Genomic DNA, 144,179 nt, shown 5'->3' on the forward strand with positions numbered 1-144,179 from the left:
ATTGACCATCCCCTGCGTGAGATGCAGGCGGTGGAATGGGAACAATACTGTCAAAAATCCTTTGTGCAGCCTGGCCTAAGCATCCAAACAGAAGAGCAAACTTGCGATCAGGAGAGTAACCAACAGCATCGATAGCCACCAGATGGTTTTGAAAAAGTCTAAACCATTCAGACCAAATAATTTCTGGGCTACCGGGCTTGCTGAGAAACGGAGGAGGTTGGGAAATCTGTTGTACATTAGCCATAGAGAAAAATACCTTTGGAGGTAAACTTATAAAATGTAAATAAAGTACGATATGGTTATTGATCAACGCATAAATAACACATTAGAGTAAACAACTAGATGCACCGTGGTAGTATAACCATCCCTAAGTGTAAAAATGCTATTGAAATTTACACAATTGACGCGTTTGAATCACTAGAAATAAATTGGGTGTGTGTGCAAGAATATGTGATAATAAAAAAAAATCTTAAACAATCAAAGATCAAATGTATACAGCGCAAGATGATTATAAAATGGACAATTTGACACACTGAAGCTGCACAAGTACATTCAAGGAAGAAAGAGTGAGTGTGTCACTGATCCAGTATGAATTGTGTTGCCAAAATCAAATAATACGTTGAGGCATCAATATGTTCCGCTTTTCTTTAAAATATATTCTAAATTTGAAATGTCAGGGGTGTTAATCCTGCGTGTAGGTGTATACACGCGCTGAAATGGTCAAATAATGTCAAGGCGTGCGTGTCGCTGAAGGTTTGAATGATGCGGCGCTACATATGCAGATATACGTGAATCACTTTGTTAAATAATACAAGAACATCAAAGCGTGCCCGTCGCTGAGAAGCAGATCGACGCGCTGGCAACACTCGGTGGAAGTGAAAAGTTAAAGCGTGCGCGTCGCTGAAAGCTCAATTGACGTGCTGGCAATAATGGATACAATGTATCCGCATAAACTGAGGATGCAATGCCGTAGTTGGTCAACAGAACAGAAATTAGTCATTCGCCGCTTGGATAAATCAACCAATCCGAAGATGTCTCTCAGTACGGTTGTGAGAGGAAGCGTACGGGCCAATGGGACTCCGTAAGATGAAATTTAAGGACGTACCTCATCCGGGGGAAAACACTGCTGTACGTTGATTTCCGGATTAGATGCTGGCTTCACAGAGTCGAAGTCGGATGAGCAGAGGATCGCCACGGACACGACGAAATCCACTTCTTCGGTGTGCGTGGGTGGAGTTTCCCAAACATCGCCAAATGAAGTAAGAAGGTTCCAGACGATGAGAGGTAGATTGAAGCTAAAGTTTTATTCAAAGTGTAACTCCACCCAGCACACGAAGCATCCCCTTCAATAGAGACTCGAACGCCAACTGATAAGTAACGCCCGAGTCTCCAACAACGGATGCCCCATGCGTGAGCGACATATTTAAACATACACAAATGCCAACAAAGCATCAATCGGATGCGCGAGTACAACATCATGTGAGTGATACATCGCGCGCCAGTCGCGCGATGTATGACTCACATAGAATGCCACTACATCAGTACATTTACCACCACACCGTGTTAGTGTTAATGTTTGACAAGGTATTTTCTCTGTCCTTTTCCTGTTTTTCAGTCCTTTTTACTTTGTGTTACACCCATTGGGCATTTCCCCCACTGTTTGCTTGTTCCTTTTAGACTGCTGGCATCTCAAGCTTAAGTTGGCAGTATGAGTCCCGGCTACTGCTGCTCATGCATTCACAAAGTGAGGGCTGCCAAGGTAGGGGTGCGGTGGGTTTTAAATGGCATACCGGTATGCATAATTTTGGCTTTACTGGAGCTTATGCTGTGGGGTGATTCTGTTGTTGATGAGAACATAGGTGTCTGCCCAATAGAAGACAGAAACCATGCATTAAACCCAACGCTTTGCCAATTCGCGACCGCCACGCCTCTCTTTCTGCCCATTAGAAGCAGCGAATAATGTTACATATAAACTAGTATGATGTTCATGCATTGCATTGTAATGTTTCAAGTCGCCCATAATTCGAAGTGTTCTACCCCCTCCCCCGTACACCCACTGTTTTTGGTTTATTGTATCTGGCTATTGTGTTTTTCTTCTTGTTTTCCTCTGGATGCTTAAAGAGATTTTTAATGCGTGTTGCAGTTTCGCTGTGTTAGAAATGGGATTTCTGGTTGGCTAGGGCTTGCGCCTAAGCCAGGCACAAACCACCACTCTAGTCAGGACACGGGAGTTACACCCTGAAGATAAACCCTGCTCACCCCTTGGTAGCTTGGCATGAGCAGTCAGGCTTATCCCAGAGGCAATGTTTAAAGCGTTTGCTGAACACACACACAGCAGCAACATACTAGGCACACTACAAAAGAAACTCCACACAAGGTTATAAAAAAAAAAATAGCCTTTGTATTATCCAAAGCACATTAGAATCATAATCACACATATACACTGTGCCAACTGGCACTGGGCAACATTCACAGGGGATTATATACAGGACCAGGCCAATCGGGCCACGGTCAGAACCATCATAAGCACATGTAATAAATGTAAAACACCACCAGTAACTACTGGCGAAATACTGTACTCAGCATCCTCACTGTAGGCATAACATTACGCATAAATCACATTATGCATAAATCTCATAGCAATATCTGTAGGCATAAACACACTATGCATAAACATCCTAAGCATCAACACGTTATGTCACAGTAGGCATAAAACCTCATAAGCATAAACCCATTATGCTTTCTCGGTAGCCATCACATTAGGGCCTTGTTCCCTACCAATACTGCGGCACCCGCCATGACCCCAGGTCAACTGGCCTTCCTCTAGGGCCCAATGCCCTATGTACAGAAAGTCAGGGTTTAGCTACCAATGCAGCGAAAGCTAAAGTGTGCAATAAGATGGGGTGTGGGGTGCTGCTCACCCCTTCCTTAGCATGGAAACCAATATGCCCCCGTAGGTGCAGCTGCCCGTGCTCTCGCGGTGCAGCTGTGGAAATTGGTTCTGCCACCACTGCGCCTGAGGAGCCCCCACACAGAATTGCCCCCTCATTGCAGCTACCTGCAATTGCGGTGCAGCTGTTAAAAGTAAACAAAATGCCCCCAGCAAGGGTGTTGCTGCTCGTCACCACCGGGCCTAAATGACCAGAGGCTCAGCCCCACTCACCGGGACTCCGTGCAGGCCAAAACGAAGGGGATGCCACCATAGGCACCAACAACACTCAGGCTGCGGCACAACTCACCAGGGCTGCTGCTCGGGGACTCCTCCAGTCTCCGTGGTCTGTGGCTCTCACCAGCACCCAGCACGACTCAGCCCTCTCCCTGGGGGCGGTGAGCCCCCGGGGCTCCTCCTCTTTCCTCACTCGCTGGCTGAAGTCTCGTCGTCGTGGTGTGTTCGCCAGCACGGGGTAGGCTCCCGCCTGGCTCCCCTCCTCAGTTGCGGTTGTACGGCCCACAGGGGAGCCCCACCTCACATCTGGCCGGGGTTGCCTGTCTTCCTGTGGCGCTGGGTGGCAATTGGCCTCTGTGGTAGCCCTGCCCCTAGTCAGGCAACAGACGCCTGTCTTCCGCGTCGCATTGCTCGAGCGGCGCTGGAGCCCTCCTTCTTGGGCTCAAAGTGCGGGGTAGGCTCCTGCCGTAACTAAGCACTAATGTGGGGTGGGCTCCCGCTTGTAAGAGCACAAAACAGCGGGGTGGGCTCCCGCTTCACTTCTTCACCTTAGGCTGCAATAAAACGCTGGGTTTACTCCCGCTCAGAGGAGCATAAATGCGGGGGAATCCCAACGTCGGGATTCCCTCCAAATAGGGCGCGCTTAGCGCTGCGAAGCCCCAGCACTCTCCCTGTCCTGGGAGACCGATATAGCGCTCACAAGGTGCTTGCTCCAAAGTCATCAGGGGCACAAGGCTGGGCCCAGGCTGTCCAGCTCACAGGGCCCTCCAGCAGGGAGGCAGTCCCTCATGGCAGTTCCTCCTGGGGCCCAGCAGCAGCAGTCTCCGGTCACAAAGAAGAACAACATCATGGGGTCACAGCCCCAGTATATATACTGTATTTTCTTTTGTCTACCCTTGGCACAGGGCTCGGGGAACCAGCCTGAACTGGTTCTGGTTTTTTTTGGAGCACTCTGATTACAGAGCTCCTCTTCCCCATTGTTAAGTGGGGGCTATGTAATCAGACCACCACAGGGGGGCGGAGGCAGCATTCACACAGGCAGGCACAGACCTATTCAGGGTCAGGGGACTACTCCACCCACTTCTCCAAATTCAGATGCCCTATTCAGCCTAGTGCTGACTCACCCTGCCCCTCCTGGAGCCACACACACCTCACCAGCCCCTGCCACTCCAAAGCCAGACATGCAATCCACATCAGGCAGGCAGACACATAGCACACAGAAATGCCAACTTCTAGAAGTGGCATTTCTAAAATAGTGATGATAAATCCGCGCACACCATTGCGCAGCATTTATTATCACCATTCCAAACATACCAAACTTGACCACGCTGCTCCTCTCATATCAGGGATTACCACTGGAAGACTTATCAGGGAATTCCCAATGCATTCCTATGAGAGGGCAGCCTCACAGCAGTAAGAAACCAAAATGGATGTTTGTCACACACTTAAGGAACATGTCCTACCTTTCACCTACAATGCACCCTGCCCATAGGGCTAGCTAGGGCCTACCTTAGGGGTGACTGACATGCAGCAAAAGGAGCGGTCACAGACATGGCACACACTTTAGGTGCCACATCACAGTGGCAGTAACACTGCGTGCCCAGGCCCTGCAATGGAAGAGGCCAGAGACAGGTTTGAAAGGCTACTTTGGTGGGTGGCACAATCAGCGCTGCAAGCCCACCAGTAGCATTTAATTTACCGGCACCGGGTATCTGGGATACCACTTTACAAGGGACTGACAGGTAAATTAAATATGCCAAACAGGTGTAGACCCCAATCTTTTACATTTTTATCACAGAGAGCACACGCACTTTACACAGGACAGCAGTGCTAAAGTGCCCAGAGTCCTACAACCACCAACACCAAGTCATGAAAAAGGCTAGGAGGAAGGCAAAAAGTTCAGGGATGACCCTGTAAAAAGGGTCAAGTCCAACACGCTGTCTTTGGTGCCTTTTCATCTTGTCTTGTCTTGCACTGCAGTTCCCTGTTGGGTGCATGGATAATAATGGCACCTTAGCTTGTCCTCCTTTGTGAAGCCTCTGTCAATTGCTCGTTGGCAAGGAGGCATCACAAAGGGATGCCCTTATCATTGTTTCATGAAGAAAGGCGTGGTAAGGGCTCAGGTAAGAAGCGGTGTGAGCACACTGAAGAAGATTTTGCAGGTGTTTCCTTTTAATGCTAAGACATTTTGTAAACATTATTGTCTTAACTTGTAAAGTCAGTAATCTTTACCTCAGCTTTCTAACTTACCTTGTATGTCAACTACTTTGTACAGCAATTCCACAGATTCCATTGTAGCAACAATATCAGTACATTTCCGAGCATTTTCACTCCTTGCGCTGGCTTCATGTGTCCAGAAGGGTGAACTTCAAAGCAATGATTTACACACAAGGGCTGTAGTGACAGAGGCCTTGCGTTTATTTCCTTCAGGCTGATGTGTCAGCTCTCATCATCCTCATTGCCAACTTGTCAGTAGCCCCTAAGACTGTAATTTTCCTATTTTATGCTTTTAAGACTGATCATGGAGCATCTTTATTTTTCACAAACGGCTAAAGGGCCATTTACTAATCCGTCAAGCAGTGCAGCACGTCAACCAAAACTGCCACACTCCATTGTGTGAGCAGGAGAGAGCAGGACAGCACCGTATCTACTAAGATATGGTGCTGCTGCTCTCTTCCCAAGCGTTGGCGCACAATTTGGCTGCCTGATGCCATGGACACACCTTTGCACCATTGTACAAAAATATGCACGTATCCTTTCTGTATGAAATGCTAGGCTCAGACATACTTTCAAACTTTTCCCATGTTCCATGTGTGCTGTACAATGCATCACACATGCAAAGTGTAAAAGTTCTGTTACTTTGCACCTGCTTCAAGGAGGCATATTTGTGGGTGCAAAGCCCTGTGTAGAAATGTTAGCAGATAGGGCTTTGTATCAAAATCATTGGGTGGTAGTGTGGGAATGCCCATGTCTCGATGCAAAGTAGTAAAAAGTAGCTAAGATTGTTTCTTTGCATTATTTTAGGCAACATTCCAATGCAAATGCATTTATGTGCTGGAAAGTAAATAACAAATCACTTTTTTTGACTTTGCACTGCTCAATCAGTTCATAGATTTGTCTCTTAAAGCCAGATTTATATGCAACACTTTGTGCTCTGTCTACAATACTTGTAGACAGGGTTTGTGCCAAAAACAAATACACCTCCTTGAGGCCGGTGAAAATTAGGAGAAATTGTTTTTCTCCAGACTAGCCTTCCTGTATAAAACCTATGTTATATGGTCACTTAGGCCCCGGGCATGAACACCACCATCTTACATGCGTATGTTTAAATTTGGAATTTTTGTTGAATGTTGTAACTTGACACACATTTGCTTGCGTGACGATACGGGATAATATTCCCTGAAATGGCTTTGCTTACATTGACATTTCTTCATAGGCATATTATCAGAGCCTTGAACAAACTGTACGGGAGCTAAGTTCACTACACAAAATGTTGATGCTTGTTATTGTCCGCTGGACGAAAGCTCTGTAAAGATAGAATCAATAATGGTTGCCTGACTGGGGCTTCTGGTGGAAAAATGGGTGAAGTTTATTATATAAACAATAGCACTCATTTGTTTAGACAGAGGAGCAATTTTCTGCCACTGTTGATGTCACCCCATGCCAGAATTCCAGCCGTGAATCCTGTTTACCTCCTGAGAATGATGGTGCCCAGCTCTACGCCAAGATGGGCCCCCAATGAAACATACCCACAGGTAACCGAGAGAGTTAGATCACCCTAAGGGATTCTGCAAGATTCACCCACCTTAGGCAGACTATGATAGGGAGCGCTAGGTAGGAGCATAACTATACTTATATGGAAGCGTATAATCATGTAACAGCACAATCCTTGAATAGTTCATTTTCTTTACCATTCTTAAGATGCTGATTACTCTGTTTTGTTTCCTTCTATTAATTATTGCAGCACATGTATTTTACATAAGAATCTTATTGCTTCGATAAATGTTTTAAATGCCAATTCTAGTATTTGTTGTGTCTCCCTCTGGGCATGAATGGGTTACTAAACGATCTGTTTACACAACTTCCTTGGGGAGTCAGGGTTGTCATGTTCTGAGGTTGCACCTACCACCTGCTACTTCACTTGTTAGAGGTACAGGTGGTGCACGGTGAGATAGGCAGGACTAAGGTCAACATATCCTGATGGTATGCACGGACTCAGTCGGCACAGTTTTAAAGTTTATGTTGTCCAAAACGCACAGTATTACTGAGAAATTGTGAACAGTATGACACCTGTGCTAGGCATCACAAGCGCCTTTGCACTGTGCGTCAGTGCTTAGGAAGAGAGCAGTAGCACCATATTTAAACAGATGTAGCACTGTCCTGTTATCCACCTCTCACTATGCCTTGGAGTTTTACCACTCCACTTGTAGTGCAGAGTTTGGCAAAAACTCCGCCTACACCGCTTGGCGGAGTTTACCGGCACTCAAGGCTAACAAAAACGAGGGAAATATGTATTCACGATGAAAAGCGGTAGCACACATCCTCACTCCCCCACCTCCCCCCACTCTTCAAGCAGCAAAGGTTAATCAGAGAGAAAAGCAACACCCTGAAGCTGTCAGGAGATGACCCAGGGGGAGCGTCAGCTATTGGCGGGTAGGCCTCTGGTCGCCCCTCAAGCACTCGCTGGCCGCGTTCTCCTTTCACAAATTTCAAAAAGCCAGCGCTGCCGGGGACAAGACAGTCAGTATCCCTTTCTCCGAGAAGCGTGTGTCTGAGGTGTGTGTCACCTGGCTGTTGTCACCTTCTCCTGCTGGCGGCATACACAGGGAGGGAGGAGAAGCAGAGAAAGATGGTTTCCGTGGCCAATGCTCCTATTTCAAAACTTCCCTCGAGTTGCCAATATCGCCTGCTGCTGCATTTTCAGTCTGTTCACCTTTGAGGGCAAAGAGGCACAGAGTGCGAGGGAGACGGTGCTCACACCACAGGAGTAAGTCTTGGAGGTGAGTGCTAAAAACAAACACTCCCTTGAAGGAAGGATCAGTGATCCAGACCAGGCGCCTCTATTGTCTCCCCCATCTCTCTTTACGTGTGCTGTTCGGGAGTAGAACAACTTTGTGCTTATTTTGTACCTGCTCCAATATCTTGTTATGTTGTTTACCCCTTTGTTTCTGGGCAGTTTCAGTTTATTTCTACGTGGCTACAATGGGTATGAACTTTACTGGTCGACTAGGTTCTGTGACATTGATCACAAAGTGAATATTTTAGATCTATTTTTGATGATTCCTGACTTTCAGACAGGGCATTAGCAGGCCTCTGCGGGGCAGCGAGGGAACTTCCTTTAGGGTGTCCCCATTCTGTCCAATGTCTAAGGATAGTGATGCGATGTAGAAAGGGGGCCCTCATCACTTTCTGTTGTACGTTACGTCACTGCTTTGAGACTTTTATAGTGCGAGATGGGAGAGCGCACTTAAGCTCTGATACGTGTTTACAATTAGGCGTGCCACGGTTTCCTTAGTTGATTGAGTCTCCGCATTTTATTCTGTGTTGCGCCTGACCAGCGCTTTGTCCATGATTATTTATGTGTTTTAGCCATATTGTATAGCGCCATACACGTCACTTTTGCCATCATCACTGGCCGTCACAGCCCATCACAAATGGTATTAATTGCTGCACCCTGCAAAGAGGACAGGGCGGCAGCATTCCGCTGCATGCGGAACTCGGCGGAATCCCACAGAGTTTTTAGATAAATCTGTGGTATTCCGCGGAGTAGAGCTCCACAAATTCCACCCACCTCTACCTCTCCATTGATTGCTGCACTGCGTTGCATAAAATATTAGTAAATATACCCCCCCAGTAATAGATTTCACGTGTCATGTACTTGGTTAGCTAGCAGCAACAAACCCAATAGAATGTCAGTTGAGCTTTACTAGCTCTTTACATTCAAGTCCAGTGGGTCATGAAGTAGTAAAGAACCTGATTGTAATGTGTGTAATATGAAGGACACCAGTGAAAATGCAAAGAGGAGGTGTCAATAATTGCTTATTTGTAATATTGAAAAAGGTTATTGCAGATATGTCTTTTTGGCTACCAACTGTTCTGTCCTTTGTGGGCTAGAAGGTCCCGCAAACTGGTAGTATCTCCTGAAACTTCTCCATGAATGTCAATGCATAAAAATCTCCCAAACTCACAGCAACGGGCATTAAAATTATCTTGATTGAATGTAAGTAATCATTTTTGAATTAATTAATTCTTTATTGCGAGATTAACAAAAATCATTGCAATTAAAACATTAAAAATTTGAATAAGAGAAAAACACTATTGACAGTTTCTTTAAACAATGTGTGCCTGTACAAGAAGAATGTTTCTATGGCTACATGCACTACTAGAACATTGATACCACATATAAACATCTTTTATCACAAACGCACTGTAATCATAAAACTGATAGCCTATTATGGTTACATTCCCAGGAATATACAATAAAAACTCTAGACAGTATATTACATTGTGCAACTATGCTATAAAGTGCCAATGTGCACAAACTGTAACATTATGGACAATTGTGCAAATAAGCAATTAGGTGTCTCTGTATGATTTGAGGCCTTTTATCTGAAATTGCCTGAGGGCAACAACTTTAGGCAATTAATTCCATTGTGTAAACGAGCAATGAGCAATGAAAGTGCATCAGTGATTTCATATATTCTTTAGGGCCTAATTACCATAGTAGCTTAGACACAAGATCATTTAAGGTGTCAGCAGCCTAAAGACAACCACTATAATTCCAAAATAATTAAGACAATCCTTAGGTTGCAGACACCAATAATGTTTCAGCATTAGCTAAAAATATTATCAATTGACATAGCAATGGAATCGACTCGCCCAATAGACATAAAATAAGGGTCTAATGGGCTGACCTTACCCCAGCCTTAAGGAATAGAGGTTTTAAAAGTGTACAGCGTATTTTAAGCAATTTAGGGCACACACATACAATGTGCAATAAGGTTTCACATGACCACCCACACAATCTACATTTAGTACTTGGCCATTGTTGAATTCAAGACAACGTACCCTCCTTGGTTGAATTTATGCCCAATATTATTTTTAAGAATGTTTCTTTCATTTGGGCCGAAAAATGGACATTCAGTTAAGGCTGGATTCGCAAAGACTGGTGTGAATTAATCACAATCCATGCCTAGGTTTTTGCAGCTAAGGCTATTTTATCTGCATTAAATGTATTGGTTTTGGTTTGCTTTGATAGGATTTTTTTAAAACTTGACATTGTCAGTCCGGAGAGCCCTGTCTGTAGATCAAAACTCTGGAGGCATATTGAAATGTGATATCGTCCGTTATCTGTATAAGCAGAGCTAATTATTTCATGCCAACAGATGTTAGCTAAAGAGTGAGGTTCAGATGAAGACAAAGACAACGTCCATTTCAGAAATGTTCCTTGCAACACCATGGACTGTCTTTGGAGGCCAAACTCCAATCTAATTTCTGCTTGGCCAATTGACCTAGGGATCCCAAAAATTGATTTATAGGCCTTAATTATTAATAGGTCCAACAGTTTTGCATCTTTGACCCTGGTAATAGGTGAACCATTTGTAATAGTTGGCTGTAACTTTGCTCTCAAGACTTTGAGGAGATGTTCGTGTGATTGGCATCTCAATGATTTATGTAAGCTTTTGAAAGCATAAATTAGGGTTTCAGTTTGCGCCCTTAGGTCTTTAGAATGACTTTTAAATGGGACTCTATTGTCAAATAAAATACCCAAATATGTGTATGTCTTTACCACTTCAATTGGCCCTCCTCTAGCCCTATATGAATCGGCCTTGAATTTCGCCGGGCCGATTTTTATGATTTTAGTTTTTTTAACATTCAGTTCCAGGCCATTCATTAGGATATAATCATCAAATGCGTTAATCAATCTTTGTAGGTGTATAGGGTTTTGGCTCAGCAAAATGGTATTGTCTGCATATTGTAAATAACTAAGATGCACCTCACCAATCTTTGGAGGATGGGCGTTAACAGGCTCAAGGTGCTGAAGTAAATCTGACAAAAATAGATTAAAAAGGCAGGGTGCAAGGACACAGCCTTGCTTAAGACCATTCTAGATTTTAATCTTAATCTGTAATAGAGAACCTCAGCCACCTAACTTAACCTGGACCCAAGTGTTGGTATAGAGAATTATAGCATCCAGCAATTTTTGTGGAATGGGCCCACCTACCAGTTTTTTCCATAGTTAAGCTCGAAGGACTGAATCAAAAACAGCTTTACAGATTTTGCTTTCTGACCATTCTGCTAGTAAAGTGAGGGCCAACTGCTTGGTAATGGTAGATTGACACCTACGAAAGCCTGTTTGGTTAATTGGGATTATATCTTGCTGAGCTGCCCAGTTTTCCAAATTAATCAATAGATGGGAGGCAAAGACCTTAGCCTCTATATCGGTTAGGACAATTAGCCGATAATTGTCAGGGTTGTCAACTGGACCACTTTTGAAAATGGGCTGCACATTGCTACCCTGCCAGGATACAGGGCCAATATTCAATGCCAATACCTCATTGAACACTGGAGCTAGCACTTCGGCCCACATTTTAGTATTGAATATGGAAATATGGCTTTGAGAAGCCCATTCGGGCCAGGAGACCCATTTGATCAAAGGCAGCATAGGAGAATGGCTATTTCAGTATTGCTTATAAAAACCAAGTCATTCTCTGAATTACAGCTGCTCACTTGCTCTATGTAAACCTAACTAGATTTCAAAGTGCTGTTTGTGGAATCCAGGTCATTCGCCGGGTTGGAGCCGCTCAGAATCTCTATATTTGGCTTGCTGATTTTATCACAATTATAAGTCTTGCTTATTCACATCTAGATCGCACACACCAATGATGATGGCAATAAACTTTACCCATTCGCCCTGTATAATATTGATGCTGTAAGCCCTATTGCCTCCCCTTTTGAGGTCGTTAATGATCTCCCAAAACGTTTTTACATTATCTAATTTAGAAGCATGTAGTAATCTATGCCATAGCCCTTGTTGGTAAAGTGATTTAGCCAACCTTCTTGTCTATATAATCTTCTTAGAACTATCATTTTATCCTTAAGTGCATAATACGATTGCCGGTATCCATGCAAAGAAACATCCCGTACAGTTTTAATAAGAGACCGTTTTAATTTAAGTAAATTAAGTGAGTACCATTTATTAGGGGAGGTTAATGATGGATTTGTTTTTCTTTGATTTCGTGCTTGAAATGAACCCACCAAGGATGAGGTAATGTAATTCCACTTATCTAGCTTTGAACCTAACCATATCTGGCACTGGTCACTATCCTTCATTATGGCTTCCGCAACTTTATTATTTCTACTTGTTTTTCAGAATGCCAGACCAGTCTGTTCAAGTTATATGAAGAATGAACCATGTTGAGAAGCTCATTAGATTTGGGGTTACAGCTTATTGCCAGTTGTAGCATTAATCTGAGGGTTATGGTCACTTTGAAGTTGAGGAGTCACCTTATATTTTGCACTTTTTGAGCCCAGTCTGAAATAAAGGTGTAGTTGATTATTGAGCCATGTTTGGACTATTTAAAAGATAGAACTGGCCTTGATTTGCACAAGGATTTTTCTTTTAGCAAGATTAACCCAAGCTGGTGCAGATTTCTGCAGCACACATTTGAGATACCACTACTCTTTCTATCTAAGTAGTTAAAAGCGACCAGATGTAAGTTAAAGTCGCCAGAAATGATCAAACCAGAATCTGGATGCCGAATTGCTAATAAGCTTATGATATCCCATAAGATATACAGCTTGACGACCTTATATTTCATGGCACTTAAATAAACATTACATATTATCATCTTATAGCAGTTGAACTGTAATAGAATGCATTGTAACCATTCCAATTGCAAGTCAACTACTTCTACTGTTATATTTAGCTCAGTGGCAATATAACATGAAAATCCGCCCTTTGCATGACCTAATTTTTTAGTGCATACAGCTGGGAGATTAAATTAATTGAACCCAAGCAATGGGGGTACTTGTTCTCTCCATGTTTCTTGGAACATTAAAATTTCAGAGGTATTTAAAAATAAAAGAGCATCCGGATGGGCCAGCAAATGGGCCCGCCCGTGCACATTCCAAGAACATATTCTCAGTTGTATATCTTTACTATTTGCAGCAGGCAAAATTCAGTTCTCATCTCCTAAAGGCACTTTTGTATGGGTTGCTGCGAGCCATGTCCAATCCTCTAATGGCGTTTTATTTTTGAGTAACAATTCACAGGTACGCACACCTTTTAATGTATTGGTAATTAGCAGACCTGTATTGCAAAGTGATTTGTTCAATGGGCCAGACGCACCTCTGAGTAATGGGACTGACTTTTACTTTCAACCTTATTCTTTCCAATTTTGGGCCCGATGCCTCTAAAATAGAAGGGCATTTGAAAGGGGTACAATTCTTAACCTTGATGCCCCAATCCACAAAATAAGAACTTGAGTCTAGGATTTTATTCACTATTGCATTGGTGGTCCAAGTTGTTATAGTGGCGTCACAAGATGAGTCAGTAGATTTAATAAATGATAGATCAGGGATGCTTGAGATAAGTTTTAAGATTGAGCACTGATTAAGACTATCATGAATGCCCCTAAATTCGTATAAAGGGTGAAAAACGAATTTCGCGATATTAAAAGTTTGGTTTTCCAGCATGACTCTTGAAGATATTATTGGGCCTAGTTTGCTATCATTGGCTAAGTAGTTCATTTGATGTCCTCCAGAAGATGGTGATCTCTGGGTGGCACTGGACTTGTTTCCATCGACTCGACAGGCCCCATGCATCTGAATTGCGTGATCTTGAGACAAGAGCGTAGTTTCATTATTTACTATTGATTTGGTCTTTGCTTGTGAATAACAGACTATTTCTCTATTAATGTTACCGTAACTCTGCTTACTCTCTCACCGTGTCGGAGTCCCACTGTCAATTTGCTTAGAGACTGTCCCGTTGTTGGTACCCACTATATCGGTAACCACAATATCGTTAACGGTCGCAGACTCTTTTTTACTGCCCCATGAAAGGTTCTCTACCTCTCTCTTTGATTGGGAATTCAAATAATTTGACTGGGTAGAATCAAAGGTAGTTTCTGCACCCTTATGGAAATAATCCTGCCTTTAAAATTTCCGACTGGCTAATTTAAAGATGGGATAGTAGTCCCTTCGTTCGGCCAGTAAGACCATGGTTTTCTTGGCTTTGTTCTGGGCCTTCCATAGCCTTTTCCTAGCCCTTTTTGCTAGCGGAGGATCCCCTCTAATACTATAAACTAAGACTGTGGAGTTTGTAACTTGACTTCTCTTTATACTAATGTTTCCTTTTAAAGTAGGGCTTTCATCTGTTACAACATCGAGGTCCAAACCTACTTCTGGCTTCCCAACTTCCCTGGCTAGAGCCCTGATTAAGTGAACAGGAACATCTCACTGAGTGTGTTGGGGCTTTGTACTCACACTAGTTACTCCTAACCCAAGACCAATATGGGGAGTTACAGATAATTCTGTGTTTGGTTGCACAGCTAGTTTCTTAATTTCTTCAATAAGAGACCCTACTAAAGTTGGGAGTACAGACATATTACCTAAAATATGTGAACACGTTTATTTATTTATTTTGAAAGCTTTATATAGTGCGAACATGACCACCGAGGGTATCAGAGCGCTTTACAGTTATATATCAAGAAGGGTACAAGCAAACAAAACATAACCAAACAAGCAAAAAATTCACAGTCTTGTAAAGTCTGACATTCAACGATTATGGTCTCGATATCGAATGGAGTAGCCAGTCTGAGGCAGAAATTTCTTCATCAAGAGCCCTTTGACTTATTTTTTGAAGAGGACAGCGGAAGGGTTCACCTTGACTTCGGGGGGAAGGGAGTTCCAAATCCTCGGAGCAATACCTGAGAAGGTTCAATTGTAGGTTTTTCTTTTCTTGAATTTTTGTGGTTTGAGCAATAGGGTGCTGGCGCTTCTGGAGGCTCTCGAACCACATGGGAGCTCCAGTTTCTGAGTGAGGTACAGTGGGATATTGAAGTGGTTGGCTTTGTGTGCCATGCATGCAGTTTTTAACTGTATCCGAGCTTCATTTGGAAGCCAATTCAGGGACAGCAGGTCCAGAGAAATATGGTTGTATTTTTTGGTGCCAGTTATGAGCCTAGCAGCCGAATTCAGGGCAACCCTAAGAGGAGTCGTCCTCACTCTGGGCAAGACGCAAAGCGTTGCACTGCCATAGTCCAGCTTAGAGATCATTAATGCTTGCACTGCAACCTTTAGGTCATGAACAGGGAGATAAGGTTTGAGTTTCCTTAGGATGCTGAGTTGGAAGTTCGCTCCTTTGGTGAGGGAACTGATGTGCTTCTGCATGTTCAAACTTTTGTCTAACATAATACCCAGAGAGGTTGCCGAATTGATGAGGTGAGGTCTACAGTTAAGAGCAGTAAGCTGATTCAACCATTGTTCCATGCCCGGAGATTGCTTGTGGGGTGCGATTAGGAGGAATTCTGTTTTAAGAGTATTAAGCTTCAAGTGATTACGAGTCAGCCAGCTTTGTGTGTCAAGAAGGACTGAGTTAAGGGACTGAATGTCCTTGGGGGAGGTGATCTTCAGGTATAGTTGGGTATCATCCGCATACATGTGATAGTGAATGCTGGATGATTTCCGAATTTCTGTCAGAGACTCCATGAACAGGTTGAAGAGTGTGGGTGAATGCGCTGAACCCTGAGGAACCCACAAAGTGACCAGCGCAGGATGAGACAAGGATTGGTTCACCTTGAAGCTTTGGGATCTGTTATAAAGGAATGAGGAGAACCAGTTTAGTACAGGTCCAGACAGCCCCATCCTGTGTTCCAGGAGGTCAATTAGCTTATTGTGTTTGACAGTATCCAATGCTGCCGAAAGGTCAAGAAGGATCAGTAGGCACGACTCATTATGGTCCAACATTCTTAGCGCATCATCAACAATGTGAGTTAACGCAGATTCTGTACTATGGCCCAGGTTGGCATTGGAAATGATCGATGTGGTTACAGAGTTGGGCGAGCATACATTTCTCCAGGAGCTTTGCCAAGGTGGGGATGTTAGTGATTGGGCGAAAGTTATGAAGGTCCGTGGGGTCAGCAGATGGTTTCTTTAGAATCGGGGTAACTTGACCCGATTTTAGGCAATCTAGAATAGCACATTGCTGAAGTGATGCATTGACGATCTTAGTCCAAAGTGGTAGTAGGGAGGTTCTAACTTCCGAGAAAAGTTTCAATGACAGGGTGTCGTTGTGGTGATTAGAAGGTTTCAGAGCCATCAGCATTTGGCGTATAGTGCATTCATCCAAGGTTTGGAAAAGACTCCAGGATTCATTATTTTTGGGGAGGTAGGGCTGCGCAGGGTCGGTGAAATCCAACCAAGGGGGAAGGAGGGTGTTCAGTGGACTGATTCACAGGTGATCAAGGGCAGAGTGTAGTTCAGTTTCAATCTTAATAGTATTATCCGTGAAGAAATCCACAAATTCTTTGCAGTTCGACAATGTCCCTTGACCCAGTGACGAGAGATTAGGATGTCTGTTAGCTTGGGACTTGATGAGTTCTAACTGTTTTTTTGGACGGATTTTTGCTTGCTCTAGTTGATTTCTGAAAAAGGTGGCCTTCGAGCTTCTGATGCGTTTATTGTAGATGCTTCTTAGGGATCTCAGATGGTAAAGATAGTCAAGGGAGGGATAGGCTCGCCACAGCCTTTCCGCAAGTCATAGGGCCCGATTCACAGAACTAACTTAAGACAAAATCCTAAACTTACTACCATTTTGGTATTCACAGAAGGCACTTACTCATTTTGTTATTTACAGAAGGCACTTACTCATTTCGGTATTCACAGAAGTTAGGACTCCTAACTTTAGGACTCCTAAATGCCTTCTGTGAATACCGAAAGCCTTAAAATTAGGATTTTTCTCAGTGAAGTAGTAGTATAGTTAGGACTCCTAACTTTAGGACTCCTAAATGCCTTCTGTGAATACCGAAAGCCTTAAAATTAGGATTTTTCTCAGTTTAGTAGTAGTAAAGTTAGGAGTCCTAACTTTAGGACTCCTAAACTGAGAAAAATCCTAGGGGCATATTTATAATAACTGACGCATCCCTGCATATCAGCAGGGATGCGCCAGTTATTTTGCGCCCCAGCTCCGCCACCATGGATGCGCCGCATTTATAATGCGGCGCACCATGGGGCAAAAACGGCACAGATGCATCACGCATCTGTGCCGTAAAAGTGGCGCATTGCTGGAGTTGCGTCGCAAGCGCGACGCAGCTCCAGCAAGGCTCTGGGGGGCCCTATCTTCACAATGCTGCGTCAATCCTTACGCCTGCTTCAAGCAGGCGCAGGGTTTTGACGCAGCATGGGCTCAAAAGTGACTGAGTGAAATCTTGTAGATTTCACTCAGCCACTTTTAGGAGGCGTTCCTGCGCCGGAACTCCCCCACCTGCCCTGGAACGCCTACATGTGGCGCAGGGCTTTACAACGTGACGCATCTCCCAGATGCGTCACGTTGTAAATACCCCGCACCATGGCGCAGGATTTGCGCCGCTGCTGCGTCACAAAAGTGACGCAACAGCGGCGTAAATGAGGCGCAAGTCAAACATAAATCTGCCCCCTAATTTTAAGACTTTCGGTATTCACAGAAGGCATTTAGGAGTCCTAAAGTTAGGACTCCTAACTTCTGTGAATACCAAAATGAGTAAGTGTCTTCTGTGAATACCAAAATGAGTAAGTGCCTTCTGTGAATACGAAAATGGTAGTAAGTTTAGGATTTTGTCTTAAGTTAGTTCTGTGAATCGGGCCCTTAGATTTCTTCTTTCGGTATTAAGACTATCATTGAACCAAGATTTGGAGAGTTTAGAGGACAGTCTTTTAAGCTGTAGGGGTGCAACCGAGTCTAATACATTAGTCATTGAGCGGTTAGAGTGGTCCGTAAGGTCGTGGACATCCGACATATTCCGAGCTGATGTTCCGTAGACATCTTTTCAATTGTTTTGTGTTCTTAGGGTGAGCTCTACAAGCTCTTACCAACTCCAGGATGAGAAAGGTGATGCAATAGTGGTCAGTCCAATCACACGGGAGGATCGACAACACGGTATTTATTGACATCAGACTGGGCTCTTACCACCAAGTTGGTTCGGTTCTGTAGCTTTGTATCTATACCCACCACATACAATGCTAGAGTATTTAATAGTTATACCTGTATATCGAGCTTGTTAGAATGAAAATGTAACACTGTTGTTATTGCATCCATTGTAACCAACAGATTTCGCCACACTTTTTCTGAACTTTGGTGTTTGGGGTAACACTCTTCCACTAAAATGGGTACATCATATTTATCCAAAAACAAAAGATCTGCAGAGTTCAAGGATTTATCTACTTGATCAGACTTCTCAAGCCCCTGGTCCGAGCTTCTGAGTTTAAAAACTTTTGAGGGATTAAAGTTGGTTGTGAATCAGAAAATTGTTCACAATCACATATTCCGGGACTAAATGGATTTATACAATTTTTTCCGGTTGGTGACTGATTCATAGATTCTCCTACACTCTCGCCAACTCTTGCATTCTGAGACATAGAAGATTTAGGAGAGCTATGATTAGATTGAATATCACCCAGACAAATAACAGCGACATCACATTTGCTTGGATCCCTGTAACGGTTGGTTACAGCTCAAGCTTTACCTTCCAATTGTAAGGCATGGATCTTTTGAGCCGGCAGCATAAATTGAGTATTCTGACTTGTTTAGTTGACAGACTTCGGGGACAGGCGCGAGATGGACTTGGGCTTTAGCAACTATTACATGAGAATGCCCTCTTTCAGATGGAATATTTTTTACAGCAGTTGCTTTTAAACATGAAGTAATAATATCGGCAGACTGTTGCAAGCAATCTCTCATTTCATCACCCTGAAGAAGTGCACCATCGCATACAGCCTGAACTATCAGTGAGCATGTGTTTACTAGGGCAGGTGTGGAGAAAGATACCCCATCCTCATGTTGAACTTTATCTGATTGTTTTAGATAGTCCATAATACAGGACTGGGAGAGCTGGGTCCCATAGTCGATAACAGTTTGAGATGCTTGGTCAGGAACCATTTTCACCTGATCTTGATGCTGACTCAATAACATTGTAATGGATATAAGAGGCACAAGATAATTGATAGCACATCCACAGGACCTCTGTATTAAAGAGACCAGCATCATTTTATTTTTAATCAACTTAGAAGCTGTGTGATTCTATGGATCCGTCTGACAAACGTATTTTTGGCCATGAACCTACATATACAGCCAAACACACCTCCATTTATGCCTGCCAGCAATTCACAGAAGGATTTCTGTCGGGAAACAGTATTTACAACTCAATTTTTACATTGCAGTGTCTTTACCACGCATTTATTACCATGCATGTTTTAACCACGTATGGCCTTTATCACGCATGCCTTTACCAGCTTTTAAGGTAAGTATGAGGGTTTGGGGGTCTCCCCCAAAAGGTAAAACATAAATATATATATATTTAAATTTACCTTACTAATACTTACCTTAGTTAGACTAATAGTGCATGGTAATGGCATGTTAGATAAAAGCATATGTGTGTTAAAAAACGGCGGGGTGAGGGCATGCAATGTTTTTACCTGCATTGTTCCATCATACAACCTTCCTCGCAGGCCTAAATGGATTTACTGTTGTTGATTTCTCCACCACAAATGCATAAATGTCCATCATAGTAAATCTTATGCAAGGGGTGAGAAGTGGACATTTGAATGCATGATTTGCCTTGTAAGTTTGTGGATTCACACACCATTTTTGGGCATTCACAAACTCCAGCCTGGTCCCCAAATGGTTAGATATGTACCCAAGTCAAGGGCTGGAGTATCAATCCTTCCAGGATGGGAAGGAGGAAATGTTTACTCACAGATTTGGTGTGAGTGTAGAGAAAGGGCTTTCGCTAAGTATTTTGCCAGCAGAGAAAAAAACTGTGCATTTCTACATTGACTCACATTCCCCTGAACTTAAATCAGTACTATGGAGGTTTCAGCACAGGTCATAGGAACCTGTTGGAGAAACCTATGTCTGGTGCAGCTTTTCAGGCGTGGAGTAAAATGAATAACTACAATTGGTAGGTTTTATGAATGTGGACAAAGATTGTGGCGATTGGAGCAGCCAAACATGTTTTGTTTCCACTGTTTTGGCACAGAAGTCTTCAAAGGTTTAGGAACCTTGGGTATCTGATAGCTGGTGGAATATTTGTCAGCTCTATAGAGTTCAAAAGCAGTATCGCAGGATATAGCTGGATAGCAAAAAATGAATAAAGCAACAACCAGGAGAAAGAATGATATTATATCCAAACACTTTATAATGCAAAGTTGAATAAGGCATGTAAGACAATTGAGACTTCTACACTGAGATCAAATGGCAATTTTCACATAGTTGATATTCAATTTACACTGATACAAAATGCTCCTTTTTTCTTGCTTTATCCCCACCTATATTCACTTAAACATAATTAATTGACGTATGTGCAACAAAGAGATTCATGACAGATTTTCTTGAGAAAGCTTGTGAATTGCAGAGAAACATTTAATTATGCTAAAGCTGAGATGGAAATTTACGGCTGTAGTTTTACACTTTTTTCATGATTCTGGCCCAATATAGTACCAGAGGTATTCACACTGCCCACCATTAGTTATCACATCTGAGGTACTCACCCTCTAGTGCAGCTGGTCAAGTAGTTACTGTTGGGAATGAAATTAATGCGCATCAGTAGGCCTGTATGTTTCTTACCTTGTGTGGAGGAATCTTTTTTGTGGTATGGACCATCATAGATTTATTCTGGTGTGATGCAGTTTACATTGTGTAGAAGAGGAGTGCGGAAACATGGCTTACTATAGAGGGAAATATGCAAGTGGTTTAAGGTATACATTAATTAAAGTATGTCAAATGCTTTTGGTCTAGTTAGTGGTGCGAGACCCAGAATTCCTTCAGAATTAAAATAGATAGAGATAGTGTATACTCAGATAAGTCGATATCTATTTGAGAAGGTAGACATATAAAGAATATGAAGAATGCTGTTGGGAGTTTACTGTGTTCCCCAAGATGTGGTGTATACATAAAGAATAACATGTCTTTAAAATGTGACACAATTAAGCACATCCCCTCTGCCTATACGTCTCAACCATGCCATGACTATATTAAATTCTCTACATTGTAATGCAAAAGTAATTTACTAAAAAATACATGAATAAATTGTGGCTTGCCTTGTAAATTAGTATTGTGAATTTTATTTTATTAATTCAATTTTTAATGTTGGTCAGTTATGGTATGTTAATGATCAACCTTCCAGATCAGAATGCATTTTATCATCCTTTTTGTGTCCCTTGTTTTCCACTATCAGAAGTGACCTTGAAGCCTTTTTTTATTGGAGTAAATGTTCTGCTTCTGCTGCGAATTGCACATTGGTTCATCCCCATAACTTTAATGCAGCTTTGTAATGTGCTTGTGTTGTCGTAATTAGTAGTTTCACTATTCTTTATTTTCTGCATATTCTCTTGTATATTTTCTAAAAAGGTTTCTGCTTGCGGTGCCTAGAGGATGTCATCTGTGGTCTGTTTGTGTGTGCATGATTATTAAAATGTAGTTTGTTAGGTAATGGATTAGAAAAGATTTTGAATATTCGTGGGAGTTAGGTGAAAGTGTCTGTTGTATCTTATTGAATAAATCCTATTGTACATTATTAGGGACTGAATACAATGTAGACAATGTAGGTTGAACAAGAGTAAAATGAATAACTACAATTGGTAGGTTTTGTGAATATTGTAAGTGTCCATGTTTGCACAACCAGCAATGTGGACAAAGGTTTTGTTGCTTGGAGTAGCCAAGCTTTCTCAGCAGTCACTGTTTTCGCACAGTAGTCTTCAAAGGTTGAGGACCCCTTGGAAGGTGATTGCTGGTGGAATATTTGTCAGCTCTATAGAGTTCACAAAAGAAAATATTTGTCAACACACTCATCGTTGAATACATTTCATGTAAAAACTTAGAGGTATAGTTGGAAGATGGCAGTGCCATCAGAACGTCACTTTTAGCGACGTTCTGGTGGCATATGCCGTCCCCATATTTACAAAGCAGCATTAAGCCACTTTTTGTAGCTTAACGCTGCCATGTAAACAGCCGCGTCGGTAGTAGGAGTTCCTGCAGGGCGGTGACGTAGGGAGGGGGAGGGGCAGGGTGGGGGGTAGTAAACTATGGATTACTGAGGTTTACAGGTAAGTAAACATATAAATTAATAAAACGAATTTTGTTGCGTGCACTGCATCCCCAAATGCGATGCAGTGCACGCAACGAAATTCGTTTTATTAATTTATATGTTTACTTACCTGTAAACCTCCGTAATCCATAGTTTACTACCCCTCACCCTGCCCCTCCCCCTCCCCACGTCACCGCCCTGCAGGAACTCCTACTACCGACCGCGGCTGCATGTAAATAAGGTCCCTTTACACGCATCGCTTTGCATGAAAGTGGCGTGCAATTTGTGTTGCTGTGGGCGTTCCACCTCAACACCCATTGCTTTTTGACTCTGTCCCAGATTTACAAGGATATGTAAATCTGAGCCAATTGCAAATACTAACGCCATGCAATATCGGACGTTAGAATGGCGAAAACGAGGAGAAATACTTTAATTTCTTCTCGTTTTCGCTTTTTCTATGTGTGCTGCATTCTGCATTGTGCAGAAAGTAAACCGCCATTAATGATTATTTATGTACAGAAAACTGTCCCTTCCTGCACATAAACAGTCAATAAATAATGACGATTTGTCACTTCAATGAGTGCTGCTAAACAGCACACATAGAAGTAACAATTCACCATTATTGATTGTTTATGTGCAGGAAGGGACACCTACCTGCACATAAATTATAATTCCCTGCAACACAGGCACCCTTGCACAATAGTGCAAGGGTGCCTGCATTGGTGCTAGGCAGCTAATTTTAGGGCCAGCGCTAGGGAAAACACAGGGGTGCGCCACATTCTTGTAAATACAGCGTATCCTTGCGTTTTGGAAATGTCAGAGCACAGCGCTGCCAAATTTGGCGCAGCTCCGTGCTCCGACATTTCCTTATACATATTTCGCTCAGTCTTGATACCTATGTGTGTATCTGAAGGAAGAAAAACATTTATTGCACTTCCTTAAATAAGACTGTTTATGCTTTCTCTATGTATGTTCAATTTTTCTTTTTAGTTCAACACTATAAATAATTTGATAACCATCATCCCATGAATACAGTCGCTTTTCTCTTGGATTGTAGTGCATGACAGAGTGGCTGCTGTAACGTTTCGGGAAATATATTGTTGAAGTTTCAAACCTATTTATAATATCTAATGTGTCATAAACACACTCTATGTGAGATCTGCCCCCGCTTGGGGAGTTGTAAACAACATATAATGTGCCACATATTAAAAATGCTGCTTCAGCATTTGTGCTGCTGCAAGATGTGTTCCAAACATGTTCAATAGACAAATTCTCATAATCAATCTTAGTGATGACAATGTTCTCATCAATACTGGGCACAGCGTGGATCGCCCAAACGCCTTGCTCGTCCGCAGCCAGATCAATTTTGTTGAAGGGGGATAATTGATATACTGGGACCTCTCCAGCACCAGGCAGCAGCATCCGACCTGTCACATTCCTCTTCTGTAAGTCATATTTAATGATCTCGTTTCTGGTCCCCTCCATGTGGAAAAAAAGAAAGCCGTTGTGAAGGATCTGGCCAGCACCCTGCCAGGAGAATGGCAGGGTGACATTCCGAGCTCTTTGCATGTAGTTACTGTCTGTAAAATCGTCAATAGTTGAAAATTCCAGAAGGACGTTGTTGTGAGGTCCATTTAGAAAATAAATTTCATGCGAATCGTTGCCTGAATCCTTCATCCAGGAGCCGTGCATCTCACCTGCTTTTTTGACCATCTTGACAGACTTAATACCAGTGAGCATATTGCTACAACCTGCAGCGGAAACATAAAATTGGTATGCATTAAAATTCCAGTGGTGCTTGGTTAATGTCAGAATCTATTTTTCATCATTCATCCATGCATATACCCAATATCCCAGTCATTACTGCTGAAATCCGATCTATGTCATTGTTAAGGTGACATAACACTCGCTTATAAACTGGTTGGTGATATTTGTAAATAGCTGTGCTAAATTTCTGGTTAACATAATTAAAACTGTTTTCCATAAATCTAATAATACATAGCGGTGGGATCTATTTGCTGGATATGGTCAAAATGTAAAAACAGATGATTATGATGATCTAGTTTGCACCGACAAATCTAGGACTACTCTAATGCCTAACTCAGTTAGTTTACCTAGTCTTCTAGGGTATAAGTGCCAAGAGAATTGAAATAAATAATACAAAGGAAGCCAACTAAATTCGGAAATGGAAAACTCGGTATTCAAACAGGTTAAGTGCAAAATAACTGAACTGTCGTAAGCGTTATCAAAACGATTAAACATTCATACGTATCTTATTATACATGTTGGATCAGTGCAGGATGCGAGGCTTGTGATATTTAAAGCATTTCTTTACTGAAACATGGGGGAATTTTCTAAGACTAGCAAAGTATAGAAATGTAAATCTGAATTTTGTTACATAAATTTGTATCCTTGTGACTTCTGTTGTATGTTGTTTCTTTCATGATTTGTCACCATTTCTTCAATTTTTGTTATTTTTCTTGTAGTGTTTTACTTTTGCCTAAATGATTACATAACAAATCTAAAATGGCGCATATGTTAAACAGGAGAAAAGTGAGAAAAGGTACACCAGAAAAGTAAAGAGATTAACAGAAGTGTTGCTTTTTAAGCTTTACTTTTGGTTTTATTTGGATTTGCTACAAAGACAAAGTTAATTGGATTGGAATTAGCAAATAGTACAAATATTGGAGAGAAAAGCAAAACGCCTGAGATTTCCTGTCTTCTGGAATAGCAAGAGTTGAATATTTTAGCTGTGCAAAAGATAGTAGGTTTATCAGTGTAATTGCTTTAGTTGATGTCAGAACCCTTTCAGAGAGCCATGAGGAACGCGGGGCTTCTGGGCCCAACCATGGTGGTTTTAGCCTTTTACTCCTGATGTCCCAGGGCCTGACCTACTATGGATCCTGCTCAGCTAGGCCAAGTAGCACTTCTGCACTTGACTCTCATGGGTGGCTGTGGTCGAGAGTCAAGGCTCCCTCTGGGACGGATGTAGATACAGGTCATGACTCAGAACTAAAAGTACAAATAGTACGAACAATAAATCAATGTCCAGCTTTTATAAGCATAGAAGTATTTTATTTCTAACTCGACACATGCAAGAAAGTACAACATTCAGAAGCAACACAACACAATCCCCCTTGACATTGGGGCACTAGTAGTTATCAGGCAAATCTCTTGTAACATGTTTGGGGTTATTACCCATTTACTGGTGGCCACATCCAGGGAATACAAACTTTTAGGCCGTACTCAAGTGTTCTCCCTTTGACTCTTAGGAATTAGTCAAAACTGCCTATGATGTTGCATCACCGTTAGGAGCAAGTCCCCCAGGGCCCCAAAGGCTCAGCTTCAGTCTTACCCGCTCCAGGGTATGGCAGTGTTCAGCAGTACAGTGAGCGCCCTCTCCTCTGGCGGGCCCCAGTCCACTCCCAAAGGATGCTGCAGCACTTGCCTGCACAGGCTCTTCCTGTCGAGCAACACTGCCATTCGGTTTCCAGTGGTCGGAGTTGTCCTCACTCGCAGGATACAAAAGGTAAGTTACTTTTTCCCTAACAAAGGGGAGTATTCTCCGGCTTCTGACTGGAGCTCCGGGGAGGGTGCGACACCCTCAGTGGCATCCTGTGATACTCATGGAAACAGGTATAGATAGCTGGCTAGATCCCCTAGTCATGGCAGTAATCCTTTAATCTGGGCCACAATCCAAACATGTGGCCACAGTGATGCTGGCATATGGGGTTTCTGCATTGTTCACTATATGGCACAGACTTTTCGGTGTGATCACCCTCAATAGGGCATGCAAACGTCTCATGCTCCAGCCCAAATAAGTTCACTGGTGGCCCCTTCTGCCTTATGGGGTCACCGCAATGGTGTGTTACTGGCCTGGTGCTTCCCACACAGTCCACTTCACATGGCCAGGATCACGGTGGTCCTCTCCTGACATATGGGGGTTGTCAGACTGTTGCTGCATACATGCAATGACCCATTTGGTGTGCAGCTGCTCTCCTCACATCTTGCTCAAGGATTCCACTCAGTAGGGCTAACCATTGGACCTGGCACCCTCCAACTCACTCATCTTCCTCACAGGGCACACTGGTCTCAGCAAGCAGGCAGGGGATGTTGTTCCAGGCTTCAGTGCAGGTGATCTTGTTTTCCCTGGATGATGTCCCCTCGCCCAGCAGGAAGACTACTAACTCACCTTGGCCCCCAGTCATGGTCACAGGCAGAAGTCTTGCAGTGCTTCCCATCCTCACACAGCCCATCTGGCTGCTTGGCAGATGACAAGTTTTTGGGGACTCAACCTCCCCTTCTTGTGGTCCTTTTCCAGACACCAAATGTGAGTTAGGGTCTGGGTCTTAGAAGTTTTATGTTGTGGTTCTGCTTTTCTTCAAGTGGGCACTTCTTTTCATTTACCTTCATGAAAGATGTCTGTCACAGCAGGTACGACCACGAAGCTGATTGTCCACAGCATAATTTATGGAAGTGCCCAGAGTTCGCACCTGGATGTCAGCAACAGTTAGAGGTGCATCAAAATGTTAATGCCATACCTCCAGCCCTATTCTTTATGATCCTCTTATAAGTCCCATCTCCCTTTCCTGGGATGTGTCCTTGCCCCTTCCTTGTGATCTATCACTGAATCAATGAACAATATTTTGAAATGTAAAGGGAGACTCTTCCTTTTCCCTTCAGTGTCCCCACTCTGCTCACTGAAATGCAGCAATACCTAAATCTGTCTGGGGGGATTCCTCTCCTCCTCATGTTTTTACCAGGCAGGCCTAGGGTACCCAAAATGTTAGTCAGGATCCTACATACAATGTAGTGCAGGTGCACTCATTCAGTGTACTTTCACAGCACAATTTCAGTCCAGCACTGTTTCTCCATGTATTGTATCCATACATGTACCCAGGAATCCAGCACATGCACTCAGTCTTCAAGCACTGTTCAGCACTGAATCTTTTCTATATTTAACAAGGGTGTACTCTTTACAAATACACACCCTGCCAGTACACGTGTGCTGGAGCAGGGTTTTCTATAGAAAATTTATTGAGATTTAAACTCCAGTTTTATGTTTATATGTCATAATTAAAATTACTGATAATTAATTATTAATTACTAATTTTGTTAAAGTTTCTGACTAATCAATATTACTAATGAAAGAATTACACGCGGGAATGCATTTATGTTGCTTTATTAATATGTGGACTAAGTTGGTGAGCAAATTAATAAAATATGTGTGGCTAAAGTGCTATTTGTTTTGTGTTTGCGCTTTAAAATAACGTGCTTTAATGCTTTTATATGTCGTAGACGGCTAGATAATTACTTACACATAAGGGTATTAGTGGGTATTAACATTGTATAATCATTGCGATGTATTAACGTTGTTTTGTATTTCTTTAAATTAAGATGGTCCGTTTTGGCCTAATCCAAGATGGCCGATATTTACAGCCTGCACTCGAGTGATTGAAATTTGATGAGAGGCCTCGCTGAACATGGTTGGGAGTCACCTGACCACGGCTTCTGTATTAAAAGTTTCCGTGAGGACAGCAGCTTCAGGCTCATTGCCAATTGCCCTTGGAGAAGAATAAAGCCACAATGAACTCTGATAAGTTTGCGGTGGCTTCACTATGGTTCCGAGGAAGAGCATTCATGGATGTATCATTTTTTAGTTTGAGCTTCCTTCTTCCGTGTTTTTATTTTTGTGATTTTTCTGAGCGGAGGTTTTCTAAATGTTGCAAATCAACATCCTTTCCTGCTCGCTCTGCTCAGCGGCTCAACGGACGTTTAGAGTTTGTTTGTTACTTTTATTTTGTAAGTTTAAGTATAAATACTGTTAGACTAGAGAGGGTCTAAGGCCACTTCTTCCCGAACCTATGCTCGAGAGGATCGACGCTGATTGAGAGGACGGCGACTCGGGAGACTTTACTGAGAGACCTGTCCTGACCCATTTAGCTAGAATAGGTAACTATGAGAATAATGATTTTGCTAATGATTGACTTTCATTTGAACTAATTTAGATAAATAATCCTTTTGTTTGAATCACAGTGTCGGGTGGTTATTTCTTTGTCATTGTTTGAGTTCCGAATGTATTTCCTGTGTTTAAAATCATGACTCAAGACATATCTTTAAGGTCGCATTGACCTCGCATTAGATGCAAATTGGTTTAGGTTTTCTCTCGTATATTCAGAGTAATAGACTGAATGTCAGTGTGATGGGCCCTAGCGTATGATGAGTATATGTGCGTGTGACTGTGGAATTACTCTGTCCGTGGAAGTAGGGAGAAATTATATGCGCCGATCTGCAGCAGTTTCCTGGTAGCAGTATGATGGTTTTAGATTATTGTCTTGATCTGATAGATTGCTTGTACATAGGCTTTTGGATTCATTGATTTATTGATTGATGTTGATATATGTACTAATACTATATGTTGAAGTCGTTGTATTGAGTTCTATGTAGTGTGTACGGCTTCTGGAACGTGGGGAGCTGGTGACGGTTCCGTAGTAGGGCAGAGGGAAGTGAGTGCTGCTCTCGGGAAAGACGGAATTGTTGGAATTACCTGTACGTATGCAGGAAAAACGTGTGACAATTGAAGTTTCGCGTCACATTGTCTGGGTTCGGAATCAGTGACATCGTCGTGTGTTACTATTAGGGACATATTTTCAGTATAAACGGAGTGCGTATGGTAGCGAAGGTTATCTGTGAAACTCTGATCTTAAGTCCCAGGGATCCGTAAGGTTTGCCGTTAAAGCTTACTGCTGGAGAAGTAATAGGTATTCTCTGAGCTTGTTTGAAGGACTGGGCAGAGGAAAGCGCTGCTTGGTTAACGTGTGTTATAATTCTGTAGTGGGACAGACTGTTCGCTGTTCTCGGGAAAGGCAGGATTCTGTGTGGATGTGCTACATTTTTCTGGTGTGAAAGTGCGTGAATGTATGAACATTTGGTTGATTGTGAGACTCTTTGGAGCATTCCTAGAGGAAACAGTTAATGGATGCATGATAGAAGGGCAGAGTAGAGGTATGTGCTACTGTGTCAACGAAAGTAATAATTCCGTAGTGGAGCAGAGGTAAGCGCTGTTCTAGAGAGAAGCAGGATTCTTGTAAGAAAGACCTTTCTTTACTATTCTGTGGTTAGCGAAGCAGACAATGGAGATGTTTATATGATGTAACTAATAGATTTTGTAGAATTTGGAACGAAGTCTACTGAGAAGGTTTTGTAAAGGAGGGGTAGACGAGTGACAGGAGACAGGAGCAGAAGCGTATGCAGCGACTACTGACGTCAGGGAGTCAGAGACAGACCGCGCTGTGATTGGACAGTGGATTAGAACAGTGCTCGCGCTGGGATTGGTGCGTTGGTGTGAGCCGCGCTGGGATTGGAAGGAGTACAGGGTGACGTAGACGCTCCAGGATTGGTGCGTTAGTGTGAGTCGCGCTGTTATTGGACAAAAGATCGTACAGTTGCGGAAGGGACTAGAGAATAGTGGTAAACGCTAAAATGTATTACCAGACAGAGGAAAAGAAGAAGAAATCCTTGTTTGGTAAAATTAAAAGATGGTTCGACAAGGATAAGAACATAATAACTAGAGAAGGTGAATTGCTACCTCCGACAAGAACTCCTGCATCCTTCATGGTTGCGAAATATGGGTATCATACCTGTATATGGTTAGACAATTGGGCTAAGTACACTAAGGAGGATGGTGTTTTAGCGTTCCCGGAACATGGTTCATTTAATCTGGCCGTGTTGAGAAATTTACGGGAAAAGATGATGTGTCTAGAGCCTAGACCAAGGCCAACACAGTTCGAGGCGTTGGTAGAATGGGAAGATGAGGTGCATGAGCGAGAAAGGCAGAGGAGTGGAGGCAATTATAGGTATATTTTCGGGAGGAAATATGATCGTGAAACTCATCATGATCGAATGAGGAGATGGCGAGATGCTAGTATGTCAGAGGGATTATATCCTATGAGAACTGTTGAAGAAACGGAAGGGAGAAAAGGTGCGGAAAAGGTACCTGATGCAGAAGTGAGAAGGTATGGGGCTAATGATTATGAGGATGAGGTCTTGGATGACATGATCTATAAGAGACCGCCACCATATAGACCAGAACCAGAAGAGAGAACGCCGGTTGCTACTCCTATAAGAGACACTTTGCGAATTGTTAAAACTGAGATTGTGACACCTGATCTGAAAAGTGGTAGCTCTTTCATGGAAATGGAAAGAGAGAGAGAGCGGGAGAGAGAGAATCGGATCAGTGAAGAGAAAACAAGAGAATTAGCCAGAACCACATCTGAGCTGACTGAGAAAATTAGAGAGCTGACGAAAAATTTAGAAGCTGTTACAGTGCCTGTAACCATAGGTCTGGTGGTGCCTATTTTTGATAAGCAAAGAATGGGTGAAAATGGTTTGACAGTTCCCTATGTAGGAAATGGTTTGGTTGGTTCTTGCTCTTTGGAGGAATCAGGAATGCGGACAGGGGAAAATAATTTAAGACAGTTGAGACATGACACATGTAGTGGAGGATGACACATGACACATGTAGTGGAGGATCAGATATACAGCCTAATTCAGGATTGAATACTGGTTGTTTAGGAGGATCAATTTTGGAACCACAGAGGATGGCAGAACAAGTGGGTGCAGTGAAAAAGTCTACAGAAATAACAGCTGAGGATTTGAATGATTGGTTGAAAGTTCTTCAAAAGAAGGATAAAGATTCACAGGCAATTGATGTAGCCAGGTTGCGCATAGAATTGGAGGAGCTAATTGCAGGAACAATTCATACAGAAATATTGAAAACCCATCATGATGGAGAGTTGTTATTCATGTGCAAGAGTATCACCTGGAGGGCTAAGAGTACACATGACAGGTTAAAAGCAATAGCGAGTGAACAAGGAGTTGACATGGATAAGGTGAAAGCTTTGCAGAAGTCTTACAGGATGGATTTCTCGGATAAGGACATTGAAAATTTAAATGGTGTTGGTAGAACAGGGCAGATTAAGGAAATGATTTCTTTATTGCGAAAATGGGGTGATGTGGAAAAATGGAAGGATAGATGGTACAAGAAAAGGGAAGATTCAGTGGACAGGACTTATTCAGCTTTTCCCATGAGAGAAAAAGAAAAAACAGTGGATGCTTATCCTATGAGAGAGATTCCTGGAGGAGGATATGTACATGTCCCATGGACTAGACAGGATATTTTGTCATTTACGAATGATTTCCCTCGATTTAGAGAAAAGCCCCTCGAGTGGTATAGGCAGGTAGACAGGTTTGTGAAATTGTCAAAAGTGCTGTGGATTGATCTGAATAGTCTGTTTGATATAATTGTTCCAGCAGACTTGTGGGCAGAGTGTAAAATAGTTGTAGATTGGCCTGCTAAGGAGTATCCAAGAGATCCGAAAACGGGAGCATCAGACCCAGAGGTGATGAAGAAATATGAACAGGTTATTGTGTTCCTGAAAAATAAGGTACCCCCGAAAGAGACGGACTGGGTTAAGATAGATCGAACACATCAGGAAGTGAAAGAATCAGTTCATGCTTTTTATGAAAGGCTGATACTGGCTTTTAAACAGTTCAGTGGAGATGAACACCTGGGTGATAAGGATTTGAGTCATTTTGTATACAGGTTTGTATATGACTTGAGACCTGAAATAAGTGAAAGAATTCGTGAGCACACAGTTGACTGGCAGAGAAAAAAGATTGATGAAATCTTGAGACATGCAAAGTACTTTAGTGATGAAATTGAGGCAAAACAGAGAAAGATGAAAGAGAAAGCAATGTGGGCACAGGTGAAAGTTGCAGAAAGACAAGAAGCACAGCTGGTGGAACAAGCAAATAATCCAGGAAATAGGCCCAGATATGGCACAGGAAAGGGAAAGGGGAATTTAGAAGAAGCAAAGAAGAAGTTCCCTTGTCACAACTGTGGACAATTGGGGCATTGGAGATCCGAGTGTACCAATCCACCATTAGTGAGTAATGAGAATAAATCATTGAATCAGGTGCAGAACGAGGGGTGTAATCATCAGCAGCAACAGCAGAAGGTTGTCAGACAGCAGAGTCAAGAGCCAAAACCGCCCTTGCCGCAGAATAGAGGGTCCCAAAAGTATAACCAGGACTCAGGATTCTACAATGATGAGCAGGTAAACAAACCGAGACGTACTAACCCGGTACAGCAGTACTGGTTAAAGAATGAGGGGAGTGAGTCTGAAGGGGACTATTGACGGTGCCGAAGAGAGGAGGAAGAGTGCATACTTGGTGCAACTCTAGAAATAGACCAGGCAGGACCATTTGTAGATGGAAAAATAAATGGGGAGAGTGTTACTTTTTTGGTAGACACAGGAGCGACGAGATCAACTGTCAGGTCAGCAGATATAAGAAATCTTCCTCTCTCGGATGAAGCAATCCAAGTGGTTGGTGTAGCTAATACACAGATTAAGACTCGTCTTACTGAACCAGTAAGGGTAAGAATAGGGAAATTTTCAGACATGCATAGATTTGTAGTCTGTGACACTAGTCCAGTGAATTTGTTAGGTAGGGATTTATTGTGTAAGATGAATTGCACAATTTTCTGTACTCCGGATGGAATAGCTTTTGAGACACCAGATGAGGATGTTTTGTACAGGATGACTCTAGATAATAGAGAGAGTGAGATTGTTGGTACATATGCTGTGTTTAATCCAGATGATTTGTCTCAAGAGTTGAGACACACAGTAAAAACAGCGGTTTGGGATTTTACTGGAGAAGATGTGGGATTGATGAATAATGTAAATCCAGTGAAGATTTCAGTGAAAGAAGGGATTGTTTCTCCTAATATCCCACAGTACAGATTGACACCAGAAATAATTGAGGGAATAACACCTATAATTGACAAGATGATTCAACAGGGTGTTTTGAGAGAGTTACTGAGTAGCCCGTGTAATTCACCGATAATGAGGCTAAAGAAACCTAATGGAAAGTTCAGGATTGTACAAGATTTGAGAAAAGTTAACAAAATTGTGGTGGCATGTTGTCCCATTGTGCCAAATCCATCAGTGATTTTGTATCAGATTCCTCATGATGCTGAATGGTACACCGTGATTGATTTGTGTCATGCTTTCTTTTCAATTCCATTACATCATGACAGCCAGCCGATTTTTGCATTTCGGTTTGGACAGCGTATTTTGGCATGGTGTCGTATCCCACAGGGGTATACAGAGAGTCCATCGATATTCAATCAGTTATTAAAGAAATCATTGGAGAGTTTGATCATGCCTGAAAGCTCAGAACTAGTGCAGTACATCGATGACCTACTTGTGGCATCGAAGACACGTGAAGCTTGTGAAGTAGATACCATAGCTTTACTGAATCATCTGGCAGATGGAGGGTTAAAGGTATCTCCAGCCAAATTGCAATTTTGCAAGAAAGAGGTGCATTATCTTGGACACAATATTGAAAAAGGTCTGAGAAAAGTGACTGATGACAGGATCAAAATTATCAGAGGAATGAGAGCCCCGATGACCCAGAGAGAAGTGAGGATGTTTCTGGGGATGGTGGGTTATTGTCGTCAGTGGATAAGTAATTTCTCCCTGATAGCAAAGCCATTGATTAAATTGACTAAAAGTGAGGTGAGAGACCCATTGGAATTGGATGCAGAACAAATGGCAGCATTTGAAGAGTTGAAGAGCAGAATGTGTGAAGCTCCTGCTTTGGGAATGCCAGACTATGAAAAAGAGTTTGAGTTGTATTGCAGTGAAAGAAATGGATGTGCACTTTCAGTGTTAATTCAGAAACATGGACAACTGAGAAGGCCAATTGCGTACTTCTCTTCAACACTTGACCCCGTAGCTGTGGGTTTACCAGGTTGCCTGAAAGCAGTAGCTGCTACATGCAGAAGCTTGGAACAGAGTGAAGGTATAATAATGGGATATCCTGTACGGGTATTCGTACCTCATGATGTGGCAATTCTTTTGACAAGAAGCAGGACTCAGTATATGTCACATAGTCGGCTGACTAAATATGAGAAAATCATTCTGGGAGCATCAAATGTGACTCTTGAGAGATGTGTGAATGTGAATCCAGCAACTCTGTTACCAGATGCTGAAAATGTGAATGTGGGAGATGATGTTGATCATGATTGTTTGGATGTGCTTGACTACTGCACAAAACCCAGACCAGACATAAGAGATTTGCCATTACCTGAGAGTGATCATGTGCTGTTTGTGGATGGATCATGTCTGAGAACTGATGATGGTGTGCTGAGTGCAGCATATGCGGTGTGCAAGGTTTCAGAAGTTATGGAAGCTTCGCCTTTGAAAGGAGTTAGATCTGCTCAAGTGGCTGAATTGGTGGCATTGACAAAAGCTTGCAAGATTGGGAAGAATCTGAGAGTGACTGTGATGACTGATAGTCAGTATGGATTTGGAGTGGTTCATGATTTTGGCCAACTTTGGCTACAGAGAGGTTTCTTGACGTCGAGTGGGACTCCAATAAAGAATGCTGAAGTGATTGGGAAATTGCTTGAGGCGATACAGCTGCCTAAAGAACTAGCGGTTGTAAAATGTGCTGCTCATGGACAAGGAGATGATTTTGTTACTCTTGGTAATCGTTTTGCCAACGACATAGCACAGTATTGTGCAAAGAACAATCATTCGATTAACAGGGGACGAGAGAGGGAAATGTCTTTTTGTTCTGTGATGTTTACTAATGTCCTGGAAACGTGGGATGAAGTGAAACAGTTGCAGGATGAAGCAGGAGATGAGGAAATGAGAGATTGGATTAAGGCAGGTTGTGCCCCAAGAGAGACAGATCATGTTTGGATCTATAGAGATGGTAGACCAGTCATGCCTAATTCGATGCTATCAACAATGGCAAGAATGTATCATGGCCAGGGACATCTGGGAAGGGATGCAATGATTAGGTCCTTTAAACAAACCTGGTACAATGCAAAGTTCAGGCTGATTGCAGAGAGCATCTGTCAAAGATGTTTGATTTGTCAGCAGTTCAATACAGGAAAGAAGACAGTGGTGAGCCTAGGAACAATAGGCAGAGAAGGATGTCCTTTTACCAGAATGCAAATTGATTTCATTGAAATGCCCCAAGTGAACAGATTGAGGTATGTTCTAGTGGTAGTCTGCTTGTTTTCGAGATGGGTGGAGGCCTATCCGACTAGGAGAAATGATAGAATAACAGTGGCAAAGTTACTGTTAAGAGAATTGATTCCTAGGTACGGGTTCCCAGTGACAATTGAGTCAGACAGAGGTGGACACTTCTACAATGAGCTCATGGGTTTAATTTGTGAAGCATTGAGCATACAGCAGAAGCTACATTGTGCATACAGACCAGAGGCTTCTGGTGTTGTTGAACAGATGAATGGCACAATCAAAAACAGAATTGGTAAGATGTGTTTGGCCACTGGAATGAAATGGCCTGATGTCTTGCCTCTAGTGCTAATGACTATTAGGTCTACTCCAGATAGAACGACAGGTTTGAGTCCACATGAAATATTGATGGGGCAAGCGATGAGACATGCTTTCGTGCCTGTCAACAAGTTAATGACAATAACTGATGACATGATTTTGGATTACTGTAAAGGCCTGGCTGACGCAGTTCATTCTGTGTTTCACCAGGTTGGAGGAGACGCCACTACACTTGAAAAGAAGCAAGCCCATGATCTGAGTCCAGGGGACTGGGTGAGGATAAAAGTGCACAGAAGAAGAAATTGCTTGGTTCGAAGGTGGGGAAGGCCAAGACAAGTTATTCTGACTACGACAACTGCAGTAAAGTGTGCTGGTGTGAAAAACTGGGTTCATGCAAGTCATACTCTGAGAGTTCCTAATCCAAAGGATGGGACTGGTAAAGAGTATTTTGAAGAGTCGGATTCCAGTGATGATGCAGAGACTGAACCAGTGAGAAGAAAAAAGAATCCTGAAAGGGGGGAAGGAAAAAGAGAGTTAGGTGATTCTTTTTTCATTCCAAGAGAGGCTTCAAGAGAAACATTGAGAGTCTCAGGGGAGAGATCAGATTCTGTAAGAGTGCCTGAAGCTCCAACAACGAGTGGTGAAGAAAGAGGAGAAAGGAGCAATTCCACAGAGACTACACCTGAGTCAGATGAGGAGGTTGAAAATCCACCTGAGATTACTCCTGAAGAAGTAGGGTCAGAAGAAGATAGAGAGGGACAGATTGCGGAAGACCCCCGAGGAGGTGTAGGGAACATTCCTGAAAAGCTAGGTGAAGGGACAAGTAGACAGCAAGAAGATTGCGTGTCGGAGACCCGAGGAGGGACAGTAGTAGGGAAATCTCAATCAGTGGAGAAGAAGTCTGTGGAAAAAGAGAAAGTCGTTGATGAACAAGAGGCAAATGAAACAGGATCAGATGAGAGTGAGAATGAGAAATCAGAGGGTCGAGTCCTGAGAAAGAGAACTTGGATCGGAGAAAGAAATAATAAAGAAGTGAGACCAAAAAGGGTTGTAAGAGGAGATCTTTGGCCTAACAGGATAAAGAGGCTAAGGTACAGACTGACACGAGAAAATTCCTCAAAAGCTAAACAGGTGAACGAGGTGTCCAGTCAGAATCAAGCAAAGAGCGATAAACAAAAGGTCTCAAAAGAACCAGAGGAGATCAAGAGAATCAGAAAACCTAACCAGAAGTATAGGTCACCGGAATGGTCGTACGTGGCACTGTCTGAAGGTGAAGAGGCAGAAAGTCAAGGAAATCCAGAGGGGACCGTGCGAGAAGTGGTTGAGGAGGAGAAAACTGTTGGAATCCTGAAAGTTATCTTGACTGACATTGGAGAAGAGTCAGATGCTCAGGATGTTGAAGATCTGATACAGTTTGATGTTGCTGAAGAAGAGGTGAAAAGTGATGAAAATCCCAATTGAGTGAACTGAAGGAGTCACTTGGAGAGGAGTGAAAAGAAGAAAATCTGAAATTAGCTGTTTGAAATAATCTAGAGTTTAAAAATTCGGTAGTGGAGTAGTAGAGGCTAAGTCAAAAGACACTGCCAAAGTAGTAAAATGGCTAACACAGAGAATAATCAAAGTAGATGTGCCTTTTTGAAAAGATGGTGTAGAATGTGCTGCTGCTGTACAGGACTATTAATGCTGTTATGGGGTGTACTAGCTTTATTAGTTACCTTTAGGGTTACAATAGACACTTTTGGAATACATACTGAGAATACGACTAATATAGAGAAGAGTTCACAGAAAGTAGTTCCAACTAGAATAAGTAACATTTACATACATAAAGATAGGTCGATTAATGATTTTTCTAGCAATGTTTTTTCAAAGTTATTGTATGAATACGTAAAGACAATGGAAGTTAGGGATTGCTACGTTTCTATGCAATTACCTGCATCCGTTTCGGAGGGTGTTACTTATCATCATTTACCAGCTACGTATGGAATTTCAAGTAGTGTGTTAAGTAGTGTTTTTTATTTGTTAGGGAAAATAGATTATGAGATGTCTAACAAAGATAACATTTTTGGGCAATTGCCTATGAATAGAAAGCTGAATCCAGCTAAAGAAGCTAACATTTTTGGTGAGATTTTTATTGAGACAGAAGAATTAACATTAGATTACATTTTTAGAAACAATTTAACTTGTAGTTTGAAAGAAGAAGAAAAGGCTTTCCTAGACATGGTAGAGAAAAGAAGAGTGAGCATGCATGAAAAGGCAGGGAAATTTAAAATGAGTGAGACAATATGGGATATTGAGATGGGAAAGGAGTTGAGGAATGGGGCCAGTCCAACTTTGGCTTTAGATGCACCACAGAAGGGTAAACTATGCATTACCAGGAGGAAATCCCAATATGATAGCTATTTTGTTGGGACTAGTGAGTGCCATGATACATACTTTATTGCAACAGGATGGGGATTCAAGGGAGGAGAAGATCCAGTTTTCCCGGGAGTGTATTATATTTGTGGGAATAAGGCTTATTACAGGTCGCCTGACCATTGGTATGGCACGTGTTATGTTGGCCTGGTCTTTCCGAAGATTTTCCATATAGATAAGATAGAAGATGTAGAGCACATTAATCTACTAACACGCTTTAAGAGAGAAACTTGGTCAGAAATTGTAGGTGATATTTTTGGAGCTTTAATTCCAGCAGTGGGAATTTCTTTAAATGCATATGGAATTCGGAAACTGTCAACAGTGGTGGATCGCTTATCGACAAGTACCGCTGGAGGGTTTCTTTTGGTAAATACGGAGATGATTGCCGTACGTGCCATGTCTATGCAAAATCGACTTGCCCTTGATATTCTATTGGCCAAAGAGGGTGGAGTTTGTGGAATGCTGAAAGTTCAACATTGTTGCACTTACATTCCTGACGAAAGCAGAGATCTAAAGGTCTATATTAAAAATATTACTGATTTGCATGAACAATTAGTACCACTGGAAGCTGAAAGTATCTGGACTAAATTAGCTAATAAGATAGTTGCTGTTAAGAGCTTTATTGCTAAGATAGGTAGTACCATTATTGGTAAGATATTATTTCCTTTGACATGCGTGATTGTTGCTTTATTGATACTTAGATTAGGGTGTTTGTGTTGTAAAAACAGGGGAGGGAAAAAGAAAATAATTAGGCAGAATACTGAAAAGAAACAAAAGAGGTCAAAGAGAGACCCACAAGAAATAGAATTAGAAGAATTGAGGGAGAGTGTTTACTTGGAGTCAAAGAGGGATAATGAAAGAGAGTCTGGTGTGTAGTGTTGAAAAAAGACATTTCAATTTCTCCTAAAATGGGGACTATATATTTTTTTGGGATTGGTTTTTGTGGTGATATATATCACCAAAGGGGGATTGCTGGAGCAGGGTTTTCTATTGAAAATTTATTGAGATTTAAACTCCAGTTTTATGTTTATATGTCTTAATTAAAATTACTGATAATTAATTATTAATTACTAATTTTGTTAAAGTTTCTGACTAATCAATATTACTAATGAAAGAATTACACGCGGGAATGCATTTATGTTGCTTTATTAATATGTGGACTAAGTTGGTGAGCAAATTAATAAAATATGTGTGGCTAAAGTGCTATTTCTTTTGTGTTTGCGCTTTAAAATAACGTGCTTTAATGCTTTTATATGTCGTAGACGGCTAGATAATTACTTACACATAAGGGTATTAGTGGGTATTAACATTGTATAATCATTGCGATGTATTAACGTTGTTTTGTATTTCTTTAAATTAAGATGGTCCGTTTTGGCCTAATCCAAGATGGCTGATATTTACAGCCTGCACTTGAGTGATTGAAATTTGATGAGAGGCCTCGCTGAACATGGTTGGGAGTCACCTGACCACAGCTTCTGACTGTATTAAAAGTTTCCGTGAGGACAGCAGCTTCAGGCTCGTTGCCAATTGCCCTTGGAGAAGAATAAAGCCACAATGAACTCTGATAAACTTGCAGTGGCTTCACTATGGTTCCGAGGAAGAGCATTCATGGATGTATCATTTTTTAATTTGAGCTTCCTTCTTCCGTGTTTTTATTTTTGTGATTTTTCTGAGCGGAGGTTTTCTAAATGTTGCAAATCAACATCCTTTCCTGCTCGCTCTGCTCAGCGGCTCAACGGACGTTTAGAGTTTGTTTGTTACTTTTATTTTGTAAGTTTAAGTATAAATACTGTTAGACTAGAGATGGTCTAAGGCCACTTCTTCCCGAACCTATGCTCGAGAGGATCGACGCTGATTGAGAGGACGGCGACTCGGGAGACTTTACTGAGAGACCTGTCCTGACCCATTTAGCTAGAATAGGTAACTATGAGAATAATGATTTTGCTAATGATTGACTTTCATTTGAACTAATTTAGATAAACAATCCTTTTGTTTGAATCACAGTGTCGGGTGGTTATTTCTTTGTCATTATTTGAGTTCCGGATGTATTTCCTGTGTTTAAAATCATGACTCAAGACATATCTTTAAGGTCGCATTGACCTCGCATTAGATGCAGATTGGTTTAGGTTTTCTCTCGTATATTCAGAGTAATAGACTGAATGTCAGTGTGATGGGCCCTAGCGTATGATGCGTATATGTGCGTGTGACTGTGGAATTACTCTGTCCGTGGAAGTAGGGAGAAATTATATGCGCCGATCTGCAGCACGTGCTCACTATGTACAAGCTGCACAACATTTTAACCTTCATATCGTACTTTATGCAAGTACACATACAGTCACCACATGCTTTATCCACACATGCACAGCACTACACTACACCTCTCATGTAATGTATTACTCTCAGCATAGATACACCCATACTTGTAGTAACCATAGATGCATTGCAGAGTACTGTTCGATCCTTGTACTGTACCCTTCTCAGGCACACATACAACTAAGGCTGAGTCACTACTCCTGTATTGCGCAGCACTCCACACATTTAACTAATGTAGGCCAAGGGTGATTTAAGCACACAGCAGCTGAACTTTTTAAAAAAGTGATTGAGCCTGTAGGCCACACTCCAGTGACACAGAATGAAAAGGTCCTGTTTACTACTACTGATCACAACATGGAACGCTGTCACCACTGGACCTGTGTTGCTTAATTCATGGTGACGGTGGTAGCCTTCCACCACTATGAGGGCAACACTTTGGGCTCACCTGCTGGACCATGAGAAAGGCCTACGACATGGTGCACATGCATGATCCCGGTTAGCCTATGACACAAAATCAGCATTAGGAATCCAGACAACAGTAGAGTTGGGCACTCTGGGCACGGGTGCAGTCTTTTATAATGCAGGGTACTTTTCCATCCCAACATTTGATATTTAGCTCAGCTTGAAATGTATTCGTACCTTCAACGGAAGCCAATTCATGGCAGCCACCAAAGGAGTAACAAACGGAGTAACATGATCCTCCCACAATAATACATGCTGCTACAAGAAGCTCTAAATGAAACATGTATAGTTCTGGTAAGATACAAGAGTGATGACTCGAGAGTAAGGACTAAAACATATCTCTGAAATACCCGATCTAATTTTACTGTGAAGTATAAATATATACAACAATAGATGGTAATTGTGAATAACAGGGATGTGTTTCACCAATGGGTTCCAAATGACATCAATTGACAACACAAGTGAAGCGCCAGTTGGCTTTGATGTCACTCAGTACCCAAAGTGAAAAACATCCCATTTACTCAGAGTTATCCATGTACAATTTTACGTTATATATAGGCATCCATACACTCATCCCCTGTTAAGATAAGCAGTGCAGGATTAGAGGAGTTATGGAGTCGCCATGCACAACATGGTCCCTTCCCTATATTACCTCAAGTTATTTGATCAGTTATCAAACAGAAAACCTTGCCACCCACCCCAACAGCTCTATAGTTATATATCCCTTTCTCCATGTGGAAATATGGATTTTCCTGGTCAGTTATGTCCCCTATCTTGGACCCCAACGGTTCCATGTGTATATCACAAGTACATATATGTCCCCCCCAGTTCCAGTTATGAAGACGCAAATACATGTATGCCCACCGTCAACATGTCCTCTGCCAGATCCGCCATGAATAGGCCGGATATTCCATTCTTAAATATGAAAGGCCACCAGCTTTATATGGTTCACTTATGCCATTTTTCAGTCCAGGCAAGTAGGCCCTGATTCTGTCATCAAACTCTTCTTGCCTTCTGCCTCTAAAAGCTCCAGCCCGAGCCTGCATCTGTGACCATGAACTTTGTCTCATTCTCTGCGCGGCTCACGAAGCCTGACATCAGCTTACTCTCTGCCAAGAACTGTATTTCACCTTCGAATTATCTGCTTCCCCCTCAGCCGATGCATTCCTGCCTAGTAGTTTAAGTAAACATTCCTCCAGTTACCAAGCAAAAAGGCCCATCTTCTCTGTCCTCATGCAAGTAATTCATAGCCCTGTTACCATGGAATATTCCTACCCCCTCGCATTCAGTGTAGACACTTAGACGCTTGTACACGCACAGTCAGTATAGAATAGATTCTGTCCGAGAGTCCTTCTTTTATGGATAACATAGTTCTTTAAACATAGGATGTTAGATATGATTTGGGATTAGGTTGACTTGACCACCCAGACTTCTTGTCTCCACATATAGAGCTAAATGTCAAGTCCCCGTCACCCCCTAGTTACACGTCAATTACACGTCATACTGCTGCGCGCGCATCCATGCCAAGTATTATCTTATAGATCCACCTATACATGACATCACAACCAATCATGTTCCTTTTTACTCATTGTTACACCCATTTTCGGTTACGCAAACCAAACGTCAATGTCCTTATCAATTGTTACGCCTACTATATTCACTTCATTATAATGTATGGACTATAAAAGTTACTTCTTGTCAATAAAGTATGTACTTCACTTCCTGAACCCGCGTGGTGATGGAACTTGAGGCATCCGATTATAATCGACCACCGGAATAAAGTCCATTCCGAAACTCTAATATCACGGATTCTGCCTCTCATTTTACTGAGCTATTTTATAATGTTTCTGTATCAAATTCAGTCCCGGTAAAGGAGAAATATTTACCACATGATGGCGCCCGAACAGGGACACTTTCTCATCTCACGCGCCGGCGGTGCGTTGCAGGCCCGGTCTCCTGCCACAGCTGGACGGACAATAACGCGTACCAGCAGGATTTCCTGTATCTCCCTCCGGTCAAGCGGGGGCGACTGAGACTGCGATCAACACCCAGACGAGGCGGTGAGAAGTGCGAAGTATCCCGACCAGAGCCTAGCTGAGAGAGCAAGATCCGAGGTATATAGAGACCCACCAGTCCGAAGTCAAGCCCAGTGTCCGACGAGTCGAGTCGAGTCGAGTCCGGTCCGGTTCAAGTTCAAGTTACTGAGGCCTTCCGTTTCCGAAGCTACCCGGTGAGTACCATTGCTGGGGAGGCATTTCTGACGTGCACATAGGTTGTGCCGGTCAAGACGGGTTTGGGTACACAAATCTGGTCTGCACTGTTTTAGCAGTGTATCTGTACTGTTTAGCAGTATATCAAGTATTCCGAAGTATTCCGAAGTGTCTAGTCATTGTCTAGTTATTGTCGAGAATTAAGCTTGGTGATTAGTTATGCAGACGATCATCATTGTTGTTTCAGTTAATGGTTTAATGTTAAATGTTTAAAGTGTTTAAGTATGTTCTGAATATCGTGGTATGAATGACTGTTCATTATCGTGTTTATTGTATTAAGTCTGTTCAAATTCAAGTATCAGGTCAAAATCAAGTATAAGGTCAGTTCTCAATATGCCGCTCTTTTCGAAATTAAGACAGATCACTACCAGAAAAGGGGTTCTCGAAGAAGCAGTCCCTATTCCTCCTAGGGACACTCCAGGGCACTTTATGTATCACAAACATGGCTTAGACGCTATATTATTTCTTGATTTATGGGTAGACTATACCAAGGGATTACCAGAAAGTCAGAGGTGGCCCACAGCGGGGACCTGGGATGCAGAGTGCATCATGAAAGTCGAGGAAGAGTTATGGAAAAGGAAAGTCAGACAGTCACAGAAAGACGCCGTTGAGTTATGGCGTAAAGAATCTCATAGACGTACGGAAAAAGCACGTAGACAGGAGGAGAAGAGTAAAGAGAATTCCAATAAAGTTCGAGAGAATCTATTAATTGAGGAAGGTATCCGAGTAAAATCAGAACAAGTAGACAGACAAAGAAATGCCCTTATGAATGGTATGTATCCCCTTCTGGCCGAAGGATTACCTAAGGCTACTCCAGAGACACCAACAGACTTGCCAACCCCATTGTTCCCAATAAAGGTACATCCTAAGGGGCATCCTAGAACCGCAGAAGATGTTTTTCTTTCCTCATATTTAGATGACGCAGCTCCCGAGTATGCTAATTCCGCCCCACATAGACCGCATACCAGGGAGGTTCAACGCCAAGATCCAGTACCCGTATCCCTGCAGCAACAAATCGAGTCACAAGTTCCGGCAAGCACATCTGTTTCTGTATCCGCTCCTACAGCTACTTCTATGGCTGTGTCCACACCTGCAGTTGCTGTGTCACGTTCGACGAATCCTTTTACACCCGACGCCCCAGATGGGGCCGCGTGAGGAGCTGCCAATGTCTTTTCTACACCACCCAGAATAAATAAACTTACTTTTCAAGAGTCAGCGCATTCACGTACACCCAAACTCCTTAGTGCTCGTGCGCTTAAGGAACTTCTTATAGATTGTAGATATGACCCGGTGCCTGGAAAGGAGGACGAAATGACCCTAGCATCATTGCGTATCAGACGAGCCGCAGTGTATTTAGCGAAGTTACCAGGAATGACTGCGCATCTAGATAATATATATCATTTTGTCCAAACGGGGAGAGATCCAGAATGTATTTACAGAGCTATGGAATACCAGAAAGTAGAGATACAGGGGGAACTGTTACGTTTCCTCATAAACTGTGTGATCAGAAATCAAGACCGACCGGGGGTAGACCCGGAAACAATGAAAATTCTTACAAGATGGAGCCAGAACATATCGGAAGGGAGACATGATAAACAAAACTGTATAATAGCCATGTGCCGAAAGATCCGTAAAGAAATAGAGCGCCTACACGAAGAGCGATTAGAGGTAGACGAGTTCGAACAAAACGAGGAAGAAGGGTCAGGACTGCCCACAGGACAGTCAGACACCATAGCCTATGTAGGTAGAGGAAGATCTTGTAATAGGAATCAGACTAGATGTCATACTGACCCAATACGTCCAATATGTCTAGATAATAACAGGAATTTTCAAATACCTATAATTAATATAAGGTCTAACGAGCATTCGTTCCAAACCGCCGACAAACTACTCCGAGAACGAAGGGGTTATCATTTCCTCGATTCTATGGATGAACAAGATTTAGCCAGGGCAGCTGTCCATTGGGTGGACAGTCCCGGAAAATATAGTGATGATACAGTAGTACGCACATTTTTGAATCTTACCCCAGATGAACAAAGGTTAGCTGGGATTTATATGATTCAACAACTCATTATACTATATCGGAGTCAGCATTCGGACCCTGGTCCCTTGCCTGACATACTGACTGAATTACTTATGAATAAATGGAGAGGTCCAGGTACTGAATTAATTAAAGAAATTCTAGAATCAAGAAAGCAGTATATTCTTTTTGTATGTTCAGAACATGCTCCATTGTCCGTCAAGGAAAGAACTACGTATCACATAGATAGACAGAATCCCTTACGAGAAGTGCACCCAATAAAGGGTGAGGACAATCAGTTTAAACGCGTATTTGTATATACGCCCATATCGAAAATAGAATTGTTAGAAATGAAGAAAGTGGTACCCAGTCATGACAAAGACCCAGCGGGTTTTCACCGAGAAATTAAAGACATGTTACTCATGGGAGAGTATACCTACCCCGACATTATGACAATATTAAAGGTGTTGATGCCTGCTGGCATTTATGAGAAACTCAAGGAAAAAGAGTGGGAGATAGGTGATCAAAAGATAGAATGGTCAGCATTAGAAGCAGAAGAAAGGGCCCGAGGTCCAGGTTCGGGGCTTGGGGACAAAACTAAAGCACTACCAGGTCTACTAGTACAGGTACTGCCACGTTTATTAACTACGAAAAAGGAAGATTGGGGTACAATTTCAGCCTGTAAGCAGAAGCAAGATGAAGACACTAGTGATTACTATGCCCGATTTGAAAAATGTTTTGGTATAAATAGTGGCATAAAAGCAAGTAGCGAATCATACCCACATCTGTTTGTAACAAAATTAGTAGAAAATGCTCTGCCCCCAGTAAAGAATAGAGTATTAAAATTCGAGAGTACCTGGCAAGGTAACACTCCAACACAAATGTTACAAATGTTACAGTACCACCACAATAGAATTAAAGAGGAACAAGAACATGAACACAGACGCATGAAAGACACGAAAATGAAAATGCTAGTTTCCCAGACAGTTCCAGCTGAAGGACATAAAAAGGGTATGACACATTCCGATTCAGCAGGACCCGTAAAGGGGACATGCAATTATTGTAAAAAGCCAGGCCATTACGTACACGATTGTCCAGTTTTAAAACATAATATCGCCATAGGTAAAACACAAGAAAGATAACGGCCACTAAGACAAGATCAGAATGAACAAGGAGCTATGCAGCATGCCCAGGCCATGCCAGCCGCACAACAGCCAATACAGTTTGTGCCAGCTGCACCACCGCCGCCTGCTGCTGCCACACAGACAACAACACGACAAATGTATCAGACCGCACAGTATGAATATCCCGAGTATCAGCGTTACGCATGAACAAGCCTAGAGAGGGAAGTTGACTTACCCCTTATCGAGATTCCTGTAGATCAAGAAGGACCTTATGTACATAGTAAATTATTAGGTCAAGATAGAAAATTTTTACTCGATACAGGGGCAAGTCGAACAACTATAAAACGTAGTGAAGTTCCAGGGGCACCCCTCTCAGGCTCACAGAATATTTCCCTTGGTTTTTCAGGAAAACCTATTGTTAATGAAGTGTCACAACCTCTGCCACTTACGATAGGACCTTTGACCCGAACTACAGATTTATTGCTTACTAAATCATGTCCAGAAAATCTATTAGGAATAAAAACGTTAAAAGCTCTAGGAGCTATAATATGTTGTTCTCCGGAAGGAGTAAGATTGTTTTTACGTGATTTTAAAGGTCACTATGTATCTAGAGACATGGATCCCCGACTGCAGACCTTACCTACACGTCTATGGGCACAAGGCCCTACTGATGTTGGTTGCATGAATATTACACCATATCGAGTCACACTAAAGGCAGGAGTGGTGCTACCACGAATGCGACAATACAAGTTACCACCAGATGCTGTAGTGGCTTTACTACAAATCATTGACGAACTCATTGCCCAAGGAGTAGTTGTGGAAACAGACTCCAATATATGTAATTCACCGATAATACCGATTCTTAAACGAACAGATCCTACAGCGCCGCCAGTATATCGATTGGTTATTGATCTGCGCGAGTTAAACAAATGCATTGTGCCACAATTTCCTGTGGTCCCAGATATCTCGTCATTATTGACAGCTATTGATTCCGAAGCAACATTCTTTACTGTAATTGATCTCAAAAACGCCTTTTTCAGCGTCCCAATAGATCCGGAAAGCCAATATTTGTTCGGATTTAGTTTGAATGGACGTAGCTTTAAATTCACACGCGCACCTCAAGGATTTACAGAAAGCCCCAGCATCTATAGCCAAGCACTGAAACGAGAACTTGACAGTATCCACATGCCAGTTAACACTGCCTTGCTTCAATATGTCGATGATCTGTTGATCACCGCAAGAAGCGAACCTGAATGTGAGAAAGCATCACTGACAGTTTTACAATTTCTAGCCGAAAAAGGGCACAAGGTGTCCCCTTCTAAGCTGCAATTCTGTGTCCAGCAAGTTGTTTATCTTGGACACTCGCTGAACAAGGAGGGAAGGCAGCTTACACCCGACCGCATTCAGTTAATAACTAACATGCCAATACCCAAGACACAAAAGGAGGTGCGGGCTTTCATAGGCCTCACTTCATACTGTAGACAGTGGATCCCGCAGTATGCATTTCTAGCAAAACCACTCATTCAATTGACAACACAGGAGGCAGCCACATCGACTGTTCTCCCTTGGACTCAGGAACACACACAAGCTTTTGAAAGCCTAAAGAAAGCTTTATGTCAAGCACCCGTTTTAGCAACGCCATGTTACAAAAAACAGTTTACACTCTTTGTTACAGAACGCGAAGGTACTGCTTTGTCAGTACTCACACAGGATCAAGCAGGAGCACGCAAACCATGTGCCTATTTCTCTAGTACATTAGATCCCGTAGCTCAGGCTTTGCCTGCGTGCCTGAAATCAGTAGCAGCGACAGCTTTAGCAATCAGACAAAGCGATGCCATAGTGTTAGGACATCCATTGACAGTTCAAGTACCCCACGCAGTAGAGGTCCTTGTAAATAGAACGCAAACACAACACTTGACTATAGCGCGACTTACAGGATATGAACTTACATTGTTTCAGCCACATATAGAAATAAGACGCTGTAACACATTGAATCCTGCCACACTTTTGCCAGTAACCGGAACAGACCCACTAGCCCATGACTGTATTGAAGTTATTACTGTAACGACAAAACCCAGACAAGACTTGACCGATGTTCCATTGTCAGATCCAGACTTGACATTTTATGTCGATGGTTCATGCATGAGAACAAGTACAGGAGAGTTAGTAGCCGCTTATGCAGTCACAACAGATACTGAAGTCATTGAAACTAATCGTATAAATACTTTGTCAGCTCAAGCCGCAGAGCTCATCGCTCTGACACAAGCCTGTATTCAAGCCACGAATAAAAAAGTCAACATATACACTGATTCACGTTATGCATTCGGAGTTGTACATGACTTCGGCGTGCTGTGGCGAGAGAGAGGTTATTTAACTTCCCACGGTGCCCACATTCAGCACGGACCCCTCATTCACGCATTATTAGATGCAATACATCTACCCACTGAAATATCAATTATGAAATGTAAGGCCCATACGAAGGTTACTGATATCATTTCCCAAGGCAATGATCTAGCCGACAGAACAGCTAAACTGACTGCTCAAACTCGGACCCCCGACATGACAAAGACAATAGTCCCGACACCGACACATTGTATGACCGTTAAAGATCCTACTCTTGACGTAATTGACATACAGACACATGCTACACCAGACGAAATAAAGAAATGGACCGAGTTAGGAGGGATCCAAACGGACCAAGGATGGATGATGAAGGAAAGGTCTGTATGGTTCCTTCCTGATTCAATGGTCCAAGTCGTAATTAACACTATACATAGTCCGGCACATCTAGGAGAAAAAGCTATGCTAGACAGCATTCAACACATTTGGTTCAATAAACATTTACGAGCAGCAGCAAAACAAAAGGTCCGTACCTGTATGATCTGTTGCCAGTTCAACCCAGGAAAAAGTGTTCCCGTAGAACAGGGTGGATTTCATCCTCCTGATCACCCTTTTGAAGTCCTACAGATGGATTATATCCAGATGGAACGATGTCGAGGATTCAAATATGTTCTCGTAGTTGTCTGCGCTCTGTCCCGTTGGACGGAGGCGTACCCGGTTTCAGATTACACTGCCCCGACTACTGCCAAACAGTTGGTTCGAGAATTCTTCCCACGATACGGTTTACCACGTGTTGTCTACTCAGATAACGGCCAGCCGTTCTCATCCGAATTAATGAAACACGTTTCACTTCTGCTAGGATATCAGTGGAAATTCCACTGTGTCCGACATCCCGAGGCAGCAGGTCTCGTAGAAAGACATAATCAGACACTGAAAATCAGACTGTCCAAAATATGCAGAGAGAAAGGGGTCGACTGGATAGTAGCATTACCAGTTGCACTTTTTTACATGAGAATGGTAGCACACTCTAGAACAGGGCTATCCCCGTATGAGGTGATCTTCGGTAGACCACCGAATATGTGGGGGACGCCTATACCACGCAAAATAACTGATATTGACTGTAATATGCTGACAGATTACTTGGCTTCCTTGATGTCTGCACTACAATCTTCTCGTTCACAGGTAGCTGCAGCCTTTCCCGACAACACTGAGGTGAAACCCCATGACGTTGTTCCGGGTAATCTTGTCTTTGTGAGGAATTTCGACCGAAAGACTCAGCTGGAGCCCAGGTGGAAAGCACCCAAGTTGGTCCTGTTGACCACAAGAACAGCCGTGAAGATCGAGGGCCGCAAGGGCTGGATTCATTCAAGCCACATCAAGAAATTTCATGGACTATCTTCGGATATAGACACTGTGCCCTGCACTCCCTCACAGACTGATACAAAACTCCCTTTTGTTGAACCTAACAAATCTGAAAATTATAAACTAAAGCTTAGGCCCAACCAGTCGAGCAATTTGATTGTTTAAGTCCTCTCCAAGGTGAAGCGGTTGAATTGTCTCTGACATGTATCCCTTGGACCTGAGTAGAGAAAATACCCGAAAAATGTTGAAACGACAGGCGTATTGTAAATCACTGCGTAGCCACTGCATAGTGACATTATTAATTTTGTTTTTATTGAGTCTTTTAATAATTATTACAAGTATATTGTTGCACATATATTACCCTATTTCTAGACATGTTTATAATGTTGCTGCTGAACATTCTTTTAGTGACTTACCTCCGCATGAATTGTCTTATAGACTTGCGCTGCGCAATAACACTTTCATTAGTATGTTACATCATTCCCATCAGACTAGTAATGCCACAAATTGTTGGGTGTGTGGCCGACTCCCTCCCTATCAGAATTATGAAGGAGTCCTGCCTTTCTTTCCACATCCATTTACACATAATGGCTCCTGTGGAGCATGGTTTAGTTTAATTAATTCCATAGACTCAGACACAGCAGTTTACCAAGACCATTGGATATGGGGAAACCTGAACCTAGTTTTACTCAAAGTCTGCTACCCTGACAAGGAGGGTCGCCCCAAAAGAACAGGAACTGATCTAGAAAATGAAGTGTATGGATTAGGTAATTTTACACCTAATCTCATGATTCTAAATGTCGTATCCGAAGTTGAGCTAGTCTTACCCACCATGTCAGTATTCCCAGCAAAAGGTGAATTGTGTGTAAGAAAGGTTGGTTCCATACATATGGGCCATAGTAAATGCACTACTATGGTAGAATTCAGTGATCAAGGAAAATCTTCATTCAGAGCTTCTCGCCACTCCTACTTTATATGTGGTCAGACTGCATATATGCGTCTACCCCTAGATTGGGATGGTACCTGCTACATTGCATTCCTTTTGCCACCTGTTTTCCTAGCTCCTCCTGATTATTACAGAAATATTCATTTAGTACACAACAGAGAACGGAGAGATCTCCCCATTGTCGATTACACTGAGACGGCATGGGACAAGTATGTAGATTTTAATAAAGGCATCTTTCCCTATATAGGTACTGTTACTAATAGTAAGCTGATACGTAGATTAACTAGAACCCTTGAAGCAGTAGTGAATGAGACTATTTCCGCCTTAGGCAATTTAACGGAAGAGCAGTCTGCTATGCGGATTGTTGTGCTTCAAAATCGTCTTGTCCTTGACGTCATCCTGGCTGATAGGGGCGGAGCTTGTAGGGTCATCGGATCAAGCTGTTGCGTATTCATACCAGAAAACTCGCCATCTGTATATAAAGCCATCACTCGCCTTCATAAGATTGTAAGCCAGATACACCAGAACCCAGGCACTTGGACTTGGTCCAGTTGGTTTTGGAATGCGGTATCAGCCTGGGGATGGAGAGTTCTATCCTTCCTAGGTATTGGCCTTCTCATACTATTCAGTTGCTGTCTATGTCTACAATGTGGACCAGCGATTTGTGGTCTGTGTGCCACATCGTGTATCCCACATCAAGATTTTCATTCAAGATCCCGGAAGAAGAAAGAAGAACAAATGATGCTATATGAACAGATCAATGGATTGATGAAGATTGATATCTCTTGAAGGGCAAGTAGGGGACAAGGAGGGAATGTGGAAATATGGATTTTCCTGGTCAGTTATGTCCCCTATCTTGGACCCCAACGGTTCCATGTGTATATCACAAGTACATATATGTCCCCCCCAGTTCCAGTTATGAAGACGCAAATACATGTATGCCCACCGTCAACATGTCCTCTGCCAGATCCGCCATGAATAGGCCGGATATTCCATTCTTAAATATGAAAGGCCACCGGCTTTATATGGTTCACTTATGCCATTTTTCAGTCCAGGCAAGTAGGCCCTGATTCTGTCATCAAACTCTTCTTGCCTTCTGCCTCTAAAAGCTCCAGCCCGAGCCTGCATCTGTGACCATGAACTTTGTCTCATTCTCTGCGCGGCTCACGAAGCCTGACATCAGCTTACTCTCTGCCAAGAACTGTATTTCACCTTCGAATTATCTGCTTCCCCCTCAGCCGATGCATTCCTGCCTAGTAGTTTAAGTAAACATTCCTCCAGTTACCAAGCAAAAAGGCCCATCTTCTCTGTCCTCATGCAAGTAATTCATAGCCCTGTTACCATGGAATATTCCTACCCCCTCGCATTCAGTGTAGACACTTAGACGCTTGTACACGCACAGTCAGTATAGAATAGATTCTGTCCGAGAGTCCTTCTTTTATGGATAACATAGTTCTTTAAACATAGGATGTTAGATATGATTTGGGATTAGGTTGACTTGACCCCCCAGACTTCTTGTCTCCACATATAGAGCTAAATGTCAAGTCCCCGTCACCCCCTAGTTACACGTCAATTACACGTCATACTGCTGCGCGCGCATCCATGCCAAGTATTATCTTATAGATCCACCTATACATGACATCACAACCAATCATGTTCCTTTTTACTCATTGTTACACCCATTTTCGGTTACGCAAACCAAACGTCAATGTCCTTATCAATTGTTACGCCTACTATATTCACTTCATTATAATGTATGGACTATAAAAGTTACTTCTTGTCAATAAAGTATGTACTTCACTTCCTGAACCCGCGTGGTGATGGAACTTGAGGCATCCGATTATAATCGACCACCGGAATAAAGTCCATTCCGAAACTCTAATATCACGGATTCTGCCTCTCATTTTACTGAGCTATTTTATAATGTTTCTGTATCAAATTCAGTCCCGGTAAAGGAGAAATATTTACCACATCCACCCGAACTGTAAAAAATACCTGGTATCCTGCCCTCAAACCCCACAAATATCTGCATTAACCTGTTTTCCCTCCACAAGTATTTAAGTACCAGCTGCACTACACTCGCCTCCCACAGCCAAATATAAAAGTATACTTGGTGACTTGCCAGCCTATCTATCACTTTCAGAGCATTCCCTTCCCGACCCAGAGTGGTGTTCTCAGTTCTCACATATCTGCACTGACAAGAAAGATGATAGTTGAGTGGTGCAAGAGCACAATCAGCATTCCATTGCCTTGCTTTGGTTTCTGGAGACCATGGGGAGGTGGCAAATCAAGATCTCTTAGAGCCTGGATGCTGGGGCCTGGCGTTTTTTGGCTCTGGCATCCAATGGCAGCCAGTAAGCGCAACTTAGAGTGGCTGGGGGGCCCACACTCACATGTATACTCAGTTACATCCATGCATTCAGATGCAGACACGCACACACACCTATTCACAACACTCACTTACAAATACACATACATTCATACATAACACAGGGACCAAACAATCAATAAAAACAACAAAAACCAGCTACAGCTCTTGGGGAGGGAAGCATAGAAGGTGCAAGATGAGTAGGGACTGCTGCCTCCACTCATTGGCTGATCTTATGTCAGCCAATGAGGGGAGGTAGCAGTCCATACCGTGTCACAGAGCAGGATGGGGTCAGAGAGACTGCTGACCCCACCCACTCCTTGACAAGGTGTCAGTAACAGACACTCGGACCTGGGCACTATAGGGCTTAAAACTGAAGTGCCCAGGTACGAGGCTATCATTGATGCTCTCCCTCGTCCTCAGGTGGCCGGCCTCGAGGACCTTTTTTCAAGCTGAGGAAATCAAGTTACAGGAGCTGTGACATCCTCAGCCCAGCAAAGTTCAGCTCAGGCATCCAGGAGCCTACACATTTAGTGCATGTCTAGCTCCTGGTGCCTGACCTGATAAACAAGCATTGGCATAGCCAATAGGTCTCACCTTTGGGACCTTATAAGAGATTAGGCATGCAGTACATTAGCCTGGGTGCTAGGCCGCTAGGAACTGAAGAGCAATACATTTGCTACACACTGGGTCATGCAGTCTGATTCAGGAATACATGTTGTATGCCATGTTAAAAATAGCTTAGTTCTTAAATGCCTAATATGGCAGACTCCAGACATGCAGAGTTCTCATGGCCTCACACGAGGTGTGAAAACCTCACTCAATTTTATTTTTCCTTTTGCATTGTAAAATTGGCAGCCCACAGCAATAATGAATGTTATTGTTGCTCCATGTAATGTTCAAGGGGCAACAAGCCAGGCTCATGCTGCAACTAAATGAAACAAAAGGATAACAATGGAAAAAGTACAACTACAAGTAACAGAATGCAAAGTGCAAAACAAAACTTGATGCAACTGACCTCGGACAACCTGAGATCTGTGCCTCAGACCTTCATCTCTTGTAGAAGCACAAGCTTTTCACATAATTTTTTAATTTCTCCCTGGTGATTCAGCTTTTCTACGTGCACTGTCACTTAAAAATGAGTGTACACTTAAAAGGTTACTGGAGGGAACATTGCAGTGGCTGCCCCATCCAGCCCAATCTTCTTAAATATGTGCCTGTGTCAGGGCTTTGCAGCAATGACAGTAAAACATCTTTGAAGTCTGCAGCAGGCACTCGCATGACCTGGGGCGAGGGTGCAAATGTGCTTGGAGGGGCAGAAGCTGTCCAATTCTCACAGTACTTTGTGTGTAAAACGTTAAAAACATCCAGCTCAGAATCTATTGACTTCATTTCACTAAGTGTGATTAGAGTTCATGTTTTCTTGTAGGGCTGCAGTAACACTGCTCAGTGGGTTAATGGCCTGCCGTCCAGGTCCACGTGGCACTTGCTGGTAACAGAGAAGGCACTTAGTGGGGCCAGTTCACCTTTCATCCTTCTGATGTAGGTAAACTCGGTTGGGTGATTAAGTATTGTATTTATTCAATTATTTTTGCATCCTGCATACACTGATCTCAGGTTTCAAGCAAGTGCTTTCGAAAATAACGTGTGTGCAATTTTTTCACGCAAACACATTTTCTCGAATATCCTAGTTTTTGCACCTTATGAAGTTGAACCGTTTCCTCGTTTACATTTCCCTTCACCCAATGCATTTTTGTGAGGCAGAAGGATACACGCAAAGAGCAAATAGCATTAAGTGAGAGGCAAATGCCCCAGTGAGCTGATCCAAGGTATGATCGACAAATGCTTAAGCCAATGGCTGAAAAAGGCTGGATGAGGAGAGCAGATGGTTGAATGGGGCAGACACAATGACCACATTTTTTACATACTGAAACCAGTGGCTCTGGTTGACGTCTCAGCTGTCAAAAGCCAGACCTAAAAACGCTAGGGGGAAATTCCGTGTGTGTGCTTGCTTAGATGGAAAACTAAAAGTCAAGGGGAATATTATCAAGGAACGGCGTTAAAATTATCGACGCTTTAGCGGCAGAAAACTGCCGCTAAAGCGCCGATAATGGGCTTGATAATATGCCGCAGAGAATTCCCATAGAAGCCCATGTTCTGGTGTGAACATGTGCTTCTATTGGAATTCTCTAGTGCATATTATCAAACCCATTATCGCCGCTTTAGCAGCAGTTTTCTGCCGCTAAAGCAGCGATAATTTTAACGCCGTGCTTGATAATATGCCTCCAAGAGAGGTGCCTAAGGCTTCGCTGCTCTTTGACATCACGCCCAAAGCAGCGAAGAAACTTATTTGCCAGACGGCACTAATAAATATTTTCAGAAATCACGCAAGGATTTCTTGAACACACACACCTTTTGGACCCTGCTATGGGGACCTTTAAAGCAGGGCTCTGCAATTTTGTGGCTCTGATTAGCTTTTGACTACGAACGCTTGACCAAATTGTCGATTTTTTTTTTTATTTCTCCTCAGAAGCTACCATTTTCTTTAGAATATGGGGCTATTTTGGTATTTCGTCACTGAGGAGTTCTGGAGTAAAGAGTGACAATTTACCACTGAACCTACGGCTGCCGAATTTAGGGGCATATTATCAAGCCAGGCGATACAATTATCGCCGCTTTAGCGCTAAAGCGGCGATAATTTTATCGCCTGGCTTGACCGGAAAAGCAGACTGGAGTCCCGGCGTCAAATCTACAACCTGTGATTGTGGGCAAATCACTGAGTATCTCTCCCTATGCCTAAAAATGAATGTGACCGCGTGCGATGTAACCTGCTCGCGCACAGTGCTGCAAAAACATTCGGGTTGAGTTTACGCTATGTAAAACTTTTTAAAACAAGCGGTTCGGGGAAAGAAAGAGTGACTGAAGCCTTGATTTTATGGCGCAAAATAAGTAATTGGTAAGGGAACGGCAGAGACGCACGTACAGCCTGGACCACCGTCCACTATTGTAACAAGCTGCTAATTAAAACAAGCAGCCGAACCGGCTGTGTGGGAGAGCTCTGTGGGAGGGGGAGAGCATATTGGAGTCCTGGAGTCAAATTTACAACCTGTGATTCTGGGCAAATCACAGAGGGGCATCCGCGATAAAAATCCTCACGCTAACTGCCTAACGTGAGGTTATCGCTGGAAACCCAGCGATAATCTCACGTTAGCTTGCTGATAGGGACTCACAAACGTAGCCATGATATCCACCTTCCATAGGATATCATGGCTAAGTCAGTCCTGAAGCAGACGTAAGGAAAGTAGCGATAACAGGGGTTATCGCTACTTTTCCTGCCGCTATGCTTCATAGCGTGGGGCTTGATGATAGGAGAAATGTCGCCTAGCGACATTTCTCCTATCATGTCAGGTTAGGAACGCCCACTTTGCATCTCATTAGAGATGCAAAGCTGGGCGTTAGGAATCCCCACGCTAAAGCAAGGTTTCACGCGTCAGCGTGACCTTGCTAATTAGGCGATAAAATTATCGCCGCTTTTCGGCCGAAAACGGCCGCTAAAGCGGCGATAGTTTATTATCGCCTCCTTGTAAATATGCCCCATGGTTCTTTAACGATACATTGAAACAGGGTTTAGAATTTGCAGTAGATGTGGTCGTATTACCAGTCCAGTGGCCATGTGAGAACAGAAAGAACTCGTGGTAGTTCGCGAGTGGTGCGCCACAGCGAGACATCTGTTTTCTATTATCGCGCACGCGTCTGGGCACGATAATTTAAAACAGATGTAGCCCGTGCAGGTAACCGCAAGCAATAGGCCGTGGGCAGAGCAAAGGCGGGCCATGCACCTGCCTTTGCCCAATTGCATGCTGTCTTTCTTAGAAAGACGCATGCAAAGGCCAATAGCCTGTGAGAAAGCCAAAAACACACGTACGAGCGTGTGGTGAGCTTTCTGAACCCCCTTACAAGAAGTCTGGCAGCGTGACCTAAAAATAGTGTCTGACAGACACTCTATATGTCCAAAAGGTGCCGGAGTGTGGCCCCTCCGCCCTTAGGGATGGAGCACTACTGCCGACGCCAGAGTAATGAAAAACAGGGCAGGATCAAACAGAGTTGCACATGTTTTATGTGCCCCTGTGTTAATTTTTTAGCTTAGGTGTGTAGAATTGGTTTTGAGTTTGTGAGCTTGTATGTTTTCTGAATCCCTGAAGAAGCAATGCTTTAGATTATTTTCGATATGGCCTCTTATTCCATGCTTACTTTCTGATCCCTGCCCCACCCTTTATTACTGTTTCTTTAGCTTGTGGCCTATGAGTAAGGAAATGCACATCTTCTTATTCCTAATTAATTTAATACTTGCTTGAGCCATGTCGTAAACCTTACTTTACGGGCTTTCCTCTTGTCTAAGAGGTTGTATCACCTTTTTACCCTGACATCCTGATTTGTGGCACAAGGCAGACAGATAAGAAACATGTCCGATGCCTGATTGATGCAACTCTGGACTTCGGAGGGCTTCATTACATTTCTTTTCATCTCGACCCCAAAATTAGGCATAGAAATTGGGGGGCATATCAGCAACACCCGGCGATAATTATCGCTCGGCGCTCTTAGCGTAAGGATAATTATCGCCGGGTAACGTGGATTTTTGTCGCTGAGATAGTGTGATATTAGCAACGCTTATCTCCTCAGCGATAAAAATCCTCACGCTAACTGCGTAACATGTGATTATCGCTGGAAACCCAGCGATAATCTCACGCAATGTGGTGTTAGCTTGCTGATAGGGATTCACAAACTTAGCCATGATATCCACCTTCCATAGGATATCATGGCTAAGTCAGTCCTGAAGCAGGCGTAAGGAAAGTAGCGATAACGGGGGTTATCGCTACTTTTCCTGCCGCTATGCTTCATAGCGCGTGGCTTGATGATAGGAGAAATGTCGCTTAGCGACATTTCTCCTGTCATGTTAGGTCAGGAATGCCCACTTTGCATCTCATTAGAGATGCAAAGCTGGGCGTTAGGAATCCCCACGCTAAAGCAAGGTTTCACGCGTTAGCGTGGCCTTGCTAATTAGGCGATAAAATTATCGCCGCTTTTCGGCCGAAAACGGCCGCAAAAGCGGCGATAATTCTTTATCGCCAGCTTGTAAATATGCCCCTAAATTTGTAACATTTCTCTAACTGCAACTAGGAAGGAACTGCGCCCAGCCAACATCTGTGAGCAAACCCCCTTGAAGACACAAACTGCAGCAAGGTGGGCTCTAAGGAAGGACGATTTAGGAGCCCAGCCTATGAAAAAGCCCTCAGTAATGATCAGGAGAATGTATACTCAAACCTATCGTAAAATTGCAAACCTGAGTACCCCGACCTTATACATCAAAAACTGCCCAAAAGTTAAAAAAAAGAAAAAGGATGGGTAATTTGTAGCAAGAGGTTTCTGAATCAATGTCACATAATAAAGCACAAGGGAAGTTTGGAAACAGTTGGGAAACACAGAATGACAAAGAAACAGCGATTGTCAGTCACTGGAAAGTGTCGAACCCTTATACACTGGGAACAAAGAAGAAGAACAGGCCAAGTGGAACCTGCGCTGCGTTCAAGAGTGCCATAGAAAGGTGTACTTCTCTATGGAAGGCTACTGATAAAAAAGAGCCCACCAGAGATAAAGTAGAATCTCCCAAATTAAGGAACGACAATGGCAATAGGAGGAAGTACAGGTGCAAAGAACAAAGCTATGACCCCTTGAAACCACAAACAGTATACAGCCACCACAAAAAAGGAACAGGGACTGCAGCAGAGCAGAGGATTCCTCAAAGCTCAGGTTAAGACACCCACTTACTGTCATGAGGTGCAAGGAAACCCAGCAATGAAAAGGAAGATGACTTCTTGATGATGTACTCATTTCCTTATCAGCAAAAGTACCACCATGCCAGACCCAACGAGACGTCTGCTAATGCAGAGCTGAGCCAATAGGTATATGAGATGCAGAGGCCACAAACCTTAGCAAACGCAGCTGCCTGACTGAAACCTGCAGCAATACTGTCATGGCCAGGAAATGAACAATATGACTCTCATAGCATAGACCAGAACAAGCTTCCTGAGTCTGTCTGAACCATGTGACCTTGCTATCACGAGGTAAGCCCATCAAAATAATCTAGCAGCATACCCATAGGTAGAAACTGAATTTGCCTTGATCCTGATGTGAGTGGGGGCTGGGCGCCCACAAATATAGACTGTATACTATAGTGCATAGCAGGTCACTGTGGCTCAGTTTTGGAAGCTTGGCACATGTGGTATAAACAGAAAAAAGGAACAGTTTTTAATTAATTAATAAATAAACATAATAGAAACCCCCCAAACTAATTTAATTAAAAAGAAAATACCTTAAGGATTAAAGCGGCACATAAAAGTGGCGCATATATGATATAATGTATGGATAAGGAGATGTTCAAACATAAACCTAGATACTTTTTGCATTCAATGCACTTTTGAGGCATGGCATTCGGTACAACAGTGACATAACTGTTCTTTCAAAATGGCCACTAGGGGACCAGAGCACAAATATCTTTAGCACTTAGTCAAAGCAAGGCCCTCCTCCAAGAATGGTTTATGCAACAGTTCCTCATTTTAACAACATTCTCTTAGTCGAAAAACAGTGCCATTGACGTTTAGCAAATGACCTGGTTTCAAATATCAGTGTAGAACACACATGCCAAAAACTTAAGAACATATAGCAAAGGTTCAGGTGCTCCAAATCTTTGGTGACTCTTCTAGGAGTAAAAGGGCAGAGGTTTCAAATGGAAACAGGCTTTTCAACAATCTTTTCAGGACTACGGCCAAATATCAAGTCCTTTCAGGCCTTCTTGGTAGTAGATCAACAGTAGAGGCCCTTGTGTGTGAATCAATGGTCCCCTTCTCCTTATGGGACCAGCTAATAGTATACTTTGCTGTCCCTGATTATATCCTTCAGGTCATTTTTATTTTCCTTTATTGAAAAATTTACCAGCATAGAATAATGGAACAATACAATGGTGGGAAAGAAACATAATCATAGTAAAAGAAAAAGCTCACAAATGTGGTACAAGGATCGAGAGAACATGCACAGAGCAGCTCTGGGGTATGTCACTGGGGGTGGGTCACGCTGGTGGCAGGTTGATCAAGATCAGTGATTCCTGAGGCCACAATCCAAGGATCTCCCAGGGCTGAAGAGGCTCTCTCGTGTTTAAGGTGTCTCAAAGGTATCTAAAATCACATGGATTGGGACTCACCTTTTGGGCCGATGTCCTCCGGGTCTGCTGAGTCTGTTGTTGGTAGTCAAGCCTTCTCTGCATTGCAGTGTGTCATATAGGTGGTCAGAGGTCCCCAGATATGTTTGAGTTATGATGGGGAAAGCATGAATTCCCAATAGGCTGCAAGTCCCTCCTGGCAGTGTGATGCATCCTGCAGCCAGTCTTTGGTCTGGGGGTCTGACGTCTGTCCCAGTGCAGGCTACTCTGTTCCTGTCTAGAAAAAGCAGCATTGCAGTTGTTTGTCGAATCTCAGGGGGTACTTCCTTGACATTGCCCAGTAGGGAAACCAGGGGCGATTTTGGCTGGCTGTGTTCTGTATTCGAAGTTATAGTTGTGTATACATCTGACCAGAATCCTGCTAACCCAGGACAGTTCCAGGCGAGGAGTAAGAATGTGGACGTGTGGAGATGCACACTGCAGGCACTGCACCTCATCTACGAGGCCCAGTCTATGCAGTAGAGCCGATGTGCGATGCGTTCGGTGAAAAAAGTTGAAATTAAATAATTTAAGTCTATCATTGGGGGAGAGTGCTTCGGATGTCACCATTGTTTCACCGTGAGAAGACGAGACATGTCAATCCCCCAGGATCCCTGAGCTTCTGGAAGAGTCACCAGGGCCTCCTCTTGCAATATGGCATAAAGGTAGGTGATAACCCTACAGGATGATGTTGGCTTGAGGAACATGTCGAGTGCAGGAAATGTGGGGGAGGCTTTGGGAAGGATCTGTGGATGGTATACAGTGATGTGTGGAGTTGGTGACCCAGTACAATATCCAACGATGTGTGACAGGGATCGTCTGTAATACTGTGTACTTGGACAAACTGCTTACCCGGATATAAGTCTCCAAATCTCTTGAGACCTAGGTGGTGGGCTCTGCGGGATGCCTTTCCATCCTGCAGCAATTGAAGAGAGTATAGCCTGCCAGTGGTATGCTTTGGGCATAGAGGAGTTGGTGTGGGACATGGTGCCTCAAGCTGTTCAGAGCCCACAGCATGCATGCTACCATATCTATAGCAGCACGAGGACATCTAGCTGGTAAATAGAGAGCAGCCGCTAATGAGCAGTGGGCCACACTGTTTCTCTCTACAGCAGTATGTGGCTGGAAGAGTCTGGGAGAACTAGGTCTGTGCACCGCAGAAATATATTTCTATATTGGGGGCACCCAAGCCACTCATCGACATTGGAGGGGTCTGTGTTTCCCATGAAGCTCTAGACTGCCTGCCAGCCCACACCAGAGCAACTACATTTGATTGAAGTTGCCTGAGGAACTGTTTAGTGAGGGCAATGGGGAGATTTTAAAAAAGATGTAGGAACTTGGGGAGGGCGACTATCTTCGCAATGGCAATCCTGCCACTACCGATTAATGGAGCAGGGACCAGATTGGGATCTCCTCCTCCAGCCAGTCTACCATTTTGCCATAGTTTGCCCTCCAGAGTTTGTCCAGATCCATGCTAAGTCAGACCCCCAAATAGAGGATTGGTCCGGGCACACATTGGAATGGGAACTCTCATTCAAATTGGTTTGTCTCTGAGGTGAGTGGGAAAATTACTAATTTGTACGAGTTGATTGAGATGCCTGAGTAGTAGCTGAAGCAAACCACTTCTTGGTTATTTGGTGGACTATTTATCTGTGGATCACGAATTTAAAGGGTCACAGCATCCGCATACAGCGACAACAAAATCCTCCTGCCTGTGAAGGTTATGCCCCTGTGTGAGTGGTGTTGGTGCAGCCAGGCCACCAGCGGCTGCATGGCTATCGCAATTAGAAGTGGCGACAGGGGGCCTCACTCTCTGATGCCTCTGGACACCAAAAGTGGAGGGGTAATTGCTCCATTGATACTCAGTTGCACAGTGGGGGAAGAGTATAGTAGTTTGATTAGATTTATAATTTGAGGGCTGAGGCAATGGAATAGATGCATCAATTCCAGGGAATCAAACTCGTTTGTGGCATCCAACCCAGGGATGTGGCTCGTAGCTGGGGGGGCATATGGTATACATGACAGCAAACATGGTTCGGAGATTATGTGCTGTGGAGTGCCTGGTGATAAAGCCTGACTGGTCCACCCTGATCATATCTAGCAGGAGGGGAAGCGGGCGATTTGTTATGAGGTTCGCCAATATTTTATAAATGTTATTTATCAATAGCAGTCGGTAAGAACCATAGCTGTTGGCTCGATTGCTGGCTTTCAATATAGAGATAATGGCACTTCACGTAATGAGGGTGGTAATGTGCCCAGTCACATGGTGTCTTTGTACCTTCTCAACAGATGAGGGGCAAGATGTGAGGCGTGCTGGATCTTCAAAGTACAGGGACAACCATCTGCAATGCTAGGCCTACTCTTCGCACTACTGCAACAACTATCCTCAGTGCTCTCCCCGCTGCCTCTCCACCGCGAAAAGATGACAAAGTAAATGAAAATCTAAAATGAATGGGTTAATGGTTGGATGGAAGAATTGCGGAGTAAATTAAAATTTAAGGATGGATTGATGGGTGAAAGGATAGCAGAGTAAATGGACATATGAGGGTGGATTGGATTGAACGGATGGCAAAGTAAATAGAAATCTGAGAGGATGGATGGATGTATAGCAGAGTAAATGGAAATCTGTGAGGATGGATGGATGGGAAAATGGAACTCCTAGAGAATGTGTGAATGGGTGCGTGAAAGGATGGCAGAGTAATTGGAAATTTGAAAGGATGGATGGATGGCATAGTAAATGGAAATCTGAGAGGATGGATAGCAAATTAGAGAGGATGGATGATGTACGGATGAATGGATGGGCAAAAGGAGCAAATGATGTATGAAATGCATTATAGATGGATGGATAACACAATGATGGATGTGTAGGTAGCTGGATGTATAGTCGGGTGCAAGCATAGATGATGGATGTCTGCACGGATGGATGGAAGGAATGGCCAATAGATGGATGGAATGGTGAAATAGTGAATGAATGAGAAAATGCAAAGGTGAAATGGTTAATATCAGTGGGTGGATGGAAGGGTGAAAGGATGAACAGATCGATTCTTAGATGGAAGAGAGAAGGAAGCACTTCTAGGGAGGTTTGGGCTCACTGGTGCCATCAGAGCTTAGGTTGAATGTGGGGGGTATTTTAGTTTTCTTGCTACTCCCTTACTAAACACTCTCACCCAGAGTTGGATATCAACTTACAATAACAATCCCAACATGAGACAACAGGTTCCTATTTCTGCCAACTACAACTCATCGCACAAAGAATTCTAGATTCACTTACAAATAAATATTATCTGGTCATCCGAACTTTATTATACTGACTGAATATAGGCAACTCAATGTATGTTATCAAGGCATACTTGCAATGTTTGTACTGCTTCCATAAAAATCATTAAAATCTCTCTGATATCAAATATTGCTTATGCTTATCCTTAGTATTAGTTAATGGATACAGTTTACTCATGTACCGTGTATCAATTAGATTGATTTGATAGAGGACTCTTAAATTACTTACTTGAATTCAATTTACGTTCAATATTTCTTTTTTCCTCTGCTTCCTCTTTTAGTCGCTCCTCTACTAATGTTTGATGCATTTCTAAGCATGGCTTAGAAGAACTTGCTGATTCGACATAGTCGATGTCCCATTCTGCTCTCTCCACCCTAGCAGATAAATTTTCCAGCTCACTCGTCTGAGTTGCAGAAGAAATGCTCAGGTCCCTCAGTTGAGACATCATCTTCCTTGAAAGAGTTCGAAACTCTTGTACAAACTGCCTGAAGTCTTGATCACATTTTTCTATGCGGTCCTTGGTTTAGAATACAAAAGAAAATACTAAATTGATTAGCATTAGTGAGAACAACTTTTTCCCCATTATATGGATATAGCTATTAGACTGATGTTTACATGATACTTTAACAGCAACATTGTTGATAATGTAGTTAGGAAATGGCAAACTGCGATGTACAACAGTGTGTTTTGCAGTGGGTCGCAAGTGGACCTGCCTCATCAATATTCATGTGGTAGGTCACAGTTTGCGACCCATCGCTTTTTAAATAAAGATTTTTTTTTAATGTAAAGCAGCCGGTGGGACCTCTGCCTGCTCTTAAAAAATGCTGGCAAACACATTCACAAAGGGGAAGGCTCCCTTCGACCCCTTCCCATTTGCGAATGGGTTACCATCAAATTGAAGGTAGTGGCAACTGCAAATGCTTTGTGACTGCATTCCTGGTTGCAAAATATTCATACATGCCAGTGGTATTCGATATTTGGAATGGATGCCCTAAACACGCCCATCCTATTGCTGAATTGCAAAATGCAATTCGGTAACAAGTTACAGAGTCGCGTTTTGCATTCTGTGCATGGCAATATGTATTTCACTGGTCACAAACGGCCAGACGGGCTGTTTACGACCAGTAAAATGCTTCGTACATCTGGCCCATAGTTTGGACATTCAAACTGACAGTAATAAACTTATGGGTGGAAAGTGATTTTGAATGAAGACTTCACATTTTTAGAAAATATGGAGACTTTGAAAACCTTATTTATATGATAAGGATTGTCAGCTGCTCTGTGTTCTCATTTTCATAAATGTTAACAAGTGATTGATTTAACTACATAGAAGCAGAAGTACGTCAGTGAACAAACATTAATAATAGAGTTCAAGAATTAGGGAAACTCTCCTGAGGTCATGTTGTCTGTGGATTGACCACTTAAGTTTCTTTACCTCATTTATATTTATCAAATGCTCTCTCTCTGTATATTGTTTAATATCTTTATGTAGTGTGTTATTCACTCGGAAACACAACATATAAAGGCAAACCCTGCCTCCTACAACCAAAGAACAATGTCGGAATTAAGTCCATAACAACTGAAGTTCCATTGCTCATAATAACATGTTCATATGAGGATGTCACATGGCAGTGCCCATTTCTCCGCCCTCATCCTCCAGGTCCCCGTAACCATGGTCATCCAAGGGGAGGGGGCGGGGCTTTTCTGATGGCTGCCTTTCCTCTGCCATCACCCTACATCATTCCCAGTCATCCCATCAGGGGAGGGATGCAGCCCCCATCAGATCTCTGATACATCAACCTCCCTCCTTAGGGCAGCTTTTGTCCCTCCTGGTGTACCAAGCTGAAAAGCAGGTCAGACCATATCACACTATACTCCTCCACTTTCTCATCAGTCCTTATCTCCCTCATTCTACGCTCCTCCACCAATGCACATTCCTCAATGTCTCTCATCCATGAAAACACTGTAGGCCCTGTATTCACCATCCAATGGATGGCAATCTGCCTTTTAGCCAGTAGGTGTCCAAATTGTCTCTGCATCTTATCATCTTTAGGGGAAGGAACAAGCCCCAGTAAACACATCTTGATCAAGGGCTCCAGTTGGATCCCTATCACTTCTCGTAATTTACCTACAACCTCATCCCAATAATGCACTACGTCGGGGCACATCCATACCATATGCAGTAAATCAGCTTGTTCTCGTTTGCATGTAAAAAACTTGCCTGGTTGTTGGGAGTAAATGCTGCGTAACCTCATGTATGTGAGTTTAGTGCAATGAAGGATCTGGAAATGCACCAGTTTAAACCTAGCTTTACCAGATACCTCCCTCACCTGGATGTGTATGCCTGACTGTATTCTCTGTCTGTCAATGGTTTCTGTAAGTCTGGCTCCCAACCATGTTGCGCTTCCATTGCCAGCTGCGGCCTGTCTTGTTTTAAGGCAACATATAACCTGAAGACAGTCCTCACCTGGATTCTCCATTTTAGTATGACCGTCAGCGTCTGTGCCACTCTTGGAGCCACAAGGAACCCAGTTCATATATTTCCTGAATCGTCCTAGTAAATGTAGAAACTGCAACAACTGTCCCACTTCCACCCGTAGGACTCCTGCACCTCCAGAAATGTTATACAGGTGTCTCCCGGAAATAAATAACACAGCGTGGGGCACCCCCTCTCTGTTCATCCTCTCAAGGACATGTTCTGACCAATGCGGATAACAGCTGTAGCCATCCCAAGGGATTACCATGTTGTTGGAAATGGCCCTTTTTGCCTGGCTACGCCCAAACGTTTTGCTTCTTCGTCCTATTTTTTCCTGACCTGCTGTTGTTGGTTTTAAGACTCTGGGCACTTTACCACTGCTTTTCAGTGCTAAAGGGCATATGCTCTCTGTGTAAATTGTTATGGATTGGTGTTTCCATGATTGGCATATTTGATTTACTAGTCAGCCCCTAGTAAGTGCACTGAGTGTGCCAGGGCCTGTAAATCGAATGCTACTAGTAGGCCTGCAGCACTGATTGTGCCACCCACATGAGTAGCCCTGAAAAGGTAACTCAGACCTGCCACTGCAGAGTCTGCGTGCAGTTTGTAACTGCCAAATCGACTTGGCAAGTGTACCCACTTGCCAGGCCCTAACCTTACCTTTTCCTACATGTCAGACACCCCTAAGGTGGTAGGCCCAAGGTACCCCTGTGGGCAGGGTGCAGTGTATATTAAAGGTAGGACATGTCCTGGTAGTGAATTACAGTGCACTTCGTTTTCACTATGGAAAGGCTATCTGTCCCATAGGAAAGCATGGGAGTTACTTTATAACATCTTATAAATATATCTTCCCATTGGGACCAGATAGGAAAATAAAGTTTAGTATGCCTGAACTCAGAATCTAAAGATGCATCTTTTAGTGAAGGTGATTTTTACATTCTGTGTTTGAACATACCACTTTTAGAAAGTAAGTATTTTCTTGCTTAGTCATCCTGTGTGCCTCTGCTAGGATGTGTATTGACTGTGTCGTTTTGGAGTGACAGGGGCTGGGGAGGAGCAGTGCCTCCAAAGAGTCTAGATGGGTCAGGGATGGGCTGAATAGACCTGGGCTGCATTCAGAGTAGTGGGAGGAGGTGTCACTAACACCTGAATAGGCCCGGTCTGCATTTACAGTGGTGGGAGGAGATTTCCCTTGCACCTGGATAGGCACTGTCTGCCTTGGACAATGCTGTCTCCGCCTCCTGCTAGGTCTGTACCCTGAGGCTGGACACAGGACTGGGGTGGTCTCTCCCACACCCGGTCCTCCTCCCTGGGGCTCTGTACCCTCCTACCTGGAGCGGTACCCCATTCCAGAATTGTCAGGGCACCTATGGCAGGTGTCCTGCACAATTCGCCCACCAGTTCAGGGGTGCTATCCTGCAACTGGTACACCAGCACAGGGTATGTACCCTAAGGCTAAACAAGGGACTGGGGTGGGCTCTCCCACACCCGGTCCTCCTTCTTGGGGCTCTCTACCTTCCCACCTGGAGCGGCACCCCCAAAATACAAACTGGTAGGGGCACTGTTAGCAGTTTCCCCTTCCTCCAGGTCAGGGGGGGCACCCTGAACCTGGTTTTCCCTCCCAGGGTCTGTACCCATAGGCTGGACCTGTGACTGGTAACCTAGGACTTCCGGGGGAGTATGGCAACCTCCCCTACGTGAAACACACTCCTCATGAGCTGGGCCAGAGTCTGCCTGGCACAGGTCTCCAGCTACCTGTCTACCTGACAGAGCATGAAGACCCCCCCAAGCCAGAAGTGGCCTCGCCAGGGTCAATCCTGGGGTGCTCTGACCTCATAGTTGGCAACTCCTGATGCACTGGTCCTTCCACTGGGGAGGGCGCCCCCTCACCCTTTTCTCTGGACTCATGCATCCTCCCAGCTGGAGCGGTGCTTCCAGACACCAGAACCGGTGGGATGCTCATTACAGCAGTCCCCCCCAGTTCCTCAAACATTAGGGGATCCTCCTCAATGGGTGGCCTTCTAGTACAGCCTAGGCTCCCCACCTGGTGTTCCCTCAGGGAACCACCCAGGCTCTGGGACCAGGTTTCGGGCACCTTGGGCCACAGCCCATTCCCACTCCTTCTCAGTGAGGAGTTTGATCTGCAACGTGTGAGACTTCAAGGGCCCGACGACTCCTGCACCGACCTCCAGAACCGATGCCTGCGGACGCTTTGTTTTCGTAGCTCAACAAGAGGCTGCCGCCACCCAGCATTTCTAAAGGTACTGTTTTGCGGGTCTTCCCGACACGGTAGTTGACCCGCGATGCCGCAGTCAGCCAGAACTGTTTGGACTTGTTTGTTCACGACGCTGTGATAGCCCCAGTTGGAGCTATCGACTTCAAGGAATTGTGTTTCAAGGTTATTTTGATAACTGAAGATTTCTAAGTACTTATTGTGGATTTTTATCGTTTTTGGTCTTGTCTTAAGTATATAAAACCGTATTACTGTTGGTTATGTGCAAATTCTTTACACACTGCCTCTAAGATAAGCCTGACTACTCGTGCCTAGCTTCCAAGTGGGTGAGCAGGGGTTATTTTAGGAGTGTAACTCCCTTATCCTGACTAGAAGGAAGGGTCCCTACTTGGAAAAGGTGCAAACCATTGCCAACTAGAGACCCCCATTTCTAACACATGTCTTGGTCATTTGACGCACAATATGTAAGGGCATGTGGTCGGTTGACTCAGACTGGCAGGTTCTCTGCTCACTAAGTCCCTGCTAACAATCTCTTTTCCCAATTTTTCAAATGCGAAAAGCATCGCACTGTTGCCATGTAATATAGTTACAGGTCTGGAAGACCCAATTCCCCTTTCTGAGGATCTAGCTTGAGTACCATCAGTCCTACCTCACTCACTTTTCCCACCCAAACCAATGGAACCAGTAGGCTGTCCAACTCCTTAAACACAGTGCTAGGTATTGGACCTAGAGAGTTTTGCAGTACATATGGGCACCGTGGAAAGAACACCATTTTAGCAACCGCTACTCCACCAATTGTAGACAAGAGCAGGGTATTCCAAAAGTCCCTCCACCCCACTATGTACAATATAAGCCAACTGCCGCTGGAGCGTGTCCGCCACCTAGATTCCCCAAAAAAGCAGAACTTATCCATCTCCCACTGAATTTCCACTTGCGGAAGCCCCACCACTGAAACAGTGGACAGCAGTGCCAACGGGAACAATAATGACTTACCCTGGTTAACACATAGCCCCACACCTTCCCAAATGTCTGAATTTCTTCAAGTAGCTTTGGGATGGAATGTTGAGGATGCGTTAAATAAAGAAGGATATCATCCACAAGTACAGACAACATATGCAGCGTGCTCCCTACCCTCATGCTCCACTCTGTTTATGCCCCTCGAAAAACAATGGCCAGCAGCTTCACCACCACAGCGAACAGTAGCGGGGAGAGCAGGAACCCTGCCTGGTCCCCCACTCAACCCCTTAACTGCTTGAGACATACCCCCATACGCACTTGTGCGTTAGGGGGAGAATATAACACTGCTACCCACTGCAAGAACTTGGCTCCAAATGCTATCCTTCGATGGACCTCCATCATACAGTCCCTATCCAACATATCATTTTTGTTTGCTAGGATGTCCTTTATGCAATATCTCCTCCCATTCTACAACTCCAGAGGTTGCCCATTCAGGGAGAGTCCAGTCTGCCCTTATTTCCAAGGCACCTTCCCACAGCTATAGGGTCAGACATGCCGATCGGCAGGAGATACTGGGTGTAGGTCTCGCTCTGCCCTCACAGTAGGCTGTACATCCTCTCCTGGATCCTTGTCCGTGTACGGCCTGTACAGCCCTGGTAGATCGGTGGGGGGCTGGCATGAATCTCCCTGCGATTAATTAGGCAGGGCTAACTCCCTAGGCCAATCAAGCCATGTTTAGGGTATCCAAATCAGGGATTTGCTGCTGCTGTCCGGCCTATCCAGAAGCTGAGCTCAGAACGTCTCAGGGCTCTGTCCCTGCTCTAGTGCCGCCCGGCCGCCATTTTGCGAGAGCCACGCTCGTCAGGGCTCCATGGGCCTCGCCCATCTAAGGCAGTGTAAAATTGCTCAAGATAACTCTGGTGGGGGGCCTCTGCCCCCTTGGGCCCCTGACATACAAAGAAGCTTCGCTTCAGAGGTAGGGAGCCACACTATGCCGTAGGAATACATAGGGGGTCCGGAGCCTCAGTTCAAGACTTGTTGTCAATCAGTCAATCAAACATGGTTTATATAGTGTGACTACTCACCCACGAGGGTCTCAAGGCGCTGTTTTCAGCCATCTTATGCTCTTTCTATATTTAAAAAATGTTCTTTATGACTTGTAAACAATAGGTCGATCACTCGCACATGTGCTAAACTAAAAGCAACATATTTTTAATAAATGACTGATAGTTTTCTTGATGTGATCTAACATTCATGTTACATATTGCAAGACACACTGTTTACGAGTCTAAGCTGAGCATTTCCTTTTCATATGTGGCAGGATTTGGCGTATTACATAATCACTAAAATGCTTCGCAAATGGACAGACAGGTAATTATTAATTGGACTTTACTGTTCACTGTACTGTCTCTTAACCTTTTGCCTTCATTCTTATTCACTAACCCATCAGTACAATTACGAAACCATTAGGCATCATTTGAAGCCATACAGATTCATTTAGTGTATCATTATACATCAAAAGCAGCATAACACCCTCATTGTAGGACATTTTTAAATTGTTGATTGTTTACTTTGGAGATGCATTCCGCAAATCAGGTCAAAATCCAGTCAGTGCTGCTTTGCTATTTTTTATCGCAGTTCCTTAAGAATAACCTTGGTGCGTTTTTAAAAAAATCAATAGATATTTTAATTCGGATCGTTTGCTAGTGACGTGGTACTTTATTACACAAACATTTTTATGAACACAGGCTTTAAATTGAACAGTGATACACATTATGCAACGTATTTTATTTACATCTTAAGGTTCTTCTGGCGATAACCTTGTTTCTCCTATGTTGCGCACACGTAAGCAGGTCTAGAAAGGCACAATGAATGCATTGTACTGTAGTCTATATCAAAGAGAGCAGAACTTACCTCCAAGGTCAGAAAGCGCCTTTCAATGTAGTGAATCATGTCCTCGTGTTGCGCCGCACAGAGGTTGTGTGCGATGATGGTCAGGATGGAAACAGCAAGAAAAGCTGAACGGAGACCTTCCATCCTTCCTTGAGGTTCCTCCAAGATGCGTCTAAGTAACAAACTTGTGAAGCACACGGTCACCCTCGAGATAGAGCTACATAAAAGTCAGCCGTGCCTTGCCACGCCGAAGCTAAAATATCAAGTGTTTTTTAAAGTGTCTCTTGAGCAAATCCTGTCGGTATCAAAGTGTTATGAAAGCTCTTGAAATCCCCAAGTAAGATGTGCTTTGTTCCTCAGGCAGCAAACCTCCCTCCAGGGTGCATGGGAGTGATCACTTCCAGATGTGTAAGCTGTGAGCCACCAGACGTCAGCCACATGTGCAAAAATACCGCAGGTTCATCACGGGCTCTACTGTACGGGTTCAGCTTCGACTGACAACGCTCCTCTGTGTGGAAACTGAAAGTAACGACAGAAGCCAGCGATGGAAGATGGCCGAGTCTTCGAGCAGCGAACATGTCATACGAGGGCAGACGCAAAGCTAACATCAATTAAACATGTTATTTCTGAAAGTGAAATGGACACACAGTTTCATTAAAAATCAGGGCCGGCTGGTGACATTTGAAAGTGGTGAGGCGTAAAATTATTGTCCTAATGCAGAGCAACGAGCGAGGTCACCACCAGGTCAAAAAACACGTACGAACATCGCTATATATCGAAACAAATACAGGACTACAACAAAGCGGGTGAGTACAGGTGGCCACCACGTCCACAAACAAGAAGGCATTCGGTTGCATCTGCAATACACTACACTGTAAAAAAAAAAAATGAAAATTGTGTTCCACAAGCGCACAGTGATTCACCTCCCAATATTGTTCACATCGTCATTTAAAAAGGATTCTCGTATAAGCTTCTAAAAGCAATCAAAACATGCACCTACACATTCAGTAAACATTGAACAAACATTGCCCTCGAAGAGGCTGGTGGACCAATACCCATCTTGTCCCCATGTTCCTTACGTTGCCATAGAAAAATGGATTTTCATCCAAGGGCTATAGCACAAATCGAAACCCACGACATAAGTGCTGTCAGTATTAGATGTACCGAACCGCGTCACTGTTTTGCTTGTACCCATAACTATGTCCCACAGATGACTTCCCCTTTAACATGAAACTCTTAAACCGTCACTTGCAAATAAATTCAGATTGCGGGCTCCGGATAGGCCCCCACGCCTGCATTCCCTGTTTCAATGTAAATCTGTGGTGTGTATGTTTGTATGTGTTTGCGATGGTTGTTTCCAGGTTACGAACCAGAATACATGCCGTACTTCCAGTAGAGGGACAGAGTTACTGCAGTAGGGCAGGGGTAACCAAATCAGGCCCCGGAGACCCCCGTACTCAGCCCGTTGCTTACAAGTTCAAGTGCGCCTATGATTTACCAGCGCTGACTGACAGCGCCGATGAAAACGTCTGGCCAGTTCCAGCTCCCAGTTTAATGACTGCGCCGTCGCAATGTGCTTCTGATCAGGGAGGTCGCCAGGAAGGGGCGGCCGCTCACAAACTACTGCTCAGAGAAGGAAAGGCGGACTGCACAGTGTGCCTGCGTCTCGGGGTGCGACCCAGCACTCATAGGACACACGCTCCCGAACACACAAACTAACACACCTAGTAGAAAATACAAAATGTTGAAGCACGGACGACCAAGTAATTGTCCAGGAGTTGAAATTTCGAATCTAGAGCTATTTCTGGTGATATTTAATTAACCATACTCCGCACAAATGAGACCGTGGACTGCAGCTTTCTGTAGCTAAATGCATGCCGCTCTCAAGCGCGAGAACGCGTTCTATTGCTTCTATTCATGACTTGGCAAAAGTGAGACAACGTGCGAGCAAGTAACAAGACGTTCACCGTTAGGAAGAGTGGAGGCTTTGTTTTATTATTTAGCCTTCATTTTGGGTATTTCTCGATGTCTTTTTATCCGGGCTCCCCCGAAAAGAAAGGCTTACTGCACAGCAAAGCAAGTCAAAAGGCAAATTCAATTCTCCCTTTTCCTGCTGCAGGAAGTCCTTCTTCAGAGGCCACAAATGTGGGGTGTTTTCATACACCTGATAGTTGCCGGTAGTGAACCAAACAGACACAAACCACCAGCGTGAGTACAGCAGGCACACCAATGCTATAATACGCCCATGTCTAACACTAAAGACACATTTATAAACACTACAAAGTACAAACAAGCCTTATACATTTAAAAATAAGAGGAAAAAAACTTACCTGACCGCCTCTGCTCCTGGTCCGCGTTGGCGCCTCTTCCCTCTTCGAACTGGAACAGCACGTCAGCACTGCGTGGCAACCCCTCAGCCAATCCTGGCGCTGCTGCAGCGCCAGGATTGGCTGAGGGCACAGCCTACTCCTCGCCCGCCGCCTTCCCATTAGGAGACCGAGGGGCTCCTAATGGGCATGCGCAAATCTGTGAAAACACAGGTGCGCATGACTGGGCACGGGCTAAAAACTAGCTCACCATGCCCACTCATGCGCACTTGTGCTGCAGTACTGCCTGGTCTGACAATGCTTGTCAGTCAACATGACGCCGGACCGCCCACGGTCCGACGTCATGCTGACTGACATGCATTGTCAGTTAGTTCTCCCCACCCTCGGCGTCTCTGAACTTAAGTAAACTAAGTTCAGAGACCCGGAGGGAGCTGCGGGCGCGGGCGGGTGCGCTGGGGCGGGGGGGGGCTACGCCCCAACGCCCCAATGGATGATCCGTGCCTGTTAAAAATGTGTCTTTAGAACATTTTCAAGGGAAGTTTTCAAGACGGAGATGCTAATTCCTGTAAATATACTTTAAAAAATAGGTTGCTCTCTCCGAAACCGCTTTTTTAACGTTTTATTCCAGTCCAGAGCAGCAGCACTGCAGGCTTCAGAATATGCTTTTAAAAGAGAATATTGCCTCTAGCTTCACTTCATTCGGACTTGCATGACCAGAATAATAAATATTAATAGCTCACATGGCATGACATCCGAACAAAATATATTTTTACTGCTGTACATCACACCAGTAAATCCAATGTAAATGCGCATTCTTTTACAAGATAATTAAAACACACACTTGTGTTCTAGTCTCTGCAAGAGATCGTATACGCATGGGCGGAGCACCGGTAAACCCATATTTATTACTTGCGTAGCTAGCGTAAGGCGACACTGTAACAGTTTAATTTGTTAATTATTTAAGATATATCGTAGTTCATTTACCCGGACACCAGCTCCACGCAAAAGTCCTCATCACTGTAAGTGCATCTTAGGGGTGGCTGGTGTTAATCAGCGAAATGGGCGTTGCCCTGCCACCCTTAGGTGAGAGGCAAGAAAAGAATTACAAAACGGCAGCTGAAACAAATTTACTTGGTTACTTGCTGCTCCCATGAGTCATATTTATAATAGGGCAGCTGTGAGCAACTTTGCAGAGGTGCGGTCCTGCTGCGAATGCCTGCTGGGCGAGGAATTCTTCGAACAGCAGGCACAATCTACAGCAGTGACATCATGGCAGAGGGCATGCCGACTTTGAATGCCATGAATAAGGGTTCTGTTTGGGCGCTTACACAATGGCCCTGGGAGGAGTTCAAAGAACTCCATTCTTTGCAATGGCAGTGGGAGTGTCAAGCTGATAGGAAGAACGAGGGAGTGGGTGGCAAAAACTACACACACATCACAAGAGGGGGCGGGCTTAGGAGGGGTGAAGCAGGCTGCTGTATTCATTCCTCCCCTGCCGTCTCATTATGCAAGAGGGAGTGGGAGATGTGGTGACCTGGTGCAGGCCACACTCGTCGGACATAGGAACCACAGGTACTCGGTATATTGGTAAACCGGAAAGACCTCGAGCGGTCTTCCGTATCTTTATTTATACCCCCGAGGCGAGCCCGCCTCGAGGGGTGGGGGATGTATGTTCAGTGTGATACATTATAGAGTAGAGGCCGAGTGGCTCTCTACATCCCTCCAACATTTTGGATAATGTCAAACATCACAGTGTTCCTTTAAGGAGAAGGGCACATAAAGTCTCTGAGCCTTTGGCTTGGAGCAGGATTACCTCGCAACCGGGAGCCTGCTCCTCTGCTGGAACCACCTCTGTCCTCCAGGTTCCTGGAAACGGCCTCTTCTCCTCGAGCTCGGTTTTCCCGGTGGCTGCCTGCGGTTTGCTCTGGTTCGCTTTGTTGTCCGCCTTCACTTCGCCTTGGGGATCCCCCCTCCGGGGCGGCCGACCAGTCTGGGAAATCGTCGTCCTCTATCCCTACTTCTTCGCTGTCCTGTTCTCCTGCTGGTTCTCCGTCAATCTTTTTGAAGTACGATGCATTCCTCGTCACTCTCACATCGCCTCTTCTAGCCGTGACCATAGTTCCTTTTGTTGCCAGCACAGTCCACACCTCTGGTTGGAAGGGTGTACGGAATTTCCAGCCAGGGTGCCGATCTTTTACTACCACCTTGTCTCCAGCCACTAAGTGATGCTCTCAGGCTCTTCGGTATTCGCTGGCCTTGTTGTTTGTCTTCTCCCTTCGATCTTGCACCGCTTCAGCGTCATGTGCCGGTGGACTCCAGGACGGATCGGTAGGTATCCCGTCCCGCGGGGATTCTTTGAAGAGGAGATGGGCCGGCGCACATTTTGTCGTGCAGTGCGGCGTGTGTCGATACGCGTCGAGGAACTTGGTTAAGGCTATCTCCGCATCCTGTCCTTGTTCTACTGCAATGCGCAGGGCTCTGTTCAGGGTGCGCATCAGCCTCTCCACATCCCCATTTGCCTTCGGCCACAGAGGGGTTATCCGCCGGTGTTTGATCGCCCGCCTCACCAGGTATTCTCTGAACTCTTGGCCGTGGAAGGGCGGCCCATTGTCCGATCGGATCACCTTGGGGTTCCCTAGCAAAGCGAAAGTCTTTTCCAGAGCCATCCGGATGTGTTGGAACGACGTGGACTCTACTACCTCTACCACCGGGAATTTCGTGTAGGCATCCACAAGTACTAGCATCTGTCTTCCATCCAGCAAAACTGCCGAAATCCACACTCACGTGGGCCCACGGGTGGTGGCATGGCTCTTCGGTGATGACCGGTGCCGCTGGTGGGTCACCTCCTGTGATCGTGCATGCTCGGCATCGCCTTACTAGCTCTTCCACATTTGTGTCCACGGTTGGGAACCAGACCTTGTTCCTGAGACGTGCCTTGGTCTTCGCCATGCCCTGATGGCCTTTGTGCGCCAGTTGCAGAAAACGCCCTTGCAGTGTTCTTGGGACAACCAGCAGGTGACCTCTCAGGACCGCGCCACACTCTCCTTTACTCAGCTCATGACGAGCTTGCCACAGCTGTTGCTGCGCATGCTTCTCTTCTTCCGTGAGCGCCTGGTTGCCTTCCAGAAACCTCTTCCAGTTGTGGGACGCTAAGGCCTTCTTGACTTTGATCAGGGTCTCGTCACTGTCCGTGGCTAGGCCAACTTCTTCCAGGGTCACCGCATCTGGGCAAGCATCACGGCCTATCATCTGTACGTAGGCATCGGAATATTTCACATCCGTGGGGACGCATGCTGGGGGAAGGTCCTCCGGGTGCCGGGATAAGTAGTCCGCGTGGTTGTGTGCCCCCGGGCGGAAGAGTGCTGTGAACCGGTATTGTTGCAGCTGTACTGCCCATCGTTCAATGCGGGGAGGTGCTAGCCGTGTAGTGCCTCCGAATAGTGGGACCAGAGGTTTGTGGTCTGTGATTACGTTGAAGTCTTGTCCAAATAAGTATAAGTGAAAATGTTGGCATGCCCACTTTATCGCTAAGGCCTCTCGTTCAATTTGTGCGTACCTCGTCTCCGTATCGGAGAGTGCACGGCTGGCATAGGCAACCGGTTTCCACGTGCCTCTTTCATGTTCCTGTAACAGCACGGCCCCCAGACCCACCGGACTTGCATCCACAACGAGTTCAGTCGGCCTTCCGGGGCGGAAGTACGCCATGACAGTTTTATCTTGCAAAGCCGCCTTGATTCTTACGAACGCTGCGTTGGCTTCCAACGTCCATGTCCAGGGCTAGTCACTGCACGTGAGGGTGCGAAGGGGTTCAGACAGGGCGACCAGGTTATAGATGAACCTCCCACAGTACGTCGCCATCCCCAGGAAGCTCCTCACTTCGGTGGGTGACTTGGGGATGCTGGCCGACCGTAGGGCCAGCGCCTTCTTCGGATCTACCTTAAGGCCGTCTTGCGTGAATGTGTAGCCAAAGAAGTTGATTGATTCTTGGTAGAACACACATTTCTCCTTGTGTAGCGTAAGGCCATGATCTCTGAGCCGTTGGAGTGTTGCTCTCAACTGGGCATGGTGATCTTCCAGTGTACACGAAAAGACCAGGATGTCGTCGCTTAAATTGATCACTCCTGCCAGGCCTGACAGGGTTTCCCTAATGGCGTTCTGAAATACCTCCGCCGCCGAAGATACTCCAAAACTAAGTCGCTTATACCTTCTGAGACCCATATGTGTCGCGAACGTCGTGATGTATCTGCTGTTCGGTTCTAGCTCCAACTGGTGGTACCCCGCGTTGAGATCCAGTTTTGAAAACCATTTAGCGCCGTTTAGATCCGCTACGATGTCATCCATGGTTGGTGTTACATGGCGCTCTCTCTTGACGGCAGCGTTGGGTAGCCTCATATCGATGCACATTTGAATCACTCCCGGTTGTTTTGGCTTGGGAGCGACCACTAGCGGGGATACCCAGGGCGTGGGACCGGTGACTTTCTCGATGACATCCAGCGCTTCAAGCTTCGCCAACTCCGCTTCGACCTGGTGCCTCAAGTTGTACGGTACCCGATGGTGTCGCAGGGCGATCAGTTTGACTGTGGGATCTATGTGGAGCCGAAATTGTTTTCCTTTCAGCTTTCCCAGCCCGGAGAAAAGTTTGGGGAACTCCTTCATGATGTCCTCAGCATGTGCTTCATGTACTTCGTTTGTGAAGAACACCAGCCCAAAATCTTCAGCTGTGTGGCAGCTTAGGAGGGTGCCTTTCCTCCCTTCCGTCACATGGAATCTGGCCGTGGTGGTGAGAGGACCGCTGGTAACAGTTGTCTCGAAGGTACCTCTCAAAGGAAGGGGGTCGACGCCTCCATATGCGTATATTCTCGCTTTGGTTGGTAGCAGAGGGGGTCGGCGCGCCAGTGCTTCGAACTGCTGGGAGTCCATGACGTTCACTGTTGCCCCGGTGTCTATGAGCGCCCGGAGGTCGGTACCAAACACCTTGACTGAGCACATGGGCGGCGGCCTGAGCCGGCTCCCGGATTGTCCTACAAAAGAGACATAGTATATCTCGTCATCCTTGTCTTCCAGGTCAAGATTCGGGTGGTGTGTTGCCCCCTTTTCTGCTTCCTCCGGGTCCACTACCGACAGTTGCCGTACTCTTTGTGTGAACCCTCTCGGTCTCCTTGGGGCAAACCGTGATCGGCCACTGCGGCACACCTTGGCGTAATGGTTCAATTTCCCGCAGCGGGAGAACTCTCGCCATTTTGCTCCGCACATGGCCGTGGGAGGATGATCTTCTCCGCAATTTCCGCAGGGTCCTCCAGGTGGTGGTCTCGACCTGACTGGTGCCGGCGCAGGTCGCCTGCGGATCACGTCGACGCGTTCCTCTTTGATCTGAGGAGGCCGCGTGATGCCCTGTGCTGGGTGCGGTTTGTGGAGGGCTGCAGCCATCTCTTCTGCCCTGACGTCCGAGAGTTCATGTGACCTGGCTAGCACCAGGATCTGATCCAGAGTGATGCCTGGCTGGCGCAGTATCAGCTTCCTGAGCAGTATGGATTTTCATCCCAGTATGATCTGGCTTCTTATCTCCTCCCTCTGGTCGGCAAACCCACATGTGGCCGCTAGCTTTCGCAAGCGCGCATGAAACGTGTCTACGGACTCATCCTCCAACTGAATGGAGCGTCGGAACTTGAATTTCTCGAAGTCCGGGTTAAGTTGATTGAGAGCCGCTACCGCTGCGTCGTAATTGTCCGCGTTGCCTGTGTTAGGGAGGGTCTCGAATAGATTGTATATCTCTGGTCCCCCATAGAAGATTTGCAGGGAACGCTTCACCGTGCCGTCCGTTTCATGGGTCCCCGTGAAATAGTTGTTGAGCTGGCCGACCCACGCTCTCCATCGGGGGGCTGCGGTGGCTGGATCCGCCATTTCGCTGAAAGGCGGGAGTGGGTTGACTGTCGCGTGATTGTGGCATGGCTCATTCGCCCTTCCCCCTCCTCCTTGGGCCGCCTGCTGGGCTGGTGGGGCGTTGTTGCCTGCTTGCGGCAGGACACTCATGCTTGCTGGCGGGTCACGGAGGCACGCCTGTCGCCTCGCATGTGAGGAGCAGCTGGGCCGGGGAAGGTGGGAGGCCTACGGGCGTGGCGCGAGCAGGGCGTTGCACTCACCCCACCGTATGATAGTCCGGGACCCCTCTCCGCAGTCGGCTTCTGGCAGCAGGGGGGGTGGGGACAGCACAATCACGCCCAGGCGGTACAGTCAGGCAAACCAGATGGGTCCCAGAGTAGCAGAAGGGGTACTTGCCGCTGCCAATGCTTGTTAGCTGCTTGACTCATGCAGTAGCCAATGCTTGATGGAGTCAGTGGTGCTTGGGCCGTTGCCAAAGCCTGTCGGCTTCTTGAGACATGCTGCTGCCAATGCTTGTTGGAAGGGGAGACACACACACTCCTCCAAACTGTATCAGCAGCCAGTCAGGTGGTTACCCCACAGCGCTCAGGGAGACTGCCTTCACTCGATGGGGGCGGGGTGCCCAGGCAGCCACGTGGAGGGCAGACTCTTGCAGGCGAGGTTCCCCCAGGCTCATCGACAGCTGCCGCCGGTCTCTCACTCAGCGCGCACAGCGCTCACCAGCCGATCGTGACTAGGACGCCCCCTGCCCCCAGAGCGTGTCTCCGACGGACAGGGAGACACTCGGGCAGGCGCGGAGGAGCTGGGCGACCGGGGCGCTACCGCCGGGAGCGCAGCCAGGCGCCGGATGATCGCCGAGAGCGAAGGAGCGTCGCGGGTGGGCTCCGCTGACGCCGCGGCAACAGCAGGGCTTGCTGAAGGCACGCAGCGGGACTTCCGGCCTCGTCTCCAGTGTGGTGACCTGGTGCAGGCCACACTCGTCGGACATAGGAACCACAGGTACTTGGTATATTGGTAAACAGGAAAGACCTCGAGCGGTCTTCCGTATCTTTATTTATACCCCCGAGGCGAGCCCACCTCGAGGGGTGGGGGATGTATGTTCAGTGTGATACATTATAGAGTAGAGGTCGAGTGGCTCTCTACACGATGTGTCATAGCTTGCCTGCTCCGTTGTCTTTTCTGACCTGGAAGGCAGCAGTAGCATTGACATTCGCAGTAAGTTCCACTTCCTAAAATCCTAAATGGTGAAAATTAAAATATGGTGAAACAGTAGTGCTTGTTCAGTAAATTCCACTTCCTAAAATCCTAAATGGTGAAAATTAAAATATGGTGAAACAGTAGTGCTTGTTCTCCGCAGCCAAAGGAAATCCGATCACTCGGAATGTAACATCAATGGAGAATCAAATTGGATTTAAAGCAGATTTGTTGTTTGTAAATTAAATTAAAGAAAATGTTTTTGCATTTTACTAGTGTGAATTAACCTAGTAAAATGCAAAAACATTTTCTTTGATTTGAGTTGCAAACAGCCAAGACGCTTCATGTTTGAATATGAAGTTGTGCGCGCGCTTGTATTAAAAAATAAGCTGTGACTTGCTCAGTCAGCGGCTGCGCACTTGAAGCCAAATGGGCATGCATAAATGAAATCATGATTTTAATTTGGCGCTTCTTCTGTGACTTACGACTTATGATATTCAGAGTCTAGCAGTATTTTAACACACACTTGTTATCTGCAACTTTAGAGTTTTACTTTACTTAGTCTGCACCCAGAGGCAGAAGGAAAGAACTGCCCTCTTCGGGGCCCATGCCACGGCCTTACCATCCCCTCTCCTTAGAAGTGACCGAAGCCCCGACTCGATTTACATCTTATCGCACTAGTTACTCTGGTTGGAGAGGCCGAGTCCGGGATGTGAACTGAAGAACTGGGCTTATGTCGCACTCCTTTAGGAAGGGGCAGCGCAGTGCCTCTGGCAGTTTATTCCCCAGAGAGGAAATAAGACCCCAGCCGGGCTTCTGCCCTTCACATGACCTTTTCAGCAAAACCATCCAGCACTCACAGAGCAGGCTACACCACCCGAGGAAAGTCAAGTCTGACCTGGAGTTATAAATGCCATATATTCAGATTTGAGGCCCTTAAGTTTAGGGGGCCATTCAAAAATATGGGCTGGCCGCGCCCCGCTCGGCCCCCTTTGCCCCTGGTGCTCCCCACGCGTCGTACCTTGTCTGTGAGATGGGGAAGCTTGCAGTATTGCTGCCTAGAATACACCTGTGCTCTCAGGGAAAGAATCGATTGCTGATACTAGAGATGTAACTGGCCTGTAATGGAGCGAATTGTACAGTGTTGCAACCAGTGGAGTGTGTGTTTAGTAGAACTATTTCCTGCTTCTCTTGCTGCTGTCACCGGTTATTCATGTTCATATAGCGCCAAGAATGCACACCCTCTGATTATCTAGCTGGTAGCAGCCATCAATCACTGTGTGCTGCCTGTTACTGGGGGTGGGGCTCACTATTACCAGGGAAATGTTTCCAAAGCTGATGGAGCGGAGCTACAAACCGCTGGCCGCCGCGGCTGAGCCCAGCCCTGCTCGCATTAAGCCAGTCAGTCAGTGATAGCATCCAATAGCTGCAGACTGACTCCCAAGTAGCGAGGCATGGGCAGGCCTGGTGCGAGTGAGCCTGCAGTCTGCCAGGAGCAGTGGCCCCTGTTCCTCCATTGCGCCCCCTTACCCACGCTTGTCTCCACTCTCTGCCTCCCCTTTGCCCTCAGAAATCTGCGTCAGGCCCTAGGGGACAAAGGGTCACACGTATTTTCTCCAGCAGGGTTGTGTTTCTTAGTAGGAGGATACGATTACGATACACCTCTACTGGAGAAAACAAATGTGTGCCAGTTAGGGTGTGCCCAGCAGCGGTCAGGCTTTGGCCCTGGGCCTGCTCTATTATACTCCCCGTTTGTTTAGCAGCAGCTGCTGCCTCGATGTTACATGGGAGTCACGATCAGTGTGGATAGTTGTTTTTTATGACTGAGATATAGTTGTTATTTAGGGGTCCGTTTCGGGATTTACAGTTTTCTTGTAATCTGCTGTGCAGTTAAGACATTCAGGCTATTTTCGTACCACCCACCACCCCCCAAAAAAATGAATGGCGTACAGAAGGCAGAATGAAACATTTTAAAATAGTGAATATATACACCAGTCAGTAAAATGCAGACTGATAGGAAGGGAACTGTGTATATTTTTTCCAAAAACATTTTCGCTGTTGCAGAGCTCACAGGACCCTTTACCTTCTGTGCCTAATTGAGCATAACATTAATGATCATGATATGCCCCAGATTAACTGTTGTCCAGTTGCCCATTTTGCTGCTTGGAAATGTACACCTGCATTTTCTTGTACTGCAAAATGTTTCCCCCCTTAGGTCACTCGCCGTGGTGAGCTCTGCCACAAATTTTACGCCCTACCACTTTCAAATGTCACCAGCCGCCACTGCATCTTAGTCAGTCATAAGTAAAGTTTATCAAGCATTGGCAAAACCAATAGCTGTGGCTTTAAAGAAGAGATGCAAGGCAATGTGAAGCTTCATAAGTGATGGTAACAGACTGCAGTTGTACCGCCACTGCCCTGTAATGTGAAGGTGGGCAAAGAGAGGGGGAGGGGGAGAGCAGAGGGCAGAAAATGGCATTAACAATCTACTGGGAAGCTTTTGATGTCCAAGATGATGATGATAAAGAAAATGGCTCAAGGAGGAATGATAAAAACAGGCTTGGAAGGATCAAAGGACTGAAGATCCAGGGACAATTGAGACAAAATATACTGAAGGAGCGAAGAACCCACTGAATACATTTAGTCATGTTGCATTAGTTTGGATTCCTTTATTCCCTAGAACAGGAGAAGAACATGATTTGACTCGAAAGGACTAATGGCAGCTATGTTGGATTGGGGATGAGGAAACAGAGTGTAGGGCTGTGACAGTCATTTAAAAAGCATTTGCAATGCAATAGGTCCAGCATTTCAGAAACTTAGACCTATTGGCATTGTAAATGACAATGCCTTTTATTATTGCAGGTTTTTTAAACACATTGTCATTTACAATGCCAATAGCTCAAAATCTCGCAATTGCGAGACCTATCGCATTGCAAATGCTGGGTTTCTTTTCACTGAGGGGAGAGGCTGTGTTTTTTGCACACAGCTTCGTGCCTCAAAATGCACCTTTGGTTTTACGTGTTTGCATTCTTCCTCAGGAAACAAGTTTAACAGTAACAGGGATTCTGTTAAAAATAAAAAACTTTAAACAAATAAATATATTTTCTTGTTTGCATCATCAAAAATTAACAAATGTGTGTTCAATGCAGAAAAACAGCCCATTAAGGCCTTTTAAGATGCTGGAATAATTACTGAAAAATTTAAGCTCTTGCTGTCTCAAACTTGAATACATAAAAACTATTAAACTTTTGGACTGTGTGCAATTTTTATTATGGGAGGGTAATCTCGTGTAGACCACGATCATTGAGCTAAAAATATCTTGCGAAATGTCTTTTTTTACTTGCTGACTGCTTTTTCTCATGTTAGACTTAGGGGCTCATTAGGATGGTGGCGGATTTGATCCGCCCGCCACCGCAGCGGTGATTGGGTCCGACTGCCATGCATGCGGCGGTCCCGCCCTTCCAATTGCAGTCTGATTCTGCACCTTTAATATTTCGACGGTGGCTGCTGACAGCAACACCGCCGCAATGTTAAAAGGAGCATGTTATGCATTTCACTGCACTACATGGCAGGCACTATACTGTGCCTGCCACTTGGTGCAGTGAAATGTAGGGGGGTAACATGGGTTACCCCCCTACAGTTCACGGAAGACATTCTCTGCCAGCCTTTCAATCGCGGTTCAACCGCCACAGAAAGGCTGGCTTCCTCCTGCATCATAATTTTGGCTCGCCGAGCCTGCTTGGCTCGGTTGCCATTGTGAGCATGCTGACCGCTCTGCCGGGCAATCGTGACGATTGCTACAGGCGGGAAAGCGGCGGACGGACTTTCACTCCGCCGCAATACCCACGGCCATCCTAATTGGGGAGTGGGTAAATCCTGTGCGATTGCGGAAGGACCGCCACCACCTGCCTGGCAGTGGCAGTCCTTTCACCATCTTAATCAACCCCTTAGTTGGAACAGACATCTCTTGTGGGACTAGTGAAACTGGAGGTGCACGTTCTCTTACAGTGTTAGCCAGGCGCTTTTTTGGGTGGCTTTGTTGCTGATATCTCACACGCTTTTGTAAACTAATGTTTACCCTGCGTATCTTTGTCTTATGACTGAATGGACCCTAGCTAGTAGCAAGAGAAACAGGAAATAATTTGTACTCATTAACAAATGGTAAATATGGGGCTCTGTAGATAAAAACTATTGTGACAGTCCCAATTTTCACACAGGTGCCCATCCTTGGGTGCCACCTATTAAACCTGTAGCTTGACTGAGCGAATAAAAAACTATGCAGTTTCGTCCACCCCTAATTTCACATTAATAGAGACGACACCCCTTTCTTTAGATGAGCCGTGTCTAAAGAAAGGTCCACGGCCGCTATGTAAGTGAAAGCGCAGTATGTGGCGCTTTTACCCAAAAAAGCATTTGTTTCTCAAGTTGACAAACAAAATCCTTTTTTACTAAAAGCGCCTTGTGTAAGCACGTATGGTGGGCTGAATGTTGCAGGAAAGCATGTAGTGCCTGCAGTAGGCAAAACACATTAAAGAAAATAGTGCTTACAGACTAAATAAGATGTACCATGTAACAACTGAAGTAAAAGGGCCTGTCCTCATGGGAGGTTACAAATGAAGACAAGACGGTACTAAGGAGAGATTAACAAGTCTATAAACAAATCAGAAGCCAGCATTTACGAAGGACAATGACACAAGCCAATGAAAAATATGGGTGGAGAGTGGGCAGGACTTCAAATACATACTCCAATACAGCATGCCTCGCTGAGCAGCGCATGCACTGCCCAGGCTCGACCTAAAAATTACTATAAACATGAATATCCGGTTCTGGATTGATGCCAATGGTGGAGGCATTCATTCCCACGAGGCTTATCCTTGATAAAAGCTTCACAATATGCAGGCTTGGAAGCCCTCTCTGCCGGCTCCTAGTCCCTCATACTCCAACTAAGGAATGCTGCAAACTGACCTGCACACACTGTGCTGCATGGACGGACTACAATCACGGAGATCAATACGCAGTGAGAAAGTACCACACCTGGCAGGTAAAAAATGCGTCATCACCTGAAGTGTTTCCTGTATCCAGAAGCAACAAGGCGTGACCCAAGAGAAGTCGCCACAGGGAGTGCAACATCACACCCCTTCTTCAGAACTATGTTTCTCTATAATGGCTGCAAATAAATAATGAACAAGGGCAGGAGCGTGCACAGAGGAAGAAGAAACCCATGATCATTCCCTAGGGGGAACCTTTCTCCCACTCCTAAAAACTGAGAGCCTCAGATTTCACCTGTTTCATGCTTGGGCTGGTCATCAGCCATTGCAAGTGGTCAGGTCCATAAACTATGAAGTGGGCTAGGCAAATGTGGTTTCAAGTGAGGGATATGACAGGTGGGATGTATCTTCGAGATGGTAGGCAGTTTTAGAAGAAAGAAAACTGATTGTATCTATGTGCAGATAATGAACAGTCCAATACAATGGGGTGGTAACAGGTAGCTGTTGGGCAGGAAGTAAATGAGATGATGACCACACCTTGCTTCCAGAATACAAATTAGGGTAGTGATTTCCAAAGGCATCCACTGTAGCCTTCATGGGTTCCTTAGAGTGTTGGAGATAGTGCCTGAAAAGCCTTTGCATTTGTAACTGTTTGAGAATATCAGTGGCAACACGTACCAAAGGATAATGGTTTGTCGTAAACCATGAAAATGAAATATGTCCATTCTGAAGCATAGTGCCATGTCAGTGGCTGATGTAAGGGCTTGAAACGGAGTAAAATGGGCCTACTTGGAGCAGGCTTCTATAGTGATAATGATTGTATGGTTACTTTCGTAGGGAGATAGATCTACTGAAAGGTTTGTTGACATATTGTGCCATGGTGGAGGTGGAACAGGCAAAGGTTGTAGACACACAAAGTTTTATAAGTAGTCTTTTCTTGCGCCCAAACTGCGCAGGCCTTCATGTATCATTCAACTTCTTGACTTACGCTGAGCCCCCAGAACAACAAAGAACCAGGTTAAATTTGGATCATATACTGCAATGTTCTGATATTGTTGTGTCATGGCACATTCTTAGCACTTCTTCCTGTAAATGTCTAGTAAGTATATACGGTATCTACTCCAAAAATAAAATGGATAGGTATGTGGGGGGCTTACTTTTTGCAATTCATCCAGGTTTTTGACGTCCACTTGGACATAAGCATCACAGAGTCTTTGCGGTAAGGATAGTGTGATTCCAACAATGCACCTAAGAGTAGATATGATTTGTTGGCTTCTATTTCTGGAATGTGTCGATGTGAGATATCATCAGCCCCCACTAGGAACATATGTGACAAAAACGTCATACTTGTAACAATACTGCACTTACTGCCTTTTGTGAGGTATCTGAATCAATGTCAAACTTCTTATGTGGATCAGGATGACATAGTACAGGAGCTTGTGTGATGCCTTTGTTAAGATCCTGAAAGGCAGATTCTGTGTTACTTTAAATGGAATACTCCCTGAACATTTTCCTTTAAAAGTAGACATCTGTGACAAGTCTTGTGGGCACAGTCATCTGTAAACTGTTGGAAGAAGGTGGCCACACCAAGAGAACACTGGGATGGAGGGGGCAGTTTAACTATCCTTTCATGCAATGCAAGGCAGTGCGGAGCAGATTAATTAATAACCTGCTGGTGCAGGGATCACCACTTCGCCACAGGTTCTTAACAAGTAAGGAGGAATCGACACTGGAGCGAAGTCAAACCATGGGTTATTTATTAAGCATTCATGAATGGGTCTCCATCCGACAAGTACCATCAAGATACCCAAGGAGAGAACACACTGAACGATGGTTACATGGGTTTTTATAGTAAAAATCAGAGACAAGGAACGCCCAGAGGTAAATAGAGCTCTGGGAAGAACAAACAAATGAGACAATCGGTAAGAATCAACAACCTTGGTGCCTTGTGTAACTGTCGTGTCCTGAAGCTGCACAACAAGATAGGTTATCTGAGCAAACTTTATCTAAGGCTTTACCATTGTTTAACAAACACACAAAACCCAGTGCAGACATCAGCTGTTCTTTTGTGCTGACTTTGCATGTTTACGCAGTGTACAATGTCTCAATCCAGATTCTTTACCAATGTTGATGCAGATGCGGTGTCAAGGATAGAGCCAGGCTGAAAACAGGACGGGTGAAAATGGATGAAGCACAGCTTAATCAGAAAACAAGAAAATTTAGATTTGACATTTTAACAGTCCTCCCTTTTCAGCTGTGCTGAATCTATTCTAAGGCGGTATATGTATTAATTGTGTACATTAATATTCATTAATTCATGAATTTTGGTACGCATAATCATTTCTCTATTTAATTCATAAACATTGATTAGGGATGGTTTAATACTACTGCAGACATTAATTCAAGTGGTGCATATCATAGGGGCACATTGAATGCAGCAGCAACAGGTGAGAATGATGGCTCCTATGATTACTATTCCCATTAACAATTTCCAACCCCAAGTGGAGATAAGTCCCTGTAACCAGTCAGACCAGGACCATGTTCCTTGGTCTTGATGTATTTCTGCAGCTATTTTGTGTAATTTAGAAATGGCATCATAGACAGAAGGGGCTTGGTCAGGAATGAACACGCAACAGCTACTCTCTATGATGCGGCATGCTCCACCACGATCAGCGAGCACTACATCGAGCACCATTCTATTTTGAAGAGTTACAATTCTTGTAATCTGGAGTTCTTCAGTAATGTTTCCTAGAGCCATTGCTGTCTGATTAGTTACTGCTTCTACTACTCGATCAAGTGTCTAATCTTTCTACTGTTTAGGGCTGCACCAACGAAGAAAAAGAGTCCCAAATTGAAATCTACATATTGCTGCAAGGCTGTATCAGTCTGATCACTTCATCATTATTTATGGTCCGCTTGAATCTATTTAAAGAGATGTCATTAAATAGTTTCTGATCTTTGTGATAGGAGGCAGGTGCTAAGAACACAGGGGGAAGCAGGAAAGACACGTAGTAAACCCAATAGGCAAGTTATAGTAACCTTTGCTTCCTCGGATAAAATAGGTGTTGTGTGAGAACAGGAAGCTACTATTGTTTGTCCCAGCAATGTTCAGTACTGTTGTACAGTCACTTTTTCCCACAGGGTCCGCTCGAGCTCTAGTCACAGCAATAAGAGGTGGCCCATTACCCTTGATCGTTCGAGTGTTGGGGAAAACATAGCGTGTAAAGGCATTTCCTCTGCGAAATTCCTCCATTTCCCATGCAGTTCCTTTGGCTTGTGGGTCCCCTTCCTCATCGGGGTAACACACTCTGTTCAGTTTTGCATTAAGTCCTCCTACATCATAGTCAGTAATGTTAGCAATATCAGAGGCCCATAACAGTGCAAACCAGGCTCTGCAGGAGCCGTTATATGAAAATGGCAAGGGAATGAAAGGCGTTCCTCCCTTTTTCTGGTGAGCTGGCATCATTCCGCACACCCAACAGTTGGTGGTGTTTGTAGCGTTGTGAGTATGTTGCAACATCTGTATGAAAGTGTTCTTGAGGTAGGAGATGTAGGGCTTTTGTTCGTGATAGGGAAGGGTATAGTACACGTGTTCTGTGGGGACAGGAGGAGTAGTGGGCAATAGGGGTCGGGCCCGAATCACTTTCTCCATTGTCCAAAAAACTGCTGCCAAGATTATCAAGAGTATGATCAGAGTCACCATACATAGAGGCTTGTCTTTGTTTTGCAACTGCAAGTTAGATCAAAATTTCTGCATTTCTCCTTCTTGGTATCGATACAACCACAGGTCAGAGAGAGATCCAGGCACAACTGAACACGTATCACAATCCCCTCTGAACCTAGTTCAGCCGATTCTGTGATCCAACCGTGTCGCAGCCGAACCATTTCACTAATTGGAATCGGCCCTCCGGTATCTCCATCTGCTCCTTCCCTTCCATGGTCGTAAATCGTACCTTGATGCCGATGGCACAGTTTGAACTGGGAACAGGGTGTCTTCGTTTAGAGGAGCAACACTTTTGTGAGTCTGCAAAATGTCTTTCAGATCATTTCTGCCTTCTGGTTGGAGACCAGTTGCTGCAATTCGTGTGCAGTGGGATCCATGTATCCAGTGACGTCTGTTGGTGACACGGACAGCAGTTCGGGTTGCCAACAACACCTGTTCGACGTTTTTCCAATGAGGTTCCAGATTCTTAGAATGCTGGAAATTTCGGAGTATTACAAACTCTCCAGGTTGGAGACCATGGGCCGGACCCTCTGATTTGTCTGGAATAGCTTCACGCACCTGCTGATGAATTAGAAACAGTTTTACAGTCAAGTTTCTAAGATAATCACTCAAAACAGGGTACTGTATTTCTTTAATCATCTTTGGTCTTGGGGGTCCCCATACATTCATAGGCCTACCAAAGGTGATCTCATAGGGAGAAAGTCCAATCTTACTGTGTGGGATGGAACAAACAGATAACAGGGCCAATGGTAATGCATCTGGCCAACTAAGGCCTGTTGTTGCTTGGATCTTCGCTAATTTAAGTTTTAGCGTGGCATTATACCTTTCTACCAAACCCGCTGCCTGGGGATGATTAGCAAAAACAACAATTGATGGACAGAATGCAGAACAATGTCATACATTCACCCCAGTACAGAGATCTGGGCCTAAATCCATCGTTTTTTTGCTCACCATGCCGTTCCAGTTTGAACCCAGCCATTTGCAAATCAGTCTTGACCCTGTGCCTCATGGGAACAGTCCAGCCCGAATTGCCAAGCCAGGTCCTCCCTGGACTGGAAACAAGCATCCTAGGACCGGTTTCTGGCATTTCAGCCGTCTTCAGCCAGGCTTGCTTGATTTCCAGTGACATGGAGAGCAAGGGACCCACGTCTGGGCATACCCTTTCCACTCGGGGTGACATATGCAAAAACAACAATTGATGGACCGAATGCAGAACAATGTCATACATTCACCCCAGTACAGAGATCTGGGCCTAAATCCATCGTTTTTTTGCTCACCATGCCGTTCCAGTTTGAACCCAGCCATATGCAAATCAGTCTTGACCCTGTGCCTCATGGGAACAGTCCAGCCCGAATTGCCAAGCCAGGTCCTCCCTGGACTGGAAACAAGCATCCTAGGACCGGTTTCTGGCATTTCAGCCGTCTTCAGCCAGGCTTGCTTGATTTCCAGTGGCATGGAGAGCAAGGGACCCACGTCTGGGCATACCCTTTCCACTCGGGGTGACATATGCAAAAACAACAATTGATGGACAGAATGCAGAACAATGTCATACATTCACCCCAGTACAGAGATCTGGGCCTAAATCCATCGGTTTTTTGCTCACCATGCCGTTCCAGTTTGAACCCAGCCATATGCAAATCAGTCTTGACCCTGTGCCTCATGGGAACAGTCCAGCCCGAATTGCCAAGCCAGGTCCTCCCTGGACTGGAAACAAGCATCCTAGGACCGGTTTCTGGCATTTCAGCCGTCTTCCCCAGAGAGGAAATAAGACCCCAGCCGGGCTTCTGCCCTTCACATGACCTTTTCAGCAAAACCATCCAGCACTCACAGAGCAGGCTACACCACCCGAGGAAAGTCAAGTCTGACCTGGAGTTATAAATGCCATATATTCAGATTTGAGGCCCTTAAGTTTAGGGGGCCATTCAAAAATATGGGCTGGCCGCGCCCCGCTCGGCCCCCTTTGCCCCTGGTGCTCCCCACGCGTCGTACCTTGTCTGTGAGATGGGGAAGCTTGCAGTATTGCTGCCTAGAATACACCTGTGCTCTCAGGGAAAGAATCGATTGCTGATACTAGAGATGTAACTGGCCTGTAATGGAGCGAATTGTACAGTGTTGCAACCAGTGGAGTGTGTGTTTAGTAGAACTATTTCCTGCTTCTCTTGCTGCTGTCACCGGTTATTCATGTTCATATAGCGCCAAGAATGCACACCCTCTGATTATCTAGCTGGTAGCAGCCATCAATCACTGTGTGCTGCCTGTTACTGGGGGTGGGGCTCACTATTACCAGGGAAATGTTTCCAAAGCTGATGGAGCGGAGCTACAAACCGCTGGCCGCCGCGGCTGAGCCCAGCCCTGCTCGCATTAAGCCAGTCAGTCAGTGATAGCATCCAATAGCTGCAGACTGACTCCCAAGTAGCGAGGCATGGGCAGGCCTGGTGCGAGTGAGCCTGCAGTCTGCCAGGAGCAGTGGCCCCTGTTCCTCCATTGCGCCCCCTTACCCACGCTTGTCTCCACTCTCTGCCTCCCCTTTGCCCTCAGAAATCTGCGTCAGGCCCTAGGGGACAAAGGGTCACACGTATTTTCTCCAGCAGGGTTGTGTTTCTTAGTAGGAGGATACGATTACGATACACCTCTACTGGAGAAAACAAATGTGTGCCAGTTAGGGTGTGCCCAGCAGCGGTCAGGCTTTGGCCCTGGGCCTGCTCTATTATACTCCCCGTTTGTTTAGCAGCAGCTGCTGCCTCGATGTTACATGGGAGTCACGATCAGTGTGGATAGTTGTTTTTTATGAATGAGATATAGTTGTTATTTAGGGGTCCGTTTCGGGATTTACAGTTTTCTTGTAATCTGCTGTGCAGTTAAGACATTCAGGCTATTTTCGTACCACCCACCACCCCCCAAAAAAATGAATGGCGTACAGAAGGCAGAATGAAACATTTTAAAATAGTGAATATATACACCAGTCAGTAAAATGCAGACTGATAGGAAGGGAACTGTGTATATTTTTTCCAAAAACATTTTCGCTGTTGCAGAGCTCACAGGACCCTTTACCTTCTGTGCCTAATTGAGCATAACATTAATGATCATGATATGCCCCAGATTAACTGTTGTCCAGTTGCCCATTTTGCTGCTTGGAAATGTACACCTGCATTTTCTTGTACTGCAAAATGTTTCCCCCCTTAGGTCACTCGCCGTGGTGAGCTCTGCCACAAATTTTACGCCCTACCACTTTCAAATGTCACCAGCCGCCACTGCATCTTAGTCAGTCATAAGTAAAGTTTATCAAGCATTGGCAAAACCAATAGTTGTGGCTTTAAAGAAGAGATGCAAGGCAATGTGAAGCTTCATAAGTGATGGTAACAGACTGCAGTTGTACCGCCACTGCCCTGTAATGTGAAGGTGGGCAAAGAGAGGGGGAGGGGGAGAGCAGAGGGCAGAAAATGGCATTAACAATCTACTGGGAAGCTTTTGATGTCCAAGATGATGATGATAAAGAAAATGGCTCAAAGAGGAATGATGAAAACAGGCTTGGAAGGATCAAAGGACTGAAGATCCAGGGACAATTGAGACAAAATATACTGAAGGAGCAAAGAACCCACTGAATACATTTAGTCATGTTGCATTAGTTTGGATTCCTTTATTCCCTAGAACAGGAGAAGAACATGATTTGACTCGAAAGGACTAATGGCAGCTATGTTGGATTGGGGATGAGGAAACAGAGTGTAGGGCTGTGACAGTCATTTAAAAAGCATTTGCAATGCAATAGGTCCAGCATTTCAGAAACTTAGACCTATTGGCATTGTAAATGACAATGCCTTTTATTATTGCAGGTTTTTTAAACACATTGTCATTTACAATGCCAATAGCTCAAAATCTCGCAATTGCGAGACCTATCGCATTGCAAATGCTGGGTTTCTTTTCACTGAGGGGAGAGGCTGTGTTTTTTGCACACAGCTTCGTGCCTCAAAATGCACCTTTGGTTTTACGTGTTTGCATTCTTCCTCAGGAAAAAAGTTTAACAGTAACAGGGATTCTGTTAAAAATAAAAAACTTTAAACAAATAAATATATTTTCTTGTTTGCATCATCAAAAATTAACAAATGTGTGTTCAATGCAGAAAAACAGCCCATTAAGGCCTTTTAAGATGCTGGAATAATTACTGAAAAATTTAAGCTCTTGCTGTCTCAAACTTGAATACATAAAAACTATTAAACTTTTGGACTGTGTGCAATTTTTATTATGGGAGGGTAATCTCGTGTAGACCACGATCATTGAGCTAAAAATATCTTGCGAAATGTCTTTTTTTACTTGCTGACTGCTTTTTCTCATGTTAGACTTAGGGGCTCATTAGGATGGTGGCGGATTTGATCCGCCCGCCACCGCAGCGGTGATTGGGTCCGACTGCCATGCATGCGGCGGTCCCGCCCTTCCAATTGCAGTCTGATTCTGCACCTTTAATATTTCGACGGTGGCTGCTGACAGCAACACCGCCGCAATGTTAAAAGGAGCATGTTATGCATTTTACTGCACTACATGGCAGGCACTATACTGTGCCTGCCACTTGGTGCAGTGAAATGTAGGGGGGTAACATGGGTTACCCCCCTACAGTTCACGGAAGACATTCTCTGCCAGCCTTTCAATCGCGGTTCAACCGCCACAGAAAGGCTGGCTTCCTCCTGCATCATAATTTTGGCTCGCCGAGCCTGCTTGGCTCGGTTGCCATTGTGAGCATGCTGACCGCTCTGCCGGGCAATCGTGACGATTGCTACAGGCGGGAAAGCAGCGGACGGACTTTCGCTCCGCCGCAATACCCATGGCCATCCTAATTGGGGAGTGGGTAAATCCTGTGCGATTGCGGAAGGACCGCCACCACCTGCCTGGCAGTGGCAGTCCTTTCACCATCTTAATCAACCCCTTAGTTGGAACAGACATCTCTTGTGGGACTAGTGAAACTGGAGGTGCACGTTCTCTTACAGTGTTAGCCAGGCGCTTTTTTGGGTGGCTTTGTTGCTGATATCTCACAAGCTTTTGTAAACTAATGTTTACCCTGCGTATCTTTGTCTTATGACTGAATGGACCCTAGCTAGTAGCAAGAGAAACAGGAAATAATTTGTACTCATTAACAAATGGTAAATATGGGGCTCTGTAGATAAAAACTATTGTGACAGTCCCAATTTTCACACAGGTGCCCATCCTTGGGTGCCACCTATTAAACCTGTAGCTTGACTGTGCGAATAAAAAACTATGCAGTTTCGTCCACCCCTAATTTCACATTAATAGAGACGACACCCCTTTCTTTAGATGAGCCGTGTCTAAAGAAAGGTCCAAGGCCGCTATGTAAGTGAAAGCGCAGTATGTGGCGCTTTTACCCAAAAAAGCATTTGTTTCTCAAGTTGACAAACAAAATCCTTTTTTACTAAAAGCGCCTTGTGTAAGCACGTATGGTGGGCTGAATGTTGCAGGAAAGCATGTAGTGCCTGCAGTAGGCAAAACACATTAAAGAAAATAGTGCTTACAGACTAAATAAGATGTACCATGTAACAACTGAAGTAAAAGGGCCTGTCCTCATGGGAGGTTACAAATGAAGACAAGACGGTACTAAGGAGAGATGAACAAGTCTATAAACAAATCAGAAGCCAGCATTTACGAAGGACAATGACACAAGCCAATGAAAAATATGGGTGGAGAGTGGGCAGGACTTCAAATACATACTCCAATACAGCATGCCTCGCTGAGCAGCGCATGCACTGCCCAGGCTCGACCTAAAAATTACTATAAACATGAATATCCGGTTCTGGATTGATGCCAATGGTGGAGGCATTCATTCCCACGAGGCTTATCCTTGATAAAAGCTTCACAATATGCAGGCTTGGAAGCCCTCTCTGCCGGCTCCTAGTCCCTCATACTCCAACTAAGGAATGCTGCAAACTGACCTGCACACACTGTGCTGCATGGACGGACTACAATCACGGAGATCAATACGCAGTGAGAAAGTACCACACCTGGCAGGTAAAAAATGCGTCATCACCTGAAGTGTTTCCTGTATCCAGAAGCAACAAGGCGTGACCCAAGAGAAGTCGCCACAGGGAGTGCAACATCACACCCCTTCTTCAGAACTATGTTTCTCTATAATGGCTGCAAATAAATAATGAACAAGGGCAGGAGCGTGCACAGAGGAAGAAGAAACCCATGATCATTCCCTAGGGGGAACCTTTCTCCCACTCCTAAAAACTGAGAGCCTCAGATTTCACCTGTTTCATGCTTGGGCTGGTCATCAGCCATTGCAAGTGGTCAGGTCCATAAACTATGAAGTGGGCTAGGCAAATGTGGTTTCAAGTGAGGGATATGACAGGTGGGATGTATCTTCGAGATGGTAGGCAGTTTTAGAAGAAAGAAAACTGATTGTATCTATGTGCAGATAATGAACAGTCCAATACAATGGGGTGGTAACAGGTAGCTGTTGGGCAGGAAGTAAATGAGATGATGACCACACCTTGCTTCCAGAATACAAATTAGGGTAGTGATTTCCAAAGGCATCCACTGTAGCCTTCATGGGTTCCTTAGAGTGTTGGAGATAGTGCCTGAAAAGCCTTTGCATTTGTAACTGTTTGAGAATATCAGTGGCAACACGTACCAAAGGATAATGGTTTGTCGTAAACCATGAAAATGAAATATGTCCATTCTGAAGCATAGTGCCATGTCAGTGGCTGATGTAAGGGCTTGAAACGGAGTAAAATGGGCCTACTTGGAGCAGGCTTCTATAGTGATAATGATTGTATGGTTACTTTCGTAGGGAGATAGATCTACTGAAAGGTTTGTTGACATATTGTGCCATGGTGGAGGTGGAACAGGCAAAGGTTGTTGACACACAAAGTTTTATAAGTAGTCTTTTCTTGCGCCCAAACTGCGCAGGCCTTCATGTATCATTCAACTTCTTGACTTACGCTGAGCCCCCAGAACAACAAAGAACCAGGTTAAATTTGGATCATATACTGCAATGTTCTGATATTGTTGTGTCATGGCACATTCTTAGCACTTCTTCCTGTAAATGTCTAGTAAGTATATACGGTATCTACTCCAAAAATAAAATGGATAGGTATGTGGGGGGCTTACTTTTTGCAATTCATCCAGGTTTTTGACGTCCACTTGGACATAAGCATCACAGAGTCTTTGCGGTAAGGATAGTGTGATTCCAACAATGCACCTAAGAGTAGATATGATTTGTTGGCTTCTATTTCTGGAATGTGTCGATGTGAGATATCATCAGCCCCCACTAGGAACATATGTGACAAAAACGTCATACTTGTAACAATACTGCACTTACTGCCTTTTGTGAGGTATCTGAATCAATGTCAAACTTCTTATCTGGATCAGGATGACATAGTACAGGAGCTTGTGTGATGCCTTTGTTAAGATCCTGAAAGGCAGATTCTGTGTTACTTTAAATGGAATACTCCCTGAACATTTTCCTTTAAAAGTACACATCTGTGACAAGTCTTGTGGGCACAGTCATCTGTAAACTGTTGGAAGAAGGTGGCCACACCAAGAGAACACTGGGATGGAGGGGACAGTTTAACTATCCTTTCATGCAATGCAAGGCAGTGCGGAGCAGATTAATTAATAACCTGCTGGTGCAGGGATCACCACTTCGCCACGGGTTCTTAACAAGTAAGGAGGAATCGACACTGGAGCGAAGTCAAACCATGGGTTATTTATTAAGCATTCATGAATGGGTCTCCATCCGACAAGTACCATCAAGATACCCAAGGAGAGAACACACTGAACGATGGTTACATGGGTTTTTATAGTAAAAATCAGAGACAAGGAACGCCCAGAGGTAAATAGAGCTCTGGGAAGAACAAACAAATGAGACAATCGGTAAGAATCAACAACCTTGGTGCCTTGTGTAACTGTCGTGTCCTGAAGCTGCACAACAAGATAGGTTATCTGAGCAAACTTTATCTAAGGCTTTACCATTGTTTAACAAACACACAAAACCCAGTGCAGACATCAGCTGTTCTTTTGTGCTGACTTTGCATGTTTACGCAGTGTACAATGTCTCAATCCAGATTCTTTACCAATGTTGATGCAGATGCGGTGTCAAGGATAGAGCCAGGCTGAAAACAGGACGGGTGAAAATGGATTAAGCACAGCTTAATCAGAAAACAAGAAAATTTAGATTTGACATTTTAACAGTCCTCCCTTTTCAGCTGTGCTGAATCTATTCTAAGGCGGTATATGTATTAATTGTGTACATTAATATTCATTAATTCATGAATTTTGGTACGCATAATCATTTCTCTATTTAATTCATAAACATTGATTGGGGATGGTTTAATACTACTGCAGACATTAATTCAAGTGGTGCATATCATAGGGGCACATTGAATGCAGCAGCAACAGGTGAGAATGATGGCTCCTATGATTACTATTCCCATTAACAATTTCCAACCCCAAGTGGAGATAAGTCCCTGTAACCAGTCAGACCAGGACCATGTTCCTTGGTCTTGATGTATTTCTGCAGCTATTTTGTGTAATTTAGAAATGGCATCATAGACAGAAGGGGCTTGGTCAGGAATGAACACGCAACAGCTACTCTCTATGATGCGGCATGCTCCACCACGATCAGCGAGCACTACATCGAGCACCATTCTATTTTGAAGAGTTACAATTCTTGTAATCTGGAGTTCTTCAGTAATGTTTCCTAGAGCCATTGCTGTCTGATTAGTTACTGCTTCTACTACTCGATCAAGTGTCTAATCTTTCTACTGTTTAGGGCTGCACCAACGAAGAAAAAGAGTCCCAAATTGAAATCTACATATTGCTGCAAGGCTGTATCAGTCTGATCACTTCATCATTATTTATGGTCCGCTTGAATCTATTTAAAGAGATGTCATTAAATAGTTTCTGATCTTTGTGATAGGAGGCAGGTGCTAAGAACACAGGGGGAAGCAGGAAAGACACGTAGTAAACCCAATAGGCAAATTATAGTAACCTTTGCTTCCTCGGATAAAATAGGTGTTGTGTGAGAACAGGAAGCTACTATTGTTTGTCCCAGCAATGTTCAGTACTGTTGTACAGTCACTTTTTCCCACAGGGTCCGCTCGAGCTCTAGTCACAGCAATAAGAGGTGGCCCATTACCCTTGATCGTTCGAGTGTTGGGGAAAACATAGCGTGTAAAGGCATTTCCTCTGCGAAATTCCTCCATTTCCCATGCAGTTCCTTTGGCTTGTGGGTCCCCTTCCTCATCGGGGTAACACACTCTGTTCAGTTTTGCATTAAGTCCTCCTACATCATAGTCAGTAATGTTAGCAATATCAGAGGCCCATAACAGTGCAAACCAGGCTCTGCAGGAGCCGTTATATGAAAATGGCAAGGGAATGAAAGGCGTTCCTCCCTTTTTCTGGTGAGCTGGCATCATTCTGCACACCCAACAGTTGGTGGTGTTTGTAGCGTTGTGAGTATGTTGCAACATCTGTATGAAAGTGTTCTTGAGGTAGGAGATGTAGGGCTTTTGTTCGTGATAGGGAAGGGTATAGTACACGTGTTCTGTGGGGACAGGAGGAGTAGTGGGCAATAGGGGTCGGGCCCGAATCACTTTCTCCATTGTCCAAAAAACTGCTGCCAAGATTATCAAGAGTATGATCAGAGTCACCATACATAGAGGCTTGTCTTTGTTTTGCAACTGCAAGTTAGATCAAAATTTCTGCATTTCTCCTTCTTGGTATCGATACAACCACAGGTCAGAGAGAGATCCAGGCACAACTGAACACGTATCACAATCCCCTCTGAACCTAGTTCAGCCGATTCTGTGATCCAACCGTGTCGCAGCCGAACCATTTCACTAATTGGAATCGGCCCTCCGGTATCTCCATCTGCTCCTTCCCTTCCATGGTCGTAAATCGTACCTTGATGCCGATGGCACAGTTTGAACTGGGAACAGGGTGTCTTCGTTTAGAGGAGCAACACTTTTGTGAGTCTGCAAAATGTCTTTCAGATCATTTCTGCCTTCTGGTTGGAGACCAGTTGCTGCAATTCGTGTGCAGTGGGATCCATGTATCCAGTGACGTCTGTTGGTGACACGGACAGCAGTTCGGGTTGCCAACAACACCTGTTCGACGTTTTTCCAATGAGGTTCCAGATTCTTAGAATGCTGGAAATTTCGGAGTATTACAAACTCTCCAGGTTGGAGACCATGGGCCGGACCCTCTGATTTGTCTGGAATAGCTTCACGCACCTGCTGATGAATTAGAAACAGTTTTACAGTCAAGTTTCTAAGATAATCACTCAAAACAGGGTACTGTATTTCTTTAATCATCTTTGGTCTTGGGGGTCCCCATACATTCATAGGCCTACCAAAGGTGATCTCATAGGGAGAAAGTCCAATCTTACTGTGTGGGATGGAACAAACAGATAACAGGGCCAATGGTAATGCATCTGGCCAACTAAGGCCTGTTGTTGCTTGGATCTTCGCTAATTTAAGTTTTAGCGTGGCATTATACCTTTCTACCAAACCCGCTGCCTGGGGATGATTAGCAAAAACAACAATTGATGGACAGAATGAAGAACAATGTCATACATTCACCCCAGTACAGAGATCTGGGCCTAAATCCATCGTTTTTTTGCTCACCATGCCGTTCCAGTTTGAACCCAGCCATATGCAAATCAGTCTTGACCCTGTGCCTCATGGGAACAGTCCAGCCCGAATTGCCAAGCCAGGTCCTCCCTGGACTGGAAACAAGCATCCTAGGACCGGTTTCTGGCATTTCAGCCGTCTTCAGCCAGGCTTGCTTGATTTCCAGTGACATGGAGAGCAAGGGACCCACGTCTGGGCATACCCTTTCCACTCGGGGTGACATATGCAAAAACAACAATTGATGGACAGAATGCAGAACAATGTCATACATTCACCCCAGTACAGAGATCTGGGCCTAAATCCATCGTTTTTTTGCTCACCATGCCGTTCCAGTTTGAACCCAGCCATATGCAAATCAGTCTTGACCCTGTGCCTCATGGGAACAGTCCAGCCCGAATTGCCAAGCCAGGTCCTCCCTGGACTGGAAACAAGCATCCTAGGACCGGTTTCTGGCATTTCAGCCGTCTTCAGCCAGGCTTGCTTGATTTCCAGTGGCATGGAGAGCAAGGGACCCACGTCTGGGCATACCCTTTCCACTCGGGGTGACATATGCAAAAACAACAATTGATGGACAGAATGCAGAACAATGTCATACATTCACCCCAGTACAGAGATCTGGGCCTAAATCCATCGTTTTTTTGCTCACCATGCCGTTCCAGTTTGAACCCAGCCATATGCAAATCAGTCTTGACCCTGTGCCTCATGGGAACAGTCCAGCCCGAATTGCCAAGCCAGGTCCTCCCTGGACTGGAAACAAGCATCCTAGGACCGGTTTCTGGCATTTCAGCCGTCTTCAGCCAGGCTTGCTTGATTTCCAGTGGCATGGAGAGCAAGGGACCCACGTCTGGGCATACCCTTTCCACTCGGGGTGACATATGCAAAAACAACAATTGATGGACAGAATGCAGAACAATGTCATACATTCATCCCAGTACAGAGATCTGGGCCTAAATCCATCGTTTTTTGCTCACCATGCCGTTCCAGTTTGAACCCAGCCATATGCAAATCAGTCTTGACCCTGTGCCTCATGGGAACAGTCCAGCCCGAATTGCCAAGCCAGGTCCTCCCTGGACTGGAAACAAGCATCCTAGGACCGGTTTCTGGCATTTCAGCCGTCTTCAGCCAGGCTTGCTTGATTTCCAGTGGCATGCAGAGCAAGGGACCCATGTCTGGGCATACCCTTTCCACTCGGGGTGACATATGCAAAAACAACAATTGATGGACAGAATGCAGAACAATGTCATACATTCACCCCAGTACAGAGATCTGGGCCTAAATCCATTGTTTTTTTGCTCACCATGCCGTTCCAGTTTGAACCCAGCCATATGCAAATCAGTCTTGACCCTGTGCCTCATGGGAACAGTCCAGCCCGAATTGCCAAGCCAGGTCCTCCCTGGACTGGAAACAAGCATCCTAGGACCGGTTTCTGGCATTTCAGCCGTCTTCAGCCAGGCTTGCTTGATTACCAGTGGCATGGAGAGCAAGGGACCCACGTCTGGGCATACCCTTTCCACTCGGGGTGACATATGCAAAAACAACAATTGATGGACAGAATGCAGAACAATGTCATACATTTACCCCAGTACAGAGATCTGGGCCTAAATCCATCGTTTTTTTGCTCACCATGCCGTTCCAGTTTGAACCCAGCCATATGCAAATCAGTCTTGACCCTGTGCCTCATGGGAACAGTCCAGCCCGAATTGCCAAGCCAGGTCCTCCCTGGACTGGAAACAAGCATCCTAGGACCGGTTTCTGGCATTTCAGCCGTCTACAGCCAGGCTTGCTTGATTTCCAGTGGCATGGAGAGCAAGGGACCCACGTCTGGGCATACCCTTTCCACTCGGGGTGACATATGCAAAAACAACAATTGATGGACAGAATGCAGAACAATGTCATACATTCACCCCAGTACAGAGATCTGGGCCTAAATCCATCGTTTTTTTGCTCACCATGCCGTTCCAGTTTGAACCCAGCCATATGCAAATCAGTCTTGACCCTGTGCCTCATGGGAACAGTCCAGCCCGAATTGCCAAGCCAGGTCCTCCCTGGACTGGAAACAAGCATCCTAGGACCGGTTTCTGGCATTTCAGCCGTCTTCAGCCAGGCTTGCTTGATTTCCAGTGGCATGGAGAGCAAGGGACCCACGTCTGGGCATACCCTTTCCACTCGGGGTGACATATGCAAAAACAACAATTGATGGACAGAATGCAGAACAATGTCATACATTCATCCCAGTACAGAGATCTGGGCCTAAATCCATCGTTTTTTGCTCACCATGCCGTTCCAGTTTGAACCCAGCCATATGCAAATCAGTCTTGACCCTGTGCCTCATGGGAACAGTCCAGCCCGAATTGCCAAGCCAGGTCCTCCCTGGACTGGAAACAAGCATCCTAGGACCGGTTTCTGGCATTTCAGCCGTCTTCAGCCAGGCTTGCTTGATTTCCAGTGGCATGCAGAGCAAGGGACCCACGTCTGGGCATACCCTTTGCACTCGGGGTGACATATGCAAAAACAACAATTGATGGACAGAATGCAGAACAATGTCATACATTCACCCCAGTACAGAGATCTGGGCCTAAATCCATTGTTTTTTTGCTCACCATGCCGTTCCAGTTTGAACCCAGCCATATGCAAATCAGTCTTGACCCTGTGCCTCATGGGAACAGTCCAGCCCGAATTGCCAAGCCAGGTCCTCCCTGGACTGGAAACAAGCATCCTAGGACCGGTTTCTGGCATTTCAGCCGTCTTCAGCCAGGCTTGCTTGATTACCAGTGGCATGGAGAGCAAGGGACCCACGTCTGGGCATACCCTTTCCACTCGGGGTGACATATGCAAAAACAACAATTGATGGACAGAATGCAGAACAATGTCATACATTCACCCCAGTACAGAGATCTGGGCCTAAATCCATCGTTTTTTTGCTCACCATGCCGTTCCAGTTTGAACCCAGCCATATGCAAATCAGTCTTGACCCTGTGCCTCATGGGAACAGTCCAGCCCGAATTGCCAAGCCAGGTCCTCCCTGGACTGGAAACAAGCATCCTAGGACCGGTTTCTGGCATTTCAGCCGTCTTCAGCCAGGCTTGCTTGATTTCCAGTGGCATGGAGAGCAAGGGACCCACGTCTGGGCATACCCTTTCCACTCGGGGTGACATATGCAAAAACAACAATTGATGGACAGAATGCAGAACAATGTCATACATTCACCCCAGTACAGAGATCTGGGCCTAAATCCATCGTTTTTTTGCTCACCATGCCGTTCCAGTTTGAACCCAGCCATATGCAAATCAGTCTTGACCCTGTGCCTCATGGGAACAGTCCAGCCCGAATTGCCAAGCCAGGTCCTCCCTGGACTGGAAACAAGCATCCTAGGACCGGTTTCTGGCATTTCAGCCGTCTTCAGCCAGGCTTGCTGGATTTCCAGTGGCATGGAGAGCAAGGGACCCACGTCTGGGCATACCCTTTCCACTCGGGGTGACATATGCAAAAACAACAATTGATGGACAGAATGCAGAACAATTTCATACATTCACCCCAGTACAGAGATCTGGGCCTAAATCCATCGTTTTTTTGCTCACCATGCCGTTCCAGTTTGAACCCAGCCATATGCAAATCAGTCTTGACCCTGTGCCTCATGGGAACAGTCCAGCCCGAATTGCCAAGCCAGGTCCTCCCTGGACTGGAAACAAGCATCCTAGGACCGGTTTCTGGCATTTCAGCCGTCTTCAGCCAGGCTTGCTTGATTTCCAGTGGTATGAAGAGCAAGGGACCCACGTCTGGGCATACCCTTTCCACTCGGGGTGACATATGCAAAAACAACAATTGATGGACAGAATGCAGAACAATGTCATACATTCACCCCAGTACAGAGATCTGGGCCTAAATCCATCGTTTTTTTGCTCACCATGCCGTTCCAGTTTGAACCCAGCCATATGCAAATCAGTCTTGACCCTGTGCCTCATGGGAACAGTCCAGCCCGAATTGCCAAGCCAGGTCCTTTCTGGACTGGAAACAAGCATCCTAGGACCGGTTTCTGGCATTTCAGCCGTCTTCAGCCAGGCTTGCTTGATTTCCAGTGGCATGGAGAGCAAGGGACCCACGTCTGGGCATACCCTTTCCACTCGGGGTGACATATGCAAAAACAACAATTGATGGACAGAATGCAGAACAATGTCATACATTCACCCCAGTACAGAGATCTGGGCCTAAATCCATTGTTTTTTTGCTCACCATGCCGTTCCAGTTTGAACCCAGCCATATGCAAATCTGTCTTGACCCTGTGCCTCATGGGAACAGTCCAGCCCGAATTGCCAAGCCAGGTCCTCCCTGGACTGGAAACAAGCATCCTAGGACCGGTTTCTGCCATTTCAGCCGTCTTCAGCCAGGCTTGCTTGATTTCCAGTGGCATGGAGAGCAAGGGACCCACGTCTGGGCATACCCTTTCCACTCGGGGTGACATATGCAAAAACAACAATTGATGGACAGAATGCAGAACAATGTCATACATTCACCCCAGTACAGAGATCTGGGCCTAAATCCATTGTTTTCTTGCTCACCATGCCGTTCCAGTTTGAACCCAGCCATATGCAAATCAGTCTTGACCCTGTACCTCATGGGAACAGTCCAGCCCGAATTGCCAAGCCAGGTCCTCCCTGGACTGGAAACAAGCATCCTAGGACCGGTTTCTGGCATTTCAGCCGTCTTCAGCCAGGCTTGCTTGATTTCCAGTGGCATGGAGAGCAAGGGACCCACGTCTGGGCATACCCTTTCCACTGGGGATGATTAGCAGCATGAAACTTCTATTTTACCCCCAAACCCTTCATCAGGTATTCGATTAGCTGGCCAGTGAAGTGGGGGCCATTATCTTTCCATAAAACTCTACAAACCCCAAAATGGGGGAAGAATTCTTTTAACAGAATTTTAGCTGTTGTCAAGGCTGTGTTATCTTTGGTGAGATAGGCTTCTACCCACTTACTAAAGGAACAAACCACAACCAGTACGTATTTTAAATTGTTACAGCGCTCCAATTGGATGTAGTCCATTTGAAGTGCTTCAAAAGGAACCTGAGGTGGAGAAAATCCACCAGTAGGGGTTGATACTCCCTTCCCAAGATTGTGCTGTAAGCAGATCATACAATTTTTAACCAAATGCTCAGCCGTTTTCCGAATGAGTGGACTATCCCAGACTGGATCTAATTGGGAAATTATGTTTTTGGCACTAACATGAGCAGGTCCATGAGCCATAGTCACAAAAGGCAATACATAGGCATAGGGCAATTTCCATTTTAACATGTCTTTTGACCTCCAACATCCCTCATCATCTAATGCTCCTTCCTTTTGCTATTCTGCCCTTTCCTGTTCAGTGGCTGACTGCTGTATTTCCTTGACCTCTGTATACATATTTTCCCATATTTCAGCTTGGGATCGTAACACATACATTTTACTTGTGGGCACTACATTTGATAACGGCTACACTCTTTTGCAATGTCAAAGCAGTAAGAAGACTATTTACCATTTCACCATGTTGTATTTTGGAGCCATGGGTGGTTAGGAATCCGTGTTCCTTCTAAAGCTTGCCCAAATTGTGTGCAACACCAAATGCATACTGATTATCTGTGTAAATATTCACTCTTAATCCTTCACTAAGTTCACAAGCCCTCAAAAGCGCAATGAGTTCAGCTGCTTGGGCAGATTTTTTGTGGAATACGGGCTGTTTCTACCACAGTCTATAATGTGGTTATGGCATAGGATGCAGAGGTGGTGCCATCAGGTAGTCTTAAACAATAGCCGTCCACCCATAGTTCTCCCTCAGGGTCTAACAAAGGTGTGTCCTTTAAATCTATTCTTTCCTTAGTCTGTTCTTCTGTTAAGAAAATGCATTTGTGCAAATCATGCACTTGTTCAGCTGGCAAAGGTAGCAATGTAGCTGGGTTCAATGTTAAACATCTCTTGAGTGTGATGTGAGGTAACAAAAGTGTAAGTTTCTAGCCTGTGAGTCTAGCGCTAGTCAAATGCTGTGTATTAGTCTGATTCAAGAGTGCACCTACGGAATGCCGTACAATAACAATAAGCTTGTTGCTCAACACTATCCCCTCAGATTGGCGTATAGAAATCGCTGTGGCAGAAACCGCTCTGAGAGAACCTGGGAGTCCTCTGGCTACTGGGTCTAATACAGCTAAGAAATAAGCACATGGGCGATGCTTATTACTATATGGTTGTGTCAAAACTGACAATGCACATCCTTCTCTCTCGTGTACATATAGTATGAAAGGCTTTGTATAGCCTGGAGTGCCTAACACTGGAGCAGAACAAAGGGATGCACGGAGCTGCTGATATGCTTCCTGACATTCAGATGTCCATGGTAGAGGAGAGGGAGTGTCTTTAGTAACAAGGGACAAAAGAGGTTTGATAATTAGTGAGAAGTTGGGGATCCACTGTCTACAGTAGGAAGTAATACCAATAAGTGCCCTGACTTCTTTTTGGGTACTTGGAAAAGTAATTTTTAGGATAGTTTGAATCCAGTCTTTAGTCAGAGTGCGGCCTTCCTTAGACAAGAGGTGACCTAAATAAGTGACCTCAGACTGAAAATATTGTAGCTTATTCTTAGAGACCTTATGTACCTTAATAGCAAGATGATGCAATAGAGAAAGAGTGGCTTCTTTACAATGCTCAACTGTGTATGTGGCTAGCAGAATATCATCAACATATTGCACAAGTGTAACTCCTGGTGGCAAAAGTAGTTCATCCAACTGTCGTTTAAGTGCCTGACTATAAATGCTAGGGCTTTCTGTATACCCTTGTGGAGCTCTACAAAATCTGGCCCCGTAATGAGAATCCAAAAAGATATCGGCTCTCTTCATGTATAGGAATAGAGAAAAAGGCATTTTTTTTTGAGGTCGATAACAGAATACAGTAGCTGTATGTGGGATTAATGTCAACAAAGTCGTAATATCAGAGACGACAGGATATTGAGGAATCGCGATTTTGTTGACTTCTCTTAAGTCAATCACAAATCGATAAATCTTGTCCCCTGTTCCATCACCCCGTTTTAGAATGGGGAGAATGGGACTACTGCATACATTAGAGGAAACTTCCTCAACAACTCCTGTACGTATCATGTCATCAATGATAGATATCAGTGCATCCTCACCTTCTTTTGATATTCTATATTGCGGGACCCTTGGTAAGGAAGCATCTTCCTGAACTTGTATGTATACTGGGGAAATGTCCATTCTTCCCACATCTGTGTCAGCAGAAGCTCAAACACATCCATGGATAGAATCAAGGTCCGAACATAAAGAAAAATGGTATTGTTTAGGCAATGTCTTCTTCCCAAAAATAACACTTACTCCAGATGGGGAACAATGTATGGTAGAGTGGAAATACTTCAAAAGATCAAGTCCCATCAGATTATCTGGAGTATGTGGGGGAAGTAAAAAGGGGGCTGTAGTGATGAAATTCTCAACCTGCAAGTGTAGTTTTTGGACACACAGCTAGGAGTTGGTACTCCATTAAATCCTATTGATGTAATTACTTGGCCAGACAAGGGTGTCCCCGGGACCAGTTTCTGAAATATCGCACTACGTGTTGCCCCTGTATCCACAAACAATTTCTGATCCTGCCCAAGTATGGTGGCTGTTATATAGGGTCCTGACTGGTCTACAGGTATCTCAACTGGTCCTCCTTGACCTACGCTGTCTTAGGCAAAATGTGTTCCCACAATTTCCTCTGATTCCCAGTCCTCCATTGAATATTGATTATTTCTTTGGTCAAAATAATTTCCAGACCTATTTCTCTCTGGAACTTGAACCTGCTATGGCTGCTGTCGGGGAGCTAAAGTCCCTCAATTACTATTTACTTGTCCTCTTCCTTTCCCTCTGACTGCTAAAATAGGGCATTCTGAACGTCAATGGCCTTTCTCCTAGCAGTAAGCACATTGATCCAGTCCTAGTGGAGTTTGTCTACGCGGTGGCCCTACTGGAGGTGTTTGTCTATAATTCTGACCATAATTTTGGCCACGGCCTCGACCTTGGGGTCCATAGGCCTGTACCATCATTACTTTAGTTTTCAATTCTTTTAATTTATTCTTTTTGTTCTTGCTAAGTGGTCACCAGATTCTGATAATACTGAGCCATATCTAATATAGCTTTCGGGGTTACTGAAGCCCATGTACTCTCTGAATTCTTTAAACGAACAGATATTTCTGGGAGTAAATTTCCCACAAATTGATCTACGAATAAATGTGCACCCGTAGGTGTTGACGTATCTTGCCCACTACTAAAATCGTGGAACACTTCCTCAAAGCGAGTAAAGAAATCAGGGACGGCCTCTCCCTGCTTTTGTTTACAAGCAGTAAGGAGTGCACAGTCTATTTTCCTAGCTGGAACTATCGTTTTTATATAAGTAAGTATGTTACCAGGAAGATCCAGTATAAGCTGACGAGGTTTCTAACCAGGTTTCCTATCCCTATCAGCTGCTAAGATGGCAGTCCAATCTCCTCCCAAATCAACAGCATAATCCTGTTTCCGGGTAAGTCATCATATATCAGGTGGTAAGATCATACCAAAAAACATATCAATGTCTGCTAAGGTCATGATACAAGAATCAATGGCTGCCTGTACATCATCATAAAATCCTCTAGGATTTTTCTGTATGTCTGTTAGGAGGCTTTTAAAGTGAGTACATTTGCCCTTTTCCAGGGCGTATATATCCAATTGTACAAAAAATGGGCTCTAGCATCAGGACTATTGGGGTCATCATTATCTGCATTCCCTCTTCCAGGAATAAACTGTGGTGCAGCTTCCCTCATAGGTCTTATTCGAGGAGAGGAAGAGAGCTCATTGCGATATCCAATTATCGTTGCTATGGCAGTATTAATTCTACTCACAGGGAAGGCACCTATCTGACACTGTTGATTAATAGCTCTAACATCATCAAGGCCATTCTGTTCTGTAGTCATCTCCCATTGGACCATACGTTGATGAGAAAGCTTATTTATAAGACAAAGAAGCTCGCCCTCAGAAAAATCATGTATCTGATCTATCATTTCTTCTACTTCCATTTCTAGATCACTTAACCAATTTAATACCATCAACCTTATCGCATCCTGACGTGATTGAGATACAGTAGAGTGAAGAACTCGAGGGGTCAGGACAGATGCAGGAAGTATGGGATCATCAATCATTTTGGGTACAATGTCCTGAGGTGGAGGTGCAGATGCCTGGGTTGGGGGCTCAGTGGCCTGGATTGGAGGGGGTAAGGAATGTACCGGTACTGGTTGAAAAATAGAGAGCTGGACAACCGCGGGCAAAGGAGGTGGAACCGGGGTGTTGGACTTGGCCCTTTTTGCAGGGTCATCCCTGAACTTTTTGCCTTCCTCCTATATTTTTTCTGACCTGTTGTTGGCAGTTTTATGACTCTGGGCACTTTACCACTGCTGATCAGTGCTAAAGTGCATATGCTCTCCCTATTGTAAATGAATGTATGAATTTGTGATTCCATGATTGGTTGATTTGGTTTACCTGTCAGACCCTAGTACAGTGCACCAGGAGTGCCCAGGGCTTGTAAATCCAAATGCTGCTGGTGAGCCTGCAGCACTGGTTGTGCCACCCACAGAAGCAGCCTGTAAACATGTGTCTAAGGCCTGCCATTGCAGAGCCTGCGTGCAGTCCGGTACTGTCATGCTGACTGGGCAAGTACACCCACTTGCCAGTCCCTAAACCTTCCCTTTTCTTCATATCAGACAGGCCTATGGTAGGCCCAAGGGCAGGATGCATTATAAGGATAAGGTAGGACATGCCCTGGTGTGTGTGGCATGTTCTAATAGTGAATTACAGCCATTTTCGTTTTTCACTATTGCAAGGCTACCTGTTCTCCCTAGGCCAGAATGGGCAATTTTGTTATTACATCTTATAATCCTAACTGTCTCAGGGAACAAGGTAGAAATTCAAATTTAGTATGCCTGAACTCAGGATGATAAAATACATCTTTTAGTGGAGTTGGCTTTAACATTCCGTGTTTGAAAATGCCACTTTTAGAAAGTAGGTATTTTCTTGTCGAACCATTCAAACCTGCCTCTGCTAGGCTGTGTATTCCCTGTCTGGAGTTTTGAGTGACAGGGCTGGGGAATTCCAGGAGACAGGGTGAGGTGTCCCAGTGGTGAATAGAGAGTTCTGCATCTAGATGGGTGGGAGGAGTTGCACCTGGGACCTGAATAGGGCTGTGCCTTTCCTCCACAATACTGGCTCCACCTCCTATGGTGCGTCTGATGTCTCTGTCCTGCACTCTGAAAGGAAAGAAGGAGTCAGGTAAACAAAGTGCTCCAGGACTGATCAGAACTGGTTTGAACAAGGCAAAGGCCCCTCTGTCCTCAGAGGACAAAGGATTTTGGGGTATAAGTATTGGGACCCTAAACCCAAGAATTTAGATCACTTTGGGAAAAAGGAAGAAACTCTGCTGAGGAGAGTAACCAGAAGAAGCTGAGGAGGAAACTGTCCCTGAAACTGCGGGATTGGCCTGCAGTGGTTGCCTACTGCCAAAGAGAGGAGAAAGGAACTTTGTGTGTACTTTTGCTCAACTTGTGAAGGAACTCCAAGGGCTTGGAAAAGAGCTTGCCTCCTGCTGAAGTCTCAGGAACAACAGACTTCACCCCCCAGCTCCCCAGAGTTCTTTGGAAGTGCCTGCTGCTGTTGTTGGGCCTTCTGAGGGGCTGCGTGTCGCAAGGAGCTGGAAGTACGACTCAAGAAGGAGAAGCGTGCCGCTGTCGGAGCTGTTGGCGTCGCATCTCGTAAAGTGTGTTGCCGCTACAGCATCGCATCGAGTGGAAGCGTCTCGCATCATCCAGGAAGTGTCTCGCAACGCCGAAGAAGTGTGTCACCATCGCAGCCATCGTAGATGACGCATTGCACTGCATCAAGAGAAGAGTCTCGCATCAATGAAGAAGTGTGTCGCCATTGCAGCCATCGTAGTTGTCGCATTTCACCGCATCAAGAAAAGCGTCTCGCATCCACGGAGAAGCATGCCGCCATCGGAGCTGCTGTCGTCGCATCGCGTAAAGGGGTGTCGCCACTGCACCATCGCATCGAGCGGAAGTGTCTCGCAAATATTGGAGAAGAGTGTCGCTGCCAAGGCCGCTGTCGTCGCATCGCGTAAAGGGTGCTGCCGCTGCAGCTGAAGCATCAAGTCGAGTCTTCTCGCAACATCGGAGAAGCGTGCTGCATCTGGAAGATCTTCATGTTTTTATTTCTTTGCACCAAAACCTTCATCGCATCAACATCGTTGCAACACTTTCGTTGCCCTGCGTGTCGCATCTAAAACGTACATTGACTTAAAGTGTCGCATTTAAGAGCTTAAGAGAACTAAGCTAAATTCTACGATGTAAAGTAACAGTATTGTGTGTTTTTGTCGTTTAATGGTCTTGTGATAAATCTATATATAGAATACTTATTTTTGATATAAAACCTGTGTGGTGTTCATTTGTAGTGTTGTCACTTGATTACTGTATGTGTTCACAAAGGATTTACACTCTGCCTCTGAGATATGCCTGTCTGCTCGTGCCAAGCTACCAAGGGGGTGAGAAGGGGTTATTTTAGGAGTGTACCCCCCTTACCGTGACTAGAGGAGGAGGTCCCTATTTGTCACAAGTGCATACCTGTGCCAACTAGAGACCCCCAAGTCTAACATTGGTGGTCAGCGGTGAGGATTCTGGACTTGCATTTGTGACTCATGTACAATGATTGGTGAACACTACTTAGTGAGTGCAGACCATAACGCGACCACATACTTGTTGGTAGATTTCTTTTTGGGACTTTCTATTTTTGTGAACTGCCAAGTTTAATCATGATGGAGAGAGCAGAATCTGTAGTATCTGTTAATAATGAATGGGAATGGGAAGAAGAGAAACTGGAAAGCTACAAAGTACAACAGCTGAAATTCTTCTGCAAGAAATTTAATGTTTCCACTACTGGATGTAAAAATAAGGCACAGTTCTACAGGGCGCTGAGGGCCTGGGTAAAAGCAAGGAATGCCACTGATGATGATAATGCAGAGGAGCAGCTGGAAGGGCCAGTGGGTCCAAGAGGAAGGAGAACCCCTTCCCCGACCGGTAGCAGTGTTTCTGGTAAAAGTCTGTCTCCAGAGGAGCTGGCAGATAGAAAAGAGTGTAGAATGCACAAAATGGAGCTGACCAAGCTCAAGTTAAAAGGGCAGTTAGAATTGGAATGGCAAATTAGAAAGTTAGCCCTAGAGGAAAAGAAAATGGAAATGGAGCATGAGATGATTATGAGGAAGCTTTCACTCTCTATTCCCGGGAAGAACGTGTGCCGCTTACACGCTAAAAACGCAGCACTTACCTAATCAAAAGGCAAAGGTGAAATAAATCATTCCTCTGGCTCTCCTTTAAACTCACACCAGGCGAACAAGCATCTGAAGATAGCCCGCCACTCGATAAAATAACTCCTCTCCTCGGCGTGCTTAATCACGTCAGAAGTGCATAGACAAAGAAATGGGACTACCAATCTCCACAGAACGTATCATCCGAATCGGGAATATCTGTAGCGGTATGGCTAAAATCACATGTCAATGTCTCGCTACTGTACCTAGGCATACTAAATCGATGCCCAATCATTCCAAATATATACTCAGGGGCCATAAATAATACAGACAAGTTGTCTATTCACTCCTACATGCAGACTGCCTGCATGGCGCAACAAAGAGTCATCAAGCTTTGCCTATGCACTCAAGGAAGTCTACTCCACATTAATCAAAAGCCAGCGCCTTTACATCTAGGTAGGGTACCTGCGATGCCCAATCGTTTCGTATATCTAATTAATCTCCATTGGGCCTTTGATAAAATGTATTATCTCTCCAGTCTTGTATAAAGGCAGCCAATACCACACTGTAAAAAGCCGTCAAACGTTGCGTATACAATCAAAGGAATCTACTTTCCCCAAATCGAACAACATTCCCTCTCTATCTAAATAGGTAACCCTCCCAGACAAATCCGAATAAGCTAAAATAGGGCAGTCACCAATGCTATAAACCAGCCCGTACATACCTCCCGAAGGGCAAAGCAATTAAACCACATTTTCTCACACCAATTATATAATATCACTCTATATACCAATGTACACTTCTTAAACTAAATAAAGTGCCTAACAATTAAAAACATAGGCGATAGAGAAACATCATCACTATTATAATCACATACCATCAGAGTTAAACCTCAATCCTCTCGTCTTCATAGGAAGGCATTATAAGTTGTCCAATTATTCAAATTAGTGCCCAGATTTCGTCGTGGTCGTTCAATCCCTGCACAGACGTATGATACCGTTCTATCATACGCGCCTCAAGGCGATTCAAGTTGTTTTGCAGGGTTATTTTATTGGGGGCTTTCACCACTGCCAAAACCGACCAATAAAACTAATTCTCGTCATGCTTCATTTCAGTGTAGTGTTGGACCATAGGGGCCCCTAAGATCCTACAACGTATGCGGGATTTATGCTGTAAAATCCGCATCTTGATAGCTTGTGTTGTCTGTCCAATGTAAGTTTTTTCGCAAGGACATGTCACTGAATACACTACATTCTTAGTGTTGCAGTTGGAAAAACCCAACTGCACATGTCGTGTGTTATTTATTTCTACAAGTTTAGAATCTTTAGTGTGTGGACATGCTGCACACCCATTGCACCTATAGTGCCCTATTAGTGCCGGGAAGCCCAGCATTTCTCTCAGGTTAGCTGGTGTCGAGGACTGCTGTGTTGCTTTGACCAAGTAATTTCTCAAGTTCTTCCCCCTACGGAAAGGGAACAATGGCTTGGGAATATTCAAGTGCTCTATTAGCTTAAGGTTTCTTAGAATGATTACCTTATTAGCCTTGGGGTTGAAAGTAAGCACACATACCAATTGTTCTGACTCTTGTTTAGTTTTGGGAATCAATAGGTTTTCCCTGGGGGTATACCATGCTCTTTTCAGTGCTCCCCTTTCCAACTTCTTCGGGTACCCTCTTGTGCTAAGTTTTTTTTGCAGAGTCTTAGCATTCCTAAATAGTCACTTATGTCAGTACAATTTCGACGCACTCGCAAAAACTGCCCGTAGGGCAAGTTATATCTAAGATTACGTGGATGTCCCGACGTATATTCCAACAAAGTATTCCGAGCGGTTGGCTTGGTATATAAGTCCACTTCCAACCTCCCTTTCTTATCAATAATCAACACATCCAAGAAATTAATTTGCTTGTTTCTTGACGTCATAGTGAATTTTAAATCAGTCGTCCGAGCATTAAGCCACAGATGGAATTGTATTAGTTCTTCCTGTGTCCCCTTCCATATCATGAACACATCATCAATTAAGCGTACCCACTCCAGAATATGCTCTTTGAAAGGGGACGCTTCATGGAAGACGGGTATCATTTCGAAATGATCCATCACCAAATTCGCAATTTCAGGCGCAAAACAAGACCCCATCCCAACACCTTTAACCTGCAAGAACAGATCCTTTTTAAAAATGAAGAAATTGTTTTTCAAACAAATCCGGGCTAAAGAGAGCAAAAAATCAGTCGGAACCCGATGGGGCCTCGGTCTTTGATCAAGTACCAGGGACACGACTGTTAAAGCTTCATCCTGAGGTATGTTCGTGTATAGACTCTCGATGTCGAAGGTCACCAACAACTGTTGGGATCCATCGAACAACGAGAGTTCTATCTTGGAAATAAAATCCATCGTATCTCTAATATAAGCCTTTGTAAGCACTACAAAAGGCTTCAGGAATACATCAATATACTTAGCCAGTGGCTCCAGAATAGACCCACAAGCTGCAATAATCGGTCTCCCAGGTGGTTGGGATACATTTTTATGTATCTTAGGAAGTACATATATATTGGGCACCTTCTGTTCAGTAAAATTAAGATATTCATGTTCCTTTTTACAGAAGTATCCCAATTCCATAGCTTCTGTGGTGAGATGTAATATCTACGCTCTCAATCTACCTGTAGGGTTCCCTGTAATAGGGCGATAGTGATCCTTATTACTCAATTGACGCATGATTTCCTCGTCGTACTTTTCGTTGTCCCATAGCACTATCCCCCCTCCCTTATCTGCTGGCTTAATTACCACGAGGGGATTAGAGGAAAGTTCTTTTAAAGCCAATTGTTCCTGTTTAGAGAAATTAGATTTGAAAGTAATTTGTTTAGTGTTAAGCTGTTACCTATTTAGATAGAGAGGGAATGTTGTTCGATTTGGGGAAAGTAGATTCTTTTTATTGTATACGCAACGTTTGACGGCTTTTTACAGTGTGGTATTGGCTGTCTTCATACAAGACTGGAGAGATAATACATTGTATCAAAGGCCCAATGGAGATTTATTAGATATACGAAACGACTGGGAATCGAAGGTACCCTACCTAGATGTAAAGGCACTGGCTTTTGATTAACGTGGAGTAGACTTCCTTGAGTGCATAGGCAAAGCTTGATGACCCTTTGTTTGCGCCATGCAGGCAGTCTGCATGTAGGAGTGAATAGACAACTTGTCTGTATTATTTATGGCCCCTGAGTAGATATTTGGAATGATTGGGCATCGACTTAGTATGCCTAGGTACAGTAGCGAGAGACATTGACATGTGATTTTAGCCATACCGCTACAGATATTCTCGATTCGGATGATACGTTCTGTGGCGATTGGTAGTCCCATTTCTTTGTCTATGCACTTCTGACGTGATTACGCACGCCGAGGAGAGGAGTTACTTTATCGAGTGGCGGGTTATCTTCAGATGCTTGTTCGCCCGGTGTGAGTTTAATGGATAGCCAGAGCAATGATTTATTTCACCTTTGCCTTTTGATTAGGTAAGTGCTGCATTTTTAGCGTGGAAGCGGCACGCCTTCTTCCCGGGAATAGAGAGTGAAAGGGGGGATATTTATACATACATATGTTTTTCTATGTGTCTCCTATATGCAGGCTGAACTTGACCCCTGAATATATGGTGCGAAGAAATTAAGTGGGGTACAAATAAACAAAAATCCCCATATACTGATTGTGGGACCGCCCCCATTTGTCCAGGGAGGTAAGCGAAGGATGGCGAGATATTTCTAAGCTCAGTACTACGTGATCTTGAAATGAGGTACTTGAGCTCACAAGAGGTGTGCACATTGTTGTTTTTTCAGGGGCAATGCTTCCGGAGCGCCTAGAACGCGAGTAGTTGTAGATTTTTGTGAACCATTGGGCACTTTGATAGTTGGAGTCATGTAGGTTTGCAAGGTTGTTTGTTTTGTACACTGGGTAGTTAGTCATAGATATATATATATTCTTTTGATTATGGGCATATGGTCTTTTTCTGTTGTCACTTTTTCGGTGTGGTGAAGCGGGTAGACATTTGTGTCACTTTGGTATTAGGTTTGCATATATAGTGATAGGAGTTTGGATTAGATCACTTTTTTATAAGTGGTGCAGAGGAGGGACACTAGTTTGTTGGTGAGCACTATGGGCAGTCACCATTCTTAATCAGCTTGTTCTGTACACTATGAGGGGTTGAAGCAATATTGTGATTATTTGTTATCATTTTTCCAGTTTTTGTATAGTAACGTTATCACCCTGTCCTGAGGATGCCTTAGAAATTTTACGGCTGAGTCGTGGTCACGTCGACACTTCGTCTGGAGGAGTCGGTGGAAATATAATGATTGTTTATAACTGTATGGTGGTACACTAGAACAATTTGTATTTGCTGACTAATTTTTAGTGTACTACTTGGACTGCCTCTTAGTAGTCCTTCCAGACTTGTAAGGAGGACACTAGTGAGAATAATTTTCTTAGGGTTACTATGTTATACACTGATGTCTTGTTTTTCGTCTAAATATAAAATGTTGTGATTGATGTCATGTTTTTTTGTATGGATATATGCTTTTGTCTTCTTGATTAGGTGCTATTCTATGCAGAGTATATAAAAAATGTGTTGATATAATTCATCAAGAATAATAATTGTGAGAGAGTAATTAAATGTGCTCTACTCAGAAACCTTCTAGTATTGATTCCTTTATACCATTTGTGATTGTGTAAGATTTCGATGGTGGAGTGACAAAAATCCGGGTGAACGAAATAGGAGATCTCATTCCTAGATCTCTTCGATTCTGGTCTTGCCTTCTCAAAAACTGCTTGACGCAGTAAGAAATTACCAAAATATACCAAGATGGCACGGGGAAAGGACCCAACCTTTGCTGGCTGTTTCTGAACAAAGGGGACTCGGTGATTCGCTGCACTTCCAGTGCCCAATTCCAATCAGTGAGTTCTGGCAAAGAGTCTTGAAACAAGTTCACAACATATGAGCGGGCATCCCCCCCTCGACCCCTTCGGGAACACCCAGAACCCGTAGATTGTTCCTCCGCTAGCAATTCTAAAATTCCTCTGGCTCCATTTGACATCGACCAGCTGTGCCTCATGGGAGTCCACTCGCGTTTGATTTAAGGTAATCTCAGATTCATTAGAGACAATCCTAGATTCCAGATCGGTCAGCCGGTCCCCAAACACACTGCATGTCTTAGTTAGCTTTCGGACCACACCTTGCACCTTACGCATGGCAGCTTGAGCCTTACGCCCATCTTGGTGCGTCTCTTCCCGGTGCATTGAGATGGCCTGAAAAATAGCCTCTAGCTTTGGGGCGGTTGATCCTGAATGATTTGAGCTAAGCGGGTCAAGGGGTGAGGGATTAGTGAGCTGATTCGTGGAGGTGTAGTCCTAGGCCAGCTCCTTCGCCCCCTGTCTTTTCTTCTTTTTCTTTAGAATAGTTTTTAATTTAGAGCCAGGATCATCTCCCTGATCACTGCAGCTCTCATCCGTCGTAGATTAAATATCATTTGACCATTCACCCCCGTCAGATAGAGAAAAAAAGTTGCTCGGTTCTTTCTCAGGCTCCGTATCCCCAATGTTTGTTTTGCTGGTTTTAAGGGTAGCTATGGCGAGGTCTGTTCCACACAATTGTATCTGAGATGGGGTAGATGTTAAATCCCCTCCCCTTGCTCTCCCGATCAAATCCTGTGGGTCCACTGGGTTACTGATACTAGGGGAGTTCTCAATCAGGTCTCATCAAGCTCTCAATCCCCCTAGCACCCGTCACAGTTAAGATCACATATGGGGAGGGAGAACTGGGCATACCTTCGTTATCAGCTGCTCCCCCCCCGTCCTGAGCGCTCAACTCCAGGTTAGGAGAACTCTCTACCTCTACCTCTGCTTCGCCGCGTACCTCTGGTGTAGCTTTTGGTGTAGCGAGAATCGGCCTCCGGACCTCGACGGGAATCACAGCACTTGCAGCATTCGCGGCGTTCACATTCATGCTCCCCCTGGGGCCCACCTTGCTCTTCCCTTCTTGACCCAGAGCTGTTTTCCCGGCCGACCCTCGCAAGAGATCAGCCGCAGTAGGGCCGGCCGGGCATCCCTTCTGCGTGGGTGACCCCAATACTTCCAGATCTGCAGCCTTTCCCCCTCCGGCAGCTCCTGACTCAGATGTCCCCAGCAGCGCCAACCTGGTCGTTCTCGCTTTGGCAGTAGCCGTCTTGGGAGCCATCACTCCAAGTTCAGTGGTTCCAGTGCGCCCAGCATGCTCCGCTTTGTCCGCTTCGTCCGCGACCATACACAATAGGTAGGAGTTCTTCTGCTGACCACCGTCAGCCTTACAAAATGCTCTGCCCAGGTATCGCAGTACAGCCAGACTGATGACTGTTCCAAGACGAAGTAGATATCTCCTAGCTGGTTTTAGCTCTTCCTCGCAGGTATCGCAGGTTTCCACGTTCATTTCTTATTTCTCTCTTTATTAGGTTCTGCAGGTTCTTCTGATACAGCATCTTACATTGATTTGCTTGAGCTCTCTTGGCTCTGTGCGCACAGCAGTCTCAAGCGACTGCCATCTTGCCTTCTCAATATCTATTTCTAATGTTGCTGAAAAGTATTTGCGTAGATACGCACACTTATTAGTAAAGTCAGCCTTTACCAGTGCTTTAAAACAAATGGAATGTATGTGTTAGAGGGGCCATGGAGAGATGAGAGGCACTTTTGCCAGGTAGTCATGAGGGAATCTGAGGAGAGGGTCATGGGGGCGTCAAGAAATGATTGTCTCACTGGGTGCCAACACCTCTAAAACTGGCCATATGCAGAAGCAATGCAGAAGCTACGGAGAGAGAAGCAAAGCCCCAGAGAGCTGTACTGCACAGTCCTCACAGCATAGTCAGAATGTAAAGCTTACAGTGGGACTACCCATATTCTGTATCTGGCCCACAATTCATCTCAGTCAGATTAAGTTTGTGACTTTGTCCTGGTCTTGCGTGACTAGATAACTACAGTTGCCCCTTTGCACTTTTTTGCACTGAAACTTAATTAAAATGTTAGGAATGTATATCTCCCCTACTTGGATTTTTATTGTTTTGATGTCTATTCATTGATTAACATTTTCTAAATTTTCATCAATTGGAGGGGGATAATTAGTGTGCTGTGTTTTCTACTTTTTAGCTGTTTGATACTGATAAATGCTTTACACATTTCCCCAAGTTAAGCCTACATGCTGTGTGCTACATGTTGAGCTCAGATGTACATTAATGAGACCTAACTGGACCTAGCACAGGATGTTTACATTATTACTTGATGGAGACCCACACTGCCTCCAACTAATAATCCACTTTCTCATACTAGCTCTTTCTTCTAAAGTAAGTCAATCCATTTCTTCAAGAAAACAACTTCAGAACTGCTGTTCAAGCACTCATACTCTCACATCTGGATGGTGGTATTGCCCTACCCCATGGCTTCCCAGATGCCACCCTGGTACTCCTTAGGGACATCCTACATGCTTCAGTATGTCTCATCCAGGGCCTGATGAGTATTGTCACATCACCTTTAACCTGATGGAACTCCATTGGTTCCACTTGCAGGCTCACACCATTTTCAGATCCAGCTGCATCATTTACAAAGTGCAAAAACGAAAAAAACAAGACAAAATTCTTTTTTAAATTTATACACCCAGGATCTAGAACAACATCCACGGATCCATCAGGGTCATTCCAAAACTGCTCCAATTTAGGAAAGGATTGAATATTCATCTCTTTAAGAAACTTAAAATCACAATGCATTAAACATCCTCAACCGAGCCCAATCTCATCTTACTTGTTGGCTTTATGCTTGTCTTTGACTATGTATAGTAATCTGCTTTCTTTTGGCTAGATTTGTGCTTTAGAAATACCATATGCATACATACGTACAAAGCATAAGCAACAATGTTCTGGATGGAGTCATGTTTGGGACTGAACTGGGAGCTTGGAAGAGAAGCGGATCTAGTAAGGGAAGATAATTAATTTGTTTTGAAGTGGTTAACCTCTGCTGAAACGTCCTGGGCCTTTGCTGCATAATCTCTTAGTCAAGTCAGCAAAGACTTTCGCATTGGCCAATTGAACTTTTATAGTTGATTTGAAATATTGAAAGGGAGAAAACACTAACAATACAATTTATTTGTGAAGCCTGTGTGACCCCAAAATGAGGACTTGAAATCACTGAATATGATTAAAGGGTTTTATTTGGATTAGCAATCAATCCAGTAAATGTGCAAACCAAATGCAAATTCAATAAGTACATTAATACTAGAGGCAAAGTAAACTATCTCAGTTGGTTGAGACGCAACAGAATGAGATACAGAATTGTGACAGTCACAATTAAACATTAACAAGTCAAAGTGAATTGGTGTTTCATAAAGAAACTGACATTCTCTACTCTAACATGGGCCAAATATAGGATCATCTATTAAGGGTTTCTAATTCGGGAGGGCAGAAGACGGTGTCAGCATGTTCAGATTTCAGTAGATGTCCAAATAATATGTGTTTAGCATAATGCTTTAAACTTGCAAGAATATGGAAATCAGAGAGGTCTGTACTTCTCAAAGGGAATCTCTCCTAACTCAAGCTATGGGAACACCAATATAAACATAACAGGAGATTCAAAAACATGTTATCTCTGTTCTCACTACTGGGAACCAGTCAGAGCACTCTTCCAGTGTATCTACTGTATAGCTCTATATTCCAAATGCATCGATATAAGACTGCTGTTCTCAGCCTTGCACATGTTGCCATCATGGTACACAATGAACTAAAAGCTTCTTTCAATCATTGTTCCTCCACGTTCAATGTCAATTTTCTCTCAAGCCTCTACATCAGTTTAAAGCAGACAATGAGCCTTCTCTTAGATAATGAAACAATAACCGTGCAAGAAAGGAAAAAGCAGAGTAGCAAACAAAAAACATTTCAACTGAGGTCTGTGGTCAGGCTAACTTGAGTTATGCATTCAAGACATGCACATGTGTAACTTTGAAAGAACTGCAAAATGTGAGGAAAGAAATTACATTACATATGCAATTGTAAATGTAAAATGTGAATAAGCCTACATGATTCATGTTTAATCAGAACAATAGTGCGCAACTGTATATAAATCTCTAGTTTCTACAGGGAATACATTTCAATATGCGTTTAAATGCTTCACTCACTTTAATAAAGTTAAGGCACACAATGAATATAGTGTCAGGTGCACATATAAAATTGCATCTTTGTGACGTGTAAGGGTGGAACCAAATTACGCTGCTCCACCTCCTTCGTACTGTCTATAGCTAGGGAACTATTTAATACTTGATACTTGGGCCTAAACATCCTATTATGGATATGGGCCAAACAGTAGCCAATTTTTTCAAATAACAGTTGAATTACAAATTAATTATGGCAAAAGCTCTTTTCCTCCTTGGCTACTTTATAGATATTGGACCTCATTTACTATATTTGTCACACAGCAGTGCAGCAAGGCTTTCTGCTGCACTGCCGTGCGTCAAAATAAAAGGCAGGGGTGCACCGTACCTACAAGATATGTTGCACTCCTGCCCTTCTCCCCTGCACACAAACATCAACCGTGCGCCAGTGTAGACACTCTTGCAATATGGTGCAAGGGTGCCTGCGTTGCGGGATGTTTGTTTTTGTGCAGAAAGAGACACCTTCCTGCACAAAAGCAATCATTATTGACGTTTTGCTCCTTCTTCTGCAGCACACATAGAGAGAACAAAAAACAAGGAGAAATAAAAGTATTTCTCCTCGCTGTGCCACTCCTAACCTCCCCTGGGGAGACGTAGGATTCTGACGCATTCCCAGGTGTATGACACTTTGTAAATCTGGGAATGTGTCAGGTTCTATGAATGTTGATTGGGAACACCCACAGCAACACCCACCGAATGCCCCTTTCACAAAGAGTAATGTATGAAAGGGACCCATATTTACAAGGCCATGAAAAGTCTTGCACAGTGACTTTACGTGCCTTGTAAATATGTGAAGGCACACTGTGCCGCAAGTGCTTCCAAAAAAGTGACTTGCAACACAATGGGCTTGTAAATAAGTTCCACTGTTTGTTAGGTCGAGCCTAAACAGCGCTTGCGCTGTAAGCGATCTGTTGTAAATACTTTGTGGGGTCTAACTTCTCCTTTGATTATAATTTGCTTTCATTGGCTTTTGTGTGTGTCATTTAAAAATGAAAGTGTGCTAATTGGCTGAGGCTTGGTGCATGTCCCACCTTTAAAAAAAAGTTTCCTCCCCTGGAGTATTGCAGCAAGAATGAGAAGGGACGCGCACACAGTCCCTGCCTTTCCATTTCTTGCGCCATGCTGTCTTCGGCATTGCATGCACTTTACAGTGTCCCTAGGGCACAAGTAGGGACCAACTAGAGTGCTTCTGTATTAGAACGAACTCTGCAGTCCCCCTTGGGCACAAGCAGGCATCCACTTCAGTGTACATTTCTTGCTGGGAAACTCGTGTACTGTGTCGTTTCTCAGAGACCGGCCTGTTTCCCAAGGACTCGCACTGCACAGATGGTGTGCACTGAGTCCTCCAAACCACCTGCCGACACCAGCGCATTGGGGAAAAGGTATTTTATGATTTTGTTTTATGTGCTTTCACATTCTGCTGCTCGTTTTAAAAGTTAACTCCCATGGAGTATTGCCTCGGGAGCAAGCAGGGGCGTGCAGCTGTTTGCTGCCTTTATCTTGGTATTTCCATATTGCCGCCGGCCTCGCCCTCCAAACCTTCCTGGGCTTCTTAAACTTTGCAGTTGACGTAGGAGCACACTCCAGCATTCTCTTGCAAAAAGAAACTGTTTTTGTTTTGTACTTTTCTGTAGTTAAAAAACATCAACAACTTTTCAGTACTTTGCAGGCAAATGTTTAATTTTTCCCACTGTTGGAATGAATACAGAATTCTTCTGTGTAGTGGCTTCATGGATGATTCAAAAACATTACAATGCTATGGGACGGTCGTGCGTGCCAGTTGTGGTTTTGGGGAAATAGTTGGGAGAGGCAGTGAGTGGTGGTAGCAAGTCTAGATGGTAATAGGGGCTGTGATTGCTGGGGAAAGGGTTTTCAATGCCCCACAAGTATCAAGGAGCGGTGAACACATTGACTGCGGCCATCGAACAGAGAGAGCATCACTGCTAGAGATGCTGTAGTTTGTGCATTGAGGCTAGCAGTTCATTCCATTTGCCGCTCTCAGTGTCCTTCGCAGACGCGTTCCTAAGGAGTGAATGTTTAAAGTTACACATGGGTTTAGTTCGCGTTGGGTGAAATGAGTCACTGCCTCAGGAAAGGGTGTTCTCTTGTTCATAGTTGGCATACAATGTGCAATTCGCGACACCATCACCCTTCTCCCCGCCCCTGCCATGTGGGTTACAACCCAGTAAAACTCGTCAGACTGTAGTTGGTCTTCACAGCGTAGTCTTTACTAATTTTAACATGATACCGCCAATTTCAATATTGGCTCACTCACTGTTATTCTCTTGACCAACTTTATTATTGCTTTATTTAATACACCACAGCACGCCAAGAAGATATCAGGGTTATATACTTTACATCTCTACATTTGTATTTACATTTGACTCTCCACAGGCCCTTTGCCGCAGGTTGTGCCAGTATGCCACAACCAAGATACCTTGCTCTCTTTTGTGCTGACCGCCCACCGGCCAACAGAGCCGCAGGTAGTTTCATCACTGCTGATAACTAGCGCCGGCTTCCTGGGTAGGGCCAGAGAGTCCTGGGCCACCAGCAGGTCAGCCCCCTCTCCCGCCAGCCCAGAGCCCACAATAGACTGCGCGCCCTGTTCTGGGGCCAAGCAGCCGCCGCCAACCGGAGTCCCTGACATTTCTCTTGTCCAGGACCCCGCCTAATAAAACTCTGAACTTAGGGATGGGTGGGTGGGTAACTTCGCGATGCTCCAATGTCGCCATCCACGCGGCGAGAGGACAAAGAGGGGGTTCTACCTTCCCCCTGAGCTTTTAAACCGCCCGCCAGTTTCCTGTTTCAGGTGGCTCCCACCAAGTGACACGTTTCCGGGGGTCCCCGCAGCCCCCAAGCTCTTCCGGGTAGCTTGACCCGGAAGAGTTCCTGACCGGTTCTGCCCCTGTTGCCACTAAAGGCACCACGCCCCCTAGGTGGGGTGGTGCCCATCATAGTTGGCATACAATGTGCAATTCACCACACCATCACCCTTCTCCCCGCCCCTGCCGTGTGGGTTACAACCCAGTAAAACACATCAGACTGTAGTTGGTCTTCACAGCATAGTCTTTATTAATTTCAACATGATACCACCAATTTCAATATTGGCTCACTCACTGTTAATCTCTTGACCAACTTTATTATTGCTTTATTTAATACACCACAGCACGCCAAGAAGATATCAGGGTTATATACTTTACAGCTCTACATTTGTATTTACATTTGACTCGACACAGGCCCTTTGCCGCGGGTTGTGCCAGCAGGCCACAACCAAGATACACTGCTGTTCTGCTTGGGTTTTCGGATCAGATAGAACCCGCTCATCAGAGCCTCACTAACCCAGCCAGAACATTACCCCCTCCCTAGAACCTGTTTACAATAGTGCAACCACATATATCTACCACCTAAGGACAGGGGATTCCTACTATACATACCAAGACCTCTTATAATCGGCAGCCTCGCGATCCCACACGGATCCAGACCTCTCTGCCCATACGACAGTATCACAAGTGGCGGCCTCGCGATTCCACACGAATCCAGACCTCTCTACCCAGACGGCAGTCTCAGCACGATCGGCGGCCTCGCGATCCCATACGGATCCAGACCTCTCTGCCCATACGACAGTATCACAAGTGGCGGCCTCGCGATTCCACACGAATCCAGACCTCTCTACCCAGACGGCAGTCTCAGCACAATCGGCGGCCTCGCGATCCCCTACGGATCCAGACCTCTCTGCCCATACGACAGTATCACAAGTGGCGGCCTCGCGATCCCACACGGATCCAGACCTCTCTACCCTGACGGCAGTCTCAGCACAATCGGCGGCCTCGCGATCCCATACGGATCCAGACCTCTCTGCCCATACGACAGTATCACAAGTGGCGGCCTCGCGATTCCACACGAATCCAGACCTCTCTACCCAGACGGCAGTCTCAGCACAATCGGCGGCCTCGCGATCCCATACGGATCCAGACCTCTCTGCCCATACGACAGTATCACAAGTGGCGGCCTCGCGATCCCACACGGATCCAGACCTCTCTACCCAGACGGCAGTCTCAGCACAATCGGTGGCCTCGCGATCCCATACGGATCCAGACCTCTCTGCCCATACGACAGTATCACAAGTGGCGGCCTCGCGATCCCACACGGATCCAGACCTCTCTACCCAGACGGCAGTCTCAGCACAATCGGCGGCCTCGCGATCCCATACGGATCCAGACCTCTCTGCCCATACGACAGTATCACAAGTGGCGGCCTCGCGATTCCCTACGGATCCAGACCTCTCTACCTAGACGGCAGTCTCATGCGACAGTTCATCCTATGATCACCATATCATACAAAAAGGGAATCAGTCTCACTATTCATCAGATCACACAAGGATTGCCAGTTCGAGCATAGCCTGTTCTCAGGTTCGAGGGGCTCCTCTTTCCCCTATTCAGTTACCACTTACCTGATCAGGGTTAACATCTGTTCATGTAGCCGCAGCTGACTAGGAGAATAGGCTACCCTCTCATACAAGAACACACAGCACATGTTGGTTCACTACAAACTGGGTACTTTATTACTCATTACATACGCAATCACATAACATTACAATATAACACATAACCTGCAAAGGAAAGTGAAAGATTAAGTTGTACACTCTAATAAGAAAGGGTCGGCATCACCTTAGTAGTATGTAGCCTGCACTCAGTGGTCATCTAGGTTCCCTTCTCGTCTGTGCCTCGGCTCGCCTGGAATCACCCTTCTCCGAGTCACTGGGACCTCTTCCTTATCGGCTACTCTCTCCTCTCTGGCTATTCTGCTAGGAGAGCATCTGTCTCTCGGTTCTTCTCCGCCTTCAAGATGGCGTCTGTCTTCCCTGGAATAAGTAGTAGCTTTACTGCTAACGGCTAGATGCCGCCTACGGACTGAACTTGTAACTGCCTCAGACTTTCACTAATATAGAGGTGCGTTTCCTCATGGAAAATTCCGGCCTGTAACCTGCCGCCCACCAAATTCTCGTACCTCCCCGTACCAAGGACACGTTCCCAGCCGGCCGGCCTGATGTAGTGTCTTCGGCATGAAGAAAAATACAATCCTTCGATAAGGGCCGGCCTGAACCGGTTCTCTCCAAGCGAATAACACCTCATAACTAAAACATTACGTTTGACCTAGAAGCATCCCAAGCTGCCGGAGCAGAAAGAAAGATGGAGTCTCTCCCGTTTGAGGCCTACCAGGCCTGAATTCAGCACAGCTCCGTGAAATACCCTCACTACAGGACAGGTTATCCCTAATACTAACGAATCTATCCCCTAGGCTATGTGTGCGAGCCCTGATCTATGGGGAAGAGCACAGAATCATGTCGAAGTGCCTAGTAAATAGGCTCCATTCACTACTCTAACCCTTAGACTTGAATGGTAAGAGACTGAAGTCACATTTAATCATCTTCTCCTCACAAGAAGGCCGGGAAAATCGAGCAGAACATTTCACCCTTGACTTCAGTCTATTATACATTCATTAAACAGAACTAACATCTGTGGAAGAATAATATGAAACAAGACTAACTGATCTATGTCTAGTACCAGGTGTGCAGAATTGAAGTAGTGAAGGAATACACTGAATAAAGCAACAGATAGAAATCAAAATGCCGATAGTAATCAGAATACCTCCTAATATTTGACGTAACATAGGTAAGTCAGGTAACCAATTAAAGAGCCAGTCAAACCAGCCCTGGTCAATGTGTTTTCTAACTTCTTCTGTCAAGTCATGTAATTTGTCAATGTGAGCTTGAATGGATTGTGTATGATCCGACAAGTTAAAACAACAAAGACCCTCAAAATCAGAACAATCGTGTCCATGTTTAAGCAAAAGATAATCAATGGCCGCTCGATTTTGCAAGATAGCCTTACGTTCACCCTGGGCGTCTAATAGCATGTCAGACAGGACTGTAGAAGTATGATTAATGGATTTTACCATCCAGCAGGCCATTTTCCCGATAGATTTGGCATTATAAACTGCCAAAGCAGGAACACCAACAATTGAAATAGCCAGGCTAAGGTATTCAGACTTGGAATATAAATGCAAAGATGAGTCACAATCCTCCTGTAACCTCACTGTATCTCAAATCACACGAGAGTTGGCATTCGGATGTGGAGAAAACATTAGTAAACTCAGTCTAGTAATGGCACAAGGGCCTCCAGAAATATTTGCGGGGATATATGGCCAGGAAGTATTACCACATGAGAAAAGCCATCCGGCAGGTAGTAACATCGTGCGATAGTGACTGGGGGTAACTACCATACTCTTGCAAGTCATGGTATTCTGAACAGAAGTACATGTTTTCGGTGTCCTTTGAAGGCACAAAGTTCGTTCATGAGCGGTGAATGAAGTGGCACCTTTCAATCTTAAACGCATACATTCGGAAATCGCACTAGGATCACAAGTAAGGAAAAAACACAAATCACCTTGTGTGATATTATAGGTAACTATTTGGGACTGGATGGGGGGTATCGGGTCTGACAGTACAGTACACAAGGGGCAATACTCATGGGCAGCGAAATCGCCCAGAAGAACATTGGGGCGAGCATTTGATAAATTAAAAATATGAGTCAAAGTCTCCAATGAAGCAGGGACAGCAACTAAACAAGTTGCTAGGATATCCGTCACCGATCTCATCGGTGTCAAGCAGAAATGAGGGGCTTTAGTTACTTTCTTGGCTAATGTAATCCAAAAGTTCGACGACGAATCCCACGCAGCGAAGGAACGCGACACTCGGGTTCTCCACTCAGCCCGGGTTGATGGGATCCCTCCTCTCTCGTCGTACCAGCCCAAAAGGAGTCCAACGCCGACACATCCTGCAGCAACAGTCCAAAGAATGATCTGAAAGAGAATCAAATACAGGCATTATTCATTCTCGTAAGTAACATTTGTCAGCCGGGACTGCTTCCCAGCTATCTTTCCCTGGTCTCATAACTAAAATGGTGTTGTCTTGACCGGTTGCAATGACTTCTGCTTGTTCAGGGGGATTCTTAGGCGACTGCACCCAAACTTTGGCCCCAGGATTATCTGTGGAGCCAAAACCTTTCTGGCCTCGTACAGTTAGCAACGTTGGGGCAGTGCCTTTTGTGATCTCACCACTGAAAACAGGCATTATTAGCAATTGAGCCACTCGGTCAGTTTGATGTATCAGTAAGTCAACCTCACTGCTATTCAGCAGGAGCACCTTAATCTCTCCCTGATAATCACTATCAATGATTCCTCCAAGCACCTGAATGCCTTTTACAGCCAGCCCCGATCTAGGGGCGATTAATCCAAAATTTCCAGTTGGTATATGAACACCAACACCCGTTTCAATGATGACTCGATCCTTACTTTTTATAACGGTGTCATCCATGGCATGCAGGTCTAAACCTGCCGACCCTGGGGTCGCTCTACATGGAGCCAAAGCTCCGGGAGTAATCTCCCAGTACATCACGGTCTCTCTGATTTCATTGGGCTTAGCAGCAACATTCGGAGGAAACAAACGCATAAGTGGGGATTCCGCATTTAGAAAAGGACGGTTATTCAAAATCAATAGCGCTTGAGGCAAAAAGTCTCGCCAATTCTTATACTTGTCATCTGTTAAGTGACGCAATTGATCTTTTAGCAGGCCATTCAACCTCTCCACAAGACCCGAGGCCTGTGGATAATATGGTATATGAAACACCCATTCAATATTGTTTTCCACACAGAATTCCTGTACCAATCTTCCACGAAAATGGGATGCATTATCAGATTGAATTTGGAATGGCACACCATAATACATCATAATCAATTCCAATGTTTTAATAGTATTCAATTGGGTAGCTTGTTTACAGGGAAGGGCCACCAACAGGCCACTGTATGTATCAACCATGGTGCAAACATATTGACAATTCCTACTCATAGGAAGTGGACCGATGTAATCAATCTGCCAAATTTGAGCGGGCAATTTCCCGCGATGTAAATGACCTTTAACAATTTGGGGCACTTTGAGCTGCCTGATATGCTGACAAATGGGACAATGTAGAATAACATTTTTAATTAAATCTAGGGGAATATAAATTCCTCGATCAGCAGCCCACCTGCTAGTGGCTTTCTCTCCAAAGTGTCCTGCTTTCTGGTGGGCCCATTTCGCCAATCCCGCAATATCAGAATCTTGCCTGTCCACCACTGCCTCAGCAATTTTAGATTTCTCATCTGCAATGTTATGAAAAAATTTGTCAAGACAGTCTATCGGGGTATGAGCATCCACATGGAAGATTGTAACAGTACTCTGTGGGAGCATTTCCCAAATCTCCTGCCATAATTCTTTTCCCCACAGTTCTTTTGAATGGATTCTCCAACTATGGGAATGCCAAGTCGGTAACCAAACTGCCAACCCATTGGCAGTAGACCAAGAATCGGTGAAAATATGACATGTGCCAGGTAACTCTTGTTTCAGAACTTGATAAACAGCATAGAGTTCAGCAAATTGACTGCTCTTACCCTCACCAGTTGTACTCAGCAATTTTTGTGTGATCGGATTATAGGACACCGCCTTCCAATGCCGTTTCATCCCTATGAACCTTGCTGAACCATCTGTAAACCAGACATGGTTTCTGTCCTCTGCGGACAAATCATCAAAAGGTCTACCCCACTTAACAGGAGACTCCTGTACTAAAGGTACGGAACATTCACTCTCAGTCTCAGTCGATGGCGCTCGTGCCACCTGCTCATGCAAAGATGCAACTCCTTTTTGTCCCACACGTGCCCTGTCTTGTATATACCATTTCCATTTAATCACACTCGCCTCTTGAGCGTGTCCAATTCGGTGAGTTTTCGGCGAACTCATAACCCACTGCATGATAGGAATTTCAGGTCGCAAAACTATATCATGTCCCAAAGTCAATTGCTCGGTATCCACCAGAGCCCAATAACATGCAAGTAACTGTTTCTCAAAAGGTGTATAACGCTCACCAGCATCAGGTAACTTTTTGGTCCAGAAACCTAACGGTACTCTACTCTTGCCTTGTTTCTGCCACAAACTCCAATTCGCATAAAGGCCTTGTACAGACACATTCAAATCCACATCACCATCACATACAGGCCATAAATCCAGAGCATGCTGAATTGCTTCTTTTGCCAGACTGAACGCATCTTGCTGTGGTTTATCCCATTCAAATGCATTCTTTTTACGAGTGACACGGTACAAAGGGGCCAATATTTGACTCAAATGAGGAATATGCTGGCGCCAAAAACCAAACAAACCAATGAAGCTTTGGGCTTCTTTCCTGTTCCTCGGAACTGCAAAATCAAGAATTTTCTGTTTAACCTGAGGGATCACTTCTCGGTGCCCCTCATGCCAATTAATACCCAAAAATTTCACAGCCTGGGACGGACCTTGTAATTTATCCGGGTTGATTTCCCAACCTTTCTCACGCAGGCACTCAATGACTCTGTCCAATTGTGTCTGAACTTCCTCTTGTGTTTCACCTTGGATCAAAATATCATCAATATAGTGACATATCTGAATTCGTGGATGAACCGGTACCTCAGCCAAATGCTCTGCCACCAGCCGGTGACATATCGTAGGACTATGCACATAGCCCTGGGGAAGACTTCTAAACGTCATCTGACGCCCGTTCCACGTAAAACTGAATTGTTCCTGACACTCAGGGGCAATTGGAATCGAAAAGAAAGCATTAGCAATATCAATGGACGCATACCATGTACCTGGATGTTTTTGGATTCTTTCAATTAGGGTAATAACATCCGGTACTGCAACAGTCAAAGGGGGTGTGTGTCTATTCAATTCTCGATAATCAACAGTCATGCGCCAAGAATTATCACTCTTACGTACAGGCCAAACAGGATTATTCCAAGCAGAAGTAACTGGGGTGATAACACCTGCATCCACCAACTCCTGAATAGTGGTACTAATCTCTTCATGACCACCCGGAATACGATACTGCTTCTGACGAACCACTTTTGTCGCCTGGGGAACTTTTATGGGGGGCATTCTTAAACGACCAACCCGTACAGGCCTGGACGATATATAATGTTTAGTTCCAAATTGGTAACATCCATCATCTAAGTGCAAAGTCATTCCTTTCAAAATATCAATTCCAATTATGAATTCTAAGAGTGGTACCACTAATACAGAGTATTCTTTTCTAGGAATTCTACCTATTCTCATTTCAAGTAAAGTTTGAACTGCAGGAGTTTCCTTTCCACCTAATCCGGTAATTGTAAAAGGCTGACCTTTAAACTTCTTTGATTTTCCATGAATAAGAGTGGCCTCCGCTCCTGTATCTACCAATGCTCGGGCCCTTTGGACATTACGATGTCTCCAATAAATATCAATATCTACATAGGGTCTATTATCTCTGTGAGCCCATCTGTGTACTGGAGCTTGACCTATTTCCTAGTCATCTTTACTGCGTTCTGTGTACCAGGATAAATCAGGATAAAGATTCTCACGTTTCCCAGGTACCGATACCTCCTGTTCATATCCATCTCCATTACGAAATGGATTCCTGTTCTCTGCATTGTACTGCGGGTTTCGATCGGCCAATCTGTGTCGATCCTCTCTCCTTCTCAACTCAGGGGATTGATCCCTATCATCTCTACGTCTGCTGTTAACATAATCATCTCTCCCCCTCTCCCTTTCCCCCTCTCTCTCCCTGTTTCTCTCAGGACGGGGGGACAAATCACGTATATAATGGCGATCATCACGACGATCAGAGCGCCCACGGCGGTCGTCATCACCGCTACCGTCAGAAAAACCACGATCACACTCAGTTGTCCGAACACGCCGGGCACCCTCCTTTCGATCCAAGCCACGTTTGCGAAACATTTCCCACAAACGAGAAGTGGTCTCACCATCAATGTCCTCCTTCCGCACACCATCGGCCATAAGACCAAAAAACATATCACGTCTAGTAAGTTTATTGTCACCAGGAGTACGAGTGTCAGGCCGGGACTGCCGTTCAGGTTTAAACCACTCACCCAACTCACCGAGTTGGCGTACCGATTCCAGCACCACAGATAACATGTGACCAGTCTGATTAATCAATAAAGTCATCATAACCTGCTTATAAGCAACAGGGGAAGAACGAATAATACGATTCCGCACAGAAGATGTCAAGAAACCATCAAGCAACCTGTCAGCAGTATTCAGAAAAATTGCCGTTTTCATCACCTCCTCTTTGAGACGTTGTGTAGCATCGCACAAAGTATACCACGGTTTGTCATTCACAGGCCAATCAGATTCAGTAGGATATTTTTGATTACAACCCTCAGTCGCCAATTGAAGCAAAGAAATTTGACCACCAACATTAAAGTTACGAAAATGATCCTGTACAGTAGAATCCGAACTCAAGGAACAAAACTTCAAACAATCGCCAGCATCCAACATAATTCCAGCAGCGCCCAGTTCATAAAGGCGCACCATCCATGTGAGTAAGGACTCACCAGCTCGCTGCCGAAATCTCTGTAAAATATCACTAATTTCTTGTTGAGTAAAATCCTCCAAAGAGTCTAAAGCAATACCATTCGGAGCACCGGGAGCCTGCTGCAACTTCCGCCGAAAAACCGGATGCACCGAGACCGCGGGACGAGCAGCACAAGGAGCTCGACCAGTACACGTAGAGGAACAATCAGTGTAAGAAGCATCGACCCCACTCGAAGGACGAACGCAATCATGGAGTGCACCATCAGAGGCGCAAGAAGCAGACTTACAATCACGGCCGGAGCGAGAGGACTCGCGCTTGGCAGACTCCTCACCCGAGGAAGGAGAATCACTCGAGTTCCAGATATTACCATCCCAGTCATCAGGATTCCAATCCAGTCCGGCTTTCGCCACGACCAGATGCACCTTTCGCTTCGAAACCCGACCACGCCGATTTTTGTATTTATAACGAGCAATTCGCACAGCCGCCCTCTCGGCAATAGTTTGGTACGTCTCAAGTTTGTCAGCAAGCAACTTATTTTGACACCGCAACAAAGTATGAGCATTCTGAATCTCAACAAAATTCGCTTCCACATCCTTATGCACATTCTGTAACTTCAACAACCTCTCATGCAGGATCCTGTACGCAGACAGAACAATCCAACCTCTGCGCCCCAAAACGGGAAGTTCATCACCCTTAGATACCGGCGCCTTCTGTAAACAAGTAATCACATCAGCCGGCTCCGCCAGCTCCAAAAAAGAATTCCAATTCTCACTCAAACCAGTAGAATCAGCCCACTCACGGGCTAAGGCTTCATAAGGCGTTGAATCCCAACCGGGAATATCAACGGGCAACTTAAAAGTAGATTTCGACTTTCTAGAAAACATCTCGGAAAAGAAAGAGAAGAAAAAGAGAAAGAGAAGAAGAGAGAAAAAAAAAACTACACTCACAATTATATAGAAATAATATACAAACGAAACCACGCACGCACCGAAAGCAAACACGATACAACCACAACGCACACAGGTTTCGTAAACCGTTCGTGACGCCAAATGTTCTGCTTGGGTTTTCGGATCAGATAGAACCCGCTCATCAGAGCCTCACTAACCCAGCCAGAACGTTACCCCCTCCCTAGAACCTGTTTACAATAGTGCAACCACATATATCTACCACCTAAGGACAGGGGATTCCTACTATACATACCAAGACCTCTTATAATCGGCGGCCTCGCGATCCCACACGGATCCAGACCTCTCTGCCCATACGACAGTATCACAAGTGGCGGCCTCGCGATTCCACACGAATCCAGACCTCTCTACCCAGACGGCAGTCTCAGCACGATCGGCGGCCTCGCGATCCCATACGGATCCAGACCTCTCTGCCCATACAACAGTATCACAAGTGGCGGCCTCGCGATTCCACACGAATCCAGACCTCTCTACCCAGACGGCAGTCTCAGCACAATCGGCGGCCTCGCGATCCCCTACGGATCCAGACCTCTCTGCCCATACGACAGTATCACAAGTGGCGGCCTCGCGATCCCACACGGATCCAGACCTTTCTACCCTGACGGCAGTCTCAGCACAATCGGCGGCCTCGCGATCCCATACGGATCCAGACCTCTCCGCCCATACGACAGTATCACAAGTGGCGGCCTCGCGATTCCACACGAATCCAGACCTCTCTACACAGACGGCAGTCTCAGCACAATCGGCGGCCTCGCGATCCCATACGGATCCAGACCTCTCTGCCCATACGACAGTATCACAAGTGGCGGCCTCGCGATCCCACACGGATCCAGACCTCTCTACCCAGACGGCAGTCTCAGCACAATCGGTGGCCTCGCGATCCCATACGGATCCAGACCTCTCTGCCCATACGACAGTATCACAAGTGGCGGCCTCGCGATCCCACACGGATCCAGACCTCTCTACCCAGACGGCAGTCTCAGCACAATCGGCGGCCTCGCGATCCCATACGGATCCAGACCTCTCTGCCCATACGACAGTATCACAAGTGGCGGCCTCGCGATTCCCTACGGATCCAGACCTCTCTACCTAGACGGCAGTCTCATGCGACAGTTCATCCTATGATCACCATATCATACAAAAAGGGAATCAGTCTCACTATTCATCAGATCACACAAGGATTGCCAGTTCGAGCATAGCCTGTTCTCAGGTTCGAGGGGCTCCTCTTTCCCCTATTCAGTTACCACTTACCTGATCAGGGTTAACATCTGTTCATGTAGCCGCAGCTGACTAGGAGAATAGGCTACCCTCTCATACAAGAACACACAGCACATGTTGGTTCACTACAAACTGGGACTTTATTACTCATTACATACGCAATCACATAACATTACAATATAACACATAACCTGCAAAGGAAAGTGAAAGATTAAGTTGTACACTCTAATAAGAAAGGGTCGACATCACCTTAGTAGTATGTAGCCTGCACTCAGTGGTCATCTAGGTTCCCTTCTCGTCTGTGCCTCGGCTCGCCTGGAATCACCCTTCTCCGAGTCACTGAGACCTCTTCCTTATCGGCTACTCTCTCCTCTCTGGCTATTCTGCTAGGAGAGCATCTGTCTCTCGGTTCTTCTCCGCCTTCAAGATGGCGTCTGTCTTCCCTGGAATAAGTAGTAGCTTTACTGCTAACGGCTAGATGCCGCCTACGGACTGAACTTGTAACTGCCTCAGACTTTCACTAATATAGAGGTGCGTTTCCTCATAGAAAATTCCGGCCTGTAACCTGCCGCCCACCAAATTCTCGTACCTCCCCGTACCAAGGACACGTTCCCAGCCGGCCGGCCTGATGTAGTGTCTTCGGCATGAAGAAAAATACAATCCTTCGATAAGGGCCGGCCTGAACCGGTTCTCTCCAAGCGAATAACACCTCATAACTAAAACATTACGTTTGACCTAGAAGCATCCCAAGCTGCCGGAGCAGAAAGAAAGATGGAGTCTCTCCCGTTTGAGGCCTACCAGGCCTGAATTCAGCACAGCTCCGTGAAATACCCTCACTACAGGACAGGTTATCCCTAATACTAACGAATCTATCCCCTAGGCTATGTGTGCGAGCCCTGATCTATGGGGAAGAGCACAGAATCATGTCGAAGTGCCTAGTAAATAGGCTCCATTCACTACTCTAACCCTTAGACTTGAATGGTAAGAGACTGAAGTCACATTTAATCATCTTCTCCTCACAAGAAGGCCGGGAAAATCGAGCAGAACACCTGCTCTCTTTTGTGCTGACCGGCCAACAGAGCCGCAGGTAGTTTCATCACTGCTGATAACTAGCGCCGGCTTCCTGGGTAGGGCCAGAGAGTCCAGGGCCACCAGCAGGTCAGCCCCCTCTACCGCCAGCCTGGAGCCCACAATAGACTGCGTGCCCTGTTCTGGGGCCAAGCAGCCGCCGCCAACCGGATTCCCTGTCATTTCTCTTGTCCAGGACCCCGCCACAGGGCGAGGCTCTCCCTGGCGGACTCGCCCTCCCCCCCTTGTTCCTTCTAATTCCACCGCGAGAGCTCCCAATATGGTATGTACAAACAACTCCATCCCTGCATGGGACAGGTGCACTCCTTCGGGTGCGTATAGTCCAGGACTTGTCACCTGTATTAGCTTGTGCCTAATGGTACTGATGCGAGACTTCTTTAGGATTTCCGCCACCGACTGATTCAACCTCTTCACTGATTTATTGACTGCCTTAGCCGGCGCCCCATTTGCCCATACTTGGCGTGGGATCACTTCTAACCAGAATATTTTTGCGTCTGGTAGCATGTTCCTAACCACTGAAAGGGTAGAGAACAGCGCTTCCTTAACTCCCCTCCTTCCCGCTGGGATCATATCATTGCCACCTGAAGTAATCACCAGCACATCTGGGACCGGCATGCTCCTGGTCAGGGCACCCGCAAGTCGTTTGGCACATCTGCTAGCCGCTGTCCGCCGACCCCCACCCTATGGTGATCGACTCCCTTCGCATTCTGCCCTCTGTCTTTGCGTGTTTTGTTGAAGAAGAGCCCTGCTATGCGTATAAATGAGTGGCCACACCAACATACTTGCGTTCTCTGACTTGGGACACCTGGATCACATTTGTAAAGGAGGCAGAATCAGCAGCTGTGGGGGATGGGGGGCAGAACAGTCTGGGGATTCATGCAAGGTGAGGGCGTACGTAACGTTCGAAACATGATGACTTCCATCGCCCCACCCTCTTAATAGCAGCCGTTGTGGCTGCCCCAATGCGGAATGAGTGGGATGTGAAATGTGTTGTCTCCAACCCCAGATATTCCAATGCTCACTTGCATATCCTGGTGAATTGAAATCTAGTAAGGGGGATGCCATCGGCATGCACTAGAACCTTCTGGTCCCCTCCACTTGGTCTAATCTGGAAAAAACTGTGGGTGAGGGTTACCGGACAAAAGGTGGCCCCTGCCACTGACCCCAACTGGACCCACGTACCCTTGCCCAACGGGTCTGTCTTGGACCTCCGAACTCTGACCTGCATTGCTTCCCTGGTTAGGATCACCTCCTCCAGGCGTAAGCCCCCCTCCTTATCTGACTTTGACGCAGGTAGTAATTCTGAAACTCTAAAGGCCCCAAAGAAGGCTAATGGGTACGCTAGTCTCAGCAATTGTGTTTCATAAGGTGAGAAGCAGATGCGCGGCAACACTTCTAGGATGTTTGCCAGTCTGCTAGCATCAATCGGCCTCCTATTGTCCTTTACCCCTGACGCCAGGCGTTCCCACCCTCTCATCACCCTTTTGACTCTTGGATCCTTTGTGGGGTCTGCCATGCCCCCCAGACCAGCATAAAAGGCTATTGCTGATAGCTGTCTCCTCACCATGGGCAGCGATTTGCCGCTCTCTTTCTGTCATACTATGAATACCAGGACACTTTGTGGTGACAACCTCTCTACTGCCCCTGACCCCCCAATGATAGTCAAGTATGCCTGCCACGACTTCTCATACATACTCTTAGTCTTGGGGGCCAATGACGTGGTTATCAACTAGGGAGCTGTTTGGCACCAAGCTTCCATAACCCCTCCGGGAAGTTCGTCATCTGTTTGTCTGCTTGCGGCCATCTGGCGCGGAACTCTGTCAACTTAAAACGGGACAGGGCGTCAGCAACTGTGTTATCCACCCCCGGCACGTGTTTTGCTGTAAAGTATACATTGCGCTGCAAACACCCTAGCACTAATTCTTTCAGCAGGCGCAGAACCCAGGGGCAAGTAGCTCTCTGATTCTTAATAGCCATTACCGCTGACATGCTGTCAGACCAAAATACTATATGCCTGTTTTCCAGCATGTCACCCCACAAATGCAATGCCACAATGATTGGGAATAGCTCAAGAAAGGTGATGTTGCGGGTGAGCCCTGACACTGCCCCCTCCCTCGGCCAATGCTGCATGCACCACCTGGTGCCTAATACCGCTCCGAATCCTACACTGCCTGCAGCATCCGTGAACAATTCTAACTCAACATTTGGCTGACTGGGTTGTTCCCAAATTACAGCTCCATTGACGCCTAACAAGAATTCCTTCCATATCCCCAAATCGGTTCTGACTTCGGCAGAAAGCCTGGTGTGGTGGTGTTTAGACCTCAGTCCGGACATTGCCCGTGCAATGCTTCTAGAAAAAACACGGCCCATAGGTATCACCCTGAGTGCAAAATTAAGCTGCCCCACCAGGATTTGCAATTGATGAAGTGTCACCTTGCGTGCAGTCAAATAGGTCTCTATTGCGACCCCAAAGGACGCTACTTTCTCCTGGGGGAGTCTGCACACTCCCTCCTCTGTGTCAATTTCTATCCATAGAAAAGTTAACCGTGTCGCCGGCCCTTCTGTTTTATCTTCTGCCAAGGGAACCCCCAGTGCTCCTGCCAGGTGCTGGAGGACCAGCAGGGCCTTCCTGCAAGCCGACGAGCCCGGCGGTCCAAGAAATAGAAAATCATCCAAATAGTGCACCCCCTCATCTGATGGTAAGAGTTCCTGCACTGCCCATTCCAGAAACCTGCTGAACGTTTCGAACACCGCACAGGCGATAGAGCAAACCATTGGCATGCACAGGTCAATGTAAAACTCTCCATCGAAGGTGAAACCCAGAAGCCTGGTGTTAGACCTTGCACATTGGCGTGAGTCTCCCTTCCATTTTTCGCTGTGCCTCATGTATGTTTTTGCTGGTGTTAGTTGCTCAGGGCACTGTGCCACTGCTGTCCAGTGCCACAGTGCAAGTGCTCCCTTTTGTAAATTAATGTATAATTTGCGATTCCATGATTGGTTGGTTTGGTTTACCTGTCAGACCCTAGTACAGTGCACCAGGAATGCCCAGGGCTTGTAATCCAAATACTGCTGGTGGGCTTGCAGCACTGGTTGTGCCACCCACAGAAGCAGCCTGTAAACATGTGTCTAAGGTCTGACATTGCAGAGCCTGCGTGCAGTCTGGAACTGTCATGCTGACTGGGCAAGTGCACCCACTTGCCAGTCCCTAAACCTTCCCTTTTCTTCATATCAGACACCCCTATGGTAGGCCCAAGGGCAGGGTGCATTGTAAGGATAAGGTAGGACATGCCCTGGTGTGTGTGGCATGTTCTAATAGTGAATTACAGCCATTTTCGTTTTTCACTATTGCAAGGCTAACTGTTCTCCATAGGCCAGAATGGGCAGTTTGGTTATTACATTTTATAATCCTAACTGACTCAGAGAACATGGTAGAAATTCGAATTTAGTAGGCCTGAACTCAGGATGATAAAATATATCTTTTAGTAAAGTTGGTTTTAACATTCTGTGTTTTAAAATTCCACTTTTAGAAAGTAGGCATTTTCTTGTCTAACCATTCAAACCTGCCTCTGCTAGGCTATGGGTATTCCTTTGTCTGGAGTTTGAGTGACAGTGCTGGCGAATTCCAGGAGACAGGGTGAGGTGTCCCAGTGGTGAATAGAGAGATCTGCATCCAGATGGGTGGGAGGAGTTGCACCTGGGACCTGAATAGGGCTGTGCCTGCCTTCCACAATGCTGGCTCCAACCCCTGGGGAGCAGCTGATGTCTCTGCCCTGCACAGTGAATGAAGAGAAGGAATCCTGTCAACAAAGTGCTCCAGAGCTGTACTTGCCTTCCACAATGCTGGCTCCACCTCCTGTGGGTCGTCTAATGTTTCTGCCCTGCCCTGTGAAAGGAAAGGAGAAGTCTGGTAAACAAAGTGCTCAGGAACTGGTTTGGACTGGGCAAAGGCCCCTCTGCCTTCAGAGGACAAAGGATTTCTGGGTATAAATATTGGGACCCTGATCCCAAGAATTTAGATCACTTTGGGAAAACAAGAAGAACCTCTGCTGAGGGAGGAACCAGAAGAAGCTGAGGAGGAAACTATCCCTGAACCGGGGGGATTGGCCTGCAGTGGTTGCCTTACTGCCAAAGAGAGGAGAAAGGAACCTTGTGTGTACTTTTGCTCAACTTGTGAAGGATCTCCAAGGGCTTGGAAAAGAGCTTGTCTCCTGCTGAAGTCTCAGGAACAACAGACTTCACCCCTCAGCTCCCCAGAGTTCTTTGGAAGTGCCTGCTGCTGTTGTTGGGCCTTCTGAGGGACTGCGTGTCGCATGGAGCTGGAAGCGCTACTCAAGAAGTAGAAGCGTGCCGCCGTCGGAGCTGTTGTCGTCGCATCTCATAAAGTGTGTCGTCACATCGAGCGGAAGCGTCTCGCATCACCCAGGAAGTGTCTCGCAATGCCGAAGAAGCGTGTCTCCATCGCAGCCATCGTAGCTGATGCATTGCACCGCATCAAGAGAAGAGTCTAACATCGAGGAAGAAGCGTGTCACCATCGCAGCCATCGTAGTTGTCACATTGCACAGCATCAAGAAAAGGGCCTCGCATCCATGGAGGAGCGTGCCGCCGTCGCAGCTGCTGTCATCGCATCGCGTAAAGGGGTGTAGCCGCTGCAACATCGCATCGAGCGGAAGCGTCTCGCAAACGTCGGAGAAGAGTGTCGCTGCCAAGGCCGCTGTCGTCGCATCGCGTAAAGTGTGTCGCCGCTGCAGCTGAAGCATCAAGTCGAGATTTCTCGCAACATCGGAGAAGCGTATCGCATCTGGAAGATATTCACGTCTGTGAGAAGTTGGCCTGATATATGATGTCACTAATTCTAGTGTACACCTTGTATCAGTCCAAACAACCCTTATGGTGATTGGTTGTAAAGTCAACCTTATAGACCAGCTATCCTAGTGGTAGCATGGACAAGAGCAGTCTTAGGTTAAACTCTGAATGGCATGTGAAGCCAGCTGTTATACCATATGTAACCCCTTGAATACCAAATGAAAGGACACCACAACAGATATATATAAAAATAGAATGTATTTATTCTAGGCAAACCCTCAGCACTCTTTATGAGATTCGAGGTAAGTACAACACAGTCTTATTTAAGCATACATTAAGTCACACAGGTAAGTAATACAGTTAGGCCCTAGGGGCCACGCAAACCACATACTAAGTAAGTGGTATAAGGACCACTGCCACGGAATAGGATAGGCCTAGGCCTTGGGAATCGCTGGGGCTACACTACCCTACCAACAGTTAGGAAGTGGGAGGCCCACGGGATTCAGGTGCAGAGTTTGGAAACACTCACGCGTAATGCGTATAATCGATAGAAATAGTACAGTTTAGAATTAATAAGATTTAGGACACTTCTGGAATAGCTAGGAAGTCAAGACTTGAGAACTAGACACTAGGATAGTCAATACCCTGATGAGCACCGGAGTACCCAAGTTACCTAGCCCACGGGCTGCGGGTGCATAGGTATCAACTTGCGTCGGGTTTCGTCGTCGACTCCTATGGATGCCTGAAGGAAAGATGCTGACAGGCAGTCAGTGAAGAGTGTCCGGTGGATCCCAAGGCCGGGATCAAGAAGGAAGGATACCTGCAAGCAGAAGGGACAGAGTCTGCGTCACTAGCCAGTGACCACGTGGAACCAGGAAGGAACCAGGCGATGTCGGGAGATTGCAGGTGAAGAGGTGAAGCTTGTCGCAGCAGCCATGGGTACCAGGAGACGTCGAGGACGACCAGGACCAGGAGGCGAGCTGTCCCATGAAGGCTCGTGCTGTCGGCGGCGTCGAAGTCGAACTAGGACTCACTAGGACTTGGCAAGCGGAACCCACGAAGAATGGAGGACTTGCTTCTGGTGCAGACCAGGAAGGTCCCGGGTGCTTCTCTTTTACAGAGGAGCAGGAGCCAGTCTGGAGGAGCCAAACCAGCAGTGGGAAATTGAAGGTGTGTCGTCGCAAAGGTTACTAGCCAACGGGCAAGCAACCGGACAGACGCGGCAAGCAGGAAAATGCAGAAGGGCCCCACGCAGGACTCGTGGAGTGTGGGGTCTGATCTTCAGTGCAGACGGTGCTTGGGGTTGGGGCTTCTCAATCCCCGGTGCACAACCTCGAGGGTGCCTCAGAAGCTGCGCTGGAAGATACTCGCCACTTTTCCCAGGTAGCCGGTCCCACGTCTCTCGTCGCCTCCACGGATCTCAGCTCAGCTGTGGATGTGGATCAGGGTCGGAGAAGTCTGGAAGTCAATGCTCTGGTCAGGCTCTGCAGTCGGTCCCTCGTAGAACTTTTAGCAAAGCAAAGAGTAAGTCTCTTGATGGTGCCTGTTCGCACAGGGTGACCACTCCTTGGCCACAAGTGAGATTCTTCAGTCTTCTTCTTTCGTCGAATGTCGAAGGTCCAGAGTTTCTGTTCAAGTTGCAGGTTCAGGATAATCTAATCTCCTGGGGCCCAGCTACCACACTTATACTAATCTGGGGGGCTGGGTTGCCTGCTAGGTCACGCCTTATGGGTGGGACCTGGGAGGGGGGTGGTTACACCCCCTTCCCTTTGTCCAGTTTCGCACCAGGACTGGGGCTGGAGTGCCCCAGCACCGGTTTGAACTGGACTATGCATGGGACACCTTGTGTGCCCCAGGCAGTGTCTAGTTTCTTTCATCCCTCCCTGCCCCAATACACTAAGGCCTGTCTGGGGTGGTGCTCGCACCTCCCAAGGCAGGAAACCAATTGTCCAAGCCTCCCGTGCCGGGATCACTCCCAGCAGCAGGAGGTCAGACTTGTGTCGTGGCAGCAGCATCCATTTTGTGATGCTGGGGCTCTGGTTAACTTTAACCGGGTAAGTAGGTTTCAACATGTCTTCTCCCTCATGAAGGGATGGATAATATCCTCATCACCAGAAATGGGATGGGGGTATTATTCCAAAGTGTTAGACACCTTACACGACATGTTTTGATAAAGCCAAACCATAGTTACCATAACCGTTTAAGATTATAAGGCACTTTAAGAGTATATGGTAGGCTATATCATAGAACAGCTATAAGGACATGGTTCCGAAAGCTGCAGACAGGCTCAGCTCATGCTAGAGCACTATCTCACATGTTACCAAGCACTCTGCCTCCAGGATTGTTAAGGCCTGCCATAGGAGTGGCTGATAGGTACACATGTGTCTATATATAAGGGTAGATATAGGTATACTATATCTAAGCAAGGGGTGATTACACGACCTTGCCCCAGCTGAGTGATCAGCCAGTTGTGTCTGATTGGAAGGCCAGACCAGGGGTGGCAAAATACATGCTGCAGCCCCTGGGAGGCCTAGGGTACACCTATGCCCTGGGTACCTAAGGTACACTGTACAGGGTCCAATAAGGTGATCCTTACCAATTGGGTATGTATCTAGGGTACATGGAGTCCATTTTAAAGAGAGGGCAGACAGCCTGAGACCCTGAATGGCAGGATCTCAGGCCAACTAAGTCGAAAAACCAGCTAGACACTAGGCAAAAAGTTGGGGTTACCCATAGTCAGATATCCACCTTCCTACAGCGTCTTTATTTCTTTGCACCAAAAACTTCATCGCATCAACATCGTTGCAACACTTTTGTTGCCCTGCGTGTCACATCAAAAAGGTACATTGACTTAAAGTGTCGCATTT

At 45.1% G+C, this 144,179-nt stretch overlaps 1 protein-coding gene across 2 annotated transcripts; it reads right to left on the bottom strand.

Annotated features, from left to right (window-relative positions):
• Window positions 1-22,669: 22,669 nt before the first annotated feature.
• OLFML1 (olfactomedin like 1) lies at window positions 22,670-71,887 on the bottom strand. 2 transcript variants are annotated; one of them, XR_014979938.1, is made up of 4 exons: window positions 71,546-71,887; window positions 64,194-64,482; window positions 23,101-24,197; window positions 22,670-22,979 (listed from the first exon to the last, which is right to left on the bottom strand). XR_014979938.1 is itself a non-coding variant. In XM_085648227.1 (3 exons), exons 1-3 carry the CDS (start codon window positions 71,666-71,668, stop codon window positions 23,410-23,412), a joined length of 1,200 nt encoding a protein of 399 aa, XP_085504353.1. In that variant the 5' UTR covers window positions 71,669-71,887; the 3' UTR covers window positions 22,670-23,409. The 2 variants fall into 2 exon arrangements, 1 of the variants encoding a protein (XP_085504353.1); XM_085648227.1 differs by having other exon boundaries at window positions 22,670-24,197.
• Between the last annotated feature and the right edge of the window lie 72,292 nt (window positions 71,888-144,179).

This window comes from Triturus cristatus, chromosome 3_2, assembly GCF_964204655.1.
Source record: "Triturus cristatus chromosome 3_2, aTriCri1.1, whole genome shotgun sequence".
Lineage (NCBI taxonomy): Eukaryota > Metazoa > Chordata > Amphibia > Caudata > Salamandridae > Triturus > Triturus cristatus.

What these genes read in the sequence shown, in the direction of transcription:
- OLFML1 (XM_085648227.1), bottom strand. Translation starts at nt 71,668, where the DNA reads ATGGAAGGTCTCCGTTCAGCTTTTCTTGCTGTTTCCATCCTGACCATC. An exon ending in GGCGCTTTCTGACCTTGGAG is followed by an intron (nt 64,483 to 71,545) that starts GTAAGTTCTGCT and finishes TTCTAAACCAAG; the next exon opens with GACCGCATAGAAAAATGTGA. An exon ending in TGAACGTAAATTGAATTCAA is followed by an intron (nt 24,198 to 64,193) that starts GTAAGTAATTTA and finishes TTTCCGCTGCAG; the next exon opens with GTTGTAGCAATATGCTCACT.